This window comes from Poromitra crassiceps (genome assembly GCF_964638095.1).
Source record: "Poromitra crassiceps genome assembly, chromosome: 29".
In the NCBI taxonomy this organism is placed as follows: Eukaryota; Metazoa; Chordata; class Actinopteri; order Beryciformes; family Melamphaidae; genus Poromitra; species Poromitra crassiceps.
This window is the reverse complement of record NC_139641.1, coordinates 4,548,652-4,692,830: the sequence shown is the minus strand read 5'-3', so window position 1 is coordinate 4,692,830 and position 144,179 is coordinate 4,548,652. Positions and strand designations below refer to the sequence as shown.

The window sequence follows — 144,179 nt, the reverse complement described above, 5'->3', positions numbered from 1 at the left end:
ACCCACTGAAGCAGATCTTAATTTGAAGTATATACAGTTAGAGACCTGAGGGGAAAGGCGACGACGCTTCATTCAGATATCTCTGGTGTGCGGGGAAATCGAAAGTTGAATTGAAAGTTGCGTCTTGGCTGCACGCTGGAGTTAAATGACGCACAAACATTTGGTTGTGGTGAGTGATTTAACTGGCATTGATAATGTGCTTGTTTAAGTGTGTGTGTGTGTGTGTGTGTGTGTGTGTGTGCGTGTGTCTGTGTGTGTCTGTGTGTGTGTGTGTGTGTCTGTGTGTGTGTGTGTGTGTGTGGGTTGAACGCTGCACTCTCACAGTATCACTTTACAGCATTGAGCAATTGTTGGCACTGTCTCCCATAAAACCTGCTTGTTGTTTCTGTCTGGCCTGGAGCCAACTAAGGCAAGGCCATGTTGTTTATATAGCACACAGCAACAAGGCGATTCGAAATGAAAAAGATCAAATTCATATAGAGAGCCAAAGTGAACGTCACTTCCTGCTTCAGCACTGTACCAGAGATTTTCATCCGCCATTTATTTTCCCATAATAGACATTTCCTAAAATGCCTAAAATAGTTTGACTTGTTCAAACCAAACGGTACAGATCTATTTAGAAACAGGAGAGATTGCATAACATTTCACTCGGACCAAAACGTATAAAAAAAAAAGCGGGTTTAAAGAAAATATTTTTTTTAACTTTTGTTTGCTTTGGTCCGAGTGAAATGTTCTGTGGTCCCTCCCGATTCTACATATACCTAGTCTCGCTAGCCAGCCTCTCTTCCTTTCCGTCAGAGAGTCTGGCGTCGTGGAAACAGGCAACGGGGATCAGCCCGCCCCTGCTCTAAAGCTGCTCTCCCATTCGAGCGGCTGTTTCGGTGGCAGCAGGATATCCGCTCCCCCACTTGCAAGCTCTGTCACACGCTCTGTCATTGGCTCCGACCATGTCAATCAGCTCCCATGTGTGTCGCTGTAATGCTCCCGGCCGCCGAATGTGAAAACAACGACGCTAACTAGCTAGCGTAGAAAGCTAACGGCAGAAACCTACAGGCTAACTCGTTGCTACACGCTGAAAATGGCAAGTTTTGAAGAAAATTTGGATTGTGCAATAAAGAAGGCCTGCTCGGCACAAGTTCCACCCCGAAACTATTTTCCAAGGGCACTAACGCTAAGCACCGCCCAAGACGAGGATGATTGGCTAACCCAAACAGAGCATTTTTTTCGCAATCCCACAATGGAAACCTGCAGCGCCAGACTCTCTGACGGAAAGGAAGAGAGGCTGGCTAGCGAGACTAACATATACCTGAACCGTTTGGTTTGACCAAGTAAAACTATTTGTATACCCCATTTTATTAAATGTCTATGGGAAAATAAATGGCGGATGAAAATCTCTGGTACAGTGCTGAAGCAGGAAGTGACGTTCCACTCTGGTGTAGAGGTAGATCATACACACCTCTTTGGGCATGTTTTTGGGGAAGTAGAGGTAGGGCAGCGAGGTGACGAACAGCAGGCAGGAAGCAACCAGGAAGCCCATCCACCAGGCCCCCACCCAGCGCAGGTCCTGAGGGTCCAGGTGGATCTGATCTGGGGACAGAACACAGCACGGGTCATAAGGTTAATGAACATAGACATGAATCAGAAACACAAGGACATAAAAACAAATGGCAAGTTAAAGGAGAACTTTTTAACAAAAACAATGCTGATTTATTTTGCACACGATTTGGAGCGTCCTAGGCGTTGTTGTGATCTAAATAGTGTCCAAGCCAGTCCTTGAATGCGCTCCGTCGGGGCCAGATGGCAGCGTGCTGTTCCTCCATGTAAATAGACAGTTTTCTTCCCGTGTTCTACCCATATCGTCATTATATGATCCCTAAAGAAACATCAGACTGCTAATCACCCCCGGGCTATTTCCAGTAGTCTTTACCAGGGATCTCATTTCCTCATTCGTGGTCTGTGTCACCAACTCTCGTCAAGTCCCGTGAGACTTTCCTGCCGGCTGGCCTGTGTACGGAAGCTCAGCTCCTGCGCTCATATCTCTCGCGCGTCTGTCCTGTCTCCCTGGTAAAAAAAAAAAAAACGAAATTCTCCTTTAACTCAAATCAAATCTCAGTAACTGGCAAACTACGGTAAATGAATGCCTGCAAAAGTGTTCGCAGTTTTCGCATACGTGTGAGATCATGTGCGATAATAAATCAGATTTTTTTTTTAGCTCAAGTTCTCCTAGTTCTTATTGGTGGAGGTGACCGCTCATCAATCAACCACCAGTCAGCCTTGATTTGTGTTGCACATTTCATGTATGGTTTACAACCCAAAGTGCTTCACAATGACAGTAAAACGATGAAGGGACCAAACAACAAGGAACAAACAAGAGATTCCTCTTACTCTGGTATAGCGAGGTAAAATGCTCCATTATCTTTACAACCATCCACTGAAAGTACCAAGCAGGCGTGCGTTATTGCACAATCCAAATCTTTGTCAAAGCCTGTCACTTTCAACTTGTAGCAATGCTAGCTTGCTAGCTAGCAATGCTAGCTTGCTAGCTAGCATTGCTGTTGTTTCACAGCGGCAGAGGCATTTGAGAGTGCACACGCAGGACCATGGACCATCTGCAGATGGTTTGACCTAGAGGTCTTTGGGTATGCCCGAACCAGCCAGGTCATCCATTCAAAATAAGTGAAGACCTGTAGTGTGAGCATACAGTACATGCTGGGAACCCTGCCAGTAAAGAGTTGCAGTAGTCAAGGCGTGATATGACAAGAGCCTGCAGCCAGAGCTGTGCTGCATGCTCAGACAGGTGAGGTCTCCTCAAAGTGTTGTGGGTCATCATCGATCATCAACTGTCTGTCAGACTCTGTGGGAATGAGCTAAGTGGACTGGAGCTGATACCGATCTGTTGTACAGAGAGGTACTGGCTGTGACAAGTTCAGTTAAGTTATCACTTAACTGCTGTACAGAGGCACTGGCTGTGGCAAGTTCAGTTAAGTTATCACTTAACTGCTGTACAGAGGCACTGGCTGTGACAAGTTCAGTTAAGTTATCACTTAACTGCTGTACAGAGGCACTGGCTGTGACAAGTTAAGTTAAGTTATCACTTAACTTAACTGATCTGTTGTACAGAGTCACTGGTTGTGACAAGTTCAGTTAAGTTATCACTTAACTTAACTGATCTGTTGTACAGAGGCACTGGTTGTGACAAGTTCAGTTAAGTTATCACTTAACTTAACTGATCTGTTGTACAGAGGCACTGGTTGTGACAAGTTAAGTTAAGTTATCACTTAACTTAACTGATCTGTTGTACAGAGGCACTGGCTGTGACAAGTTCAGTTAAGTTATCACTTAACTTAACTGATCTGTTGTACAGAGGCACTGGCTGTGACAAGTTATCACTTAACTTAACTGATCTGTTGTACAGAGGCACTGGTTGTGGCAAGTTAAGTTAAGTTATCACTTAACTGATCTGTTGTACAGAGGCACTGGTTGTGGCAAGTTAAGTTAAGTTATCACTTAACTTAACTGATCTGTTGTACAGAGTCACTGGCTGTGACAAGTTAAGTTAAGTTAAATTATCACTTAACTTAACTGATCTGTTGTACAGAGGCACTGGCTGTGACAAGTTAAGTTATCACTTACTTAACTTAACCGATCTGTTGTACAGAGGCACTGGTTGTGGCAAGTTAAAGCAGCTACGAGCAACTTTTTCGATTGTTATTAAACAGTATAAATTTAATATCAATGCATCACATCTTACCTCTAATAGTCGACGAGACCAAAGCCGTGTGTATCTGAGATTGCTCCCTTAGGTGATTATTAAGTCTATAGTCTGTCTAAACTCGCGCCAACAGGGGGCTCTCTAGAGCGACCGGACCGGGTAACCCGGAAGTGAAACGCGGAAGTGAAACCAGGAAGTGAAACGCAGCTGCCTTTTTACGCCGTTTGCGCTGCCTAGCAACATAACATAAACAATGTGAACGCCACGCATACTCGCGGGAACATCTCTCGTTATATTCTAACAGGTTTTTTGGAAGTTATTTGTGGTTATGGCCGAAGTGGCTGCTGCAAACCGTTTCATTTCAATTCCTGATCTGCCCTGGCTACAGACACACTAACACTGGCCGATTCACTCGGGGTTCAAGCGAGACTACTCTGCGTTGGTATCGTCGACTATTAGAGGTAAGATGTGATGCATTGATATTAAATTTATACTGTTTAATAACAATCGAAAAAGTTGCTCGTAGCTGCTTTAAGTTAAGTTATCACTTAACTTAACTGATCTGTTGTACAGAGTCACTGGCTGTGACAAGTTAAGTTAAGTTAAGTTATCACTTAACTTAACTGATCTGTTGTACAGAGGCACTGGCTGTGACAAGTTAAGTTACTGATCTGTTGTACAGAGGCACTGGCTGTGACAAGTTAAGTTAAGTTATCACTTAACTTAACTGATCTGTTGTACAGAGTCACTGGCTGTGACAAGGAGCTCAGTTAAGCTGACAGTGGTGTGCCTTCATCCATGCAATCCATACATAACATGGGAAATGGTGCTGCAGAGACGTCCTGGCCTACACATACTATTCTACAGTCTTAAGAAAACATATCTGTGTGGTACAAAATCACACCACAATCTTTTTAATACATTTTTCAATGAAAATGAGAAATGCCAAAAATAATCATTCCCTCTAATAAATATCATCATCATATCGCAAGTGCAAAATCAGTCAAACGTCATCGCAATTAGAAATTCGTGGGAAAATCTTGTTTGTTGTCTCTGGCACAAAACTGACACCCTTTCCCGTTTTACTCCAGAGCAATAACACCAAACAGGACACACACACACACACACACACACACAGACACACACACACACACACACACACACACACACACACACACACACACACACACACACACACAAGATGAGTTTGTCATTAAAGGAGGCAACATTCTGCTTAGAAAACTGCAAGAGAAAACTATAGCATGTGATGCAATGTATGAATGATAACACACCTTTTGAATAATATAACATTACAAAATACGAAATGGAGTGAAAGAGTTTCAATTAGTGTCTCTTGAGCAGATTTATTTAAAATTTATTTATTTTATTTTATTTTATTTTATTTTATTATTTATTTATTTTCATGATTTATTCTTAAAGCAGCTACGAGCAACTTTTTCGATTGTTATTAAACAGTATAAATTGAATATCAATGCATCACATCTTACCTCTAATAGTCGACGAGACCAAGGCAGAGTAGTCTCGCTTGAACCCCGAGTGAATCGGCCAGTGTTAGTTTGTCTGTGGCCAGGGCAGATCAGGAAGTGAAATGAAACGGTTTGCAGCAGCCACTTCGGCCATAACCACAAAATAACTTCCAAAAAACCTGTTAGAATATAACGAGAGATGTTCCCGCGAGTATGCGTGGCGTTCACATTGTTTATGTTATGTTGCTAGGCAGCGCAAACGGCGTAGGAAGGCAGCTGCGTTTCACTTCCTGGTTTCACTTCCGCGTTTCACTTCCGGGTTACCCGGTCCGGTCGCTCTAGAGAGCCCCCTGTTGGCGCGAGTTTAGACAGACTATAGACTTAATAATCACCTAAGGGAGCAATCTCAGATACACACGGCTTTGGTCTCGTCGACTATTAGAGGTAAGATGTGATGCATTGATATTAAATTTATACTGTTTAATAACAATCGAAAAAGTTGCTCGTAGCTGCTTTAAATCTTTCCATTTTCTATTTTCTCTCAAGTACCTCCACATAGCCCTAGGGCTATGCCTACCCCAGTTTGGGAACCATGTTGTAATGGAAACAATATCTAAAGATGATTGTGAGTTGTCCCTTTAATGGATGAGGTGTTTCCATTGAATCACAGTTAGCTTACTGCTGAGCGGATGTTTGAACTGGATCGTAAAAAGAAGAAAACAAGCCTGCGGGAGGCCATGAGTCACTAAGAACAAAGTGAGAACAACATGAACACCGTCTCCCACCTTTCCCATCCTATTCCAAATATCTCCATGTGTGCTGTCTTGAAACCATTAGATGAGTGTTTCATTAACAGATGGTTGGAGATGGAGAACGTCTGGACCAGTGACCTAAATAATTATGGACAACGTCATCCACTATTTTCTGGACTCACGTTTTGCAGCAAAGTGTTATCTGTCACCATCTCAGGGTTCTTGCGCAGCTCACGTGAGATGGGGGTTTTCCCAGAGCCGCAGCTCCGCCTGCTATTGGTCGGTGATCGGCAAGCTGCGCGATCACTGGACAGGCGACCTGTCAATCACCCCCTTTTCTATCGTCTATTTTACTCCAAACAGGCGAATTATATAAAAAATGACCCCCCTACCACAAAGGTGAAGTTAACTGTACCTAGCTAAACCAAAACCGTGTTTTGGTTGTAAAGATGCTTAACTCATTGAGTGCCAAGGACGTCGATTGACGTCAAAGTAAATAGTGACGTAGAGTGCCAAAGACGTCGATCGACGTCAAATGCGTTTTTTGACGGTGGGACATGGATCAAAGCCTCCTGCATCTCCTGTACAAATAGTGTAGCTATTGAAGGTGTATAACCTATTTTACGGACTCATTAGGTGGCGACAGTGCTCTCCAGATTAGAGAAAGGTCCGGAAAACAGCAGGAAAAAGCCCCGTGATGAAAGAGAAACCGCTCATGCTGCAGCCAGAGCCATATAGATTGCTCTGTCTGCAGCTGACGTTGGCTGCGAACAGCAGTCAATCCGCGCCCACAACTGAGCCCCTCTGCCTCTGTCTGTCTGTCTGCATAGTTTCTCCACACGATTAGCCACCAGAAAGGCAGCACCCGACGCCGAAGGGCCAAACCTTTCCCTGCAGTCCGGTTTGGCATTTCCGTGTCGCGCTGAGAGCCGGCGCACAAAAACGGAGCGCTCCGAAAATAGACTGGGTGCGTGTTAGGCTGTGTGTTAGTGTGGGGAGGAGTTTGCAGCTGAGGGGGGGAGAGGGGGGTGGGGCACGCAGGGCACCACACAACTACACCACGTCACTACATCAGAAAATATTAGCTTCAGACTCAGTGAATGTGCTTGAAATGCTTCATTTCACAAAAGTATAACTCAGCTTCTAATTTGAAACGTGTCTTTTTGCTCAAAACAACCTATCTTCTCCGGCTCATAACTAAAGAACGGAAAATGGTATCAATAAACTTTTTTTTGCAGATGATAGAAGAGAGTCTCATCGTTCTTTGTGCGTGTTCGGTGTTTACATAGTAATATCACACAATATTCTGTGGGTCTCGAGAAATCACTGAAAACGCTCTGAAACTCTGGCACTGGGAGCGTCCGTTCTCCAAAAGTGGCTGGCACTCAATGAGTTAATGAGTATTACAGATTGGGGCATTTAACATGGGGGTGAACGGGAATGACAGAACTTCTGAGTCCTGCGTCAAGTTTTCCATTCGAGGAGCTACAGCTTTCAGGATGACTTGCGCGTCTTCTTGGGGAAAACCCAGAACTTGCCCAGTGGTCTGACAGCAAGCTCAGGCTTGGACAGATGAGGCCCGTGGGAAGTGATACTAAAAGCTGCAGTTTCTCGAATGGCCACTCGAGGCTGGCACCAAAAGCGAGTCAATCCCCATAGACATCCATGTTAAAATGCCTGTTTGCAACAGGATTGACATGATTACAGCCTGGTTATTTTGGCCTATATAGCTCATTTCACAACAACTGTATGGGGGTGGATTTTGATATAACTTCTATTTAGAGTAAAACAGATGATTAAAAGGAAGATGTTTTGGGTGTGATTGACAGTGATGCCGATCACAGACCAATAGTTGCAAGATATATGGCGAAGGTCAAAACACCAAACTCAAGGCTTCAAAACATGAGTAAACAAAACTAAGGGGTTGTCCTACAACCCAGGTTTTATGAGTGAAGCGAGGCTCCCACCTATTGCCATCTCTGCGTGGTACACGCTATCGAATGCTCTTACCTTTTATTACTTTAAAAGTGTCCTTTCCAACCATCCATTAGACCGTTGACAGGATGCAGACTGGACCCTTGGAAAATCCGGGGCGATCCTGACGGTCTCATGGTCTCCCATCCAATAGCAGGAGTAGAGGCGGGCACAAGCCCTCACGCCTGGAATTGGACCGGGAAAACACCACTCACCCGGCATTCGGCCAGAACCAGACAGACTGGCAGCAAGGCACCCGAGGTGGGAGCCTCGCTTCACTCATAAAACCTGGGTTGTAGGACAACCCCTTAGTTTTATTTCGTTGAAGCTCGGCTCCCACCTATTGCCACCTTACAACCGACCTTGCTGCAAAGGAGCACCTAAGTGCCCGACCTTGCGACTCTCGATCGAAAAATGGGCCGTCACGGCTTATAGCGCATGGGAACCCGATAAGGATTGGGGAGCAGTCAGCGAGGCAACTAGTCCGCGGAGGCAGACAGAACCGCATGAGCGAATGTCGCGCCTCCCACATCCAGACTATAAAACCTCACAAAGGTATGGTGAGTCGACCATGACGCAGCTGCGCACATATCTTCCACCGTCACACCGCGCAACAGCGCCCAGGAAGAAGCCACGCCCCGAGTAGAGTGGGCCTTAATTCCTTCCGGTGGAACCTTCCCAGCGGCAGAATAGGCCAAGTTAATGGCCTCCACTATCCAGTGCGATAGACGCTGTTTGGACAACGGCTTGCCCAGAGCCTTAGCCCCATGGCACACCAGAAGCTGGTTAGACGTACGCAAAGTACGCGTCTTGGCCACATAGGCACGGAGCGCCTGCACGGGGCAGAGCGACCTAAGTCTCCTCTCTTCCGCCGAAGAAGAGGCAGAAGGCTCAAACGCGACCAGGTCTATGGTCATGGACCTGAAGCCAGCCCCAATACACTTAGGCTGATAAGCAGGGTTCGGGCGGAGCGTGGCCCTGCGCCCATCGTTAGAGAACACCATGCACGATTGTTGCACTGACAGGGCAATCAAGTCTCCCACTCTCTTGCCGGAAGACAAAGCGAGAAGCAATGCCGTCTTCAGCGAGAGGTGTTTCAGGTCGGCAGCGTCGAGTGGTTCAAACGGGGGCCTCGAGAGGCCATCCAAGACCGTGACCAAGTCCCACTTGGGAAAGATGTTCCTTGTCTGGGGGCGAAGCTTGCGCACACCCGTCATGAAACGAGAGACCAAAGACAGGCCTCCCACTGTCTTGCCCTCGATGTCCATGTGGCAGGCCGAGATGGCGGCCACATAAACCTTAAGGGACTGCGGCGACTGGCCCGCTTCGTACAGACCCTGGAGGAAGCAGAGAATGGGCCGAACGTCGCAGGTCACCGGGTCCAGGTTCCTTTCTGCGCACCAGCGTGAGAAGGACCGCCACTTGTAGGTGTACTGAGTGCGAGTCGAGGTGGCTCTAGCACTCTGTATGGTTTGCACGACGTTCGCAGGCAGGCCCTGGGCTAGCAACCGTTCCCGTTCAGGGACCAAGCGGCCAGCTTCCACTTGTGTGGGGATGGGTGGAGTATCTCTCCGCCCGCCTGCGACAGCAGGTCCTTCCGACGCGGCAGCAGCCACGGAGGACCTCTCGTCAGAGTGATCAGATCCGCAAACCAGACCTGCGACGGCCAGTGCGGGGCTACCAGAATGAGCTGTAGCCCTTGCTGTCTCACCCTGGCCAGCACCTGGGGAATCAGTGCGATTGGGGGGAACGCATAGAGGGCCGCCCTCGGCCAGACGTGCGCCAGCGCGTCGTGGCCCAACGGTGGATCGTCCGCGAGGATGGAAAACCACTGGGGGCAATGGTGTGCGAGCCGCGAGGCGAAGAGATCGACGCTGGCTTGCCCGAACCTGGCCCAGATCTGCTCCACCACCTGTGGGTGGAGAACCCATTCTGAATTGCGCGGGTTGCCCCGCGATAGCAGGTCCGCTCCCAGGTTGAGGTGGCCCCGAATGTGTGCCGCCGACAGGGACAGCAGGTGGAGACGGGCCCACTCGTGGATGACCGTAGCCAGCTGGTTCAGAGCCAGCGACCGGACACCGCCCTGGCGGTTGATGTACGCCACTGTCGCGGTGTTGTCCGACCGTATCAGTACATGGTGGCCCATGATCTGATGTTGGAAGTGCCAAAGAGCGAGGCGAACTGCCTCCAGCTCTAGTATGTTTATGTGGCGAAGCTGTTGGGCTTGCCATCGCCCGTTTGCAGCCTGGCCTTCGAAGACCGCGCCCCAGCCCCAAAGGGAGGCGTCGGTCCGAATCACTCGCCTGAGTGGGACCGGACCCAGTCTGGCGCCCTCTAAGAGCCAACAGCGGTCCGTCCACACTTCCAAGGCTTGGCGAGCGCGGTCCGACAGCGTAAGGACGCGGGACCGATGTATCGCTGGGTCCAAGCGATGACCGAGGAACCACCTTTGGAAGGGGCGCATGTGCAGCAGCCCCAGAGGAATTGCCGCGGTCGCCGCGGCCATAAGGCCCAGTAGCACGGAGCACTGGTGAACGGAGATCGTGCGTGCGTGACGCCGAGTCTCCGCTGTCCTCCGAAGGTTGTCCAGCCTCTCCGGAGAGAGGCGGGCGCGCATTGAAAGGGAGTCTAGCTCCAGACCCAGGAAGGTTGTGACCTGTTGAGGCACAAGGGCGCTCTTGCGCCAGTTTATAAGGAACCCCAAGGCCTGGAGGTGGGAAGTCAGCACCTCGGTGTGTGCGGACACCATCTCGCTCGAGCTCGCCGCTATCAGGGCGTCGTCGAGGTAGACGTAAACGCGGATCCCCATCTCTCGGAGGGGAGCCAGCGCTGTGTTGACGCAGACTGTGAAAGTCCTGGGACTTAGAGACAGGCCGAAGGGGAGTACGCAGTACTCGTAGGAGACTCCCTGAAAGGAGAACCGGAGGTACCTCCTGTGCCTTTCCACGATGGAAACGTGGAAGAAGGCGTCCTTTAGGTCGACTGACGTGAAGAAGTCCCCGGGTCTGATCGCTCTGAACAGTGTGGGGAGCGTCAACATGCGGAAGGGAAGCTTCCTGAGCAGGGGGTTTAGCCGCCTGAGGTCGAGGATGGGCCGTAAGGACCCGTCCTTCTTGGGCACCAGGAAGTACCTGTGGTAGAACCCGGACTGCCTGTCCTTGTCCGGCACGGGCCGTATCGCGCCCTTTGCCAGAAGCGAGGAGACTTCCTCGCCGAGGACAGCCATGGAGTCCGCATCCGCCAGGTCTGAGACAGGGATGCCCGTGAAAGCCGGCGGGGGGGCCGCGAACTGCAGCGCGTAGCCCTTCTCCAGCGTTCGCAGCACCCACGGTGTGGGTCTGCACAGCCTCTTCCACAGGGGGAGGCTGTTTGCCAGGGCAGGTCTGGTGCCCTGTGTCGGGGTTACCCTTGGCACATGATCCTGAGGCGCCACGGCACACGGCCCCAGCAGGACGTCCCCAGGGGGGGTGCGTCCCGGAGGCCGTGGCAGCATGGCGTGCAGCCCCGGCAGGACCAGCCCATAGGGGCTGCGTCCCGGAGGCCGCGGCGAGTCGTCGCCCGTGGTGTGCGGCCCCAGCAGGACCAGCCCGGGGGGGCTGCATCCCGGAGGCCGCAGGAGGTCGTTGCCCGGCTGGTGCGACGACAGCTGTGGGGGGGGAATAGCAGGGGGGCCTGCAGATGGTGAGGTGCCCTCCGAGCACCTCGCAGCTTTCGCCGGCAAGGGACACGTACTGAGCAAGGCTCTCTTCGGCGCTCGACAACACTGTGGGACGCCAGGTCCTGGCAGCGTGGAGGCTGCCCCTCCCCCCCCCGGGGGACCGCTAGGTACGCGCCGGGCCTCGGGGCCCGGTCGCGGTGGCCGACTTGTCAGGGTTACGGCGGGAGCCCCTGCTGCGGCGGGCACGGCTTCCTCGACCCGCGCCAGTCCAGGCTGGCTGGGGAGGTGTTGGCCCCGCGTTCCTTGGGGCATTCGAGCTGTTCCTGTCTGCGTTGGCTGGGGGACCGGACCACCCCTGGGGTTGCCTGTCCCGTGGACGGCATGCAGGGCTGCCGCGGGTCGTCGTCGAACGACCTCGGGCAGGGGGTCGCCCCGGTCTTGCGCGGCAGGACTCTGCCGACCGCCTCCGTGTCCTCACGCCGCCTCTGGGCCCTGCTGGCGAGGTCCGCCATTGAACCGAAGAGCCCGGTAGGGCAAACGGGCGCGTTGAGGAGGTCCGTCCTCTCATGGCCACGCAGGCTGGTGAGCTGCAGCCAGAGGTGACGCAAGGCGGCCACCGAAGATCCCATGACCCTCCCTGAGTCCTCCGACACACACTCCAGCATCTTGAAGACGTAGTCGGAGACCCGGCGTAGCTCAGTGAACATTTCAGGCTCGGGGGCTGCTTGGACCTGGTCTACCAGGAAGCAATGATACTTAAGCAGGAAGGCCATGGTGTTGGCCATGGAGGCCGCCTGGCCTGCCGCCAGATAGGACTTTTCCAGGAGCGAAGCAGTCTCCCTGCAGGCTGGGGAGGGGAGCAAGGGCTTCCCTTCCTTCTTCTGGCCTGGGAGCAGGTGGTCCGCCACCGCCTTCTCCAGTGGGGGGGGATGTTCATAGCCTGATTGGGCCCCTTCCACGACGCTAGACCAGCACTTAAAGCGTCGGATGGGGGCCTCAGAGGAGTAGGGTTTGGTCCAGGATCGCTGAACCCTACGCTGCACGTCGGGGCAGAAGGGCAGGCTGCCCCGTAGCGGCGTCTCAACGGCGCGGAAGTGGGAGGCGGTGAACATGTCCTTCTGTAGGGGGCGTAGGCCAGTCTCAGTCGAGGGCGGAAACAGCCCTGGCCACGACCTCCCTGAACTCCCTCTGGTAGATCTCAGAGGAGATGTCGTCAGGAGGGGGGAGCCCCCCGGGGTGAGCCCTTTCTGGGTTACCCGGGCCGGCCAGCAGGGAGGCCTCATCATCCCGTTTTGGGTGGATCTCGAGGAAGTCATCCCAGGGTCCCCCGCCTCCGGCCATCTTGGCGGAAAGGCGAGCCCATTCCGAGACACGGGAGTTAGCCGCACCTTCACCCGACCTGGGGGAGGGGGGCAGGGAACAGCGGGAACCATGTGGGGAACGCAGGTGGGGACCGCGCTGGGAACCCGTCTTGTGCTGTGAACCCGCTGGGAAACTGTGCCGGGTATACTGCTCCCACTGCCGTGATCCCGGCGGGAAGTCACGCTGGGAACCTACCTGGCAGCTGTGCTGTGAACCCGACCGAGAACCGCGTTGGGAAATTTGCGCGTCATGCCGCGGGCGCTTCGGCGGGGAGCACTGTTGGGAACCTACCTTTTTTCTTTGGTAGCTGTGCTGCGAACCCGACCGGGAACCCCGCGCATCTTGCCGTGGGCGCTTCAGCGGGCAGCGCTGCTGGGAACCCTCCTTGTGGCCATGCTGTGAACCCCAACGAGAAGCACGTGGGGAGCTCACCTGGGAGCACTGCTGGGAACCCTCCTTGTGGCCGTGCTGTGAACCCAAACGAGAAGCACGTGGGGAGCTCTCCTGGGAGCTGTGCTGGGAGCCCTCCCGAGAGTTGTCAACGTGCTGCTGTCCGAGAGGCAGCGGGGTGTCGGAGGTAGCAGGCCCAGAGGTAGTCTGACTCTGGCTGGGCTCAGCTGCAGCAGCAACGCCGCCAGCGTGGCCTCTGAAGAAGTCTGCCCTGTATTTTTGAGTGCTACGAGGCATCTCAGTACAGGCGAGGCAAAACTCCGGATCTCCGAGGCAGCTATCTGCGTGGGCCTGTCCCAGGCATTCAACACACAGCGTGTGCGAGTCCTTGGCTGATAGCCACGCGCCACACTTGTCCGCACAGCGCTTCGCCTTGTTAACACTAGCCATCCTGTTAGAACACGCGGTAGTGACAGGCGAACAACGTTAACGTTAATGTATCCTCTTCTTTATCGCCTTGTGGGTAACACTGAAGCAAGCGAGTTACACAAACCACTGAACGTGGCAGACCGAGCGCGCGTTAGGCGGCAGGCTATTTTAGCGGGTCTTAACTCTAGCAAGCCAGTCGGCAGTGGTGCCGACTAATACCTGTAACCCAACACAAGAACGAGACTAAGCTACGAAACACGTGACGCTAGTAGCGGAGAGTTATCTCTACGTGAGGTTAGCTTAGACAGAGCAATTCAATTAGCAAGCATACAACGACACTCGGACCGGCTTGTTCTTAAAAGCCGCCGACACGTGAAAAAAACACTTAGCTTTGTCGCTCGCCTCCAACTTTCACCGCCCAGGCGAAGGTAACCTTCCAGACCGGAAAATCAACGACCGAGGTTCCCGTCCGCTACGCCGATGTACGGGGAGCAGTTGAAGTGAAAGTGGTCGGGCAAGCTAACGCTAATCTGGAGCAATAATTCACACGTCTGTCCTTGGCCGAATGCAGGTAAGAGTGGTGTTTTCCCGGTCCAATTCCAGGCGTGAGGGCTTGTGCCCGCCTCTACTCCTGCTATTGGATGGGAGACCATGAGACCGTCAGGATCGCCCCGGATTTTCCAAGGGTCCAGTCTGCATCCTGTCAACGGTCTAATGGATGGTTGGAAAGGACACTTTTAAAGTAATAAAAGGTAAGAGCATTCGATAGCGTGTACCACGCAGAGATGGCAATAGGTGGGAGCCGAGCTTCAACGAAATAAAACCAATGTCACACACACTGCGTCCATCTCTATCTAAGGTCTAAGATGTCACACACACTGCATCCATCTCTGTCTAAGGTCTATGATGTCACACACACTGCGTCCATCTCTATCTAAGGTCTATGATGTCACACACACTGCATCCATCTCTGTCTAAGGTCTATGATGTCACACACACTGCGTCAATCTCTGCCTAAGGTCTATGATGTCACACACACTGCGTCCATCTCTGCCTAAGGTCTATGATGTCACACACATTGCGTCCATCTCTGCCTAAGGTCTATGATGTCACACACACTGCGTCCATCTTTGTCTAAGGTCTATGATGTCACACACACTGCGTCCATCTCTGTCTAAGGTCTATGATGTCACACACACTGCGTCCATCTCTGTCTAAGGTCTATGATGTCACACACACTTCGTCCATCTCTTCCTAAGGTCTATGATGTCACACACTGCGTCCATCTCTTTATAAGGTCTATGATGTCACACACACTGCATCCATCTCTGTCTAAGGTCTATGATGTCATACACACTGTGTCCATCTTTGTCTAAGGTCTATGATGTCACACACACTGCGTCCATCTCTGCCTAAAGTCTATGATGTCACACACACTGCGTCCATCTCTGTCTAAGGTCTATGATGTCACACACACTGCGTCCATCTCTGTCTAAGGTCTATGATGTCACACACACTGCGTCCATCTCTGTCTAAGGTCTATGATGTCACACACACTGCGTCCATCTCTTTCTAACGTCTATGATGTCACACACACTGCGTCCATCTCTGTCTAAGGTCTATGATGTCACACACACTGCGTCCATCTCTTTCTAAGGCCCCGTTCACACAGGACGCCGAAGCAACGCTCAACCGAAGCTGTACCTACGCTGTACCCACAAGTTTCATTTCGGCGTCCTTGTTAACAGGCGGAGCCGTTCACACCACCAGCGGGCGTGCCACGCCGACGCCGTGCTGAAGCCACGCTCACGCCATGCCGAAGCGATCACTCAGGATTGACGCCGAATTTCCAAGCGTGACGCTGAACTGAAGCCGTGAAGCCGTGAGGCATGAAGTCAATGGGAGTTGTGGGCAGGTTCAAGGCGCGAGAGTAGGCGCTGAGAGGAAAAGAGAAGGCGTCTTGTGTGAACAGTAAGGCGTACGTTCAGCTTGTGTCTGCTTCAAGCTTCAGTTCTGCTTACGTTCAGCTTGTGTCTGCTTCAAGCTTCAGCTCTGCTTACGTTCAGCTTGTGTCTGCTTCAAGCTTCAGCTCTGCTTACGTTCGGCGTCCTGTGTGAACGAGAGCTAAGGTCTCTATGGTCTGGACTCACCTGAGGACAACTTGTCGATGTCCACGTAAAAGCGCTGCATAAAGGAGCCCATCAAGAAGCCGAAGGCCGGGCCAATGGTCGTCACCGCCAGCAGGATGCCTGCACACACACACACACACACACACACACACACACACACACACACACACACACACACGCACACCAGCTCAGTCGCCAGAATAAAATGTTGGCATGTTACGTTTCTACATTGAATCTCAGCATTTGTGAACCCAAAATACATTTCATGACAACATTTCTAGATATAGTCAGGTTCCCAATGTTCTGATTTCAACCTTCATTAAAACAATGAATTGTGTACAAGACACAATCATTTCCTAAACAAATTGTGTGTTTTTAGCCAAATAACCACTATAGATGACAGGAAAAGGATAACATTTTGAATTTTGGATGGTTTACACTGACTTCAAGACGGTTAAAATTATTTTTCTGGATGGTTCCGGGGCGGCGATGTCATTCTGCTACTGCAGTGGTGAAAGTAATGCAAAGGTAGTTGTAATAATTAATGAGTTACACAGACAGTAATATTGTAAAGTAACTTATTACTTTCAAATGAAATTAACTGGTACTACTGTATATTACATTTTGAAAGGAACTTGCCCAACACTGGTTGACGACAAGAGACTTTTTTATTTTATTTTGCTCACGTGTCAATTATGGTATTACCGTTAGTTGCTGTCCAAATTATCTATTACTATTAGCATGAATCATGATTTGGTTTCCACATTGCGATCATTCCAACGCCACAGGCACATGAACACACTGACCAGGGGCAGAGCGACCCTATCAGCCTAGAGGGGGCGAAGCTCTTAGGGGGGCCCCATCAATTTTCTTTTATTTTTTTTTGCGCAAAGAAAAATTTCCCTTTTTTGCATGTTTGCATATTTAGTGGAATATCTCATTTTAAACACACCAATGTTATTGTCAATTGATTGAATTCCTCTCACACTCACACCACTGACTATTAAATAAAGTCATTTTAAGTCACAACTGTAAAATAGCTGATACCCCCTATATCCGAAAACACAATTTGTCACTCATTGAGCCAAGTAATATTATGTCCAAGAAAGCCTACAGTGAAGCCACTTTACAGACCTGGCCTGGCCTGGCCTGCAAAAAAAAAAAAAAAAAAATTGATGGGGCCCCCCTGACGAGTGGGCCCCGGGGCGGGTGCACCCTCTGCCCCGGTGTACGCTTCGCTACTGCCACAGGCACATGAACACACTGACGTCATGTCGGACAGAAAATAGGACATTGAGCCGAGGAGCAGATGAATGCAGAGTATATATATGAGTGCCTGTTGTACCTAGGTATGAGTGCCTGTTGTACCTAGGTATGAGTGCCTGTTGTACCTAGGTATGAGTGCCTGTTGTACCTAGGTAGAGCGGCGAGTTCGTCTTGCTGGCGTAGTCGTCGACGTAGGAGATGCCAAAGGGCTGGATGGGCACGGTGCCAATGCCCAGCAGCAGCTGGCCAATCAGAAGCAAGGGGTAGATCCCGCGCTGGGTGAGGCTCTCCCGCTCGCTGCAGCTCTGATTGGACGCCGGCGTGAAGAAGAGGCTGTCTGATTGGCAGAGGCCGGAGCTGTTGTCACTGGCAGCTGGCGAACATGGAGACAGGTGGGAAGGTGAGACGAAGTTGAGGTGTGTGCGTGCGTGCGTGTGTGTGTGTGTGTGTGTGTGTGTGTGTGTGTGTGTGTGTGTGTGTGTGTTGTCTCCCAGGTTATTATAGTTAAGTACATCATATTATTTATATGTATTATTATAATATTGTTTCAGTTCGTTTTTATCTCTAAAAGTCTAGTTTGGATTTTCAGTTACTAAAATAGTTTTTTTCACACCTGGTTTGATTTTTTGTTTTGTTTAGTCTTAACTAAACTAATACTCAAACTAATACAAACTAAACTAAATATTTTTAAACAAAGAAAGCTAAAGCTAGCAAAGCCACACTGGAAACTCACTGAAATCCAACTGAATTGAAAGAGAGAAAAAATAAAAACGAAATAAAAGCAAGCAAAGCTGTGGTTGGCTCACAGCTGATGTGGTCGGTGTAATGGTACTTCCCGCTCAGGAAGTGTGGCATGGCCATGAGCAGCGTGGCGAGGCAGGCCAGCAGAGCTCCGCCCCCGATGACGCGCGGCCGGTGAACTCTGCTCCCAAAGAAGCTGACGAACATGATGAGCGCCACGTTCCCCACCTGCACACACAGTCAGTCAATCACATGCCAGCATCCTGCAAAGAGTCTACAGGCCATTACCGTCACTGTTTGGAAGAAACCTTGTATCTCCCCCCCAAAAAATCACAGGGGATTTTAACATAATAACCAGTAATATAACATAATTTCACTGGTTCAAACTACTTGAAATATGCTCAGGTTCTTTTTGGGTTCCCATAGAGACACTGTATGTAATAGGCCACGCCCATCACGGGGGAAGAGCTCCGTTCATTTCCACACACCAGCGTAATTTTCCTTGAATTAAACATAGCTAAAAGCTGTTGTGTGGTGGGGCTGCGCAGAAAACAAATGTAAAAAATCGCCAGTTCAAGTTTTTTTGTACTCCTGAGCAAAACAAGGAAGACATTGAGAATTGGCGAGAAGAAAAATGTGGATCTAGCTGTCAAGAAGTAAGTTGGAGTGTTCATCTTCCGTATATACGATCTTTTGGTGCAACACGCAACCATGCACGTGACATAGGACACCAGGATTGGACAGGAGTTTGTGTTTTCCCCCGTCTTGGGCGTGGTTTCTGAATGATGACGCGTTACGCAGTGTCTCTATGAGGAAACTAGCCCCTCCCATTTTCTCCCCAGTTGTACTTGGCCAATTCCCCCTACTGTCCCGGCCATTGCTCCACCCCCTCTGCTGATCTGGGAGTTGCAAACTAGCACAATGCTTCCTCCGCTACATGTGCAGTCACCAGCCACTTCTTTTCACTTGCAGGATGTACAGTAGTGCCTGGGACGATCACGCTATTCCCCCCAGCAGATGTATCTCCACAACCGTAAGTTGTAGAGCGTCAGGGATAGGGGGATTGGATTCGGGGGGGAAACATAGATAATAAGTCCTTTATAGGCATCGCAATCTGACCTTCCGTTTCCCAGAAAATGTCAACTTTTCTCTGATTGGATAGTTTGAGGTCGGTGCCAATTTTTATCCAATGAGTCTCTCATTGGAGACAGTGAGTCTCTCTACGAGTTACGGTTCCCGAGATACGTCTGCCCTGCCTGCAGGACTACAGGAGAGAGATAGAGGACAGCGGGGGGTTGGGGGCTCCAAGTTACTGACCAAACACTCAGTATTTCAGTGATTGCTGTCAGAATATCGAGCCATTTAACACTTATTTTAACACAAAAACATCACTGGAATGTACCTTCAAAGTGTAAATAGGACAATATTCAATTTAAGAAATGGATCGTAAATCAAGCTTGTGTAAGCTCATTCTTGTTTGATGAGAAGAATCTATATGCAGGAAAATATAGCATGACACTGAATAGGCAACTAGTATCAGTTGTGTCAGTTTTTCATAGTGATTCAAAAGGGTTTATGTAGAAATGAAAATAAATGCAATATTCAATTCAATTCAATGATCAGTTGTAATAAAACATTGTGTAGTAATTCAATAATAAATGTGAAAGGATGAGTAGTGTTTATATAGTCATTTCCCAAAAGCCAAATTGTGAGACAGAAGTAATTAAGTAGTAATCATGCAGTGATTTAAATAGTCACTATTTAGTCATTATCAATCAATAGTGAAATGTCCCAATTCTCTACTCATTACTGCTGAAATCACGACTGAAATCACTACACATCTCAATAGTAATCAAGTAGTGGAACAGTAGGTTTTCTGTAGATATTGTATAGTAGTGATTAGGGGTGTCACGATATTTCGTCGCACGATATGTCGCGATATCGAAACGTCACGATATGCGTATCGTAAAAAAAAAAAAATTGCTCCTGAATAATAATAGAACAAATTTAGCAGAATCAACACGCATGAGTGAGGGGGTAGACTACTACTGGCATGGCAAAACAGCTCAAGGGGTACATAAGATTACATAAGTTTAGGGGCCATTGAGCATGAGTTATTTAAGAAATAGATTGTATACTTTATTTTTCTTTCACCATGCAACAAACATTTAGTTTGTGACAGTGTGACACATTCTATTGCAAGAGAAGCATTATCTTCCATGTTGTTTTATAGTTATTATAATAACAATTTCCAAAAACAGCATTTGTTTTGTATTTTGTGTATTTCAAATGAAAGACTATTTTTCCAGTATTTTCCCAGGGCTCCCTTGAAAAGAGGTTTCGATTTCAACGGGACTCACATGGTTAAATAAATGATAAATAAATACATAAAAATTATTTACTTTTGTTAAAAAGAATATTGTTAAAATATCGTATCGTATCGTTATCGTGAACCCAATATCGTGTATCGTATCGTATCGTGAAATTAGTGTATCGTGACACCCCTAGTAGTGATTCAGTAGTACTTTTTCATGAGGGCCTAGGATAGGATAGGATAGACTTTTATTGTCTATCCTAAAATTTGGAAATTTGTCTTGGACATACACCTTATGGCTGCTGTTTGGCAGGCAACACGTACATACAGACAATACATACAGCACATACATTAGGACTATTGCAGTTAGCAAAATTGCACACTGCCCAAAAAAGTACAATCCAATGCATAAAAGAGATTATAAAAGATATATTTGCTAAAAACAGAATTGCACATTACCCAGATTGCACAACACTGTAGCCTTCTGTATTTAGATTAAAATAGGTCAAAACGAATATAGTCTGTGATTTTAAAAATATTTTAAAAATATATTTGCTAAAAGAACAGAATTGCACATTACCCCAATTGCACAACACTGTTTGTCTTCAATATATAGGTTAAAATAGATAAAGACGAATAGAATTTAAAATAGCAGTAAAAACAGTACACAGGTTAAAAACGGCAACAGGGGCGGCCTTCAGCTACTGTTTAGGGCAGGGGTGTCAGACTCATATTAGGTAGAGGGCCGGATTTCTTCAACTGAGACCTCATGGGGGCCGGATTTCTTTTTTTACTAAAATCAATTCGACTCATTTACCCATTTACTTAACAAAAGAAATACTGCTCTTTCCATTTCTCTTGAAACTGCCTGCATTCCGTGTCAACCTTTCTCTTTTTCGACAGCATCTTGTTGATTCCTTTGTTTTTTGGTAGGTAGCCCAATGCGCGATTCAATTCCAGCGTGGCATCATGGCGGCTTTGTTTATACCTGATGACCTATTGACATACTTCCTTGTAGTGTGGGCGGCTTTAGCTCAGGCGGTAGAGCGGGTCGGCCAATGACACAAGGGTTGGCGGTTCGATCCCCGCTCCCTCCCAGCTGCTGTCGTTGTGTCCTTGGGCAAGACACTTAACCCTCCTTGCTCCCGATGGTGTGTAGGCACCCTGCGTGGTAGCCTGCCGCCATCGGTGTATGAATGGGTGAATGTAGAATATCTACTGATTGTAAAGCGCTTTGGATAAAAGCGCTATATAAATGCAGGCCATTTACCATTTGTAGTGCAGGTTAAATTTACTTATGAATGAACTCTTAGCTTGCTTATTAGCCACACGTAGTTCATGATAATGGGGTGCAAATTTAATAATAATAATAATTTTAAAAATATATATATATACTGTATATATATATATATATATATATATATATTTTTTTTTTAATATTCCAAAACATCTCGCGGGCCGGTTGAAACCTGCCGTATCTCTGACATCCCTGGTTTAGGGCTTTGATGGACAAGGGAACAAAAGAGTTCTTAAAGCGGTTTAGCCTGCATTTGGGGACCCTGTAGCGCCTGCCAGAGGGGAGGAGCTGGTACTCGTGGTGGAGCACATGGGTCAGAGCAGATTGTTTTTTCAAAGACAGCCTGGAGTGAGGTCAGGGTTAGGGTCAGGGTTAGGGGTCATCTCATCAAAACAAACGTGGCATTGGACAGCTCCTGTTACTTCCCCCCCCAAAACTAAACAAAAGAGTTAACGATTAAATGAAAGTGCCTTGTGCAGCCACTTGTTTTTTATCTTCTTGGCCTTCTTTTTGTCTTTTATTGATCATAAGCTTTGTTGATAAATGATCAACATACTTATGATCGATGAAGAAATACAGAGACGTTATCAATTATTAATATCAATAATTATATGATCAATTATCAATGATAATTCTTGTCAGCAGGCACAACTATGGTAACTGTGGACTGGATATTTGCAGCTACGGACATAGAGTACAGAGGGTTGCAGTCAGCTGCATTTGAGTAATTCCGTTCTTGCTCTCCAGCTGTGTTGATGTGTGAAATGGACCTAAATCTCAGCAATGACTGACACTTAAACAGTCTATGTACTGTAATTTGGCTAGTAGCCTACAGCATAAAAAGCAATTATGGAATTTCAAGTGTTAGTTGGTTTGGCGACAGCAAAGCACTCTGCAAGGTATCACACTGAGAACTGAGCAGATGAGTCTGTTAGCGAACTGTCAAAACTCAACTGGAAGCTAACGTTAGCGCGATGAGGCTAACATAGCTTTAGCACAGACTGTATAGACTACTTCCCTCTCTAGCTCTTCTAGTCAACATTAGCATGTTAACACAGAGAAGCTGCTTTGGTTCTTGTGCTGTAAACCCTCTCATCTCAGTGACTCGCTGTAGGTTCACTTTAGACAGAAGCTAGTCCAACGGGTCCCAGCGAGATGGCTGCTGCTCCATCCTGGAACGCTGTTTTCAATGTGAATCACTGCTCTATCGATTCGAGTTCTCTGAACGTGAATCTGGTCGATTCTGCTCTCTTGGAGAGATCTCACCTCGTTGAAGGCGGCCAGCAGGCCAGACTTCTGGCTGGAGAGGCCGTAGCGTCTCTCGATGGTGGAGATGGAGCTCTTCAGGTAGCCGGACACCAACAGCTGGGCCAACTGCAGCAGGCCATGGCAGAAGACAAAGAACTACAGGCAGATGAGAAGAAGATGATGAAGAAGAAAGAGTCAGGAAGAGATGGACACTTTTTTCATTAAATATTTTCCAGGCCAGTCATTAAGTTTATGGTTTAATATGGATTTATAATTGTATTATATTAAAATTCCCATGTTGGTAAATATGAACAGAAAGCACCAGGCGGCCGAACCTTGATGCTGGTGAAGGGGCTGCGGCTCATGTTGGGGTCCTTGGCCACCATGGCGGTCTGTCACACGCAGGATCTGAAAGCGCACACACACACACACACACACACACACACACACACACACACACACACACACACACACACACTTAGTCAAGAAGCAGGCACTGCTATGGCGTGACAAATAGTCACCATAGGACAGGTTGATGATGAGTCTGACGTGTTGAATCAGAGGCTATAATATTATTTATAATATTTATTTATAATATAATATATATCCCATTGCTTTGTGGACTCCCGTTTTGAAGCCTGTAGTTTGGTGTTTTGACCACCTGTCATTGGTCCGTGATCTGCGAGCTGCGCGATCACTGGACAGGCGACCTGTCAATCATGCCCAAAGCATAGTCTGCTTTATCATTATCATTTACTTTACTCTAAACAGGCGAGTTCTATAAAAATTCACCCCCCGACAGTTGAGTTGTCATGAACGGTGAAATTTGCAAGACGGCCCCAAAACAGTTTTTTGAACCAGTCTGTAAACATGTTTATTCATGCTGTAAAGACTGGCATTTTTACATGGGGGTGAATGGGGATTAAATCGCTCTCGCAGCCAGCCTCAAGTGGCTATTCTAGGAACTGCAGTTTTTGCTGTAGAAAGCTGCCCCCTCGGTTGGAATCTGCTGCAGTTTGTCATGTTTGTGCCATGGTCCAAGAGTCTCGACTCTTTCCAAAGTGTCTTTTGGGATTCAAACCTGCAACCTGAGCACATCAGAACACATGGCTGCTTTCTTTCTGACATGCTGACAGCTGGTAGGTAGCCTGGTAAACCAGCCGGTCACGTGACCTCACATTAGCCTGGTAAACCAGCCGGTCACGTGACCTCACATTAGCCTGGTAAACCAGCCGGTCACGTGACCTCACATTAGCCTGGTAAACCAGCCGGTCACGTGAACTCACATTAGCCTGGTAAACCAGCCGGTCACGTGACCTCACATTAGCCTGGTAAACCAGCCGGTCACATGACCTCACATTAGCCTGGTAAACCAGCCGGTCACATGACCTCACATTAGCCTGGTAAACCAGCCGGTCACATGACCTCACATTAGCCTGGTAAACCAGCCGGTCACATGAACTCACATTAGCCTGGTAAACCAGCCGGTCACATGAACTCACATTAGCCTGGTAAACCAGCCGGTCACATGAACTCACATTAGCCTGGTAAACCAGCCGGTCACATGAACTCACATTAGCCTGGTAAACCAGCCGGTCACGTGACCTCACATTAGCCTGGTAAACCAGCCGGTCACATGACCTCACATTAGCCTGGTAAACCAGCCGGTCACGTGAACTCACATTAGCCTGGTAAACCAGCCGCTCACGTGAACTCACATTAGCCTGGTAAACCAGCCGGTCACGTGACCTCACATTAGCCTGGTAAACCAGCCGGTCACGTGAACTCACATTAGCCTGGTAAACCAGCCGGTCACGTGACCTCACATTAGCCTGGTAAACCAGCCGGTCACATGACCTCACATTAGCCTGGTAAACCAGCCGGTCACATGAACTCACATTAGCCTGGTAAACCAGCCGGTCACGTGACCTCACATTAGCCTGGTAAACCAGCCGGTCACGTGAACTCACATTAGCCTGGTAAACCAGCCGGTCACGTGACCTCACATTAGCCTGGTAAACCAGCCGGTCACGTGAACTCACATTAGCCTGGTAAACCAGCCGGTCACGTGACCTCACATTAGCCTGGTAAACCAGCCGGTCACGTGACCTCACATTAGCCTGGTAAACCAGCCGGTCACGTGACCTCACATTAGCCTGGTAAACCAGCCGGTCACGTGACCTCACATTAGCCTGGTAAACCAGCCGGTCACGTGACCTCACATTAGTCTGGTAAACCAGCCGGTCACGTGAACTCACATTAGCCTGGTAAACCAGCCGGTCACGTGACCTCACATTAGCCTGGTAAACCAGCCGGTCACGTGACCTCACATTAACCTGGTAAACCAGCCGGTCACGTGAACTCACATTAGTCTGGTAAACCAGCCGGTCACATGAACTCACATTAGCCTGGTAAACCAGCCGGTCACGTGACCTCACATTAGCCTGGTAAACCAGCCGGTCACGTGACCTCACATTAGCCTGGTAAACCAGCCGGTCACGTGACCTCACATTAGCCTGGTAAACCAGCCGGTCACGTGAACTCACATTAGTCTGGTAAACCAGCCGGTCACGTGAACTCACATTAGTCTGGTAAACCAGCCGGTCACATGACCTCACATTAGCCTGGTAAACCAGCCGGTCACGTGACCTCACATTAGCCTGGTAAACCAGCCGGTCACGTGACCTCACATTAGCCTGGTAAACCAGCCGGTCACGTGAACTCACATTGGTAAACCAGCCGCTCACGTGACCTCACATTAGTCTGGTAAACCAGCCGGTCACGTGAACTCACATTAGCCTGGTAAACCAGCCGGTCACGTGACCTCACATTAGCCTGGTAAACCAGCCGGTCACGTGAACTCACATTAGCCTGGTAAACCAGCCGGTCACGTGACCTCACATTAGCCTGGTAAACCAGCCGGTCACGTGACCTCACATTAGCCTGGTAAACCAGCCGGTCACGTGACCTCACATTAGTCTGGTAAACCAGCCGGTCACGTGACCTCACATTAGCCTGGTAAACCAGCCGGTCACGTGAACTCACATTAGCCTGGTAAACCAGCCGGTCACGTGACCTCACATTAGTCTGGTAAACCAGCCGGTCACGTGACCTCACATTGGTAAACCAGCCGGTCACGTGAACTCACATTAGCCTGGTAAACCAGCCGGTCACGTGAACTCACATTAGTCTGGTAAACCAGCCGGTCACATGACCTCACATTAGCCTGGTAAACCAGCCGGTCACGTGAACTCACATTAGCCTGGTAAACCAGCCGGTCACGTGACCTCACATTAACCTGGTAAACCAGCCGGTCACGTGAACTCACATTAGTCTGGTAAACCAGCCGGTCACGTGACCTCACATTGGTAAACCAGCCGGTCACGTGAACTCACATTAGCCTGGTAAACCAGCCGCTCACGTGAACTCACATTAGCCTGGTAAACCAGCCGGTCACGTGACCTCACATTAGCCTGGTAAACCAGCCGGTCACGTGACCTCACATTAGCCTGGTAAACCAGCCGGTCACGTGACCTCACATTAGCCTGGTAAACCAGCCGGTCACGTGACCTCACATTAGCCTGGTAAACCAGCCGGTCACGTGAACTCACATTAGCCTGGTAAACCAGCCGGTCACGTGAACTCACATTAGTCTGGTAAACCAGCCGGTCACGTGAACTCACATTGGTAAACCAGCCGGTCACGTGAACTCACATTAGCCTGGTAAACCAGCCGGTCACGTGAACTCACATTAGTCTGGTAAACCAGCCGGTCACGTGACCTCACATTGGTAAACCAGCCGGTCACGTGACCTCACATTGGTAAACCAGCCGGTCACGTGAACTCACATTAGCCTGGTAAACCAGCCGCTCACGTGAACTCACATTAGTCTGGTAAACCAGCCGGTCACGTGACCTCACATTAGCCTGGTAAACCAGCCGGTCACGTGACCTCACATTGGTAAACCAGCCGGTCACGTGACCTCACATTAGCCTGGTAAACCAGCCGGTCACGTGAACTCACATTAGCCTGGTAAACCAGCCGGTCACGTGACCTCACATTAACCTGGTAAACCAGCCGCTCACGTGACCTCACATTAGCCTGGTAAACCAGCCGGTCACATGACCTCACATTAACCTGGTAAACCAGCCGCTCACGTGACCTCACATTAGCCTGGTAAACCAGCCGGTCACATGACCTCACATTAGCCTGGTAAACCAGCCGGTCACGTGAACTCACATTAGCCTGGTAAACCAGCCGGTCACGTGACCTCACATTAACCTGGTAAACCAGCCGCTCACGTGAACTCACATTAGCCTGGTAAACCAGCCGGTCACGTGACCTCACATTAGCCTGGTAAACCAGCCGGTCACGTGAACTCACATTAGTCTGGTAAACCAGCCGGTCACGTGAACTCACATTAGCCTGGTAAACCAGCCGGTCACGTGAACTCACATTAGCCTGGTAAACCAGCCGGTCACGTGAACTCACATTAACCTGGTAAACCAGCCGGTCACGTGACCTCACATTAACCTGGTAAACCAGCCGGTCACATGACCTCACATTAGCCTGGTAAACCAGCCGGTCACGTGACCTCACATTAACCTGGTAAACCAGCCGGTCACGTGACCTCACATTAACCTGGTAAACCAGCCGGTCACGTGACCTCACATTAGCCTGGTAAACCAGCCGGTCACGTGAACTCACATTAGCCTGGTAAACCAGCCGGTCACGTGAACTCACATTAGTCTGGTAAACCAGCCGGTCACGTGACCTCACATTAGCCTGGTAAACCAGCCGGTCACGTGACCTCACATTAGCCTGGTAAACCAGCCGGTCACGTGACCTCACATTAACCTGGTAAACCAGCCGGTCACGTGACCTCACATTAGCCTGGTAAACCAGCCGGTCACGTGACCTCACATTAGCCTGGTAAACCAGCCGGTCACATGACCTCACATTAACCTGGTAAACCAGCCGGTCACGTGACCTCACATTAGCCTGGTAAACCAGCCGGTCACGTGAACTCACATTAGCCTGGTAAACCAGCCGGTCACGTGAACTCACATTAGCCTGGTAAACCAGCCGCTCACGTGACCTCACATTAGCCTGGTAAACCAGCCGGTCACGTGACCTCACATTAGCCTGGTAAACCAGCCGGTCACATGACCTCACATTAGCCTGGTAAACCAGCCGGTCACATGACCTCACATTAGCCTGGTAAACCAGCCGGTCACGTGACCTCACATTAGCCTGGTAAACCAGCCGGTCACGTGAACTCACATTAGCCTGGTAAACCAGCCGGTCACGTGACCTCACATTGGTAAACCAGCCGCTCACGTGAACTCACATTAGCCTGGTAAACCAGCCGGTCACGTGACCTCACATTAGCCTGGTAAACCAGCCGGTCACGTGACCTCACATTAGCCTGGTAAACCAGCCGGTCACGTGACCTCACATTAGTCTGGTAAACCAGCCGGTCACGTGAACTCACATTAGCCTGGTAAACCAGCCGGTCACGTGAACTCACATTAGCCTGGTAAACCAGCCGGTCACGTGACCTCACATTAGCCTGGTAAACCAGCCGGTCACATGACCTCACATTAGCCTGGTAAACCAGCCGGTCACGTGACCTCACATTACCCTGGTAAACCAGCCGGTCACGTGACCTCACATTAGCCTGGTAAACCAGCTGGTCACGTGAACTCACATTAGCCTGGTAAACCAGCCGGTCACATGACCTCACATTAGCCTGGTAAACCAGCCGGTCACGTGACCTCACATTAGCCTGGTAAACCAGCCGGTCACGTGACCTCACATTAGCCTGGTAAACCAGCCGGTCACGTGACCTCACATTGGTAAACCAGCCGGTCACGTGAACTCACATTAGCCTGGTAAACCAGCCGGTCACGTGAACTCACATTAGTCTGGTAAACCAGCCGGTCACATGACCTCACATTAGCCTGGTAAACCAGCCGGTCACGTGACCTCACATTAGCCTGGTAAACCAGCCGGTCACGTGAACTCACATTAGCCTGGTAAACCAGCCGGTCACGTGACCTCACATTAACCTGGTAAACCAGCCGGTCACGTGAACTCACATTAGCCTGGTAAACCAGCCGGTCACGTGACCTCACATTAGCCTGGTAAACCAGCCGGTCACGTGACCTCACATTGGTAAACCAGCCGGTCACGTGAACTCACATTAGCCTGGTAAACCAGCCGGTCACGTGAACTCACATTAGTCTGGTAAACCAGCCGGTCACATGACCTCACATTAGCCTGGTAAACCAGCCGGTCACGTGACCTCACATTAGCCTGGTAAACCAGCCGGTCACGTGAACTCACATTAGCCTGGTAAACCAGCCGGTCACGTGACCTCACATTAGCCTGGTAAACCAGCCGGTCACGTGACCTCACATTGGTAAACCAGCCGGTCACGTGAACTCACATTAGCCTGGTAAACCAGCCGCTCACGTGAACTCACATTAGCCTGGTAAACCAGCCGGTCACGTGACCTCACATTAGCCTGGTAAACCAGCCGGTCACGTGACCTCACATTAGCCTGGTAAACCAGCCGGTCACGTGACCTCACATTAGCCTGGTAAACCAGCCGGTCACGTGACCTCACATTAGCCTGGTAAACCAGCCGGTCACGTGAACTCACATTAGCCTGGTAAACCAGCCGCTCACGTGAACTCACATTAGCCTGGTAAACCAGCCGGTCACATGACCTCACATTAGCCTGGTAAACCAGCCGGTCACATGACCTCACATTAGCCTGGTAAACCAGCCGGTCACGTGAACTCACATTAGCCTGGTAAACCAGCCGCTCACGTGAACTCACATTAGCCTGGTAAACCAGCCGGTCACATGACCTCACATTAGCCTGGTAAACCAGCCGGTCACGTGAACTCACATTAGCCTGGTAAACCAGCCGCTCACGTGAACTCACATTAGCCTGGTAAACCAGCCGGTCACGTGAACTCACATTAGCCTGGTAAACCAGCCGCTCACGTGACCTCACATTAGCCTGGTAAACCAGCCGGTCACATGACCTCACATTAGCCTGGTAAACCAGCCGGTCACATGACCTCACATTAGCCTGGTAAACCAGCCGGTCACGTGAACTCACATTAGCCTGGTAAACCAGCCGGTCACATGACCTCACATTAGCCTGGTAAACCAGCCGGTCACGTGAACTCACATTAGTCTGGTAAACCAGCCGGTCACGTGACCTCACATTGGTAAACCAGCCGGTCACGTGACCTCACATTAGCCTGGTAAACCAGCCGGTCACGTGAACTCACATTAGCCTGGTAAACCAGCCGGTCACGTGACCTCACATTAGCCTGGTAAACCAGCCGGTCACGTGACCTCACATTAGCCTGGTAAACCAGCCGGTCACGTGACCTCACATTGGTAAACCAGCCGGTCACGTGACCTCACATTAGCCTGGTAAACCAGCCGGTCACGTGACCTCACATTAGCCTGGTAAACCAGCCGGTCACGTGAACTCACATTAGCCTGGTAAACCAGCCGCTCACGTGAACTCACATTAGCCTGGTAAACCAGCCGGTCACGTGAACTCACATTAGTCTGGTAAACCAGCCGGTCACGTGACCTCACATTAGCCTGGTAAACCAGCCGGTCACGTGAACTCACATTAGTCTGGTAAACCAGCCGGTCACATGACCTCACATTAGCCTGGTAAACCAGCCGGTCACGTGACCTCACATTAGCCTGGTAAACCAGCCGGTCACGTGACCTCACATTAGCCTGGTAAACCAGCCGGTCACGTGACCTCACATTAGTCTGGTAAACCAGCCGGTCACGTGAACTCACATTAGCCTGGTAAACCAGCCGGTCACGTGAACTCACATTAGCCTGGTAAACCAGCCGGTCACGTGAACTCACATTAGCCTGGTAAACCAGCCGGTCACGTGACCTCACATTAGCCTGGTAAACCAGCCGGTCACGTGACCTCACATTAGCCTGGTAAACCAGCCGGTCACGTGACCTCACATTAGCCTGGTAAACCAGCCGGTCACGTGACCTCACATTAGCCTGGTAAACCAGCCGGTCACGTGACCTCACATTAACCTGGTAAACCAGCCGGTCACATGACCTCACATTAGTCTGGTAAACCAGCCGGTCACGTGACCTCACATTGGTAAACCAGCCGGTCACGTGACCTCACATTAGTCTGGTAAACCAGCCGGTCACGTGACCTCACATTGGTAAACCAGCCGGTCACGTGACCTCACATTAGCCTGGTAAACCAGCCGGTCACGTGACCTCACATTAGCCTGGTAAACCAGCCGGTCACGTGAACTCACATTAGCCTGGTAAACCAGCCGGTCACGTGACCTCACATTAGCCTGGTAAACCAGCCGGTCACGTGACCTCACATTAGCCTGGTAAACCAGCCGGTCACGTGACCTCACATTAGCCTGGTAAACCAGCCGGTCACGTGACCTCACATTAGCCTGGTAAACCAGCCGGTCACGTGACCTCACATTAGCCTGGTAAACCAGCCGGTCACGTGAACTCACATTAGCCTGGTAAACCAGCCGGTCACGTGAACTCACATTAGCCTGGTAAACCAGCCGGTCACGTGACCTCACATTAGCCTGGTAAAGCAGCCGGTCACGTGACCTCACATTAGCCTGGTAAACCAGCCGGTCACATGACCTCACATTAGCCTGGTAAACCAGCCGGTCACGTGACCTCACATTAGCCTGGTAAACCAGCCGGTCACGTGACCTCACATTAGCCTGGTAAACCAGCCGGTCACGTGACCTCACATTAGCCTGGTAAAGCAGCCGGTCACGTGAACTCACATTAGCCTGGTAAACCAGCCGGTCACGTGAACTCACATTAGCCTGGTAAACCAGCCGGTCACGTGAACTCACATTAGCCTGGTAAACCAGCCGGTCACGTGACCTCACATTAGTCTGGTAAACCAGCCGGTCACATGACCTCACATTAGCCTGGTAAACCAGCCGGTCACATGACCTCACATTAGCCTGGTAAACCAGCCGGTCACGTGACCTCACATTAGCCTGGTAAACCAGCCGGTCACGTGAACTCACATTAGCCTGGTAAACCAGCCGGTCACGTGACCTCACATTGGTAAACCAGCCGCTCACGTGACCTCACATTAGCCTGGTAAACCAGCCGGTCACGTGACCTCACATTAGCCTGGTAAACCAGCCGGTCACGTGACCTCACATTAGCCTGGTAAACCAGCCGGTCACGTGAACTCACATTAGCCTGGTAAACCAGCCGGTCACGTGACCTCACATTAGCCTGGTAAACCAGCCGGTCACATGACCTCACATTAGCCTGGTAAACCAGCCGGTCACGTGACCTCACATTACCCTGGTAAACCAGCCGGTCACGTGAACTCACATTAGCCTGGTAAACCAGCCGGTCACGTGACCTCACATTAGCCTGGTAAACCAGCCGGTCACATGACCTCACATTAGCCTGGTAAACCAGCTGGTCACGTGAACTCACATTAGCCTGGTAAACCAGCCGGTCACATGACCTCACATTAGCCTGGTAAACCAGCCGGTCACGTGACCTCACATTAGCCTGGTAAACCAGCCGGTCACGTGACCTCACATTAACCTGGTAAACCAGCCGGTCACGTGACCTCACATTAGCCTGGTAAACCAGCCGGTCACGTGACCTCACATTAGCCTGGTAAACCAGCCGGTCACGTGACCTCACATTAGCCTGGTAAACCAGCCGGTCACGTGACCTCACATTAGCCTGGTAAACCAGCCGGTCACGTGAACTCACATTAGCCTGGTAAACCAGCCGGTCACATGACCTCACATTAGCCTGGTAAACCAGCCGGTCACGTGACCTCACATTAGCCTGGTAAACCAGCCGGTCACATGACCTCACATTAACCTGGTAAACCAGCCGGTCACGTGACCTCACATTAGCCTGGTAAACCAGCCGGTCACGTGAACTCACATTAGCCTGGTAAACCAGCCGGTCACGTGACCTCACATTAGCCTGGTAAACCAGCCGGTCACATGACCTCACATTAGGCTGGTAAACCAGCCGGTCACATGACCTCACATTAGCCTGGTAAACCAGCCGGTCACGTGAACTCACATTAGCCTGGTAAACCAGCCGGTCACGTGAACTCACATTAGTCTGGTAAACCAGCCGGTCACGTGACCTCACATTAGCCTGGTAAACCAGCCGGTCACGTGACCTCACATTAGCCTGGTAAACCAGCCGGTCACATGACCTCACATTAGCCTGGTAAACCAGCCGGTCACGTGAACTCACATTAGCCTGGTAAACCAGCCGGTCACGTGACCTCACATTAGCCTGGTAAACCAGCCGGTCACGTGACCTCACATTAGTCTGGTAAACCAGCCGGTCACGTGACCTCACATTAGCCTGGTAAACCAGCCGGTCACATGACCTCACATTAGCCTGGTAAACCAGCCGGTCACGTGACCTCACATTAACCTGGTAAACCAGCCGGTCACGTGACCTCACATTAGCCTGGTAAACCAGCCGGTCACGTGACCTCACATTAGCCTGGTAAACCAGCCGGTCACATGACCTCACATTAGCCTGGTAAACCAGCCGGTCACGTGACCTCACATTAGCCTGGTAAACCAGCCGGTCACGTGAACTCACATTAACCTGGTAAACCAGCCGGTCACGTGACCTCACATTAGCCTGGTAAACCAGCCGGTCACATGACCTCACATTAGCCTGGTAAACCAGCCGGTCACATGACCTCACATTAGCCTGGTAAACCAGCCGGTCACGTGACCTCACATTAGCCTGGTAAACCAGCCGGTCACGTGACCTCACATTAGCCTGGTAAACCAGCCGGTCACATGACCTCACATTAGCCTGGTAAACCAGCCGGTCACGTGACCTCACATTTCATTTCGTTCTTCGTTCCCGTCTGGCCTGAATCCTTCACAACAGTGTTTTGCAGTGGGTGGAAGTTGGGCGGGTGTACTTGCCTTTGACAGACAACTCCTTCAGCCAATCAGCGTTGGATCCAGTCAAACCCAAATCCACTCGGGAGAACGGCAAAAACATATTTTCCGCCCAGAAACTCCACTGTTGCGGCGATACTCCTGTACTTGTTTTAATTGTTGTTATTGAGTCTATTTCTCCAATAACTGCACTTTATGGCTGTTTAAACTAGACGAACATTGACATTACTCCCCGAGGCAGACGGGCAAGGAGGCGGCCATTACTGTTTTGCTATCGACGTTCTGATTGGCCGGTTACAATGTCAACTACAAGGCGGGTCGCTGATTGGGGGTGGCGCAGTCGGTAGCGCTGTCGCCTCACAGCTAGAAGGTCCTGAGTTCGATTCTCGCCTGGGACGCTGTGGGCGCTGGAGCTGTGACCCCCCCATATCTTCAGTGCCTACTGCCCAGGTGGACTATCTCGTCGAAAGGGCCTTTCTGTGTGGAGTTTGCATGTTCTCCCCGTGCTCCCCAGGGGGTTCCTCCGTACATAACCCCCCACTAAAAACATGCAGAAGATCGTCATCCGACCAGTGACGACAACGTCTGGAATTGGTCCAATGAAGGTCCCCGGGCGCTGGAAAGAAAAAGCGACCACTGCTCCTGGCCTGCCCCCCGGAGGAGAGGACAAGCCTGGATGGGTCAAATGCAGAGGACATATTTCACCGGCCACCGTCAGCATGAGTGTGTGTTGTGGCCGCATGCATGTGTTGTGGTGTGTTCATGCATGTGTTGTGGTGTGTTCATGCATGTGTTGTAGTGTGTTCATGCATGTGTTGTGGTGTGTTCATGCATGTGTTGTAGTGTGTTCATGCATGTGTTGTGGTGTGTTCATGCATGTGTTGTAGTGTGTTCATGCATGTGTTGTAGTGTGTTCATGCATGTGTTGTGGTGTGTTCATGCATGTGTTGTAGTGTGTTCATGCATGTGTTGTAGTGTGTTCATGCATGTGTTGTAGTGTGTTCATGCATGTGTTGTAGTGTGTTCATGCATGTGTTGTAGTGTGTTCATGCATGTGTTGTGGTGTGTTCATGCATGTGTTGTAGTGTGTTCATGCATGTGTTGTAGTGTGTTCATGCATGTGTTGTAGTGTGTTCATGCATGTGTTGTAGTGTGTTCATGCATGTGTTGTAGTGTGTTCATGCATGTGTTGTAGTGTGTTCATGCATGTGTTGTAGTGTGTTCATGCATGTGTTGTAGTGTGTTCATGCATGTGTTGTAGTGTGTTCATGCATGTGTTGTAGTGTGTTCATGCATGTGTTGTAGTGTGTTCATGCATGTGTTGTAGTGTGTTCATGCATGTGTTGTAGTGTGTTCATGCATGTGTTGTAGTGTGTTCATGCATGTGTTGTAGTGTGTTCATGCATGTGTTGTAGTGTGTTCATGCATGTGTTGTAGTGTGTTCATGCATGTGTTGTAGTGTGTTCATGCATGTGTTGTAGTGTGTTCATGCATGTGTTGTAGTGTGTTCATGTGACAATAAAGACGGGCTTCCGTCTGAAATCGTGTTTTTAGAAATCGTGATTGGCTCGTCCGCTTTGCAGAGTTTTCCTCGCAGTACCAGTGAGTGGGTCTGGTACCGTGTTACATAACACACACACACACACACACACACACGTATGTACACACGTACACACACACCTCACATCTCATAACTCCTCCTCCTGCTGTAATGATGCAACACACGTCCCCAGGCTGTGTGTGTGTGTGTGTGTGTGTGTGTGTGTGTGTGTGTGTGTGTGTGTGTGTGTGTCCATGCCTATGTGGTGTGTACAGCACAGCGGTGGCAAATTCCCCGCAAACAATTTCTCCACTGCAGAGCCTCAAGCTTTTTGCTGCCCACAGAATGGAGATTCCTACAGGACCACAAGGACTAATAAATCCCCCCACACCCGACACGCACGCACGCACGCACGCACGCACGCACGCACGCACGCACGCACGCACACACACACACACACACACACACACACACACACACACACACACACACACACACACACACACACACACACACACACACACACCACCCCGCCCCCCACAAACTCTGCATTTCCTGCACTTCCCACCGGCATGGTATAACAATGGAATCAGCAGTCAGGACTGCAGAGAAAATCATCTGTGCCAAACTATACTCCTCCAGAGTAACTATACTCCTCTACTCCTCCAGAGTAACTATACTCCTCTACTCCTCCAGAGTAACTATACTCCTCCAGAGTGAAAAAAGAAACGGGCAGCTAAGATAATCACAGACCCATCTGTGAGTAAAGCTGCGTTCACACCGACCTATTCAAGTTTTTCGCTGGCATCGAGTTTACATACAAAGTCAATGCAAACGAGCGATTGAGTGTATATTCGCCCGGGAGAAAAATCGCCGGGCGTCCGAGCGACAGAGACAGAGCGACAGGGAGAAAATACGCTCGTCGCGCCCGAGATGAAATATCCCAACTCGAGCAAAATTACGCTGGCATCAGTCGCTCGCTGTTCAATGCTGATTGGCTGCTGTGTGAGAGCGAGTCAAGGATCACACTGGCTTGGAACAAACCGCATTGACAGCTGATTGACAGGCTGACAGCTGACATGAAGTGAAATCTGTACTACCGGTATGGAGCACGCTGATAGGCTTAGCTAGTAAACAACTACGGTGGCCCGTAGTGGACAAATATCATGCCATTGCGTAACGTTATAGCCCCCACATGTCCGTCAATTATTGTGCCTCAATTGCGTCAATTACTGTTGACAGGCGATTTAAACACAGCGACAGAGCGATTCCAAAGGGTTCAGTCGAGCGACAGAGAGAAAAATAAATATCTCGGTGTGAACACAGCTTAACTGGGAGTACTAAAATCAGGCTCAGTGAGCAGATGGACATTCTAGGACTCCGCTCTGACAGAAAACTCACAGTGGACCAGCCATCTTTCTAACATCTGTAGACGTGCTGCTGGACAACGTCTCGGAGGTTAATGCGGAGGTTGGCCAACAAGCTTGATCCTATCCACCTTATTTTTGGCGGCCATTTTGCCTTACGTTAACTATGGGTTCTATTTCCGGTGTAACCAATTTAGATAACCCCCCAGCCCCCGAAAAAAAACTGTCTATGAGGATTTTACCCTTTTACAGCAGAGCCATTCTGCTCTACAGCCGTGTCGTTCGGGTGCTGGGATAACGTAATGCATTGTGGGTAGTCGGCTACTAACTGTGGCTAATTTAGCGGCTAGCTAGCTATGTTACATGGCAGTAAAACGCCACCAAATTGATTTAACTTTTAACCATTTCGAGTAACACACATTTCGAGTTTCCATACGGACCTCCAGCGTTGGTTAGTTGTTTATAACGTGACTATATTTATAACTTTTATAACGGACTCCAGCTTCCGGTTTATAATTCGGGTCTGCAGCCAGAGTATAACAAAGGAAATGGCAAGCGGCAACAATGAGTCACGTTAAACCGGACCTTGTACCCACGATTCTTTTTTACAGTGGGGCATTCAAAAATAAAGTGGATAGAAGCCGAGCCAACATCTACAAAACCCAGGTCAGGAGGACAGGGATGTATTACCAAACGGGCCTACCGGGCCCAGGCCCATGAGCTGTTCCAACTCCTCCCCTCTGGTAGGCGCTACAGAGCACTGTATACGCCAAAACTACCAGACACAAAAAATAGTTTCTACCCACAGGCCATCACTTTGATCAATACTTTAAATCTGTCACTTGAACACTTTTGTAAAGACTGGAATCACTCTGATCACTTGAACACCTTGCGTACTTGAACACTCTGTGCAATAAATAACCTGTAGCATCTACCCCTGTGTATATAATCCCCCCTCTGCTTGTATGCGTTTACTGTGGAAAAAAAATGCACACCACACACACCACACACCAGGCCCGGCTCCAGACCCAAGTTACAGAGGGGGCCTGCCCCTAGCTTGGGGGGGCCAAGCGACCCAAGGGGGGTCCGGGGGGATTCTCCCCCGGAAGAAGATTTTGTACATTTTAAAGTAAAATTCGTCAACCTGGTGCATTTGAGAGCAAAATGAAGAGGCTAAATCTATGAAGAACTACACACATCTCTAATGTGTTGTGACTTTACAAATAATTAGGCCTAAACAATTAATATTAAATGTATTTACACATTGTGCACAAATTGCATTCATTGTGACAAATTTACAATAGTTAATATCCAGCCAGAATCATTGCAAATGGCTGTTCAAAGTAACAGTTAGCAATAGCATTCAGTTAATCAATGCCTAATGACAGCCAGATTCCGTTTTAAACTTTAAAACAGAAAAACGGAAAAACGTTTTTAGCCCCCCCCCCCAAAAAAAAAAAAAAAAAAATGAATGGGGGGGCCAGTTTGGGGAATGGGGGGGCCCGGCCCGGTCAGGCCCCCTCCAACGCCGGGCCTGCCACACACACAACTTGAAATACGTTTTACTGAGTAATATCTGTGCAATATCTGACCCAAAGCCTCGGTCACATTGAACGGTAAATAACTGGTAAATACTGTGCAATACCTGATACCAGATTGTTTACATATGTATACAGCTTATTTATACGTTAGGCATGGGTCGATTTCCGGTTTTACCGGTTCGGTTCGGTATACGAGCCCAAACCGGTTTGATCACGTGCGAACCGAAAAAACCTAAAAAAAAAAAAGTTTTTTTTTTTTTTTTTTTTTTTGCCAGTCCATTCTGATTGCACTATTGTTCGTATTAGCCTCTTCTCAAGTTGCACTAGTAGGCAAAAGTCTTATTTTGTTTATTATGTTGATGTTTGAAGAAAAGTTAAGCTGAATAGTTATGAGAAATAAAAACAGTGTGTTGTTACAGTTAAAAGGTTCTGCTTATTTGTATTCAGTGTTCGTGCTGGTTGGCAGCATACCAGCTTAGAGGTGCATTATCGCCACCAACTGCAGCCGCTTTGATACGTTTTTTTGGGGAATATCGAACCGGTTTCAAAATGTTCAAACCGACCCATGCCTAGGCCCTATATTGTGTGAATTTGTGAGTTTTGAAGTTTATAAGGCAGCTCAGCTGTAAGCCAATCCATTCTGATTGCACTGCTTGTGTTTTTATTAGCCTTTTCTCAAGTTGCACTATAGGCAGAAGTCTTATTTCATTTATTATTTTGATGTTTAGAAGAAAAGTTGAGCTGAATAGTTATGAGAAAGAAATACAGGGTGTGTTTGTTACACAGGTGTCCTGCTTCTTTTTATTCAGTATCATTGCTGGTTGACAATACCAGCTTAGAGGTGTATTATCGCTATCAGGTGGACTGAAGTTGCACTACAGACAGTTATGGGCCACACTCGGGAGCCCTGCTTAAAAAAAAAAAAAAAAAAAAAAAAAAAAAAAAAAATTATTACAAAAAAAATCGGTATACCGGTTCGATCCGGTTTAGACGGCAATATCGAACCGGTTTTAAAATTTTCAAACCGACCCAGCCCTATATACGTAGCTAGTTTATTTATGCATATTCATACTGTACATACTGTCCTTCCATACACGTATTCAAAAATAGACGCTTTTGTTCATACACCTATTATTATTATTATTATTGAATTGTACAGTAGCAGTTAATGTAAATGTTTAACTATCCTTTGCTTGTTACTCTTGCCTGTCTCAGACTGACCATTCACTACTCTTTTGTGTGAGAGAACTAACCGGAGCCAGTTTCCTTGTATGTGCACATACTTGGCCAATAAAGCTGATTGTGATTCTGAATTCTCTGCTGCCCTTAAAGGGGATGGACAACCCATGCAGGTTTGCCATGCACTATTCTGATGCACTAATAGAGAGCCGCAGGAACGAGTCTGGAAATCATCGATGCTAACACTCCTGGTTCTTCACTGTTTTCGCCTATGGGAGTTTTGAATGGGTTTTTGGCGCGATGCTTCTAATAATCTCTCTGGGCAACGCTGGCTTAATCAAATGCGAACCAGTGTTTAGTAATATCATCTTCACACATGAGGACCACTTTTATGAGTTTTGAAGCTTTTACGTGCCGTTAAAAGGGCGGCTAGCTAGCAAACGGCTAAATGAGACTACACTGTTGAGTCGATGGGGATATATACGTCAATAACGTCACCACTTCAAAGGACGAACATGGAAATTCTCTTCCCTCACCTGGTTCAGCCCCGTTCAGCCCGGGGTAATCAGTGCACACATCAACAACAGTCCAGGTTGAGTGCTGACGTGACGTGGAAGCCTATGCGACAGTGTGTAGTTCTGGATTAGCTTAGCTCGAGCTTTTTACTTCTAGGGCTCGCATTTACGCTACAAAACTCATGAAAGTGGTCCTCATGTGTGAAGATTATCCGACTGAACTCTGGTTCGCTTTTGATTAATCTTGCGTTGCCCAGAGACCGTATTTGAAGCATCGCGGCAAAAACCCATTCAAAAATCCCATAGACAGAAACAGTGAAGAACCAGGAAGTCCGGGACTTCCGCGTTCTGACTACAAAAATACTCTATGGTGTTAGCATACTCATCACATGAAACGATTAGCATTTGAGCTACAGTAATGCACTGTAACATTGTGACAGCAACATTACTATGTGATCTGGGTGATGTACCCTCCTACCCTGCGAGCTTTCAAACCATGTCAGGCTAATTTGAATTCAATCTAGCTAAAAGCAAAGAAAATTGCAGTGCATTGTTTGGAGAGTAGGAAGTGAAATGCGGGTGCATTTTCTTTTCAAAATCACCCGTCAAATCCCACTTTAACCCCTGTGCACGCAAATATTTCTGATGAGTAAGGAAGAGATCTACATTGGCTTCCCATCCTGGCTCGCATTAAATTCAAGACCCTGGTTTTAGCCTACAAAGCAGTCCATCAAACAGCCCTCCCATATTTACAGCCACTGGTCAGTTTCCAAACCTCCTACCGCTCCCTCCGCCCCTCCACTAGTGCAGGACGTCTCGCCCCTCCCTCCCTGCGCGGCCCTACAGGACGTCTCGCCCCTCCCTCCCTGCGCGGCCCTACAGGACGTCTCGCCCCTCCCTCCCTGCGCGGCCCTACAGGACGTCTCGCCCCTCCCTCCCTGCGCGGCCCTACAGGACGTCTCGCCCCTCCCTCCCTGCGCGGCCCTACAGGACGTCTCGCCCCTCCCTCCCTGCACGGCCCTACAGGACGTCTCGCCCCTCCCTCCCTGCGCGGCCCTACAGGACGTCTCGCCCCTCCCTCCCTGCGCGGCCCTACAGGACGTCTCGCCCCTCCCTCCCTGCGCGGCCCTACAGGACGTCTCGCCCCTCCCTCCCTGCGCGGCCCTACAGGACGTCTCGCCCCTCCCTCCCTGCGCGGCCCTACAGGACGTCTCGCCCCTCCCTCCCTGCGCGGCCCTACAGGACGTCTCGCCCCTCCCTCCCTGCGCGGCCCTACAGGACGTCTCGCCCCTCCCTCCCTGCGCGGCCCTACAGGACGTCTCGCCCCTCCCTCCCTGCACGCCTACAGGACGTCTCGCCCCTCCCTCCCTGCACGGCCCTACAGGACGTCTCGCCCCTCCCTCCCTGCGCGGCCCTACAGGACGTCTCGCCCCTCCCTCCCTGCACGGCCCTACAGGACGTCTCGCCCCTCCCTCCCTGCACGCCTACAGGACGTCTCGCCCCTCCCTCCCTGCACGCCTACAGGACGTCTCGCCCCTCCCTCCCTGCGCGGCCCTACAGGACGTCTCGCCCCTCCCTCCCTGCGCGGCCCTACAGGACGTCTCGCCCCTCCCTCCCTGCACGGCCCTACAGGACGTCTCGCCCCTCCCTCCCTGCGCGGCCCTACAGGTGGCGCTCGAACAAGACTTTTTTCAGTTCTCGCCCCGACATGGTGGAATGAGCTCCCCCCTGCAGCTAGAATGGCCACATCTCTGCCCATATTTAAAAGAAAACTAAAAACTCATCTATTCACCATCCATTTTCCTATCTCTCCCTCTGCTGTTCATACACTGTAATAATCTGCACTCTTGATCATTTTTAAATATGCATATTTTTTATCATGATCACATATTGTCTGTTTTAATCTATTTCCATTATTCTGCTATGTTTTATTGTGTGATGTATTTTAATCTGTTGTACGTCGCTTTGGATAAAAGCGTCTGCTAAATGACAATAAAGTAAAGTAAAGTAAAGAGAAAATGTTGGCAATCTGTTTGATAGGTATTTTGCAGATTTTCTTTTTTTATTAATTAATGGATTATTAATTTGCCATATGCCCATGTTCACATGCTCTGTTAATGAAATAATAAATATATAGAAATACATCATCTTAGCCACAACAGACTGGTCCGTCAGAGCCTCGCCCCGCCCTCCCCGCATGACGGCGGGTGGACGCCGTCATACGGGGAGGGGGCGCCGTCGGCTGACGGGGGGCTCCTCCAAAATGTAACTGAGCGGCGACGAAACGTGCGTGACGTCAGCTGCACGAGAGTTGTGATTGGCCGCTGCCTTGGGCCTGTAAACAGAGATCTCCGAGGTAGTCTAGCGGAGACCTGATGTGATTGGGTCCTCGCCGTCCTCATCGTCGTAAAGTCGTCTTCGAAGCATGACGTTAGATTATAACGAACTAGTTGTGTGGCTTAGCCTTCCCAAATGTTGAGGGTCGTTTTTTAGAATTTAATACATAGAATTGGGAACGTTACATTCAATTTCATTCAGACTGCCCGGCACTCAATCGCCGCCATTTTCCCACGGAGCTTCCACAGGAGGAGGGAGGGTGGGAGGAGGGAGGGTGTAGTGACGTCCTAGCATGTCGCTGGCGCCGCCAGACGGCGAGACGGCTCCAATTCGAGGCGGACGGACGAGTCTATTGTGGTCTTTAGTTGCGTGTGTTGATCAGAGTTGTGATTAAAGGGTTGGGTGGGCCCCGGAAGATTATCAGATTTGAAAGTAAGCCCCGGTATTCTTAAGTTTGGGAGCCCGTGCTCTAACGTGCTCTGACAAGCAGAGTACATTTGAGCACACGCGGGGGCTTTTTGAGTCCAAGGGTCCAAAATCTGAACGTGATCTGTGTGTGTGTGTGTGTGTGTGTGTGTGTGTGTGTGTGTGTGTGTGTGTGTGTGTGTGCGTTAGGGCATTCACCGACTAGTCGACTAGTAAAACCACTAGTCGACACTGTGCTTACTAGTCGACTAGTCGTCATTCTTGGTTTTCCCTCTTTCCACAGTGCAGTGTTAATAATGCAGTACAGCATATATGCCACTGGGGGGCGCTGCCGCGCTCTGGGTACCTTGCGACCATTTGCGACCCTTCCAATCGACGAAGAAGAACGAGTGCAACAATAACAAACCTCACGAGTCACATGACTTTCTTTTCGTTTTTATTTGAGTAATACTCAACAGCATAAAACATTACTTCATTTTAGTGCAGCCAGTTGTTTGTACGGTATCAGGAAAGTCACTTTTGATGGATACTAGGAAGCATCCTACCGGACTGTATGTGGACAGCGGCCCAGGCTAGGTTGCTAACTGAGGCTAGGTTGCTAACTAACGTTCATTTTGGAAAATCTCTCCTCGCGCCCCAAAGCAGGACTACACAGCCAGCAGGATAGCAGCATGTCAGACCTTCAAGTGTAAGTGGAGTTCGTTTTAACCATGCTTTATTAAATGACTAGCTGTCATTACTTAAGTAACGTTACCCATTTGTTTGTGAATAATGCAACGTTTTTGTTAGCTGGGTTTCACACTTTTAATTTGAAGGCCGAAAAGGGAAATGGTGTGATAGTAAATTGAATTGACACTGGTCTGTCAATTCTATCATTTCACACGTACCATTTCCCTTTTTCGCCTTCAAATTAAAAGTGGAAAAACAACGAAACGTTAGCGTGTGAAGCCTCGGCCTATCTGGATTATAAAAGTATAACGTTAGAGAAAACAGCCATCAGCAAGGCCGTTTTATACTCATTTATTGCCAAATGCTTTGGGAATCAAGCTTGGTCAGAAAAGGTCTACTACATTAGCTAGTTATGCCTGCATCTCAATAGCCCTGCTGCCTGGTTGTATTTGAGACGTTTTGACGTGAGTTGAGCGTTTTTATTCGGGGGAGAAAAAAAACTCAGACTAGTCGACTACCTTTAGGGACGACTAGTCGACTAGTAAAATTCACTAGTCGTGAATAGGGATGGGCATTTCTAGCAAAAACACTATTCGAAATTCGCTGGCCAAAGTCGACTTTTAATCGAAATTCGAAAAAAAAAAAAATGTAAAAAAAAAAAAAAATGCAATTTTTTTTTTTTTTTTTTTTTTTTGAGTGAAATGTTGCATTGTCTCCCCTGATTCTAAGTCTACGGCTTTATTAATTAATATAAAAAGCTTCTGCTGTGGATTTTTAGCTCAAACAAGCATTGCACCACTGAAGTAAAGAACATGTTACATGACATTGACATTTTCGAAAATAAAAAACAGTTTTGACAATCATGAGTGGTTCATTAAATATTTAGTAGGCTCAGGTCTGAGTGCCAAAGGGGTGCCAAAGTCACCCCCTCTCCCTCTTCATGGGATTTCATCCGCCATTCATTTTTCCATAAACCTTGCTTAAAATGCTTATAAAAATTGTTTTACTTGCTCAAACCAAGCGATTCGACTATACTTAGAATCAGGGGAGACAATGCAACATTTCACAAAAACAAAAACAAAAAAACATTTTTTTTTTTTTTTTTTCGAATTTCGAATTTCAATAATAAAAGTCGACCTTGATAATAACGATTATTCGAAAATTCGAAATTCGATGCCCATCCCTAGTCGTGAATGCCCTAGTGTGTACGTGCGTGTGTCAGCCTGAACTGGCCAGAGATAAGAGAGGAGGAGACACTGAAGGAATGCTAACAAACAGAAACATCCTCTCAGAGAGAGAGGGCGGGGAGAGGTGGAGAGACATAGACAAAGAGAGAGAGACAGACACAGAGAGAGAGAGAGAGAGAGAGAGAGGGAGAGCAAGGAGGGGGGGGGGGGGGGAGAGAGAGAGAGAGAGAGAGAGAGAGAGAGAGAGAGAGAGAGAGAGAGAGAGCAAGGAGGGGGGGGAGAGAGGGAAAGAGAGAGAGAGAGAGAGAGAGATCTAAATGTAACCTAAACATAATGTCCAACTCGGCTCCAGCACAGACACCATCACCACCTGTCTCTCTCACCGGCACCGGCTTCCTGGTCAGCCGCGGGGTGCGGCATGGCCAGGGGCGGACTGCATAATCGGGCACGTCGGGCAAATGCCCGGTGGCCTGGCCTGGCCTGGCCTGGCCTGGCCTGGCCTGCAAAAGAAAAAAAAAAGAAAAAAAAAAAATTGCAGGCCAGGCCAGGCCACTCACTGAACAGCAGGCCAGGCGCCGCCTACTGGTTTACTAGTGGTTTTATTACTTTATTCAGGTTTAAAGTGGGTGCATCTCATTGTACTTTGGACTTGGCCCAAATTGGGCTTCAAACAGCCCAAATTGGGCTTCAAACGGCCCAAATCGGGCTTCAAACGGCCCAAATCGGGCTTTAAACGGCCCAAATTGAGCTTCAAACGGCCCAAATTTTTCGCCGCCGCCCTTCGGACGCCGGCACGCGCGTCGCCCTGTATCGGCCTGGCCTGCTTGGTATCTAATGCCCAGCCTGAATTATGATCCCAGTCCGCCCCTGGGCATGGCCGAGGGCGCACGCCAGCCTCCTGTTTCTAACCCCTATCCAAACCCTAACCCCAACGAAGTCGCTTTCCTTGCTTAACTCCAACCGTGTCACTCTGCATGTCCAAGGATGAGAGACAGTTTACTAACTTATTTTCAGATCAACTGTATCAATCAATGAGGGGAAACAAGCACTGGCGCCGGAACAAGGGGGACATGGGGACATTGTGTCCCCCTTAAAATTTGGTCCGCCTAAAAAAAAAAATCTAAATCTGAGGGGGGCAACTGCCCCTGACGCTTAGAGCCCACTTTACACTGTTTACACAGCCTGTGATGCTTGTTAAAGCCGTGATCGTTGTGGGATTATTACACCTGAGAGACAGACAGACCCGGACTCTGTACTGCACTCACTAATGCACTTTACGATGGCTTGAATGTGTTGTCATTAGCTGCTGCTATAATCGTATACGGTTATTGTTATTTTATTTTTGTGTTGAGATGACAAGTTTTGCACTGTGTTTCAAAGTGATAATATTAATAATAATAATAATAATAAGTTCAGTGTTTCTGCCTGTGTTGCTGTCTGTTGTAGTGTAATTGTAAAATGACCTAAAGGGAGAGCAGGTCACCAAGTGAGTGAGAAAAGAGAAAATACTGAATAATGACATCATTACAGTATAATCCTAATGTTAATTTAAAATGAGATATTCCTCTAAATATGGCTAAAAATCATCCAAACGTCCATAAAAACATCAATTTTTCGTGCCGGCGCCGGCAAAAAAATAAATAAAAAAAAACTAAAAAAAATGTCCCCCTTATTGCAAACTCGTTCCGGCGCCACTGGAAACAAGGTGGGTAAACTACTCACCTTGGATAGTTTATCCACCTCTGTATTTAGCACTACACCCCTGACTGTAACCAACATGGCGGCGTTTCCATAATCATGTAAAGCAGGATTCAGAAAACTGCAGAAAAATCAGTCAAGACATCGCTGCTCATATAACAAAGACAAAGCATTCATTGACCAAATAATATGAATCTGCTCATTTCCCACAGTTTCTCTCTGAGACTTACCGTCTCTGCTTTTAATTTAGCCAGAATTAAACAGAAGCCCTGTGAGGCAAATGGGAAGGGAAAAAATCGGGTGAAAGTCTGATCGTTTTCGCTTCTGTATATGACTAAGAACACGTTGCCATGTGATTTTTTAACACAAGTTAGCAAGTTATGGAACATTACTTGTCATGTCTAATGTCACTGGCAAAACTTTTTTCCACCTGTTTCACAGATGGGGAATTAATTAAATTAATTTACCATAACCCCTCCTTGCAATGTGATAAAAGTTTCTCAGTGAATTATAGTTGATTGCCTCACCGAATAATCTGCTGGTTACCCAATTTTAGCAGCAGAATTTGATGTGCTGTCGTGGCACGTCCGTGCGTAATGACGTTTCTGCGCAGCACGGAGAGTACGGTGCGCTCCAGCGCAGCGAGGTATTTTTCCGTGTAAGAGGTTCTTTTCAAAGCTCTTAGCGCAAAGTAATTGCGCGCTGCTGACGATAGGATAACGCCATCTATCCTCACATTTTAGCGCTGAAACCCCTGCTTTGGCATGTGGCACGCCATATGCCCAGTACAATTATAACAGGCATGCGCTTGTGCCCGCCCCCGATTTGCATTGCGCACGGCGTTAAACGAGCGCAAACGCTAAATTACCGCTTTTGGGAAGATAGGGCCCGTTGTCCCCAATGAGTGATAGATCCACCCTTGGGTCTGTCCCATTCATTCATGTTAATGCCGCCCCTAGTGGTACAAAGTCAACATTACAGTGTGACTAATGGAAAGATTGACAGACAGACGGAGAGTGATCAATACCCCCCCACACACACACACACACTTTGCTGGGGGACTATTAAGGAAGTTAGAAAGGCGATCCTGGCAAAACTTGTTCTCAAGTCATAAACACAAGAAAACTATTGAGCAGATTAGTTTTTCTCACTTGCCTCTCCGGGCTTCCGTAGATCTGCAGCTGGTTCTTCACACTGTGACAAAACTCCTCGAACTCAAACCAGTTTCAGTCCACTGCTCCCAGGCCAGAGACCTCCCAGCACAACACATGAGACAGACACACACACACACGCACACACACACTCACTGTGAACAGGCGGCTGCCTTCTCCCGACTGCTGCTCAACTTGTGCGTTGTGTTACAAAATCACTGCTCTCTTTCTCTCTCTCTCTCTCTCTCTGTCTCTCTCTCTCTCTCACACACACACACACACACACATAGACACACTCTCTCTCTCTAAGGGGGTTGGCCAAGTTGTGGAATTTGAACACACATGTGGAAAAGTGAAAGCAAGGATCCGTCAAAGTACTCAGACCTCTGTGTGTGTGGGGGGCAGCGTTGGGGGTAACTCATTACAAAAGTAACATATTACATGTAATATATTACTTTTAGTAGTAACTCAGTAATATAACTTATTACTTATAGGATTTCAGTAACATTATACCAGTTACTTTGTCAAGCAACTCAAGTTACAAATTGACTTACATTTTATTAAATCAAAGCACATATTTAAAAAAGATACAATCATTTCCTAATCAAACTGTGTGTTTTTATGCAAATAACCACTATAGATGACAATCACAAAGGAAAAGAATAACATTTAGAATTTTGGATTGTTTATAGTGACTTCAAGGCGGTTGAAATTATTTTTCGGGATGGTTCCGGGGCGGCGATGTCATTCTGCTGCTGCTGTTGTTTTGGTAAAAGTAATGCAAAAGTAGTGTAACGGCCGGTTCACACACACGCCTACGCCTATGCCTATGCCTATGCCTACGCCTATGCCTACGCATATAGGCATTGCTTCATGCACGCCTGGTGCCTATTTTCGTTCACACAGGACGCCACGCTCTGCGCTACGCTGAACACATGAGCAGCGTTTTTTTTACACTTTTCAGATCTGATTTATAGCATGGGTGAGTCCTATTTTTTATTGTAATGTGCAAGTGAGGATGTCTGTCTATTTCCTGGCCCGCTGTAATTGTTATTTTCCCTCGGGTAATCATGTGACTATGAGTCATCAACACCATGAGTGATACATGCATTGAGACAGGGGGGTATATATTAGGGCTGTGGCGATTCACTTATCTCCCGATTCGATACTATCACGATTCTTGGGTGCCGATTCGATTTATATTGCGATTCTTAAGTATTGCGATTCTACGATTATTGCGATTCGATATTACGATTTATTGCGATTTTTGTTTATTTTTTTCTTTTATTTTTTCAGTTTGTTTGCTTTTTTACACTAGATTAGAACATGGGAAAAGTTGAATCATACACTAGAGACTGTATATTATATATCATGAGTAGGGCTGGGCGATATAGTTAAAAACAGGGGCGGACTGGGATCATAATTCAGGCCGGGCATTAGATACCAAGCAGGCCAGGGCGATATGGGCCGACGCGCGTGAAATTTGGGCCGTTTGAAGCCCAATTTGGGCCGTTTGAAGCCAGATTTGGGCCGTTTGAAGTCCAATTTTACAATGAGATGCACCCACTTTAACCCTGAAGTGTAATTATTACTTCAGACTAACTAATAAAGTAATAAAACCACTAGTAAACCAGTAGGCGGCGCCTGGCCTGCTGTTCAGTGAGTGGCCTGACTGCAAGCAGCAAAAAAATTATTATTATTTTTTTTTTTTTGCGATTATCGATTCTGGAATAAAAGATCGATCCAAAAAATCGTGACATTAAAAATCGCGATACTTGGGTGAATCGATTTTTTCCCCCACCCCTAGTATATATACATCTGACAGAAAAGACGTTAATAGAGGAACACATGAAGGACAGCTCTCCTACTATGCACTCGTTAATTCGCGCTCCACCCTCCCTTTTGGGCAAACTCGGTAGAAAATATGGCCCAAGTCCACCAGAAACAACAGCCAGCTTGACAGTTCAGCGCGCCTAGAGCTGAAAAATAGAACAGACGCCTAAACGATAAATGCAGCGCAGCGTAGGCACAGCGCGAGCGTGGCTTCAGCACAGCGTGGCAGCGGTATGTGTGAACGCTCTCGTCTGTTAACAAGGACGCCTAAATTTTAGGCGTTGCTTAAAGCGTCGCTCTAGGCGTGTGTGTGAACGTGGCGTAATAGGTAATGAGTTACTCTACACAGAAAGTAATATCGTAAAGTAACTTATTACTTTCAAATGAAAGTCATTAGTAATATGTAGTATATTACATTTTGAAAGTAACTTGCCCAACACTGGTGGGGGGGGGGGGTAAACAGTTTTTCACAATGGACACATTTCTTGAAAGCCTCCACCCTTTCTTAGAAACTGCAGCACAAAAGCCATTGTCATACTACACTCACCAGACCTCTGTCTCTTCTCAAAAAACCAAACAATCGCCTCAAACAGTTTACAGTTTTCCCCAAACGTTTCAACACATTTACAGAAACCACGTGGATCAATTTATCTTTTTCTTTTTTCAAAATGTTCTTCAGTGACACTGCTCAAATAGTCTCGCTTGCCAGACTATCTCCATTTCCATCCATTGTGCCAGTGCAGGAGAGAGTCTGGCTGCTCTTACTCTCAGTACTCTGGACTAGCGGGGAAAAGGCTCTGTTATCTTTACAACCATCCACCCAAAGTACCAAGCAGGTCTGCTTTATTGCACAATCCAAATCTTCGTCAAAACTTGCCATTTTCAGCGTGTAGGTTGTTAGCTTGCTAGCTAGCGTTGTTGTTGTTTCAGAGCGGCGGAGGCATTTGAGAGTGGCAGGCAGGGAGCGGAAAGGGATTTCCCTTCGCTCCGACTGAAATGGTCGGAGCCAATGGCAGAGCTTATCCCCGCAGCCTGCTTCCAGTGAGTCAGACTAGGCAGAGCTTATCCCCGCAGGCTGCTTCCACTCCAGTGAGTCAAACTAGGCAGAGCTTATCCCCGCAGCCTGCTTCCACTCCTGTGAGTCAAACTAGGCAGAGCTTATCCCCGCAGCCTGCTTCCAGTGAATCAAACTAGGCACTGCCTTGAGCTGCCTTGAGCTGCTTTGAGCTAAGCTAATTCAGAACTACACACACTGTCGCATAGGCTTCCACGTCACGTCAGCACCCAACCTGGACTGTTGTTGATGTGTGCACTGATTACCCCGGGCTGAACGGGCTGAACCAGGTGAGGGAAGAGAATTTCCGTGTTCGTCCTTTGAAGTATTGACGTATATATCCACATCGACTCAACAGTGTAGTCTCATTTAGCCGTTTGCTAGCTAGCCGCCCTTTTAACGGCACGTAAAAGCTTCAAAACTCATAAAAGTGGTCCTCGTGTGTGAAGATGATATTACTAAACACTGGTTCGCGTTTGATTAAGCCAGCGTAGCCCAGAGAGATTATTAGAAGCATCGCGCCAAAAACCCATTCAAAACTCCCATAGGAGAAAACAGTGAAGAACCAGGAGTGTTAGCATCGATGATTTCCGGACTCATTCCTGCGGCTCTCTATTGAATAACTAAGTAGCCTATTTAGTGTTTCGTAGCGTATAAAGTGTTCCTGAAAAATATAGTTCCTCAGTAGTAAGGCACTAGTGAGAAATACACCAATGAGTGAACAGTGTGACCACATGCCCTGCTCTCCCCTACATAAAGCATCTTATTTAACCATTCAACTTCCTGTGTAATGACTTGTCACTACTGTATACAAGGTGACCATTAACTCATTGAGTGCCAGCCACTTTTGGAGAACGGATGCTCCCAGTGCCAGAGTTTTCAGAGCGTTTTCAGTGATTTCTCGAGGCCCACAGAATATTGTGTGATATTACTATGTAAACACCGAACACGCACAAGAACGAGCTGGCTCTATTGTATCATCAGCAAAAAAAAGTTTATTGATACCATTTTCCGTTCTTTAGTTATGAGCCGGAGAAGATAGGTTGTTTTCAGCGTTTTCAGGCTTTTCAAATTATTAGCTGAGATAATCCGCCTTTTGTGAAATGCAGCATTTCAAGCACATTCACTGAGTCTGAAGATAATATTTTCTGATGTAGTGACGTAGTTGTTGTGTGATGCCCTGCGTGCACCACCCCCCCCCGTAAACTCCTCCCCACACTGCACACAGCCTCACGCAACCATTATATTTTCGGAGTGCTGCGTTTGTGTGCTGCTGTCGGCTCTCAGCGCCACAGCAGGGAAGAGCCAACCCGGATTGCTGAATGGTTTGGCGTCAGGGGCTGCTTTCCTGGCTGCTAATCGGGTGGAGAAACTATACAGACAGACAGACAGACAGGGACAGAGGGGCTCAGTTGTGAGCGCGGATTGACTCCTGTTCGGAGCCAATGTCAGCTCCCGCGACAGAGCAAATGGCTCTGGGAGCATGCATCGGTTTGTCTTTGATCCACGGCTTTTAGGCTGTTTCTCGGACCTGTCTCTAATCTGGACTGCACCGAGCAAGCACTGTCGCCACCTAATGAGTCCGTAAAATAGGTTATACACCTCCAATAGCTACTATAGTTGTACAGGAGCTGCGGAAGGCTTTGATCGACGTCCCACCGTCAAAAAACGCATTGGACGTCGAAGGACGTCCGTGGCACTCTACGTCACTATTTAATTGGACGTCGAAGGACGTCCATGGCATTCAATGAGTTAAGACACAGTCAGACAGTTTCTGGGTTGATTTGTCTTACTGCCTGGTTGTGTGCCAGGGTGAGACCTAGCCAACTGAAACTGCGATACGACTCTTGAGACTGCGTGTGTGTGTGTGTGTGTGTGTGTGTGTGTGTGTGTGTGCGTGTGTGCGTCCATGTGCTATCTGTGCGCGCAGGCAGGCAGGCAGTGTGTGTCATAATATCCTGGGGATGATGATAAGCAGATAGAGGAAGGAGAAGAGGCCCCAAAGTGTCACAACTCACCAAACGATCTCCTTTCTTTGTTACTTCTTCTCATCCACCCTTCCTCTTTTTAATTTAAACTCTTCTGCTTGAAACTCTCCCTCGTCCGTTCATACTTGCCTTTGCTACCACCCTCTCCTTCCGACCTCCTCTCAGCTTTTCTTTTGCACCACAGGTTTCAAAAATGTATTACAGTTTTTCACAATTGTTTAAACACATTAATTGGAACATCAGACACAATGTGCACAACCTGAAACTCATCTACCAACTGCCAAACCAATTCTGCTAAACTCCAAGCACATGTTCTGCTTTAGACTCAGATTCCCATTCCAAACCACACATTTTTCACAACACTACACACAATTCTCTATACCTTGCACACTCTTCCTGAATTCCCTCTCTTGGTGTTCACACAGACCACACTGCCAATCACATTTCTAAACTCCAAAGGCTGTTGTGCAATTAGCAATTTTTGTTGTGTTTTTGTTTTTTGTCTTTATTTTGTTCTGTTTTATATGGTTCGTTTTTAACGTTTTGGTACTGTTTTAACTTTTCTCTTGAACTTTTGTTGTAAAGGCCTAACCAGGGACAGGGGTTGCAAATTAGCCTCGGCTAGAAACCTGTATGCATGACATCTGTTTTGTAGGTCATATAAAATCATGTTCAATGCATTTGTCCCTGTTCAATAAACGAATAAATAAATAAAATAAATACATTTGCTATAGAAGGGTCACAGATGAGCTCCTGGGTTTTTTTGGAGAACAATGAATGGTGGCAACATCGAAGAGAGAGGTGATGAGGTCCTGTGGCCAGCCAGGGCCCGAACGCAGGATGCAGCCTAGTTGTTTTGTTTATTGCCTATTTTCTGTTATCTCTTTAATTTCATCCCATTTTCATCCTGTTTGCTGTGATTTACAGTAGACTGCACATTTTGGGTACAAATAAAATAGTATTTGTTGTTAAATTATTGTGTGTTGTTTTCTATTTGAGTATACGTAAAAACATTATATGGTAATATTTTACATCCAACAGGTGAAAGTGTAACACTGAACATGCAAAGGCATAATTCTACTGATAAAGCATTCATATAGTGTTTTCCATTCATACTATAGTGTTTTCCATTCTGCACACCAGTGTTCAATGGGTGCTTAGAAATGTCTACTCACATGATGTATGTGTTTGTCATTTGAAAAGAAAAGACCATTTAGTGAAGAGTTAACACTGTTTTGAGGGCAAAGTGTGCTTTTGCAAGAGAAGTGTAGGATTTTGCATTTTGTGTGTGTTTTGAGATTTGTGTTTAGGGTTTTGAGAAAGTGAGGTAGTCTATCAGGAAAAGATGTCTTGGACTATTTTCAATAATGAAGACCACTACATTCACAGTTTACCACACATGTGGCAATAACCAATCAGCCCAAGGTATTCCTCTCCAGCTGATCCCAATCACCTAATCAGCGTAGTATATCAGGGTCCATGTTTTACTCTGTTTGCTATGTGCTGTGTATGTGCCATGTGTCATTCTCAGTTGCTGATCATCATCGCTGAAGCAGTTGTTTTCGCCCCACCTCCTCCTCCCCTGACAATTCTTCACTGACGACGCCCTCTCATCATCTCAGGAGAGCATCATCATATCATGGAGTCATACGCCAACATTCATTTGTTGTATCTAGGGCTGGGTTCAAAAAATCGATTCTCCGATTTTTAATCGATTTTCATTTTAATCCTCGATTATCGATTCATATGTCCAGAGATCGATTTTTTTTTTAATAATTTTCTTTTTTTTTTTACTAAACAGGCTAAAATATTGTGCTGTGTGTGGTAGTTGAAACATAGTTTCAAGTTGACGTTTAATTATGTTTGTAGTTGAAACAAAAACATAAATACTGTAGGCTACATGAATGGAAATGTTTGATCATTATTAATATCTACTTTTAGAAATTATATAGGCTGAAATCAAATCACTGTGCATAATTGTGAAAGTGTCTTTATTGACAGATGAAAAGGCTGTTATTTACCCTTTGTCACCACGTGGTGAGTAAATATATGTGTAACTAAAACCATTAAAATTGACAACAGGTCTGCAACTTTTTTTTCCCATGTATCTACTTGGCTGGTTGGAAACCCCTGTGTTACATAACTGGACAGTCATGTAATTCAGGGTACAGCTCAAAAACCACGTTTTGGTATCACTAACCAAATCAATATTGAAAATTGATCGAATCGGAATCGAATCGAATCGAATCGAAATTAATCGATTCGCAACCTTGTGAATCGGAATCGAAACGATTCTTGAAATTTGAACCAATACCCAGCTCTAGTTGTATCATTAAAGCTTGTTATACTTTCTACTAGTCTCTCATTATTGAAATGTGTTAAAGCAATTGTGAAAAACTGTAAACATGGATAATTTACAACAGTGGAGCATGTAGGAATTTAGGACTTTAATCATGAGAGAGATAACGAGGAAAAGAGTGGAAGAGAGATACAAAGTATGGAGACAAGATAGGTGGGTTTGTATCCTCATCTAGACTTGGACAACTATTTTGAATATCATATCAGTGGTGTAAAGGGATCCATTTGCCCCAGGCCTGGGCAAGAGACACTGTGGCCCTGTGAAGAGGCTCTGGGTTATGGGCAGGGTTCGAGTTATAGTCAGATAGCTATGGGGTCCCCCTAAATCTAAAAAAAATTGGGCCGTTTTTTCCTCAAATTGTGGCCGTTTGAAGCCAGATTTAGAGGAATATCTAATTTTAAATTAACATTCGGTTTAGACTGTTGTGTGATGTTATTATTCAGTCTTACACTTGCATCTGATAAAATACAACAATTTAATTTGACAAATGAGACAAAATTGCTGAACTTAAATTAACATTTATTTAACTCTGTCTCTGCACTTATAAATCAAAAACTACAAAAATAAATACATAATGCTCATACATACATATACATAATGCAAATACAATTTGCTTTCCGAGCAGTTCTCTGCACTCCGCAAGAAACGCTATCTAAAAACAACAACAAGAAGAAAACAGATGAATGGGGCAGCCATCCCCTACACTACCGTTGACGCTACCGTTGCATAGCAACAACAGACCGGAAGTAACCAGAGTAGGCTAACATGTGCACAGGTAATCAAGAACTTGTGAATGAAAAACAAATTGCACCAAACAGCAGCATATGTCAGCAGATACAGTGGCAGCATCTTGTTAGAACAAAAACAAACTGTAGGCTTAATACTTACAAAATGAAAAGTCTCAGTCTCCTCTCCTCTCAGCTGTGTCCATGACATCATCAGCATAACGTTAGCTTAGCTACAAGCTAGTAGCAACCTAGCTGTTGCGCTAACAGGTCGTTGTCCGTTGTCTGAAGCCGTTCTTTGTTTCTTTCTAAAACCGAAGCTATCCGGGCTTTTACACCCTGTTGGCAGCTTAAACCTTTTCTTCAGTGGCATGGTAACGCTATACTAAAGATTAATAATATCGTGTTGGCTCAGGCGGCTGTTTACATCACGTGATGGTTGCATCCTGTGGCTTCTTCTCCCTGCAACTCGGTTGTAGTAGTAGAACACGCGCTCATGGGCGCCACATGGTGGCTTGGAGGTGAAATGCAGCCTATTTCACACAACAATTCAAACGGTTGTTTTGGGAAAACTGAAAACATGTTTCTTAGCCTATTTATCTAGTTAACATAAATAATAATAATTCTTACATCGAAAAATGTGTTATTTGGAACACAAAAAAAGGGAGAAAAAAAAAAAAAAAGTTATATTTGTGGGGGTCCCACAGGTGTTCTGGACTATGGGGTCCCAGACTCTGGTCCCCCCATAACTCGATCCCTGGTTATGGGCCCCCTGAGCTCTTGGGCCCCTGGGCCTGGGCCCGGTAGGCCCGTTCGGTGATACATCCCTGCACACGGGTACTGTGCGCGCTACATCCAACGCACAAGAGCGGTGATATAATGCCGTCAGAATGAGAATGAATGGAGACATGAAATGTTGTGTGGAGCTAGGCACCAGGGAAAGTATGGCCTGGTGAGGCTGGCGATCAGAAATCTTCCAACGCCATGCAGAGAAGAATTATTGTACCGTAGGACTTACCCAGAAGTCCCGGCACTCCCGGTTCCTACATGTAAACATCAATGGGATTTTTGTAAGGGGGTTTTGGTTAAATGTTCTAAAAAATACAATAAAACAGCAAACTTTATGTTCAGAAGATAATCTGTACAAATCCGGACCACTATTATGATTGGCGAAATGTGTTTTTTTAACGTGATTTTCGGAAAATGCTTCAAAATTCATAAAAGTGGTCCTCGTTTGTGAAGATCATCTTGCTGAACACAAAGTTTGCTATGTTAGTTCAAATTGGCTAAGTGGTGTCTGTCTGTCTGTCTGTAGGCTCGGTGTCAGTCACGATTTGTGACGGAAGTGATGTCATCAGTGATGTCACACACCTACACCCTCTGCAGTTTGGTTTTCGTTCCAATTATTCCACCGAGTGCCAATGGCTTTTTTGTTGAACAACTTAAACTCCTGGTTGACAAAGGTAACATGTAACAGTTTTCCTGGAACTCAATTCAACACTGTTAATCACATCCTTTTTTCCAAACTCTCCATATATATATAACTTTTCAGATCAAACTTTACCCCCCTCGAGACCAACCCAAAGACAGTGCGCACAAATTCACACACTGATTTCAATCACTCACTGAAATATTTTGTATAGAGTTTATTTATATTGTATATAGCTTTATTGATACATTACAGTTCAAAATACAATGCTACAGCATGCGCTGGGACGCGTCATCAGTCATGTTAACTGGGGTCGTAAGGTGTTTCGGGTCTGTCGTACATCATACACCCTCGCCCAGTAGACCCAGCCGAGGCCAATTAAGACCCCGACCCGCGTCACAGAAGCAGCCGCTCACGGATCAGCCTTCCTACTCTGTCTGCAACGTTGCCCGCGGACGGGTTGATCACGCCCAATCCGCTGCAATAGAGCTAGTGCTACACCGCAGTATTGAAAGACCTTCGGTGCATGGAGGGCTAAGGCTCTGTGGGTTAATCCAGGCCGCGCTCTTCCTTCGTCTCACCAGACCCCCCCAAAAGGCAAAACACAGGACAGCACAAATCCTCAAATCCTTCCCTGACCATATGGGAAGCCTGAAGTAAATGTTTATTCTCCTGTGTGTCTCTTCAAGGATCCTTTTTATCTCCTGTGTGGATTATCATGTGTTTCTTCAAGGATCCTTTTTGACCAAAACCTTTACCACAGACTGAGCAAAGAAATTGTCTCTCACCTGTGTGGACTATCATGTGTCTATTCAAGTTTCCTTTCTTACCAAAACATTTACCACAGACTGAGCAATTAAATTGTTTCTCACCTGTGTGGACTATCATGTGTGCCTTCAAGCTTTCTTTACGAGTAAAACCTTCGCCACAGACTGAGCAAAGAAATTGTTTCTCACCTGTGTGGACTATCATGTGTCTTTTCAAGTCTGCTTTTCGACCAAAACCTTTACCACAGATTGAGCAATTAAATGGTTTCTCACCTGTGTGGACTATCCTGTGTGTCTTCAGGGTTGCTTTATGACCAAAACCTTTACCACAGACTGAGCAATGAAATTGTTTCTCACCTGTGTGGACTATTATGTGGGTCTTAAAGTGTGCTTCATTACCAAATATTTTACCACAAACTGAGCAGCTGAAGTGTCTCTTCCTAATAACTTCACTGTTTTTCTGTGAGTCTAAACCTGACTGGGGTTCAGTAGTTTCCATCCATTGATCATCATTGTCTTCAGTTACAGAAGAGTCTAAAGTCTTGTCATGACTATTTGGCTGTGAATTAGCTGGATATATAAGATATATGTTCCTGGCTGGTTCTGATACTCCACAGTCTTCTTCATCAGCTTCTGTTTTCATCTGTTCAGTTGAGCTGCTGGCTAGAGGCTCTACCTCTCTGTTCTCCACAGTTTGGCTTTGATGAAGCTGTGAGGACTGAAGTTTCTCTTCCTCATCTTCACTCTTCACAGGAACAGCAGTGAATGGGAAGTTGGTGATATCAGCCTCCTCCAGCCCTTGACGCTGCTCTCCCTCCTGACTGATCCAGAGTTCCTCCTTTTCCTCTTTAATATGTGGGGGCTCTGGGTCCTCCTGGTGCAGACTGGGGCTCCACTCAGCGGGAACCCCCTCCCCAATGACCAACAGCTGCTGGAGGTCTGGAGGCAAGGCTTCTCTGTGTAACCACACCGCGTCCAGCAGTTTTCGTTGTCGGTCGATCTCCTCTTGTGAACGAGTAGCTTCCTCCTCGTACTCTGCTATCATTCTTTCTAACAGCCCAAATATCTCTCCAACAGCCGCAGTTAGGTGCTGCTTCACAACCGCTTTGAGCTTCTGGACTTTAGACATATAGCCTTAGCCAGGAAGGATTTATGACATCACTGATGACATCACAATTGCTCAAGTGACATCACAATTCTTAGGACATCACTGATGATGTCATAATGACAGATTCCATGCTCTGAATGGTTCACTCACTCACTCACTAGTGTTTATCAAAGTACATGGGGAATTATGATCAAATGAGTTTCGGACGCTACCTCACACTTCTCCTTTGGTAAACACCACAGCATTTCATTGTAGTAGCTATATGGGAGAACATGTAGGGTACATTCTCTGTTCACTATGATGGCAGACAGTGCATTGATTGATTGATTGATTGATTGACTGTATTCATACTTTGAAAAGAATACATAGAAGCCTACACATTTACAACAGTAAGGATAAACACAATAAAGCTGGATTTCAAATACATAATAGGAAAAAAACAACACGTCATACAACATACTCCGACTCCGAAAACTGTGCTGCTTGGTTCTAACGTAGTCTCCGGCCTTCAGCACGGCTGGTGGTTTTTCTCTTTCTTCTTTCTTCTCCACTCGTGATCCCTGTTGGCAGCACATAACTCGACCAATGTCAGACATCCCCTGCTGGCTCAGACTACAGGATTTTTGGCCCGATTTATGTGCTTTGGTGGCCGCTGGAACTCCATTTGAGCTCCAAAATCGAAACAGGTTCACAGAGTATGGCCGTCAAGGTGATTATCCTCCCGATAATCTTAATAATATCCTGTAGTGCGTGGTGCGCCACATTTACAAATCTTGTAGTGTGTGCATGTTTGAGATTCTAGGGAAGATAATCTGGGAAGATTCTCCTGTAGTGCGTGTCACAGCCAGATTTCAAAATCGGCTAGGATTGTCAGAATCCTGTAGTCTGAGCCCACCTTAAGGGGTTTGTATGGTGAACCGAATTGTACGATGAGGAGTCCGGAATCCACCAACGAGACGTTTTATGACACTGCCCGTTGCCATGCTCGCCAATTGTGTAGGTGTCGGCTTTTAATTTTTGGTATTTCTTTATTTTTATTTTTATTTGAATTATGATCAATTTACTTCTTCTTTTTTCCTTCTTCTTCCTCTTCTTCTTCTTAATTATATTATTACTATTGTTATTAGTGGGCGTTTAATGATAGGATGATCAGATCACACGACCAAATAAATTGTCAATCAGCTACGTTTTATTTAATCAAAACACAAGGGACACCTACAGTACATGTGGTGTTTTCAAAGCAATGTGATGGGGAGGGGGGGTTTCCATAGCTCTCAGACGGACCTCCACAGAGCCTTAGCCAGGAAGTATTTATGACATCACTGATACCATTACAATAGCTCAAGTGGCATCACAATTCTTATGACATCACTGATGATGTCATAATGACAGATTCCATGCTCTGAATGGTTCACTCACTCACTCACTACTATTCCCCTAGTGTTTATCAAAGTACATGGGGAATTATGATCAAATGAGTTTCGGACACTACCTCACACTTCTCCTTTGGTAAACACCACAGCATTTCATTGTAGTAGGCTATATGGGAGAAAATGTACTGTAGGGTACATTCTCTGTTCACTATAATGGCAGCTATTAGGGGATAGCACCTGTCGGACGATAGAGCCCCTTGTGTCTTATTATTGCACCTGAGCTTCTTCCCTTCTTGGAGTGTGCTCGCTACCAGCGCTGACTTTTACAGAGTCAGGTTTATGACAAAGAACACGATTTCATTTGGGAGCCCGTGTCACTTAGCCTGGGATCCAATCCCATATGAATGGCAGTTGTCAGCACTCCATATGAATCCTTCATTGGGGCTGCTTAGCAGGCGACATGTCACAACTTATAGAATTTCTTGAGACGAGCCAGACCCCCTTGCACCCCATGCAGTTTGGTTTTCGTCCACATCACTCAACTGAGTCTGCTTTGGTCCTGCTCTTGGAGAAAATAAAAGGCTCCTTGGACAGGGATGGTTGTGTGGGAGCTGTGTTCCTCGATCTTAAGAGGGCGTTTGACACCGTCAACCACAGTGTGCTCCTCTCTAAATTGTCCAGCTTCAATTTTTCTGTTGAGGCCATTAAATGGGTTGAATCATATTTGTCTCACCGGGAGCAGTGCACTGTGGTTGGCGGTGTCAGCTCCCCTTACCTGAGCTGTCCAGTAGGGGTCCCCCAAGGGTCAATTTTGGGGCCAATTTTCTTTTCCCTGTACATTAATGATCTTCCAGATTACTGTTTTAATGTAGATGTCCAGCTTTATGCTGACGACACAGTTATTTTCACAAGGGCTAAAAACCCAGTGGAGGCGGCACGTGTCTTATCTTCAGCTCTCTCTCATATCCAGGCGTGGCTAACTAAATCTTGTCTCGTGCTGAATGCAAAAAAAACAGTTTGCATGTTCTTTTCTAAAAGAAACATTGCACCTCCGCGCTCCAATGTCTTCTTGGGGTCAGAGGAATTATCTGTAGTTAACGAGTTTAAATACTTAGGCATGATGTTGGACTCCAACCTAACGTTCAGCAATCACATTAAAATGATCTCCAAAAAAATTAAATTCCACCTGTATAATTTCAGACAAATAAGGAGTTGTCTGTCCACAGACGCTGCGTTTTTATTTTTACACTCGATGATCCTTTCGCATCTGAATTATTGTATAACTAGCTGGTCGCTGACAGGAGAAACCACTCTCAAACCAGCCGAACTACTTTATAAAAAAAGCCCTGAAAATACTAGATAAAAAACTCTATTCTCATCACCACTGTCATGTCATACGTAAATATGACATGCTAAGTTTTGAGAACTTTAGAAATTTCACCTCTGCCTGTCTAATATACAAAGTTCTACATGGACTGGCGCCGCCTCCTCTTGCTGACTTCATCAAATATCGTTCGACCGCCAACTCGACCCGTGTCACTCGGGCCATCACGAACAAGGTCTGTGAGGTCCCCTTTAGAAAAACTTCCTTTAGCCAGAAGACCTTATCCTACATGGGAAGCACCCTCTGGAATAATCTACCTCCCTCTATTAGAGAATGCCCTAGTCTCGCCACCTTCAAAGGCCAGTTGAAAATATGGCTCAGATCAAACCAACAATGTGATCACACTTAACATACTTAACATATCATCTGCCATGTTTTGCTGCATGCTCTGTGTGTTTTATTCATTTTAGGTTTTACTAACCTTTTGTACTATTAATTTTTTGGTACTATTAATTGTGTGTGTTTTAATCATTTTTGGTTTTACTAACCTTCTGTACTATTAATCTTTTTTGTACTATTAATTTTTTTTCTCTTTCATGATTACATCAACCTGCCATGGGACTACAGGTGGAAACTAGCCCTTGGGCTATAACCTGGCATATTTACTGTACGGCTGTACTGTTCATTAATGTGTAAAGTCCCATTCTTTAAATAAATGAATCTGAATCTGAACTGACATGCGTTCTGAAATGATTGACCTGATGTCAGTCCATCCAGCTCTGGTCCACTATAGCTGTCAGTCCATCCAGCTCTGGTCCACTATAGCTGTCAGTCCATCCAGCTCTGGTCCACTATAGCTGTCAGTCCATCCAGCTCTGGTCCACTATAGCTGTCAGTCCATCCAGCTCTGGTCCACTATAGCTGTCAGTCCATCCAGCTCTGGTCCACTATAGCTGTCTACTCTGCATCGTGTGTGAGACACTGGAGACAATAACAATTACAAGGGGATCGTCTCATTTCAGATATTAAAATATTTGTGGTTGACATGAGTGACTGACTGTGTAGATGGACCAGATTATGATGAAAATCAAACACTTTTGACGAGAGCGTATGAAATAACATTAGAGCTGGGAAGCACAAACTGTTTTATTGCATTATTTTTTATTTGTGGTATAAACACAGGACAGCACAAATCCTCAAATCCTTCCCTGACCATGGGAAGCCTGAAGTAAATGTTTATTCTCCTGTGTGTCTCTTTCAGTTTCCTTTTTGACCAAAACCTTTACCACAGACTCACTGTCTATCTCCTGTGTGGACTATCATGTGTTTCTTCAGGGTTCCTTTATAAGCAAAACCTTTACCACAGACTGAGCTATTAAATTGTTTCTCACCTGTGTGGATTATCATGTGTCTTTTCAAGTGTGCTTTATGACCAAAACATTTACCACAGACTGATCATTTAATTTATTTATCTCCTGTGTGGACTATCATGTGTCTTTTCAAGTCTCCTTTATGACCAAAACCTTTACCACAGACTGAACAATTAAATTGTTTCTCACCTGTGTGGATTATCATGTGTCTTTTCAAGTCTCCTTTATGACCAAAACCTTTACCACAGACTGAGCAATTAAATTGTTTCTCACCTGTGTGGACTATCATGTGTGCCTTCAAGCTTTGTTTACGAGTAAAAGCTTTACCACAGACTGAGCAAAGAAATTGTTTCTCTCCCGTGTGGACTATCATGTGTTTCTTCAAGCTTTCTTTACGAGTAAAACCTTTACCACAGACTGAGCAAAGAAATTGTTTCTCTCCCGTGTGGACTATAATGTGTGCCTTCAAGCTTTCTTTACGAGTAAAACCTTTACCACAGACTGAGCAATTAAATTGTTTCTCACCTGTGTGGACTATCATGTGTCTTTTCAAGTCTCCTTTATGACCAAAACCTTTACCACAGACTGAGCAATTAAATTGTTTCTCACCTGTGTGGATGATCATGTGTCTTTTCAAGTGTTTTTTATGACCAAAACCTTTACCACAGATTGAGCAATTAAATTGTTTCTCACCTGTGTGGACTATCATGTGTGACTTCAAGTGTGCTTTATGACCAAAAGCTTTACCACAGACTGAGCAATTAAATTGTTTATCACCTGTGTGGACTATCATGTGTGCCGTCAAGCTTTGTTTACGAGTAAAAGCTTTACCACAGACTGAGCAAAGAAATTGTTTCTCTCCCGTGTGGACTATCATGTGTTTCTTCAAGTCTGCTTTTTGACCAAAACCTTTACCACAGATTGAGCAATTAAATGGTTTCTCACCTGTGTGGACTATTATGTGTCTCTTAAAGTGTGCTTCATTACCAAATATTTTACCACAAACTGAGCAGCTGAAGTGTCTCTTCCTAATAACTTCACTGTTTTTCTGTGAGTCTAAACCTGCCTGAGGTTCAGTAGTTTCCATCCATTGATCATCATTGTCTTCAGTTACAGAAGAGTCTAAAGTCTTGTCATGACTATTTGGCTGTGAATTAGCTGGATATATAAGATATATGTTCCTGGCTGGTTCTGATACTCCACAGTCTTCTCCATCAGCTTCTGTTTTCATCTGTTCAGTTGAGCTGCTGGCTAGAGGTTCTGCCTCTCTGTTCTCCACAGTTTGGCTTTGATGAAGCTGTGAGGACTGAGGTTTCTCTTCCTCATCTTCACTCTTCACAGGAACAGCAGTGAATGGGAAGTTGGTGATATCAGCTTCCTCCAGCCCTTGAAGCTGCTCTCCCTCCCTCCTGATCCAGAGTTCCTCCTGTTCCTCTTTAATGTGTGGAGGCTCTGGGTCCTCCTGGTGCAGAGTGGGGCTCCACTCAGCGGGAACCCCCTCCCCAATGACCAACAGCTGCTGGAGGTCTGGAGGCAAGGCTTCTCTGTGTAACCACACCGCGTCCAGCAGTTTTCGTTGTCGGTCGATCTCCTCTTGTGAACGAGTAGCTTCCTCCTCGTACTCTGCTATCATTCTTTCTAACAGCCCAAATATCTCTCCAACAGCCGCAGTTAGGTGCTGCTTCACAACCGCTTTGAGCTTCTGGACTTTAGACATATAGCCTTAGCCAGGAAGTATTTATGACATCACTGATACCATTACAATTGCTCAAGTGGCATCACAATTCTTATGACATCACTGATGATGTCATAATGACAGATTCCATGCTCTGAATGGTTCACTCACTCACTCACTATTCCCCTAGTGTTTATCAAAGTACATGGGGAATTATGATCAACTGAGTTTCGAACACTACCTCACACTTCTCCTTTGGTAAACACCACAGCATTTCATTGTAGTAGGCTATATGGGAGAACATGTAGGGTACATTCTCTGTTCACTATAATGGCAGCTATTAGGGGATAGCACCTATCGGACAATAGGGCCCCTTGTGTCTTATTATTGCACCTGAGCTTCTTCCCTTCTTGGAGTGTGCTCGCTACCAGCGCTGACTTTTACAGAGTCAGGTATATGACAAAGAACACGATTTCATTTGGGAGCCCGTGTCACTTAGCCTGGGATCCAATCCCATATGAATGGCAGTTGTCAGCACTCCATATGAATCCTTCATTGGGGCTGCTTAGCAGGCGACATGTCACAACTTATAGAATTTCTTGAGACGAGCCAGACCCCCTTGCACCCCATGCAGTTTGGTTTTCGTCCACATCACTCAACTGAGTCTGCTTTGGTCCTGCTCTTGGAGAAAATAAAAGGCTCCTTGGACAGGGATGGTTGTGTGGGAGCTGTGTTCCTCGATCTTAAGAGGGCGTTTGACACCGTCAACCACAGTGTGCTCCTCTCTAAATTGTCCAGCTTCAATTTTTCTGTTGAGGCCATTAAATGGGTTGAATCATATTTGTCTCACCGGGAGCAGTGCACTGTGGTTGGCGGTGTCAGCTCCCCTTACCTGAGCTGTCCAGTAGGGGTCCCCCAAGGGTCAATTTTGGGGCCAATTTTCTTTTCCCTGTACATTAATGATCTTGCAGATTACTGTTTTAATGTAGATGTCCAGCTTTATGCTGACGACACAGTTATTTTCACAAGGGCTAAAAACCCAGTGGAGGCGGCACGTGTCTTATCTTCAGCTCTCTCTCATATCCAGGCGTGGCTAACTAAATCTTGTCTCGTGCTGAATGCAAAAAAAACAGTTTGTATGTTCTTTTCTAAAAGAAACATTGCACCTCCGCGCTCCAATGTCTTCTTGGGGTCAGAGGAATTATCTGTAGTTAACGAGTTTAAATACTTAGGCGTGATGTTGGACCCCAACCTAACGTTCAGCAATCACATTAAAATGATCTCCAAAAAAATTAAATTCCACCTGTATAATTTCAGACAAATAAGGAGTTGTCTGTCCACAGACGCTGCGTTTTTATTTTTACACTCGATGATCCTTTCGCATCTGAATTATTGTATAACTAGCTGGTCGCTGACAGGAGAAACCACTCTCAAACCAGCCGAACTACTTTATAAAAAAGCCCTGAAAATACTAGATAAAAAACCCTTTTCTCATCACCACGGTCATGTCATACGTAAATATGACATGCTAAGTTTTGAGAACTTTAGAAATTTCACCTCTGCCTGTCTAATATACAAAGTTCTACATGGACTGGCGCCGCCTCCTCTTGCTGACTTCATCAAATATCGTTCGACCGCCAACTCGACCCGTGTCACTCGGGCCATCACGAACAAGGTCTGTGAGGTCCCCTTTAGAAAAACTTCCTTTAGCCAGAAGACCTTATCCTACATGGGAAGCACCCTCTGGAATAATCTACCTCCCTCTATTAGAGAATGCCCTAGTCTCGCCACCTTCAAAGGCCAGTTGAAAATATGGCTCAGATCAAACCAACAATGTGATCACACTTAACATACCGTAAATTCCGGACTATAAGCCGCGGCTTTTTTCCCGTTTTTTGGCCTTTTTTGCCCCCTGCGGCTTATATAACGGTGCGTCTTATCTATGGATTTTTTCCAAAAAAAAAAAAATCTCTCTTTTTTAGCACTCTTTCTAACTATAAATCCACTTCTGTTTTAATTTCCTCTCTTGCCCTCTTTTAACAACATAACATAACATAACATAACACAACACAGGTAAGCAGAAAGAAAAAGACGAAGCAATCACGCCATGAATGAGGAAATGACTCACCTGCTGGAGGCTGGAGATACACCGCTTGGGCTAAACTTTTACTCCGTGAAACACTATCGATTAAGTCCGACATCGCTCAGAGGTTTTGAGCAGCTTGAAAACAAGTTTGAAAACGTGCAGAAGTCCATCCACTCACTCACTAAAGAAAATAATGCAACCGTGAAGAGTTTCACTCGTGTCCAGCCATCTGGCCGAGTTAGAGCCGAAGTCCCGAACACAGTGAGAAAACCTCCCGAAGGTGCTGCTGCAGCGGGGTGCATATTGTCCGGCCAGCCGACCGAGAGGCATGCGAGCCGGGCACTATTAAACAGTTGGGGTGTGTGAGGTGGCTGGCTGTGGAGGTGGCGGTTTCTCCTCCTCCTCCTTTCTTCTTTCTTTCCGGCCTGCCACCGAGGGCCATCTTCATCTGCCTACTCCGCTGGCCCGACCGTCAACTCATCCTCCAGGCTGCGGGGAAGAAGCCCCTCACCTGGGAGGGTACGCGCTTTTTCGTCCCGGCAGGACCTCCGCGTTGGTGCAACAGAAACGCGCAACATACAACAGCATCATCGAGTCAATGGATATCGCTTTGGCGTACTGTACCCAGCGAGACTCGTCATAACCATTGATGGACAGCGGCGGAACAAGAGCTCAAAGTGAAACTGCCGAATATCTTTTGAGTTGGACTGGTCAATAGTACTGTGGGTAACTAAAATAAAAAAATTAAAAACGGAATTCTCTCTTCTTTAGCACTCTTTCTAACTATAAATCCACTTCTGTTTTAATTTCCTCTCTTGCCCTCTTTTCACCACACCGCGGACACTGTGTGCACTGTAAAAAAAACAAAAAATACCACAATGTGTGATTTTGTCTGGGGATTAGTGACCTGACTTTTGTTTTGTTGAAATGTTAATAAATGGGAGCTTCCCCAAACAGCCATCCATTCCCGACAATCCCCTCTGTGCACGAAGCCTTACATATGGTAATTAAACATCAAAACACCCACGGCTTATAGTCCGGTGCGGCTTATAGAAGAAAAAAATAGTCACCTTTGAAGGTGCGGCTTATAGACCGGTGCGTCTTATAGTCCGGAATTTACGGTACTTAACATATTATCTGCCATGTTTTGCTGCATGCTCTGTGTGTTTTATTCATTTTAGGTTTTACTAACCTTTTGTACTATGAATTTTTTGGTACTATTAATTGTGTGTGTTTTAATCATTTTTGGTTTTACTAACCTTCTGTACTTTTAATCTTTTTTGTACTATTAATTTTTTTTCTCTTTCATGATTACATCAACCTGCCATGGGACTACAGGTGGAAACTAGCCCTTGGGCTATAACCTGGCATATTTACTGTACGGCTGTACTGTTCATTAATGTGTAAAGTCCCATTCTTTAAATAAATGAATCTGAATCTGAACTGACATGCGTTCTGAAATGATTGACCTGATGTCAGTCCATCCAGCTCTGGTCCATAGCTGTCAGTCCATCCAGCTCTGGTCCACTATAGCTGTCAGTCCATCCAGCTCTGGTCCACTATAGCTGTCAGTCCATCCAGCTCTGGTCCACTATAGCTGTCAGTCCATCCAGCTCTGGTCCACTATAGCTGTCAGTCCATCCAGCTCTGGTCCACTATAGCTGTCTACTCTGCATCCCGTGTGAGACACTGGAGACAATAACAATTACAAGGGGATCGTCTCATTTCAGATATTAAAATATTTGTGGTTGACATGAGTGACTGACTGTGTAGATGGACCAGATTATGATGAAAATCAAACACTTTTGACGAGAGAGCGTATGAAATAAGGTTAGAGCTGGGAAGCACAAACTGTTTTATTGCATTATTTTTTATTTGTGGTATAAACACAGGACAGCACAAATCCTCAAATCCTTCCCTGACCATGGGAAGCCTGAAGTAAATGTTTATTCTCCTGTGTGTCTCTTCATAATTCCTTTTTGACCAAAACCTTTACCACAGACTCACTGTTTATCTCCTGTGTGGACTATGTGTGTCTTCAGGTTTCCTCTATAAGCAAAACCTTTACCACAGACTGAGCATTTAAATTGTTTATCTCCTGTGTGGACTATCATGTGTCTATTAAAGTCAACTTTTTGACCAAAACCTTTACCACAGACTGAGCAAAGAAATTGTCTCTCACCTGTGTGGACTATCATGTGTGTCTTCAAGTGTGCTTTTTGACCAAAACCTTTACCACAGACTGAGCAATTAAATTGTTTCTCACCTGTGTGGACTATCATGTGTGACTTCAAGTGTGCTTTTTGACCAAAACCTTTACCACAGATTGAGCAATTAAATGGTTTCTCACATGTGTGGACTATCATGTGTGACTTCAAGTATGCTTTATTACCAAAAGCTTTACCACAGACTGAGCAATTAAATTGTTTCTCACCTGTGTGGACTATCATGTGTGCCTTCAAGCTTCCTTCACGAGTAAAACCTTCGCCACAGACTGAGTAAAGAAATTGTTTCTCACCTGTGTGGATTATCATGTGTCTTTTCAAGTCTGCTTTTCGACCAAAACCTTTACCACAGATTGAGCAATTAAATGGTTTCTCACCTGTGTGGACTATTATGTGTGTCTTAAAGTGTGCTTCATTACCAAATATTTTACCACAAACTGAGCAGCTGAAGTGTCTCTTCCTAATAACTTCACAGTTTTTCTGTGAGTCTAAACCTGACTGAGATTCACTAGTTTCCATCCATTGATCATCATTGTCTTCAGTTACAGAAGAGTCTAAAGTCTTGTCATGACTATTTGGCTGTGAATTAGCTGGATATATAAGATATATGTTCCTGGCTGGTTCTGATACTCCACAGTCTTCTTCATCAGCTTCTGTTTTCATCTGTTCAGTTGAGCTGCTGGCTAGAGGCTCTGCCTCTCTGTTCTCCACAGTTTGGCTTTGATGAAGCTGTGAGGACTGAGGTTTCTCTTCCTCATCTTCACTCTTCACAGGAACAGCAGTGAATGGGAAGTTGGTGATATCAGCCTCCTCCAGCCCTTGAAGCTGCTCTCCCTCCTGACTGATCCAGAGTTCCTCCTGTTCCTCTTTAATGTGTGGAGGCTCTGGGTCCTCCTGGTGCAGAGTGGGGCTCCACTCAGCGGGAACCCCCTCCCCAATGACCAACAGCTGCTGGAGGTCTGGAGGCAAGGCTTCTCTGTGTAACCACACCGCGTCCAGCAGTTTTCGTTGTCGGTCGATCTCCTCTTGTGAACGAGTAGCTTCCTCCTCGTACTCTGCTATCGTTCTTTCTAACAGCCCAAATATCTCTCCAACAGCCGCAGTTAGGTGCTGCTTCACAACCGCTTTGAGCTTCTGGACTTTAGACATGTTCATTTTCACACAGTGACTTTACCGAGAAACTTTATCCTTCAAAGCTCCAATAGCTTCACAGCTAATGTTAGCTTCACAGCTAAACCATTCATCTGAGTCCATAAGCGATGAGCTTCTTCTTCTGCACATACAAGTCTTGTGTTTGTAAATTAAACTTCTGAACCGGGAAACAATACGCTACTGCTAATGAACAGAGCTTCAACCAACACACGCAGTGTTGCCAGGTCGGAAATGTTGAATGATCGTAGCTGAGGGTCAAAATGATCCTTTTTGGAGCAGCGGCCGTCTTTCATCACTTATATAGGCTACCCTCAGCCAGGAAGGATTTATGACATCACTGATGACATCACAATTGCTCAAGTGACATCACAATTCTTATGACATCACTGATGATGTCATAATGACAGATTCCATGCTCTGAATGGTTCACTCACTCACTCACTATTCCCCTAGTGTTTATCAAAGTATATGAGGAATTATGATCAAATGAGTTTCGGACGCTACCTCACACTTCTCCTTTGGTAAACACCACAGCATTTCATTGTAGTAGCTATATGGGAGAAAATGTAGGGTACATTCTCTGTTCACTATGATGGCAGACAGTGCATTGATTGATTGACTTTATTCATACTTTGAAAAGAATACATAGAAGCCAGCTTCGCATACACATTTACAACTGTATCAAGGATAAACACAATAAAGCTGGATTTCAAATACATAATAGGAAAAAAACAACACACGTCATACAACATACTCCGACCCCGAAAACTGAAAACAGTTTTGAAGGCATTCATTATAGTTCTCTCATATCTAGTTAGTGTTAGTTGAGAAGAGTCTCAGTGTAGTTAGATTACACCAAGAGACAAAGACAAAACGTCAAACATGCCTACTGTGTGTGTATGGTGCCTCGATGCGGCAACTATTTGCGTGAGGTCTGATCCGGTATCTTAATCGATCCTGTATTTTATTAGATTTTATTAGATTTTATTTGATTATATTTTATTGTACAGTATTTTATTAGGATTTGTTGGGTATATTTTTAATTGTACTAATTGTCTTTTATTTTATTTTTTGCTTATTTTGATTGATTATTCACTGTGCCTTACTTCCCCATGTTATCCTGCCCCCTGCGTGGCAGGCACACCCACGCGTTACCCGCAGACTCTGACAAGTGCTTAATGCACTCATACTGTTATACACTTACACACATCCAGGCATACACTCACCAGTGCACATTTTATCACAGACATCTTAAGGACCGCAATGGAAATAAGCTGTTAGCTTTATTGCGTTTTTTATCCTTTTGATAATGGTGGGCCTGTGTATGTATATATGTACTGTATATACTGTTTGTTCATTATCAATAAAGAACTCAATCAATCAATCAAAAGGTAAACCAGGTACATCCTGGCTGACTTGAAAGCTATCACAGGTTACCAGTAAACATGGAATGGCGCAAAAAATGGCTGCGGATGATAACCAACTCGTAGTCTCCGGCCTTCAGCACGGCTGGTGGTTTTTCTCTTTCTTCTTTCTTCTCCACTCGTGATCCCTGTTGGCAGCACATAACTCGACCAATGTCAGACATCCCCTGCTGGCTCAGACTACAGGATTTTTGGCCCGATTTATGTGCTTTGGTGGCCGCTGGAACTCCATTTGAGCTCCAAAATCGAAACAGGTTCACAGAGTATGGCCGTCAAGGTGATTATCCTCCCGATAATCTTAATAATATCCTGTAGTGCGTGGTGCGCCACATTTACAAATCTTGTAGTGTGTGCATGTTTGAGATTCTAGGGAAGATAATCTGGGAAGATTCTCCTGTAGTGCGTGTCACAGCCAGATTTCAAAATCGGCTAGGATTGTCAGAATCCTGTAGTCTGAGCCCACCTTAAGGGGTTTGTATGGTGAACCGAATTGTACGATGAGGAGTCCGGAATCCACCAACGAGACGTTTTATGACACTGCCCGTTGCCATGCTCGCCAATTGTGTAGGTGTCGGCTTTTAATTTTTGGTATTTCTTTATTTTTATTTTTATTTGAATTATGATCAATTTACTTCTTCTTTTTTCCTTCTTCTTCCTCTTCTTCTTCTTAATTATATTATTACTATTGTTATTAGTGGGCGTTTAATGATAGGATGATCAGATCACACGACCAAATAAATTGTCAATCAGCTACGTTTTATTTAATCAAAACACAAGGGACACCTACAGTACATGTGGTGTTTTCAAAGCAATGTGATGGGGAGGGGGGGTTTCCATAGCTCTCAGACGGACCTCCACAGATCTGCTAGCATCTAGCAGGGACAGCAGAATAGCTCTTGACGACCCCTGTCGGCTCGGCGGTGCCTGGGGGTCACCAGGGAGATTGTGGGCGTGGCGTCTCGCAGCGCCCGCCGTTCTTCCTCGTCGCCTGCCGATTCTAGGGGGGGGGCTTCCTCTTCAGGTCTCCGTCCATGGCCTCTCGCGCGTCCACGGCCTCTCGCGTGTGCCGCGCTGAGCGGCCTCTCCCTCCGGCTCGCTCGCACGCGTCCCTGGGCGACGTCCACGAGTGCGCGGCCCCTCCTCTTCTGTTCTTCTCCCACGGGCCATCGCAGTGGCGCGCCCCCCTGCTACGGGAGCGCGCGCCGGGGGCCTCCTCATCGTGGCTTCGTTGGGCTCACCGGCCTGCGGCACGGCCGCTTCGTCGGTGTCTTCAGATGACTCGGAAGGAGGATACGCGCCGTCACCGGTCCGGAAAAGGGTATCGTTGTTGAGGCTCTCGTCGCTGTCCATGGACTGCTCTTGCTCGGAATCTGACATGCCGGGAGTGGAGCGGGGAGCGCCGAATGATCCACAGGGGTGATCCATGGGTAATGACGACTTGGAATGCTGATCCGGTCTGCAGATATAATGTGAAATGATGGCTATCAGAGGATGGTTTCAGGGGTAATGAACAGCCACGATGCGATGATCTGCCAGAGTGGGGGTTGACGTAGAACCTTTGCTATACAGGTATATACTAGGGAGGACTGACGTCATGCCTGACGTCATGAACTGAGGACAACTGATGTCATGCCTGACGTCACGCTAGGGCTTGACTGACGTCACGGGCTGATCAGGTAATACAAATATGACGACCTCTCTCTCAGCTTGAAATTTGGTATGGAAACCTTACTGTGTGTGTGTGTGTGTTATTATTATTCAATTGTGAAACTCTTTGTACTTTCCATGAGAAATGTACCAGGAGTACTGTAGTAGAAATTGTCGTTATTACCTTCCAAACATGTGTGTGTGGCCACCCGCTATGCCGAACACCCCACAATGCTGACAGCCCAACTCATTTCTCACTCCCAACTCGTCAAGCGTCCGACATTAGGTTTAGGCGTGGGGGGTGGGAGAGGTTAGGTTTAGGGTTAGGGTCTGGGAGAGGTTAGGTTTAGGCGTGGGGGTGGGGGGTGGGAGAGGTTAGGGTTAGGGTCTGGGAGACGTTAGGTTTAGGCGTGGGGGGTGGGGTGGGAGAGCTTAGGGTTAGGGTCTGGGAGAGGTTAGGTTTAGGCGTGGGGGGTGGGAGAGGTTAGAGTTGGGGTTAGGGTCTGGGAGAGGTTAGGTTTAGGAGTGGGGGCTGGGAGGGCCTGGTTAGCTCCAGGTGGTCCACTGACACGCTGCACGCTGCCTCGCTCAGCTGGTTCTGCTTGCAGGCTATCGGCATTGCGGGCTGCCGGCACATAGATGCGGCACCGTGGTAATTGGGTTAGGCTTTACACTCACTGTTGGTTTCACTTGCATGATGGTTCAAAGTTTGCTGTTTATTCTTCTTCACTTTAAACCGAAAGGCATCTTTGTTTTCGGTTGGTTACCAAGGTTGGACCTTCCAGCATGGTGCAGCCTGGTTAATTGCTCTCTAGGGATGAAGATAATGACCTGTTGCCACTTAAATTGTGATTGTTCTACATTAATGTAAGTATAAAAAACAAAACATACAGCACCACGTCCCTGGGGTTCTCATTAAAGTGTTTTTCAGCATCACATCAGTGGACTGGAACTAAACCTCCAGATTCTAATCAAAAGAATCAAACATTTGTTTTCCTAAACCTCTCCTGAGGCCAAGTGACAATTAGGACATAATTGGCTGTATCAAGCTTGGCCATACTCAAGGCACCAGGTATACACCAAGGTATACACCAAGGATATCATGCAGAGGTGAGCATTACTCTAGGGAGGACAGCAGGTCTAATGACAACAACATTACAACAACCTGACATCATTCAGGGTCTACTGTGTACTAGGGATCATTAAGGAATTAACAATACTACTACTTATCATATCGGTCCTGCTTATCGATCCGCTACTTTAACGGTACTCTTATTGATTCTTTGTATTATTTTCATTTATTTAAGCATTTTCATTTATTGTCAGAAAAAAGTGTCAGATGCAACGTCAGGGGCCTTTTGGGACCCTCAGGGGCCAAAGGGGCCCTGAGGCTGAGGCCCGCGGCCCCTCAGAGGGTCACAGACCTCATGTTGAATGCCTGCAGCACTGTGTGTGTGTGTGTGTGTGTGTGTGTGTGTGTGTGTGTGTGTGTGTGTGTGTGTGTGTGTTAGAGAGCTGCAAACCCGAGGGTACCCTCACGGGCCCCTCGGGCCGACCAAAGCGGGCCGAGGCCGGGCTTGTTTTTAATTTATTTTTAATTAATAGTTCCTTAATGAATAGGTCCGGGCCGGGCCGTTTCAATAATTCAATTAAATAATGTTGTATTACTCGCTTGATTTGACACAGCGGAGCACAGTCAGACAAGGAGGAGGAGTGCACAGACACTCCCCCAGCCACACAGTCACACACAGACCCTCACGTGACGTTAGTAGCTGTAGACAGCTCCCCAAGAGAGATAGAGAGAAAACAAGCCGTTTGTCCGTCCATGTACAGCGAGCGGACAGCTAACGAACACAGAGAGAGAGAGAGAGAGTCAAATAGAGAGACAGACAGAGAGAGGCTGCACAGCACGCGGAACAGAGAGGGAGAGAGAGGCGTCATTATATCGTAATATTGGCGTCGGGCCTCGCAACGGGCTCGGGCCAATTCATTTTGTAACTCATCCGGGCCGGATCAGGCACGGGTCTGCATGTCACGGGCCGGGGAGGGCTTGGGCCAAAATTTCAGGCCCGCGCAGCTCTCTAGTGTGTGTGTGTGTGTGTATGCGTATGTATGCGTGTGTGTATTGGGTGAATGTAGGCACATTGTAAAGCGCTTTGGATAAAAGCGCTTTACAATGTGCCTATATAAATGATTATGAGATTGAGAACGTTTTATTATGATTATGAGATTGAGAACGTAGCTGGTCATCAGCAATGGGCAGTATGCAATATGTAATATATCGTAGATACGCACACAGAGACAGAGTTGGCAAGAGTAACAGCTGAGAACCAGCGGCCGGATTCACCAATGTGTTCTTAAGATAGATTTTAAGAAATTACATAAGAGGAAACTTTAGGAAGTTCCTAAGAAGGCTCTTAAGTGCAATTCCTCAATATTTTCTTAGGAACAGTCTAATTTCTTACGAACTTCTTACATTTTCCTACTTAAGAACTTCTTAAGATAGGGTCTAACTTAATAAACTTTTTGAGGCTAGGAGATGAGGCTATAGGAGGCAACACAAAGTGCTTCTATCTACAAACCCTATTTACAGGTAGAGTAGGACAACTATAGGGCAAAGATTTAAACATTAGCTGGTGTTTGTTGTTGTCTCATGTCTGTTGTAAATAAGCCTCTCGCTAATTGTCTTTGCTAGCTTATTGCTAGCAAAGACAATTAGCTAGATAGGCAGTATTCTATTTCTCAACAGTAACTACAACTTCTACAACATAAATAAACAAACGGAAACTATTCTAAAACTTAAATGGTCTTTACTGAATGTTCTCAGTCATTACAGCATTACAGCAGTAACAGAGGATGGCTGTCTCATCTTAACGTTGTTCTTCTGCGTTGGTTTTATTCTTCTTCTACTGAACATGTAGGCATTCTGACGTTAATTTAAGAAATACTGCCGCCTAGTGGCCACTTTTAGATAAAAACAAATACAACAGTCAGAGTGACCCAACACCAAATAAAGATGTACAATACATGTTCATCTTAATGTTAGGTGTAGCTGTGTAGACTTTGAACTAGAACCTACTTGTCTAAAATGTGTTTAAATATGATATTAGAGGCTTAACTTTTCTCTGTAGGAATTTTAAGACAGGGGAAGGACTGTCTTAAAGTTAAGAAAAAAATCAAGAACAAATCTGAGAACTTTTATTTCAAGAATACCATTTATTCTTACATTTTTTCTTAGGAAGAAACATAAGAAGAAAGTTAAGAAAATAATTTTTTTTTTTTTTTGAGAATAGCATTTTATCAATTTTTTTTTCTTAAGACCAAAGTTAAGAAAAAAATGGCACTTGAGAAGATTTTCTTTCTTAAGAAGGTTTTGTGAATCCGGCCCCTGGAGTTTGTTCAGAGCAAAAGCTGAACGAGAGGCCCAAAGGGCAGCAGAGGACACCGATCATCAGAAACGCTTAGGCAAGGCTTTTGGTGATGAAGTCAGCTTCTTCCACATATGGTCCCCAGGTGACCCAGAAAGCTGACTTATACCCTCATGAAAGGGCTTACCCTACCGACACTCTCAGTGACAGAGGACGTGACACCACTAAACTGAGAGTTTCTAGGGAGCTGGCTGGATCCGGAGGCCGTGAATAAGTGAGGGAACAGGTCCTCTGGGGCCAAAGGGGCCTCAGGGGCCAAAGGGGCCATCAGTTTGAGCCCTGCAGCCTGTCAGAGGGTCGCGGACCGTAGGTTCAATCCTGACGGCCTTTAAAAGGACCATGGACCTCATGTTGAATGCCTGCGGCACTGTGTGTATGTGTGTGTGCCCAGCCTCTCTGTCACCACATGTCTGTCGGTCGCACCCTCCCGTCCATTCCCTCCCATGTTAAAAATACCGTGTTCGAAACCCGGATGGCGAAAAATCTACAAAAGATATGGGAAAGTTGAACACACGCGATGGATTCCTCACCCAGCTTAACGATGGAATGGCGTCTCTACGTGTGAGTATGTGGGAGGAGATGTGCGCTGAAAAAGATACCTGCCTCAAATTGCTCCTCGAGGGACTAATAAAGTATTTTGAATTGAATTGAACAGAACATACTATGACTGAATAAAATAATTCTGTTTGCTCCCCAAACCCATTTTTCAGTTATTTTTGCTCCAAAGTAAACTTCAGACAGTGAAAAGTTAGCAGTAAGAAAGAATCCCAAAGTGCCTGAGTCAGAGTTGTTTAGCCTGGATGAATATGTGATGCACTAGCACCAGGCTAGTCCACCAGCCCCCCCATGGCGTCGGGGGCCAGACCGTCACGCAGAACCAAATGAAATGTGAGTTGACGTGACGGGCTGGTTCACCAGGCTAGTGATGCACAGGTACCTGTGGGACTGGCCTGAAAAGGTATAAAGCAGCGGACATCGCTGCTCTCTACAGGCAGGGAGGGAGGAGTACAGCTGTGTACATGACAGCAGATTAGAACGTTAGATTGTGTGTGAAACATGTCAACTTGTGTCATGTATACTCTTTCTTTTGGGGGGGGGGGGGGGGCATCGGATCCTGGATCTTCTGTGTGGGTAGGGGAGTGAATTGTCATTTTGGGTCTCACGTTTGTTAATCTCCTTTACACTTGATGATCATCTCTAAAGTATTAAGCCAAATGATTTAATTATGTTCACACTATTTATTGGTTTGTGAACTACTCCAAAGATAATGGACAATGTTACTGTATCTTTCATTCTTGGGGGTTATGCACATTTTGGACATTTGAAATACTTGTATTTTATAATAATAGCATTGTTGTACATTGCAGTTGTTTTTTCCAACACAGCAATCCTTGTGGTTATTTGGATGAATAGAAGCTTACATGAACCTATGTATCTGTTTCTGTGCAGCCTGTTTGTAAATGAACTGTATCGTTCTGCAGCGATTTTTCCATTCCTTCTGGTTCAGCTGATCTCTGACACTCACACAGTTTCTGTCCCATGGTGTTTTTTGCAGATGTTCTGTCTATACTCATATGGAGGTACGCAACTTCTCACTTTAACCTTCATGTCTTATGACCGATACCTTGCTATCTGTCATCCTCTACAATATAATACACACATGACATCTAACAAGGTGGCTGTATTTATTGTTGTGACATGGTTGTACGCTGCTCTCATAACCCTGATCAATCTATCCTTGAGTCTGCGTTTGACACTGTGTGGAAACTTCATCAATGATTGGAAGTGTGCCAACTATCTCATCGTCAAGCTGGCATGCTCACGCTCTGACACCAGAGTCAATAACATTTTTGGTCTCTTTAACCTTTGTCTAACCAACTGTGTCCCTGTAATTCCCATCCTTTTTTGTTACATGAAGATTCTTTACATTTGTTTTGCTGGTTCAAAAGAGACCAGGCAGAAAGCTCTTAGTACCTGTGCTCCTCAGCTGGTTTCCTTTCTCTGCTATTCCTTTGCTTGCTGCTTTTTGATAGGTATCAAAAGAGTTGACCAGAGGAGTTGGCCCCATGTGTTGAAATATGGTATATTTGTGTATAGTCAGACATGGGTGAATCTTTTAATGCTTTTAAATCCTATCATGTATGGAATGGGGCTGTCCAAAATACGAGGCATATGTAAAAGTCTGGTCTATCGTTACATACTGGCTCGTTCCAGGGTTCCTGTGTAAGTGTGATAAGTCTGGAAGACTACTGGAAACCAAATCTGTAAATACAAATACTATTTTGTAGTCTTGAAAAGTGTGTGTGGCCCACTATCATTTTCTTTATTTGGGTTGTGGTCTGGTGAAATAAAAGTTCAGTAAATTCACAGAATTTAAACAAAATATGAATATGTTGGCTAATTTTTTTTTATTTCTCTCTTCTCATTTTCTAGGGTGAGTGTAGCCAGTGTAAATAAATACAACATCATTTCATGTTTTTCTTCTTTCTGTATTTTCCCTATAATTAATCCATAATGTCATGCCTCTTTCCAGTTAACTTGACACATACATCTGATAGATGCACCTGGCAAGGGGGAGGCCAGGCTTCACTGTGCAATATGCCCTAACCCGACATATTACACACTACATCTTCTAAATGCAACTGGGATACATCATGAGTGAGGTAACCTGGGGTCGTTGGGTGTTTGGGGTCTCACAACATCATACACACTCGCCCAGGTGACCCAGCCGAGGCTAATTACGCCTCGGCTTGTATCCCAGCAGCAGCCGCTCACGGATCTGACCACTTAATCTTCCTCTGCAATGTTGCTAGAGGACGGGTCCAAGAAACCCCAATCCACTGCTGTGGAACTACTCCGCACGGACCAGAACATCAGTGCATGGAGAGTCGAGGCACTGTGGTTCTCCCGGCCGAGCTTCTCCTTCGACAGTTTAATAGAAACTTAAAAGTTCCTTTCAAGGTAATCAGGAAATTACAGATTTTTATTTATTTATTCCACTTCTTGTATAATATCTTACCATCTCCCATGTTTACAATGAGATGTCAAACTATTAATAACCATGTTCATATTATTTTATAGTAATCATTCTAATCAAAATATACCCAAAGTCAGATTTTTACATGGACCTATGTATCTGTTACTGTGCAGCCTGTTGTTTGTAAATGAACTGTATGGTTCAGTGTTGTTTCCATTCCTTCTCCTTCAGATAATCTCTGACACTCACAGTTTCTGCTTCATGATGTTTCTGTTTGTTTACTCTTATGCATGTGCTGAGTTTTGCCACTTAGCCCTCATGTCTGATGACAGCTACCTTCTTATCTGTTGTCCTCCACAATATAATACACATGTACACGCATGCACACACACACACACACACACACACACACACACACACACACACACACACACACTTACACACACACACACACACACACACACACACACACACACACACACACACACACACACACACACACACACACACACACACACACATTTCCAAATACACACATATCCTTGATATAAGCCCAAAATACCCTGCGCCCCAGCCAATATTCATACCGTTTGTGACCATTTATGACAATGAAACGATGAAGAAACCTAATTGACCCGAAATGGTCTAGGACTGCACAAGGACAATGCGGGCGGGAAAAGTTGTGTGATTTTTTGAGACTTTATTTTAATACTTAATCACCCTGATGTGGTTATTTTGTTGATTTGTAGTCGTTTGTTCATAAATTCTATTATTTTGCTTTGACATCTGTTCCACAGTTTGATAATGCCTTCACCACTGCTGTGAAATAAATTTGATTTTGAAACAGTCGTCTTGCTTGTGTTGTTATTTAGCCTTTCGGAGGCTAGGCTATTGCATGTTAAATCAACACATTTCATTAAACCTACAACAAGACCAATTTTAGGTGGTGACCTGACAATCTGTCCCAAATATTCCTATTTTCATATTATGGCCATGACACACAAACACATGCACACCTGCTAATTCAGCACCATGGACAGGTTAATGATACTGTAATATGAAAGATAAATTTGTACAGGATTCTCTCTGAATAAATCAGTCGGATCAACTTTATTATTACAGGGCTTTGTTGAATACTTAATTCTGAAAGGGCAATCACATCACAATGAGCTGGGAGCGTAATGTGACCTCTAGTGCTGTCTCCATGCAGGCCAGAGGTCATACGTCATGTGACCTCTAGTGCTGCATCCATGCAGGTCAGAGGTCATACGTTACTGATCAGCCAACCTGGATGCTTTGTTACTATTATACTCCACAGTAGCATTAAGAGAGACAGTTGTTTTCTGTACAACCATCAGCCATGATTTTGGCACGGCTCTAATTTGCGTCTGCGACAGGTGCGGTGAACCTTTCCGCATCCCGGCCGAGAATTGCATCCCCAACATATTTCGGGGCTGCTTTAACTTAGAAATCAGGGAGTTCACGTCTACCAGACAATTATATCACTTTGAAACAGTTACATTTCTGTATGAATCATTACAATATGCTCCCGTGAGGTGGGGATGCTGCCGGCGCTGGGGTGCAAAACTCGGCATAACACTTGGCGGATGGCGCAAGGCGGACTGCTATCTTCCCTGCCTTAAGGCACGCGCAAACAGGTGTGCAAGCGCTATTAGGGGATATCACCTGTCGGACGATAGAGCCCCTTGTGTCTTATTATTGCACCTGAGCTTCTTCCCTTCTTGGAGTGTTGCTCGCTACCAGCGCTGACTTTTACAGAGTCAGGTATATGACAAAGAACACAGCACTCTGTTAAACAACAAAAGCACATGTTAGATACTGTTTGTCATAAGCCAACATTGTACAGTAAAGAGAGAGAGAGGCTCAGGCTTCTCAACTGCACACCGTTAAGTAAAAAAGAAACCAAAAAACAGAAGTTGAATTTCAATGCTTACACAAAACATAGCCTTTAGGGTTGGTACAGATTTTTAACAGTCCAATTCAAATGAAGCACTTTTATTTCAGATGGTTGCCCTCATGATGGGAAGTGGAGAGAAAAACTTCTTATTTAATTTGTGTTACACACTTGACTAAGCAAGACTCCAGTCAGTGTGTTGGAATGATACGTTTCTTTACTGGCATTCTGCAAATTAGATATACAGACGTAGCTGTGTTATTTACACGTTTTTGTCTCGTCACTGTAGACCGGAAACTATGTCTTTTTCTCTTAGTTAAATACAAATGACAAAATACAGCATCCATAACATAAACATAAATAAATCCTACAAAACATGAATACTCCTCTCCCCTCTTTAGCGTCACTAACAGAATTCACAGGTTGGTAGAAGTGATTCAATCTTCTTAGATTATAGAATGTACTTCAAACACAGACAATTTACACCTGAAACAGCACCACAGGGCACAACCGCTAGCAAGAGTTAGCCACAATTAGCATAGATGCTAACGTTTATCACCTTGCTCTCAAAACATTCACAGGCGGAATTACAAACGGCCAACTATATTCCCACCCTCCTTAACATACCCTATGACAGCATGTGTGTTTACTCAACCCATGTTGTCCTGCTTACCTGCACACGTAGCTGTGTTATTTACACCTTTTTGTCTCGTCACTGTAGACCGGAAACTCTTATAGTATAGTATAGCTACCAGATAAGCATTGTGACAATTACAACAAAATATCTCTCATCATGCTGAGCACACACGGTGAAACTGGCACCATTTAACATAGAAACAAGCAACAGACACTTAGTTTACAGCATGAAGTCAATACTAGAAGGAATGTCACCCTGGAACACACACACACACAGGACCAACTAAGCCACAGGTAGGTAAAGCTGGACTAAAACGTGGGGCACTACACCCAAGTCAACTGAAACACTGCCTCTTTCCCAACAGCCAGATGCAGGTGCAGGCATTGCATTGTCATCTCATCACTTAACAAAGGGACAGTCAGGCACCCAGAAATGTCCCAGCCTTTTATACACAATCAACAGAGCAAACGTCTTGGCTCAGCAGCGACACACACACACACACACACACACACACTGCTACAGGCCGAGAATGAGAAAACACGTTCACCAACAAGGGAATCAAATGCACACCTCTCAGTGCTCAACTCAAGTCAAACTCTGCTTTGAAAAATCCAACAATAACATCCAATAAACATGTAGCATCAACTCACTACAGGCTCACCATGAGGCAAACAAACAGAAACGCCATCAATACAACCACAATGCTGCCCAAAAGGCCACTCCACTCACCTCTCTGCAGCTGCCATGTGGTGCAGTTTGAGGAAGTGGTGTAAATCCCCAAGACGCCACAGGGCGGCGCCAGAGACACAGCACAACAGCGTGTGTCAGGTCCAAACAACTCATTGCTTGGAATTCTGGCCAGCCTTGTGTCTGGTACCGACACCTGACACCAGCCTTGTGTCTTGTCCATTCTTGTACTGACACTGCCACTGCCACTGACACCTGACACTGACACTGGCACACGCACGCTAATCTACAGCCATCAGACGCAGCTACACATGTATCACAGGTGGCCTATGACTCGTGGTGGCACGAACATTTGCATCCTGGATGTGTTTGGAGCAGCAGCAGCTGCAGCTCTCTTGTCTGTGCAAAAAGTGCACCGGAAGCAGCAATCCGCTCACATTTCACCACATCAATGGAGCCAGAGAGCAACTCTGAGCAGGACTGTTGCATTCTGGGTAGAGGCAATGATATGGACCAAAGTGAGGCATTTTGGCCCTCTTTCACACTGCTAAGCGGCTGTACTGGTTTCACAACATGTTTTGAGAGTCAAGAGACGGTGCAGAGAATGTTTCTTTTTAAAGGGCTGGTGCAATATCACATCCTATTGGACTATGTTTCTTTTTTTGATGGATAAGGATAGTGGCATTCAATGTTAAATGTAGTTTGATTCCACTGTGTGTGTGTGTGTGTGTGTGTGTGTGTGTGTGTGTGTGTGTGTGTGTGTGTGTGTGTGTGTGTGTCTGTGTGTCTGTGTGTGTATGCGTATGTATGCGTGTGTGTATTGGGTGAATGTAGGCACATTGTAAAGCGCTTTGGATAAAAGCGTTTTACAATGTGCCTATATAAATGATTATGAGATTGAGAACATTTTATTATGATTATGAGATTGAGAACGTAGCTGGTCATCAGCAATGGGCAGTATGCAATATGTAATATATCGTAGATACGCACACAGAGACAGAGTGGGCAAGAGTAACAGCTTGAGAACCAGGAGTTGCTCAGAGCGAAAGCTGAACGAGAGGCCCAAAGGGCAGCAGAGGACACCGATCATCAGAAACGCTTAGGCAAGGCTTTTGGTGATGAAGTCAGCTTCTTCCACATATGGTCCCCAGGTGACCCAGAAAGCTGACTTCATGAAAGGGCTTACCCTACCGACACTCTCAGTGACAGAGGACGTGACACCACTAAACTGAGAGTTTCTAGGGAGCTGGCTGGATCCGGAGGCCGTGAATAAGTGAGGGAACAGGTCCTCTGGGCCAAAGGGGCCTCAGGGGCCTCAGGGGCCATCAGGTTGAGCCCTGCAGCCTGTCAGAGGGTCGCGGACCGTAGGTTCAATCCTGACGGCCTTTAAAAGGACCATGGACCTCATGTTGAATGCCTGCGGCACTGTGTGTATGTGTGTGTGCCCAGCCTCTCTGTCACCACATGTCTGTCGGTCGCACCCTCCCGTCCATTCCCTCCCATGTTAAAAATACCGTGTTCGAACCCGGATGGCGAAAAATCTACAAAAGATATGGGAAAGTTGAACACACGCGATGGATTCCTCACCCAGCTTAACGATGGAATGGCGTCTACATGTGAGTATGTGGGAGGAGATGTGCGCTGAAAAAGATACCTGCCTCAAATTGCTCCTCGAGGGACTAATAAAGTATTTTGAATTGAATTGAACAGAACATACTATGACTGAATAAAATAATTCTGTTTGCTCCCCAAACCCATTTTTCAGTTATTTTTGCTCCAAAGTAAACTTCAGACAGTGAAAAGTTAGCAGTAAGAAAGAATCCCAAAGTGCCTGAGTCAGAGTTGTTTAGGCTGGATGAATGTGATGCACTAGCACCAGGCTAGTCCACCAGCCCCCCCATGGCGTCGGGGGCCAGACCGTCACGCAGAACCAAATGAAATGTGAGTTCACGTGACGGGCTGGTTCACCAGGCTAGTGATGCACAGGTACCTGTGGGACTGGCCTGAAAAGGTATAAAGCAGCGGACATCGCTGCTCTCTACAGGCAGGGAGGGAGGAGTACAGCTGTGTACATGACAGCAGATTAGAACGTTAGATTGTGTGTGAAACATGTCAACTTGTGTCATGTATACTCTTTCTTTTGGGGGGGGGGGGGCATCGGATCCTGGATCTTCTGTGTGGGTACGGGAGTGAATTGTCATTAGGTTTGTGAACTACTCCAAAGATAATGGACAATGTTACTGTATCTTTCATTCTTGGGGGTTATGCACATTTTGGACATTTGAAATACTTGTATTTTATAATAATAGCATTGTTGTACATTGCAGTTGTTTTTTCCAACACAGCAATCCTTGTGGTTATTTGGACGAATATAAGCTTACATGAACCTATGTATCTGTTTCTGTGCAGCCTGTTTGTAAATGAACTGTATCGTTCTCCAGCGATTTTTCCATTCCTTCTGGTTCAGCTGATCTCTGACACTCACACAGTTTCTGTCCCATGGTGTTTTTTGCAGATGTTCTGTCTATACTCATATGGAGGTACGCAGCTTCTCACTTTAGCCTTCATGTCTTATGACCGATACCTTGCTATCTGTCATCCTCTACAATATAATACACACATGACATCTAACAAGGTGGCTGTATTTATTGTGGTGACATGGTTGTACGCTGCTCTCATAACCCTGATCAATCTATCCTTGAGTCTGCGTTTGACACTGTGTGGAAACTTCATCAATGATTGGAAGTGTGCCAACTATCTCATCGTCAAGCTGGCATGCTCACGCTCTGACACCAGAGTCAATAACATTTTTGGTCTCTTTAACCTTTGTCTAACCAACTGTGTCCCTGTAATTCCCATCCTTTTTTGTTACATGAAGATTCTTTACATTTGTTTTGCTGGTTCAAAAGAGACCAGGCAGAAAGCTCTTAGTACCTGTGCTCCTCAGCTGGTTTCCTTTCTCTGCTATTCCTTTGCTTGCATCTTTTTGATAGGTATCAAAAGAGTTGACCAGAGGAGTTGGCCCCATGTGTTGAAATATGGTATATTTGTGTATGCTCAGACATGGGTGAATGTTTTAATGCTTTTAAATCCTATCATGTATGGAATGGGGCTGTCCAAAATACGAGGCATATGTAAAAGTCTGGTCTATTGTTATATACTGGCTCGTTCCAGGGTTCCTGTGTAAGTGTGATAAGTCTGGAAGACTACTGGAAACCAAATCTGTAAATACAAATACTATTTTGTAGTCTTGAAAAGTGTGTGTGGCCCACTATCATTTTCTTTATTTGGGTTGTGGTCTGGTGAAATAAAAGTTCAGTAAATTCACAGAATTTAAACAAAATATGAATATGTTGGCTCATTTTTTTTTATTTCTCTTTTCTCATTTTCTAGGGTGAGTGTAGCCAGTGTAAATAAATACAACATCATTTCATGTTTTTCTTCTTTCTGTATTTTCCCTATAATTAATCCATAATGTCATGCTTCTTTCCAGTTAACTTGACACATACATCTGATAGATGCACCTGGCAAGGGGGAGGCCAGGCTTCACTGTGCAATATGCCCTAACCCGACATATTACACACTACACCTTCTAAATGCAACTGGGATACATCATGAGTGATGTAACCTGGGGTCGTTGGGTGTTTGGGGTCTCACAACATCATACACACTCGCCCAGGTGACCCAGCTGAGGCTAATTACGCCTCGGCTTGTATCCCAGCAGCAGCCACTCACGGATCTGACCACTTAATCTACCTCTGCAATGTTGGTAGTGGACGGTTCCAAGAAACCCCAACCCGCTGCTGTGGAACTACTCAGCAGGGACCAGAACATCAGTGCATGGAGAGTCGAGGCACTGTGGTTCTCCCGGCCGAGCTTCTCCTTCGACAGTTTAATAGAAACTTAAAAGTTCCTTTCAAGGTAATCAGGAAATTACAGATTTTTATTTATTTATTCCACTTCTTGTATAATATCTTACCATCTCCCATGTTTACAATGAGATGTCAAACTATTAATAACCATGTTCATATTATTTTATAGTAATCATTCTAATCAAAATATACCCAAAGTCAGATTTTTACATGGACCTATGTATCTGTTACTGTGCAGCCTGTTGTTTGTAAATGAACTGTATGGTTCAGTGTTGTTTCCATTCCTTCTCCTTCAGATAATCTCTGACACTCACAGTTTCTGCTTCATGATGTTTCTGTTTGTTTACTCTTATGCATGTGCTGAGTTTTGCCACTTAGCCCTCATGTCTGATGACAGCTACCTTGCTATCTGTTGTCCTCCACAATATAATACACATGTACACGCATGCACACACACACACACACGCACACACACACACACACACACACACACACACACACACACACACACACACACACACACACACACACACACACACACACATTTCTAAATACACACATATCCTTGATATAAGCCCAAAATACCCTGCGCCCCAGCCAATATTCATACCGTTTGTGACCATTTATGACAATGAAACGATGAAGAAACCTAATTGACCCGATGGTCTAGGACTGCACAAGGACAATGCGGGCGGGAAAAGTTGTGTGATTTTTTGAGACTTTATTTTAATACTTAATCACCCTGATGTGGTTATTTTGTTGATTTGTAGTCGTTTGTTCATAAATTCTATTATTTTGCTTTGACCTCTGTTCCACAGTTTGATAATGCCTTCACCACTGCTGTGAAATAAATTTGATTTTGAAACAGTCGTCTTGCTTGTGTTGTTATTTAGCCTTTCGGAGGCTAGGCTATTGCATGTTAAATCAACACATTTCATTAAACCTACAACAAGACCAATTTTAGGTGGTGACCTGACAATCTGTCCCAAATATTCCTATTTTCATATTATGGCCATGACGCACAAACACATGCACACCTGCTAATTCAGCACCATGGACAGGTTAATGATACTGTAATATGAAATATAAATTGTACAGGATTCTCTCTGAATAAATCAGTCGGATCAACTTTATTATTACAGGGCTTTGTTGAATACTTAATTCTGAAAGGGCAATCACATCACAATGAGCTGGGAGCGTAATGTGACCTCTAGTACTGTCTCCATGCAGGCCAGAGGTCATACGTCATGTGACCTCTAGTGCTGCATCCATGCAGGTCAGAGGTCATACGTTACTGATCAGCCAACCTGGATGCTTTGTTACTATTATACTCCACAGTAGCATTAAGAGAGACATTTGGCACGGCTCTAATTTGCGTCTGCGACAGGTGCCGTGAACCTTTCCGCATCCCGGCCGAGAATTGCATCCCCAACATATTTCGGGGCTGCTTTAACTTAGAAATCAGGGAGTTCACGTCTACCAGACAATTATATCACTTTGAAACAGTTACATTTCTGTATGAATCATTACAATATGCTCCCGTGAGGTGGGGATGCTGCCGGCGCTGGGGTGCAAAACTCGGCATAACACCTGGCGGACGGCGCAAGGCGGACTGCTATCTTCCCTGCCTTAAGGCACGCGCAAACAGGTGTGCAAGCGCTATTAGAGGATAGCACCTGTCGGACGATAGAGCCCCTTGTGTCTTATTATTGCACCTGAGCTTCTTCCCTTCTTGGAGTGTTGCTCGCTACCAGCGCTGACTTTTACAGAGTCAGGTATATGACAAAGAACACAGCACTCTGTTAAACAACAAAAGCACATGTTAGATACGGTTTGTCATAAGCCAACATTGTACAGTAAAGAGAGAGAGAGGCTCAGGCTTCTCAACTGCACACCGTTAAGTAAAAAAGAAACCAAAAAACAGAAGTTGAATTTCAATGCTTACACAAAACATAGCCTTTAGGGTTGGTACAGATTTTTAACAGTCCAATTCAAATGAAGCACTTTTATTTCAGATGGTTGCCCTCATGATGGGAAGTGGAGAGAAAAACTTCTTATTTAATTTGTGTTACACACTTGACTAAGCAAGACTCCAGTCAGTGTGTTGGAATGATACGTTTCTTTACTGGCATTCTGCAAATTAGATATACAGACGTAGCTGTGTTATTTACACGTTTTTGTCTCGTCACTGTAGACCGGAAACTATGTCTTTTTCTCTTAGTTAAATACAAATGACAAAATACAGCATCCATAACATAAACATAAATAAATCATACAAAACATGAATACTCCTCTCCCCTCTTTAGCGTCACTAACAGAATTCACAGGTTGGTAGAAGTGATTCAATCTTCTTAGATTATAGAATGTACTTCAAACACAGACAATTTACACCTGAAACAGCACCACAGGGCACAACCGCTAGCAAGAGTTAGCCACAATTAGCATAGATGCTAACGTTTATCACCTTGCTCTCAAAACATTCACAGGCGGAATTACAAACGGCCAACTATATTCCCACCCTCCTTAACATACCCTATGACAGCATGTGTGTTTACTCAACCCATGTTGTCCTGCTTACCTGCACACGTAGCTGTGTTATTTACACCTTTTTGTCTCGTCACTGTAGACCGGAAACTCTTATAGTATAGTATAGCTACCAGATAAGCATTGTGACAATTACAACAAAATATCTCTCATCATGCTGAGCACACACGGTGAAACTGGCACCATTTAACATAGAAACAAGCAACAGACACTTAGTTTACAGCATGAAGTCAATACTAGAAGGAATGTCACCCTGGAACACACACACACACAGGACCAACTAAGCCACAGGTAGGTAAAGCTGGACTAAAACGTGGGGCACTGACTACACCCAAGTCAACTGAAACACTGCCTCTTTCCCAACAGGGCAAAAGCCTCAACCAGATGCAGGTGCAGGCATTGCATTGTCATCTCATCACTTAACAAAGGGACAGTCAGGCACCCAGAAATGTCCCAGCCTTTTATACACAATCAACAGAGCAAACGTCTTGGCTCAGCAGCGACACACACACACACACACACACACACACACACACACTGCTACAGGCCGAGAATGAGAAAACACGTTCACCAACAAGGGAATCAAATGCACACCTCTCAGTGCTCAACTCAAGTCAAACTCTGCTTTGAAAAATCCAACAATAACATCCAATAAACATGTAGCATCAACTCACTACAGGCTCACCATGAGGCAAACAAACAGAAACGCCATCAATACAACCACAATGCTGCCCAAAAGGCCACTCCACTCACCTCTCTGCAGCTGCCATGTGGTGCAGTTTGAGGAAGTGGTGTAAATCCCCAAGACGCCACAGGGCGGCGCCAGAGACACAGCACAACAGCGTGTGTCAGGTCCAAACAACTCATTGCTTGGAATTCTGGCCAGCCTTGTGTCTGGTACCGACACCTGACACCAGCCTTGTGTCTTGTCCATTCTTGTACTGACACTGCCACTGCCACTGACACCTGACACTGACACTGGCACACGCACGCTAATCTACAGCCATCAGACGCAGCTACACATGTATCACAGGTGGCCTATGACTCGTGGTGGCACGAACATTTGCATCCTGGATGTGTTTGGAGCAGCAGCAGCTGCAGCTCTCTTGTCTGTGCAAAAAGTGCACCGGAAGCAGCAATCCGCTCACATTTCACCACATCAATGGAGCCAGAGAGCAACTCTGAGCAGGACTGTTGCATTCTGGGTAGAGGCAATGATATGGACCAAAGTCAGGCATTTTGGCCCTCTTTCACACTGCTAAGCGGCTGTACTGGTTTCACAACATGTTTTGAGAGTCAAGAGACGGTGCAGAGAATGTTTCTTTTTAAAGGGCTGGTGCAATATCACATCCTATTGGACTATGTTTCTTTTTTTGATGGATAAGGATAGTGGCATTCAATGTTAAATGTAGTTTGATTCCACTGTGTGTGTGTGTGTGTGTGTGTGTGTGTGTGTGTGTGTGTGTGTGTGTGTGTGTGTGTGTGTGTGTGTGTGTGTGTGTGTGTGTGTCTGTGTGTGTGTGTGTGTGTGTCTGTGTGTCTGTGTGTCTGTGTGTGTATGCGTATGTATGCGTGTGTGTATTGGGTGAATGTAGGCACATTGTAAAGCGCTTTGGATAAAAGCGTTTTACAATGTGCCTATATAAATGATTATGAGATTGAGAACATTTTATTATGATTATGAGATTGAGAACGTAGCTGGTCATCAGCAATGGGCAGTATGCAATATGTAATATATCGTAGATACGCACACAGAGACAGAGTGGGCAAGAGTAACAGCTTGAGAACCAGGAGTTGCTCAGAGCGAAAGCTGAACGAGAGGCCCAAAGGGCAGCAGAGGACACCGATCATCAGAAACGCTTAGGCAAGGCTTTTGGTGATGAAGTCAGCTTCTTCCACATATGGTCCCCAGGTGACCCAGAAAGCTGACTTCATGAAAGGGCTTACCCTACCGACACTCTCAGTGACAGAGGACGTGACACCACTAAACTGAGAGTTTCTAGGGAGCTGGCTGGATCCGGAGGCCGTGAATAAGTGAGGGAACAGGTCCTCTGGGCCAAAGGGGCCTCAGGGGCCTCAGGGGCCATCAGGTTGAGCCCTGCAGCCTGTCAGAGGGTCGCGGACCGTAGGTTCAATCCTGACGGCCTTTAAAAGGACCATGGACCTCATGTTGAATGCCTGCGGCACTGTGTGTATGTGTGTGTGCCCAGCCTCTCTGTCACCACATGTCTGTCGGTCGCACCCTCCCGTCCATTCCCTCCCATGTTAAAAATACCGTGTTCGAACCCGGATGGCGAAAAATCTACAAAAGATATGGGAAAGTTGAACACACGCGATGGATTCCTCACCCAGCTTAACGATGGAATGGCGTCTACATGTGAGTATGTGGGAGGAGATGTGCGCTGAAAAAGATACCTGCCTCAAATTGCTCCTCGAGGGACTAATAAAGTATTTTGAATTGAATTGAACAGAACATACTATGACTGAATAAAATAATTCTGTTTGCTCCCCAAACCCATTTTTCAGTTATTTTTGCTCCAAAGTAAACTTCAGACAGTGAAAAGTTAGCAGTAAGAAAGAATCCCAAAGTGCCTGAGTCAGAGTTGTTTAGCCTGGATGAATGTGATGCACTAGCACCAGGCTAGTCCACCAGCCCCCCCATGGCGTCGGGGGCCAGACCGTCACGCAGAACCAAATGAAATGTGAGTTCACGTGACGGGCTGGTTCACCAGGCTAGTGATGCACAGGTACCTGTGGGACTGGCCTGAAAAGGTATAAAGCAGCGGACATCGCTGCTCTCTACAGGCAGGGAGGGAGGAGTACAGCTGTGTACATGACAGCAGATTAGAACGTTAGATTGTGTGTGAAACATGTCAACTTGTGTCATGTATACTCTTTCTTTTGGGGGGGGGGGGCATCGGATCCTGGATCTTCTGTGTGGGTACGGGAGTGAATTGTCATTAGGTTTGTGAACTACTCCAAAGATAATGGACAATGTTACTGTATCTTTCATTCTTGGGGGTTATGCACATTTTGGACATTTGAAATACTTGTATTTTATAATAATAGCATTGTTGTACATTGCAGTTGTTTTTTCCAACACAGCAATCCTTGTGGTTATTTGGACGAATATAAGCTTACATGAACCTATGTATCTGTTTCTGTGCAGCCTGTTTGTAAATGAACTGTATCGTTCTCCAGCGATTTTTCCATTCCTTCTGGTTCAGCTGATCTCTGACACTCACACAGTTTCTGTCCCATGGTGTTTTTTGCAGATGTTCTGTCTATACTCATATGGAGGTACGCAGCTTCTCACTTTAACCTTCATGTCTTATGACCGATACCTTGCTATCTGTCATCCTCTACAATATAATACACACATGACATCTAACAAGGTGGCTGTATTTATTGTGGTGACATGGTTGTACGCTGCTCTCATAACCCTGATCAATCTATCCTTGAGTCTGCGTTTGACACTGTGTGGAAACTTCATCAATGATTGGAAGTGTGCCAACTATCTCATCGTCAAGCTGGCATGCTCACGCTCTGACACCAGAGTCAATAACATTTTTGGTCTCTTTAACCTTTGTCTAACCAACTGTGTCCCTGTAATTCCCATCCTTTTTTGTTACATGAAGATTCTTTACATTTGTTTTGCTGGTTCAAAAGAGACCAGGCAGAAAGCTCTTAGTACCTGTGCTCCTCAGCTGGTTTCCTTTCTCTGCTATTCCTTTGCTTGCATCTTTTTGATAGGTATCAAAAGAGTTGACCAGAGGAGTTGGCCCCATGTGTTGAAATATGGTATATTTGTGTATGCTCAGACATGGGTGAATGTTTTAATGCTTTTAAATCCTATCATGTATGGAATGGGGCTGTCCAAAATACGAGGCATATGTAAAAGTCTGGTCTATTGTTACATACTGGCTCGTTCCAGGGTTCCTGTGTAAGTGTGATAAGTCTGGAAGACTACTGGAAACCAAATCTGTAAATACAAATACTATTTTGTAGTCTTGAAAAGTGTGTGTGGCCCACTATCATTTTCTTTATTTGGGTTGTGGTCTGGTGAAATAAAAGTTCAGTAAATTCACAGAATTTAAACAAAATATGAATATGTTGGCTCATTTTTTTTTATTTCTCTTTTCTCATTTTCTAGGGTGAGTGTAGCCAGTGTAAATAAATACAACATCATTTCATGTTTTTCTTCTTTCTGTATTTTCCCTATAATTAATCCATAATGTCATGCTTCTTTCCAGTTAACTTGACACATACATCTGATAGATGCACCTGGCAAGGGGGAGGCCAGGCTTCACTGTGCAATATGCCCCAACCCGACATATTACACACTACACCTTCTAAATGCAACTGGGATACATCATGAGTGATGTAACCTGGGGTCGTTGGGTGTTTGGGGTCTCACAACATCATACACACTCGCCCAGGTGACCCAGCCGAGGCTACTTACACTTCGGCTTGTATCCCAGCAGCAGCCACTCACGGATCTGACTACTTAATCTTCCTCTGCAATGTTGCCAGCGGACGGGTCCAAGAAACCCCAATCCACTGCTGTGGAACTACTCCGCACGGACCAGAAACATCAGTGCATGGAGAGTCGAGGCACTGTGGTTCTCCCGGCCGAGCTTCTCCTTCGACAGTTTAATAGAAACTTAAAAGTTCCTTTCAAGGTAATCAGGAAATTACAGATTTTTATTTATTTATTCCACTTCTTGTATAATATCTTACCATCTCCCATGTTTACAATGAGATGTCAAACTATTAATAACCATGTTCATATTATTTTATAGTAATCATTCTAATCAAAATATACCCAAAGTCAGATTTTTACATGGACCTATGTATCTGTTACTGTGCAGCCTGTTGTTTGTAAATGAACTGTATGGTTCAGTGTTGTTTCCATTCCTTCTCCTTCAGATAATCTCTGACACTCACAGTTTCTGCTTCATGATGTTTCTGTTTGTTTACTCTTATGCATGTGCTGAGTTTTGCCACTTAGCCCTCATGTCTGATGACAGCTACCTTCTTATCTGTTGTCCTCCACAATATAATACACATGTACACGCATGCACACACACACACACACACACACACACACACACACACACACACACACACACACACACACACACACACACATTTCCAAATACACACATATCCTTGATATAAGCCCAAAATACCCTGCGCCCCAGCCAATATTCATACCGTTTGTGACCATTTATGACAATGAAACGATGAAGAAACCTAATTGACCCGAAATGGTCTAGGACTGCACAAGGACAATGCGGGCGGGAAAAGTTGTGTGATTTTTTGAGACTTTATTTTAATACTTAATCACCCTGATGTGGTTATTTTGTTGATTTGTAGTCGTTTGTTCATAAATTCTATTATTTTGCTTTGACATCTGTTCCACAGTTTGATAATGCCTTCACCACTGCTGTGAAATAAATTTGATTTTGAAACAGTCGTCTTGCTTGTGTTGTTATTTAGCCTTTCGGAGGCTAGGCTATTGCATGTTAAATCAACACATTTCATTAAACCTACAACAAGACCAATTTTAGGTGGTGACCTGACAATCTGTCCCAAATATTCCTATTTTCATATTATGGCCATGACACACAAACACATGCACACCTGCTAATTCAGCACCATGGACAGGTTAATGATACTGTAATATGAAAGATAAATTTGTACAGGATTCTCTCTGAATAAATCAGTCGGATCAACTTTATTATTACACGGCTTTGTTGAATACTTAATTCTGAAAGGGCAATCACATCACAATGAGCTGGGAGCGTAATGTGACCTCTAGTGCTGCATCCATGCAGGTCAGAGGTCATACGTTACTGATCAGCCAACCTGGATGCTTTGTTACTATTATACTCCACAGTAGCATTAAGAGAGACAGTTGTTTTCTGTACAACCATCAGCCATGATTTTGGCACGGCTCTAATTTGCGTCTGCGACAGGTGCGGTGAACCTTTCCGCATCCCGGCCGAGAATTGCATCCCCAACATATTTCGGGGCTGCTTTAACTTAGAAATCAGGGAGTTCACGTCTACCAGACAATTATATCACTTTGAAACAGTTACATTTCTGTATGAATCATTACAATATGCTCCCGTGAGGTGGGGATGCTGCCGGCGCTGGGGTGCAAAACTCGGCATAACACCTGGCGGATGGCGCAAGGCGGACTGCTATCTTCCCTGCCTTATGGCACGCGCAAACAGGTGTGCAAGCGCTATTAGGGGATATCACCTGTCAGACGATAGAGCCCCTTGTGTCTGATTATTGCACCTGAGCTTCTTCCCTTCTTGGAGTGTTGCTCGCTACCAGCGCTGACTTTTACAGAGTCAGGTATATGACAAAGAACACAGCACTCTGTTAAACAACAAAAGCACATGTTAGATACGGTTTGTCATAAGCCAACATTGTACAGTAAAGAGAGAGAGAGGCTCAGGCTTCTCAACTGCACACCGTTAAGTAAAAAAGAAACCAAAAAACAGAAGTTGAATTTCAATGCTTACACAAAACATAGCCTTTAGGGTTGGTACAGATTTTTAACAGTCCAATTCAAATGAAGCACTTTTATTTCAGATGGTTGCCCTCATGATGGGAAGTGGAGAGAAAAACTTCTTATTTAATTTGTGTTACACACTTGACTAAGCAAGACTCCAGTCAGTGTGTTGGAATGATACGTTTCTTTACTGGCATTCTGCAAATTAGATATACAGACGTAGCTGTGTTATTTACACGTTTTTGTCTCGTCACTGTAGACCGGAAACTATGTCTTTTTCTCTTAGTTAAATACAAATGACAAAATACAGCATCCATCACATAAAACATAAATAAATCATACAAAACATGAATACTCCTCTCCCCTCTTTAGCGTCACTAACAGAATTCACAGGTTGGTAGAAGTGATTCAATCTTCTTAGATTATAGAATGTACTTCAAACACAGACAATTTACACCTGAAACAGCACCACAGGGCACAACCGCTAGCAAGAGTTAGCCACAATTAGCATAGATGCTAACGTTTATCACCTTGCTCTCAAAACATTCACAGGCGGAATTACAAACGGCCAACTATATTCCCACCCTCCTTAACATACCCTATGACAGCATGTGTGTTTACTCAACCCATGTTGTCCTGCTTACCTGCACACGTAGCTGTGTTATTTACACCTTTTTGTCTCGTCACTGTAGACCGGAAACTCTTATAGTATAGTATAGCTACCAGATAAGCATTGTGACAATTACAACAAAATATCTCTCATCATGCTGAGCACACACGGTGAAACTGGCACCATTTAACATAGAAACAAGCAACAGACACTTAGTTTACAGCATGAAGTCAATACTAGAAGGAATGTCACACTGGAACACACACACACACACAGGACCAACTAAGCCACAGGTAGGTAAAGCTGGACTAAAACGTGGGGCACTACACCCAAGTCAACTGAAACACTGCCTCTTTCCCAACAGCCAGATGCAGGTGCAGGCATTGCATTGTCATCTCATCACTTAACAAAGGGACAGTCAGGCACCCAGAAATGTCCCAGCCTTTTATACACAATCAACAGAGCAAACGTCTTGGCTCAGCAGCGACACACACACACACACACACACACACACACACTGCTACAGGCCGAGAATGAGAAAACACGTTCACCAACAAGGGAATCAAATGCACACCTCTCAGTGCTCAACTCAAGTCAAACTCTGCTTTGAAAAATCCAACAATAACATCCAATAAACATGTAGCATCAACTCACTACAGGCTCACCATGAGGCAAACAAACAGAAACGCCATCAATACAACCACAATGCTGCCCAAAAGGCCACTCCACTCACCTCTCTGCAGCTGCCATGTGGTGCAGTTTGAGGAAGTGGTGTAAATCCCCAAGACGCCACAGGGCGGCGCCAGAGACACAGCACAACAGCGTGTGTCAGGTCCAAACAACTCATTGCTTGGAATTCTGGCCAGCCTTGTGTCTGGTACCGACACCTGACACCAGCCTTGTGTCTTGTCCATTCTTGTACTGACACTGCCACTGCCACTGACACCTGACACTGACACTGGCACACGCACGCTAATCTACAGCCATCAGACGCAGCTACACATGTATCACAGGTGGCCTATGACTCGTGGTGGCACGAACATTTGCATCCTGGATGTGTTTGGAGCAGCAGCAGCTGCAGCTCTCTTGTCTGTGCAAAAAGTGCACCGGAAGCAGCAATCCGCTCACATTTCACCACATCAATGGAGCCAGAGAGCAACTCTGAGCAGGACTGTTGCATTCTGGGTAGAGGCAATGATATGGACCAAAGTGAGGCATTTTGGCCCTCTTTCACACTGCTAAGCGGCTGTACTGGTTTCACAACATGTTTTGAGAGTCAAGAGACGGTGCAGAGAATGTTTCTTTTTAAAGGGCTGGTGCAATATCACATCCTATTGGACTATGTTTCTTTTTTGGATGGATAAGGATAGTGGCATTCAATGTTAAATGTAGTTTGATTCCACTGTGTGTGTGTGTGTGTGTGTGTGTGTGTGTGTGTGTGTGTGTGTGTGTGTGTGTGTGTGTGTGTGTGTGTGTGTGTGTGTGTGTGTGTCTGTGTGTCTGTGTGTGTATGCGTATGTATGCGTGTGTGTATTGGGTGAATGTAGGCACATTGTAAAGCGCTTTGGATAAAAGCGTTTTACAATGTGCCTATATAAATGATTATGAGATTGAGAACATTTTATTATGATTATGAGATTGAGAACGTAGCTGGTCATCAGCAATGGGCAGTATGCAATATGTAATATATCGTAGATACGCACACAGAGACAGAGTTGGCAAGAGTAACAGCTTGAGAACCAGGAGTTGCTCAGAGCGAAAGCTGAACGAGAGGCCCAAAGGGCAGTAGAGGACACCGATCATCAGAAACGCTTAGGCAAGGCTTTTGGTGATGAAGTCAGCTTCTTCCACATATGGTCCCCAGGTGACCCAGAAAGCTGACTTATACCCTCATGAAAGGGCTTACCCTACCGACACTCTCAGTGACAGAGGACGTGACACCACTAAACTGAGAGTTTCTAGGGAGCTGGCTGGATCCGGAGGCCGTGAATAAGTGAGGGAACAGGTCCTCTGGGGCCAAAGGGGCCTCAGGGGCCTCAGGGGCCATCAGGTTGAGCCCCGCGGCCTGTCAGAGGGTCGCGGACCGTAGGTTCAATCCTGACGGCCTTTAAAAGGACCATGGACCTCATGTTGAATGCCTGCGGCACTGTGTGTATGTGTGTGTGCCCAGCCTCTCTGTCACCACATGTCTGTCGGTCGCACCCTCCCGTCCATTCCCTCCCATGTTAAAAACACCGTGTTCGAACCCGGATGGCAAAAAATCTACAAAAGATATGGGAAAGTTGAACACACGCGATGGATTCCTCACCCAGCTTAACGATGGAATGGCGTCTACATGTGAGTATGTGGGAGGAGATGTGCGCTGAAAAAGATACCTGCCTCAAATTGCTCCTCGAGGGACTAATAAAGTATTTTGAATTGAATTGAACAGAACATACTATGACTGAATAAAATAATTCTGTTTGCTCCCCAAACCCATTTTTCAGTTATTTTTGCTCCAATGTAAACTTCAGACAGTGAAAAGTTAGCAGTAAGAAAGAATCCCAAAGTGCCTGAGTCAGAGTTGTTTAGCCTGGATGAATATGTGATGCACTAGCACCAGGGGGCCAGACCGTCACGCAGAACCAAATGAAATGTGAGTTCACGTGACGGGCTGGTTCACCAGGCTAGTGATGCACAGGTACCTGTGGGACTGGCCTGAAAAGGTATAAAGCAGCGGACATCGCTGCTCTCTACAGGCAGGGAGGGAGGAGTACAGCTGTGTACATGACAGCAGATTAGAACGTTAGATTGTGTGTGAAACATGTCAACTTGTGTCATGTATACTCTTTCTTTTGGGGGGGGGGGGGCATCGGATCCTGGATCTTCTGTGTGGGTACGGGAGTGAATTGTCATTAGGTTTGTGAACTACTCCAAAGATAATGGACAATGTTACTGTATCTTTCATTCTTGGGGGTTATGCACATTTTGGACATTTGAAATACTTGTATTTTATAATAATAGCATTGTTGTACATTGCAGTTGTTTTTTCCAACACAGCAATCCTTGTGGTTATTTGGATGAATAGAAGCTTACATGAACCTATGTATCTGTTTCTGTGCAGCCTGTTTGTAAATGAACTGTATCGTTCTGCAGCGATTTTTCCATTCCTTCTGGTTCAGCTGATCTCTGACACTCACACAGTTTCTGTCCCATGGTGTTTTTTGCAGATGTTCTGTCTATACTCATATGGAGGTACGCAGCTTCTCACTTTAGCCTTCATGTCTTATGACCGATACCTTGCTATCTGTCATCCTCTACAATATAATACACACATGACATCTAACAAGGTGGCTGTATTTATTGTTGTGACATGGTTGTACGCTGCTCTCATAACCCTGATCAATCTATCCTTGAGTCTGCGTTTGACACTGTGTGGAAACTTCATCAATGATTGGAAGTGTGCCAACTATCTCATCGTCAAGCTGGCATGCTCACGCTCTGACACCAGAGTCAATAACATTTTTGGTCTCTTTAACCTTTGTCTAACCAACTGTGTCCCTGTAATTCCCATCCTTTTTTGTTACATGAAGATTCTTTACATTTGTTTTGCTGGTTCAAAAGAGACCAGGCAGAAAGCTCTTAGTACCTGTGCTCCTCAGCTGGTTTCCTTTCTCTGCTATTCCTTTGCTTGCATCTTTTTGATAGGTATCAAAAGAGTTGACCAGAGGAGTTGGCCCCATGTGTTGAAATATGGTATATTTGTGTATGCTCAGACATGGGTGAATGTTTTAATGCTTTTAAATCCTATCATGTATGGAATGGGGCTGTCCAAAATACGAGGCATATGTAAAAGTCTGGTCTATTGTTACATACTGGCTCGTTCCAGGGTTCCTGTGTAAGTGTGATAAGTCTGGAAGACTACTGGAAACCAAATCTGTAAATACAAATACTATTTTGTGTGTGGCCCACTATCATTTTCTTTATTTGGGTTGTGGTCTGGTGAAATAAAAGTTCAGTAAATTCACAGAATTTAAACAAAATATGAATATGTTGGCTCATTTTTTTTTATTTCTCTTTTCTCATTTTCTAGGGTGAGTGTAGCCAGTGTAAATAAATACAACATCATTTCATGTTTTTCTTCTTTCTGTATTTTCCCTATAATTAATCCATAATGTCATGCTTCTTTCCAGTTAACTTGACACATACATCTGATAGATGCACCTGGCAAGGGGGAGGCCAGGCTTCACTGTGCAATATGCCCTAACCCGACATATTACACACTACATCTTCTAAATGCAACTGGGATACATCATGAGTGATGTAACCTGGGGTCGTTGGGTGTTTGGGGTCTCACAACATCATACACACTCGCCCAGGTGACCCAGCTGAGGCTAATTACGCCTCGGCTTGTATCCCAGCAGCAGCCACTCACGGATCTGACCACTTAATCTTCCTCTGCAATGTTGCCAGCGGACGGGTCCAAGAAACCCCAATCCACTGCTGTGGAACTACTCCGCACGGACCAGAACATCAGTGCATGGAGAGTCGAGGCACTGTGGTTCTCCCGGCCGAGCTTCTCCTTCGACAGTTTAATAGAAACTTAAAAGTTCCTTTCAAGGTAATCAGGAAATTACAGATTTTTATTTATTTATTCCACTTCTTGTATAATATCTTACCATCTCCCATGTTTACAATGAGATGTCAAACTATTAATAACCATGTTCATATTATTTTATAGTAATCATTCTAATCAAAATATACCCAAAGTCAGATTTTTACATGGACCTATGTATCTGTTACTGTGCAGCCTGTTGTTTGTAAATTAACTGTATGGTTCAGTGTTGTTTCCATTCCTTCTCCTTCAGATAATCTCTGACACTCACAGTTTCTGCTTCATGATGTTTCTGTTTGTTTACTCTTATGCATGTGCTGAGTTTTGCCACTTAGCCCTCATGTCTGATGACAGCTACCTTGCTATCTGTTGTCCTCCACAATATAATACACATGTACACGCATGCACATGCGGGGGCACGCACACACACACACACACACGCACGCACGCACGCACGCACGCACGCACGCACACGCGCGCGCGCGCACGCACGCACGCACACACACACACACACACACACACACACACACACACACACACACACACACACACACATTTCCAAATACACACATATCCTTGATATAAGCCCAAAATACCCTGCGCCCCAGCCAATATTCATACCGTTTGTGACCATTTATGACAATGAAACGATGAAGAAACCTAATTGACCCGAAATGGTCTAGGACTGCACAAGGACAATGCGGGCGGGAAAAGTTGTGTGATTTTTTTAGACTTTATTTTAATACTTAATCACCCTGATGTGGTTATTTTGTTGATTTGTAGTCGTTTGTTCATAAATTCTATTATTTTGCTTTGACATCTGTTCCACAGTTTGATAATGCCTTCACCACTGCTGTGAAATAAATTTGATTTTGAAACAGTCGTCTTGCTTGTGTTGTTATTTAGCCTTTCGGAGGCTAGGCTATTGCATGTTAAATCAACACATTTCATTAAACCTACAACAAGACCAATTTTAGGTGGTGACCTGACAATCTGTCCCAAATATTCCTATTTTCATATTATGGCCATGACGCACAAACACATGCACACCTGCTAATTCAGCACCATGGACAGGTTAATGATACTGTAATATGAAAGATAAATTTGTACAGGATTCTCTCTGAATAAATCAGTCGGATCAACTTTATTATTACACGGCTTTGTTGAATACTTAATTCTGAAAGGGCAATCACATCACAATGAGCTGGGAGCGTAATGTGACCTCTAGTGCTGTCTCCATGCAGGCCAGAGGTCATACGTCATGTGACCTCTAGTGCTGCATCCATGCAGGTCAGAGGTCATACGTTACTGATCAGCCAACCTGGATGCTTTGTTACTATTATACTCCACAGTAGCATTAAGAGAGACATTTGGCACGGCTCTAATTTGCGTCTGCGACAGGTGCCGTGAACCTTTCCGCATCCCGGCCGAGAATTGCATCCCCAACATATTTCGGGGCTGCTTTAACTTAGAAATCAGGGAGTTCACGTCTACCAGACAATTATATCACTTTGAAACAGTTACATTTCTGTATGAATCATTACAATATGCTCCCGTGAGGTGGGGATGCTGCCGGCGCTGGGGTGCAAAACTCGGCATAACACTTGGCGGATGGCGCAAGGCGGACTGCTATCTTCCCTGCCTTAAGGCACGCGCAAACAGGTGTGCAAGCGCTATTAGGGGATATCACCTGTCGGACGATAGAGCCCCTTGTGTCTTATTATTGCACCTGAGCTTCTTCCCTTCTTGGAGTGTTGCTCGCTACCAGCGCTGACTTTTACAGAGTCAGGTATATGACAAAGAACACAGCACTCTGTTAAACAACAAAAGCACATGTTAGATACGGTTTGTCATAAGCCAACATTGTACAGTAAAGAGAGAGAGGCTCAGGCTTCTCAACTGCACACCGTTAAGTAAAAAAGAAACCAAAAAACAGAAGTTGAATTTCAATGCTTACACAAAACATAGCCTTTAGGGTTGGTACAGATTTTTAACAGTCAAATTCAAATGAAGCACTTTTATTTCAGATGGTTGCCCTCATGATGGGAAGTGGAGAGAAAAACTTGCCATTTAATTTGTGTTACACACTTGACTAAGCAAGACTCCAGTCAGTGTGTTGGAATGATACGTTTCTTTACTGGCATTCTGCAAATTAGATATACAGACGTAGCTGTGTTATTTACACGTTTTTGTCTCGTCACTTTAGACCGGAAACTATGTCTTTTTCTCTTAGTTAAATACAAATGACAAAATACAGCATCCATAACATAAAACATCAATAAATCATACAAAACATGAATACTCCTCTCCCCTCTTTAGCGTCACTAACAGAATTCACAGGTTGGTAGAAGTGATTCAATCTTCTTAGATTATAGAATGTACTTCAAACACAGACAATTTACACCTGAAACAGCACCACAGGGCACAACCGCTAGCAAGAGTTAGCCACAATTAGCATAGATGCTAACGTTTATCACCTTGCTCTCAAAACATTCACAGGCGGAATTACAAACGGCCAACTATATTCCCACCCTCCTTAACATACCCTATGACAGCATGTGTGTTTACTCAACCCATGTTGTCCTGCTTACCTGCACACGTAGCTGTGTTATTTACACCTTTTTGTCTCGTCACTGTAGACCGGAAACTCTTATAGTATAGTATAGCTACCAGATAAGCATTGTGACAATTACAACAAAATATCTCTCATCATGCTGAGCACACACGGTGAAACTGGCACCATTTAACATAGAAACAAGCAACAGACACTTAGTTTACAGCATGAAGTCAATACTAGAAGGAATGTCACCCTGGAACACACACACACACACACACACACACAGGACCAACTAAGCCACAGGTAGGTAAAGCTGGACTAAAACGTGGGGCACTACACCCAAGTCAACTGAAACACTGCCTCTTTCCCAACAGGGCAAAAGCCTCAACCAGATGCAGGTGCAGGCATTGCATTGTCATCTCATCACTTAACAAAGGGACAGTCAGGCACCCAGAAATGTCCCAGCCTTTTATACACAATCAACAGAGCAAACGTCTTGGCTCAGCAGCGACACACACACACACACACACACACACACACACACACTGCTACAGGCCGAGAATGAGAAAACACGTTCACCAACAAGGGAATCAAATGCACACCTCTCAGTGCTCAACTCAAGTCAAACTCTGCTTTGAAAAATCCAACAATAACATCCAATAAACATGTAGCATCAACTCACTACAGGCTCACCATGAGGCAAACAAACAGAAACGCCATCAATACAACCACAATGCTGCCCAAAAGGCCACTCCACTCACCTCTCTGCAGCTGCCATGTGGTGCAGTTTGAGGAAGTGGTGTAAATCCCCAAGACGCCACAGGGCGGCGCCAGAGACACAGCACAACAGCGTGTGTCAGGTCCAAACAACTCATTGCTTGGAATTCTGGCCAGCCTTGTGTCTGGTACCGACACCTGACACCAGCCTTGTGTCTTGTCCATTCTTGTACTGACACTGCCACTGCCACTGACACCTGACACTGACACTGGCACACGCACGCTAATCTACAGCCATCAGACGCAGCTACACATGTATCACAGGTGGCCTATGACTCGTGGTGGCACGAACATTTGCATCCTGGATGTGTTTGGAGCAGCAGCAGCTGCAGCTCTCTTGTCTGTGCAAAAAGTGCACCGGAAGCAGCAATCCGCTCACATTTCACCACATCAATGGAGCCAGAGAGCAACTCTGAGCAGGACTGTTGCATTCTGGGTAGAGGCAATGATATGGACCAAAGTGAGGCATTTTGGCCCTCTTTCACACTGCTAAGCGGCTGTACTGGTTTCACAACATGTTTTGAGAGTCAAGAGACGGTGCAGAGAATGTTTCTTTTTAAAGGGCTGGTGCAATATCACATCCTATTGGACTATGTTTCTTTTTTTGATGGATAAGGATAGTGGCATTCAATGTTAAATGTAGTTTGATTCCACTGTGTGTGTGTGTGTGTGTGTGTGTGTGTGTGTGTGTGTGTGTGTGTGTGTGTGTGTGTGTGTGTGTGTGTGTGTGTGTGTGTGTGTCTGTGTGTCTGTGTGTGTCTGTGTGTCTGTGTGTGTATGCGTATGTATGCGTGTGTGTATTGGGTGAATGTAGGCACATTGTAAAGCGCTTTGGATAAAAGCGTTTTACCAGGCTAGTCCACCAGCCCCCCCATGGCGTCGGGGGCCAGACCGTCACGCAGAACCAAATGAAATGTGAGTTCACGTGACGGACTGGTTCACCAGGCTAGTGATGCACAGGTACCTGTGGGACTGGCCTGAAAAGGTATAAAGCAGCGGACATCGCTGCTCTCTACAGGCAGGGAGGGAGGAGTACAGCTGTGCACATGACAGCAGATTAGAACGTTAGATTGTGTGTGAAACATGTCAACTTGTGTCATGTATACTCTTTCTTTTGGGGGGGGGGGGGGGGGCATCGGATCCTGGATCTTCTGTGTGGGTAGGGGAGTGAATTGTCATTTTGGGTCTCACGTTTGTTAATCTCCTTTACACTTGATGATCATCTCTAAAGCATTAAGCCAAATGATTTAATTATGTTGACACTAATTATTGGTTTGTGAACTACTCCAAAGATAATGGACAATGTTACTGTATCTTTCATTCTTGGGGGTTATGCACATTTTGGACATTTGAAATACTTGTATTTTATAATAATAGCATTGTTGTACATTGCAGTTGTTTTTTCCAACACAGCAATCCTTGCGGTTATTTGGACGAATAGAAGCTTACATGAACCTATGTATCTGTTTCTGTGCAGCCTGTTTGTCAATGAACTGTATCGTTCTGCAGCGATTTTTCCATTCCTTCTGGTTCAGCTGATCTCTGACACTCACACAGTTTCTGTCCCATGGTGTTTTTTGCAGATGTTCTGTCTATACTCATATGGAGGTACGCAGCTTCTCACTTTAACCTTCATGTCTTATGACCGATACCTTGCTATCTGTCATCCTCTACAATATAATACACACATGACATCTAACAAGGTGGCTGTATTTATTGTTGTGACATGGTTGTACGCTGCTCTCATAACCCTGATCAATCTATCCTTGAGTCTGCGTTTGACACTGTGTGGAAACTTCATCAATGATTGGAAGTGTGCCAACTATCTCATCGTCAAGCTGGCATGCTCACGCTCTGACACCAGAGTCAATAACATTTTTGGTCTCTTTAACCTTTGTCTAACCAACTGTGTCCCTGTAATTCCCATCCTTTTTTGTTACATGAAGATTCTTTACATTTGTTTTGCTGGTTCAAAAGAGACCAGGCAGAAAGCTCTTAGTACCTGTGCTCCTCAGCTGGTTTCCTTTCTCTGCTATTCCTTTGCTTGCATCTTTTTGATAGGTATCAAAAAGAGTTGACCAGAGGAGTTGGCCCCATGTGTTGAAATATGGTATATTTGTGTATGCTCAGACATGGGTGAATGTTTTAATGCTTTTAAATCCTATCATGTATGGAATGGGGCTGTCCAAAATACAAGGCATATGTAAAAGTCTGGTCTATTGTTACATACTGGCTCGTTCCAGGGTTCCTGTGTAAGTGTGATAAGTCTGGAAGACTACTGGAAACCAAATCTGTAAATACAAATACTATTTTGTAGTCTTGAAATGTGTGTGTGGCCCACTATCATTTTCTTTATTTGGGTTGTGGTCTGGTGAAACAAAAGTTCAGTAAATTCACAGAATTTAAACAAAATATGAATATGTTGGCTAATTTTTTTTTCTTTCTCTTTTCTCATTTTCTAGGGTGAGTGTAGCCAGTGTAAATAAATACAACATCATTTCATGTTTTTCTTCTTTCTGTATTTTCCCTATAATTAATCCATAATGTCATGCCTCTTTCCAGTTAACTTGACACATACATCTGATAGATGCACCTGGCAAGGGGGAGGCCAGGCTTCACTGTGCAATATGCCCTAACCCGACATATTACACACTACATCTTCTAAATGCAACTGGGATACATCATCAGTGATGTAACCTGGGGTCGTTGGGTGTTTGGGGTCTCACAACATCATACACACTCGCCCAGGTGACCCAGCTGAGGCTAATTACGCCTCGGCTTGTATCCCAGCAGCAGCCACTCACGGATCTGACCACTTAATCTTCCTCTGCAATGTTGCTAGAGGACGGGTCCAAGAAACCCCAATCCACTGCTGTGGAACTACTCCGCACGGACCAGAACATCAGTGCATGGAGAGTCGAGGCACTGTGGTTCTCCCGGCCGAGCTTCTCCTTCGACAGTTTAATAGAAACTTAAAAGTTCCTTTCAAGGTAATCAGGAAATTACAGATTTTTATTTATTTATTCCACTTCTTGTATAATATCTTACCATCTCCCATGTTTACAATGAGATGTCAAACTATTAATAACCATGTTCATATTATTTTATAGTAATCATTCTAATCAAAATATACCCAAAGTCAGATTTTTACATGGACCTATGTATCTGTTACTGTGCAGCCTGTTGTTTGTAAATTAACTGTATGGTTCAGTGTTGTTTCCATTCCTTCTCCTTCAGATAATCTCTGACACTCACAGTTTCTGCTTCATGATGTTTCTGTTTGTTTACTCTTATGCATGTGCTGAGTTTTGCCACTTAGCCCTCATGTCTGATGACAGCTACCTTCTTATCTGTTGTCCTCCACAATATAATACACATGTACACGCATGCACACACACACACACACACACACACACACACACACACACACACACACACACACACACACACACACACACACACACACACACACATTTCCAAATACACACATATCCTTGATATAAGCCCAAAATACCCTGCGCCCCAGCCAATATTCATACCGTTTGTGACCATTTATGACAATGAAACGATGAAGAAACCTAATTGACCCGAAATGGTCTAGGACTGCACAAGGACAATGCGGGCGGGAAAAGTTGTGTGATTTTTTGAGACTTTATTTTAATACTTAATCACCCTGATGTGGTTATTTTGTTGATTTGTAGTCGTTTGTTCATAAATTCTATTATTTTGCTTTGACATCTGTTCCACAGTTTGATAATGCCTTCACCACTGCTGTGAAATAAATTTGATTTTGAAACAGTCGTCTTGCTTGTGTTGTTATTTAGCCTTTCGGAGGCTAGGCTATTGCATGTTAAATCAACACATTTCATTAAACCTACAACAAGACCAATTTTAGGTGGTGACCTGACAATCTGTCCCAAATATTCCTATTTTCATATTATGGCCATGACACACAAACACATGCACACCTGCTAATTCAGCACCATGGACAGGTTAATGATACTGTAATATGAAAGATAAATTTGTACAGGATTCTCTCTGAATAAATCAGTCGGATCAACTTTATTATTACACGGCTTTGTTGAATACTTAATTCTGAAAGGGCAATCACATCACAATGAGCTGGGAGCGTAATGTGACCTCTAGTGCTGTCTCAATGCAGGCCAGAGGTCATACGTCATGTGACCTCTAGTGCTGCATCCATGCAGGTCAGAGGTCATACGTTACTGATCAGCCAACCTGGATGCTTTGTTACTATTATACTCCACAGTAGCATTAAGAGAGACAGTTGTTTTCTGTACAACCATCAGCCATGATTTTGGCACGGCTCTAATTTGCGTCTGCGACAGGTGCCGTGAACGTTTCCGCATCCCGGCCGAGAATTGCATCCCCAACATATTTCGGGGCTGCTTTAACTTAGAAATCAGGGAGTTCACGTCTACCAGACAATTATATCACTTTGAAACAGTTACATTTCTGTATGAATCATTACAATATGCTCCTGTGAGGTGGGGATGCTGCCGGCGCTGGGGTGCAAAACTCGGCATAACACTTGGCGGATGGCGCAAGGCGGACTGCTATCTTCCCTGCCTTATGGCACGCGCAAACAGGTGTGCAAGCGCTATTAGAGGATAGCACCTGTCAGACGATAGAGCCCCTTGTGTCTGATTATTGCACCTGAGCTTCTTCCCTTCTTGGAGTGTTGCTCGCTACCAGCGCTGACTTTTACAGAGTCAGGTATATGACACAGAACACACAGCACTCTGTTAAACAACAAAAGCACATGTTAGATACGGTTTGTCATAAGCCAACATTGTACAGTAAAGAGAGAGAGAGGCTCAGGCTTCTCAACTGCACACCGTTAAGTAAAAAAGAAACCAAAAAACAGAAGTTGAATTTCAATGCTTACACAAAACATAGCCTTTAGGGTTGGTACAGATTTTTAACAGTCCAATTCAAATGAAGCACTTTTATTTCAGATGGTTGCCCTCATGATGGGAAGTGGAGAGAAAAACTTCTTATTTAATTTGTGTTACACACTTGACTAAGCAAGACTCCAGTCAGTGTGTTGGAATGATACGTTTCTTTACTGGCATTCTGCAAATTAGATATACAGACGTAGCTGTGTTATTTACACGTTTTTGTCTCGTCACTGTAGACCGGAAACTATGTCTTTTTCTCTTAGTTAAATACAAATGACAAAATACAGCATCCATAACATAAAACATCAATAAATCATACAAAACATGAATACTCCTCTCCCCTCTTTAGCGTCACTAACAGAATTCACAGGTTGGTAGAAGTGATTCAATCTTCTTAGATTATAGAATGTACTTCAAACACAGACAATTTACACCTGAAACAGCACCACAGGGCACAACCGCTAGCAAGAGTTAGCCACAATTAGCATAGATGCTAACGTTTATCACCTTGCTCTCAAAACATTCACAGGCGGAATTACAAACGGCCAACTATATTCCCACCCTCCTTAACATACCCTATGACAGCATGTGTGTTTACTCAACCCATGTTGTCCTGCTTACCTGCACACGTAGCTGTGTTATTTACACCTTTTTGTCTCGTCACTGTAGACCGGAAACTCTTATAGTATAGTATAGCTACCAGATAAGCATTGTGACAATTACAACAAAATATCTCTCATCATGCTGAGCACACACGGTGAAACTGGCACCATTTAACATAGAAACAAGCAACAGACACTTAGTTTACAGCATGAAGTCAATACTAGAAGGAATGTCACCCTGGAACACACACACACACAGGACCAACTAAGCCACAGGTAGGTAAAGCTGGACTAAAACGTGGGGCACTGACTACACCCAAGTCAACTGAAACACTGCCTCTTTCCCAACAGGGCAAAAGGCTCAACCAGATGCAGGTGCAGGCATTGCATTGTCATCTCATCACTTAACAAAGGGACAGTCAGGCACCCAGAAATGTCCCAGCCTTTTATACACAATCAACAGAGCAAACGTCTTGGCTCAGCAGCGACACACACACACACACACACACACACACACACACACACACACACACACACACACACACACACTGCTACAGGCCGAGAATGAGAAAACACGTTCACCAACAAGGGAATCAAATGCACACCTCTCAGTGCTCAACTCAAGTCAAACTCTGCTTTGAAAAATCCAACAATAACATCCAATAAACATGTAGCATCAACTCACTACAGGCTCACCATGAGGCAAACAAACAGAAACGCCATCAATACAACCACAATGCTGCCCAAAAGGCCACTCCACTCACCTCTCTGCAGCTGCCATGTGGTGCAGTTTGAGGAAGTGGTGTAAATCCCCAAGACGCCACAGGGCGGCGCCAGAGACACAGCACAACAGCGTGTGTCAGGTCCAAACAACTCATTGCTTGGAATTCTGGCCAGCCTTGTGTCTGGTACCGACACCTGACACCAGCCTTGTGTCTTGTCCATTCTTGTACTGACACTGCCACTGCCACTGACACCTGACACTGACACTGGCACACGCACGCTAATCTACAGCCATCAGACGCAGCTACACATGTATCACAGGTGGCCTATGACTCGTGGTGGCACGAACATTTGCATCCTGGATGTGTTTGGAGCAGCAGCAGCTGCAGCTCTCTTGTCTGTGCAAAAAGTGCACCGGAAGCAGCAATCCGCTCACATTTCACCACATCAATGGAGCCAGAGAGCAACTCTGAGCAGGACTGTTGCATTCTGGGTAGAGGCAATGATATGGACCAAAGTGAGGCATTTTGGCCCTCTTTCACACTGCTAAGCGGCTGTACTGGTTTCACAACATGTTTTGAGAGTCAAGAGACGGTGCAGAGAATGTTTCTTTTTAAAGGGCTGGTGCAATATCACATCCTATTGGACTATGTTTCTTTTTTTGATGGATAAGGATAGTGGCATTCAATGTTAAATGTAGTTTGATTCCACTGTGTGTGTGTGTGTGTGTGTGTGTGTGTGTGTGTGTGTGTGTGTGTGTGTGTGTGTGTGTGTGTGTGTGTGTGTGTGTGTGTGTGTCTGTGTGTCTGTGTGTGTCTGTGTGTCTGTGTGTGTATGCGTATGTATGCGTGTGTGTATTGGGTGAATGTAGGCACATTGTAAAGCGCTTTGGATAAAAGCGTTTTACCAGGCTAGTCCACCAGCCCCCCCATGGCGTCGGGGGCCAGACCGTCACGCAGAACCAAATGAAATGTGAGTTCACGTGACGGACTGGTTCACCAGGCTAGTGATGCACAGGTACCTGTGGGACTGGCCTGAAAAGGTATAAAGCAGCGGACATCGCTGCTCTCTACAGGCAGGGAGGGAGGAGTACAGCTGTGCACATGACAGCAGATTAGAACGTTAGATTGTGTGTGAAACATGTCAACTTGTGTCATGTATACTCTTTCTTTTGGGGGGGGGGGGGGGGCATCGGATCCTGGATCTTCTGTGTGGGTAGGGGAGTGAATTGTCATTTTGGGTCTCACGTTTGTTAATCTCCTTTACACTTGATGATCATCTCTAAAGCATTAAGCCAAATGATTTAATTATGTTGACACTAATTATTGGTTTGTGAACTACTCCAAAGATAATGGACAATGTTACTGTATCTTTCATTCTTGGGGGTTATGCACATTTTGGACATTTGAAATACTTGTATTTTATAATAATAGCATTGTTGTACATTGCAGTTGTTTTTTCCAACACAGCAATCCTTGCGGTTATTTGGACGAATAGAAGCTTACATGAACCTATGTATCTGTTTCTGTGCAGCCTGTTTGTCAATGAACTGTATCGTTCTGCAGCGATTTTTCCATTCCTTCTGGTTCAGCTGATCTCTGACACTCACACAGTTTCTGTCCCATGGTGTTTTTTGCAGATGTTCTGTCTATACTCATATGGAGGTACGCAGCTTCTCACTTTAACCTTCATGTCTTATGACCGATACCTTGCTATCTGTCATCCTCTACAATATAATACACACATGACATCTAACAAGGTGGCTGTATTTATTGTTGTGACATGGTTGTACGCTGCTCTCATAACCCTGATCAATCTATCCTTGAGTCTGCGTTTGACACTGTGTGGAAACTTCATCAATGATTGGAAGTGTGCCAACTATCTCATCGTCAAGCTGGCATGCTCACGCTCTGACACCAGAGTCAATAACATTTTTGGTCTCTTTAACCTTTGTCTAACCAACTGTGTCCCTGTAATTCCCATCCTTTTTTGTTACATGAAGATTCTTTACATTTGTTTTGCTGGTTCAAAAGAGACCAGGCAGAAAGCTCTTAGTACCTGTGCTCCTCAGCTGGTTTCCTTTCTCTGCTATTCCTTTGCTTGCATCTTTTTGATAGGTATCAAAAAGAGTTGACCAGAGGAGTTGGCCCCATGTGTTGAAATATGGTATATTTGTGTATGCTCAGACATGGGTGAATGTTTTAATGCTTTTAAATCCTATCATGTATGGAATGGGGCTGTCCAAAATACAAGGCATATGTAAAAGTCTGGTCTATTGTTACATACTGGCTCGTTCCAGGGTTCCTGTGTAAGTGTGATAAGTCTGGAAGACTACTGGAAACCAAATCTGTAAATACAAATACTATTTTGTAGTCTTGAAATGTGTGTGTGGCCCACTATCATTTTCTTTATTTGGGTTGTGGTCTGGTGAAACAAAAGTTCAGTAAATTCACAGAATTTAAACAAAATATGAATATGTTGGCTAATTTTTTTTTCTTTCTCTTTTCTCATTTTCTAGGGTGAGTGTAGCCAGTGTAAATAAATACAACATCATTTCATGTTTTTCTTCTTTCTGTATTTTCCCTATAATTAATCCATAATGTCATGCCTCTTTCCAGTTAACTTGACACATACATCTGATAGATGCACCTGGCAAGGGGGAGGCCAGGCTTCACTGTGCAATATGCCCTAACCCGACATATTACACACTACATCTTCTAAATGCAACTGGGATACATCATCAGTGATGTAACCTGGGGTCGTTGGGTGTTTGGGGTCTCACAACATCATACACACTCGCCCAGGTGACCCAGCTGAGGCTAATTACGCCTCGGCTTGTATCCCAGCAGCAGCCACTCACGGATCTGACCACTTAATCTTCCTCTGCAATGTTGCTAGAGGACGGGTCCAAGAAACCCCAATCCACTGCTGTGGAACTACTCCGCACGGACCAGAACATCAGTGCATGGAGAGTCGAGGCACTGTGGTTCTCCCGGCCGAGCTTCTCCTTCGACAGTTTAATAGAAACTTAAAAGTTCCTTTCAAGGTAATCAGGAAATTACAGATTTTTATTTATTTATTCCACTTCTTGTATAATATCTTACCATCTCCCATGTTTACAATGAGATGTCAAACTATTAATAACCATGTTCATATTATTTTATAGTAATCATTCTAATCAAAATATACCCAAAGTCAGATTTTTACATGGACCTATGTATCTGTTACTGTGCAGCCTGTTGTTTGTAAATTAACTGTATGGTTCAGTGTTGTTTCCATTCCTTCTCCTTCAGATAATCTCTGACACTCACAGTTTCTGCTTCATGATGTTTCTGTTTGTTTACTCTTATGCATGTGCTGAGTTTTGCCACTTAGCCCTCATGTCTGATGACAGCTACCTTCTTATCTGTTGTCCTCCACAATATAATACACATGTACACGCATGCACACACACACACACACACACACACACACACACACACACACACACACACACACACACACACACACACACACACACACACACATTTCCAAATACACACATATCCTTGATATAAGCCCAAAATACCCTGCGCCCCAGCCAATATTCATACCGTTTGTGACCATTTATGACAATGAAACGATGAAGAAACCTAATTGACCCGAAATGGTCTAGGACTGCACAAGGACAATGCGGGCGGGAAAAGTTGTGTGATTTTTTGAGACTTTATTTTAATACTTAATCACCCTGATGTGGTTATTTTGTTGATTTGTAGTCGTTTGTTCATAAATTCTATTATTTTGCTTTGACATCTGTTCCACAGTTTGATAATGCCTTCACCACTGCTGTGAAATAAATTTGATTTTGAAACAGTCGTCTTGCTTGTGTTGTTATTTAGCCTTTCGGAGGCTAGGCTATTGCATGTTAAATCAACACATTTCATTAAACCTACAACAAGACCAATTTTAGGTGGTGACCTGACAATCTGTCCCAAATATTCCTATTTTCATATTATGGCCATGACACACAAACACATGCACACCTGCTAATTCAGCACCATGGACAGGTTAATGATACTGTAATATGAAAGATAAATTTGTACAGGATTCTCTCTGAATAAATCAGTCGGATCAACTTTATTATTACACGGCTTTGTTGAATACTTAATTCTGAAAGGGCAATCACATCACAATGAGCTGGGAGCGTAATGTGACCTCTAGTGCTGTCTCAATGCAGGCCAGAGGTCATACGTCATGTGACCTCTAGTGCTGCATCCATGCAGGTCAGAGGTCATACGTTACTGATCAGCCAACCTGGATGCTTTGTTACTATTATACTCCACAGTAGCATTAAGAGAGACAGTTGTTTTCTGTACAACCATCAGCCATGATTTTGGCACGGCTCTAATTTGCGTCTGCGACAGGTGCCGTGAACGTTTCCGCATCCCGGCCGAGAATTGCATCCCCAACATATTTCGGGGCTGCTTTAACTTAGAAATCAGGGAGTTCACGTCTACCAGACAATTATATCACTTTGAAACAGTTACATTTCTGTATGAATCATTACAATATGCTCCTGTGAGGTGGGGATGCTGCCGGCGCTGGGGTGCAAAACTCGGCATAACACTTGGCGGATGGCGCAAGGCGGACTGCTATCTTCCCTGCCTTATGGCACGCGCAAACAGGTGTGCAAGCGCTATTAGAGGATAGCACCTGTCAGACGATAGAGCCCCTTGTGTCTGATTATTGCACCTGAGCTTCTTCCCTTCTTGGAGTGTTGCTCGCTACCAGCGCTGACTTTTACAGAGTCAGGTATATGACACAGAACACACAGCACTCTGTTAAACAACAAAAGCACATGTTAGATACGGTTTGTCATAAGCCAACATTGTACAGTAAAGAGAGAGAGAGGCTCAGGCTTCTCAACTGCACACCGTTAAGTAAAAAAGAAACCAAAAAACAGAAGTTGAATTTCAATGCTTACACAAAACATAGCCTTTAGGGTTGGTACAGATTTTTAACAGTCCAATTCAAATGAAGCACTTTTATTTCAGATGGTTGCCCTCATGATGGGAAGTGGAGAGAAAAACTTCTTATTTAATTTGTGTTACACACTTGACTAAGCAAGACTCCAGTCAGTGTGTTGGAATGATACGTTTCTTTACTGGCATTCTGCAAATTAGATATACAGACGTAGCTGTGTTATTTACACGTTTTTGTCTCGTCACTGTAGACCGGAAACTATGTCTTTTTCTCTTAGTTAAATACAAATGACAAAATACAGCATCCATAACATAAAACATCAATAAATCATACAAAACATGAATACTCCTCTCCCCTCTTTAGCGTCACTAACAGAATTCACAGGTTGGTAGAAGTGATTCAATCTTCTTAGATTATAGAATGTACTTCAAACACAGACAATTTACACCTGAAACAGCACCACAGGGCACAACCGCTAGCAAGAGTTAGCCACAATTAGCATAGATGCTAACGTTTATCACCTTGCTCTCAAAACATTCACAGGCGGAATTACAAACGGCCAACTATATTCCCACCCTCCTTAACATACCCTATGACAGCATGTGTGTTTACTCAACCCATGTTGTCCTGCTTACCTGCACACGTAGCTGTGTTATTTACACCTTTTTGTCTCGTCACTGTAGACCGGAAACTCTTATAGTATAGTATAGCTACCAGATAAGCATTGTGACAATTACAACAAAATATCTCTCATCATGCTGAGCACACACGGTGAAACTGGCACCATTTAACATAGAAACAAGCAACAGACACTTAGTTTACAGCATGAAGTCAATACTAGAAGGAATGTCACCCTGGAACACACACACACACAGGACCAACTAAGCCACAGGTAGGTAAAGCTGGACTAAAACGTGGGGCACTGACTACACCCAAGTCAACTGAAACACTGCCTCTTTCCCAACAGGGCAAAAGGCTCAACCAGATGCAGGTGCAGGCATTGCATTGTCATCTCATCACTTAACAAAGGGACAGTCAGGCACCCAGAAATGTCCCAGCCTTTTATACACAATCAACAGAGCAAACGTCTTGGCTCAGCAGCGACACACACACACACACACACACACACACACACACACACACACACACACACACACACACACACTGCTACAGGCCGAGAATGAGAAAACACGTTCACCAACAAGGGAATCAAATGCACACCTCTCAGTGCTCAACTCAAGTCAAACTCTGCTTTGAAAAATCCAACAATAACATCCAATAAACATGTAGCATCAACTCACTACAGGCTCACCATGAGGCAAACAAACAGAAACGCCATCAATACAACCACAATGCTGCCCAAAAGGCCACTCCACTCACCTCTCTGCAGCTGCCATGTGGTGCAGTTTGAGGAAGTGGTGTAAATCCCCAAGACGCCACAGGGCGGCGCCAGAGACACAGCACAACAGCGTGTGTCAGGTCCAAACAACTCATTGCTTGGAATTCTGGCCAGCCTTGTGTCTGGTACCGACACCTGACACCAGCCTTGTGTCTTGTCCATTCTTGTACTGACACTGCCACTGCCACTGACACCTGACACTGACACTGGCACACGCACGCTAATCTACAGCCATCAGACGCAGCTACACATGTATCACAGGTGGCCTATGACTCGTGGTGGCACGAACATTTGCATCCTGGATGTGTTTGGAGCAGCAGCAGCTGCAGCTCTCTTGTCTGTGCAAAAAGTGCACCGGAAGCAGCAATCCGCTCACATTTCACCACATCAATGGAGCCAGAGAGCAACTCTGAGCAGGACTGTTGCATTCTGGGTAGAGGCAATGATATGGACCAAAGTGAGGCATTTTGGCCCTCTTTCACACTGCTAAGCGGCTGTACTGGTTTCACAACATGTTTTGAGAGTCAAGAGACGGTGCAGAGAATGTTTCTTTTTAAAGGGCTGGTGCAATATCACATCCTATTGGACTATGTTTCTTTTTTGGATGGATAAGGATAGTGGCATTCAATGTTAAATGTAGTTTGATTCCACTGTGTGTGTGTGTGTGTGTGTGTGTGTGTGTGTGTGTGTGTGTGTGTGTGTGTGTGTGTGTGTGTGTGTGTGTGTGTGTGTGTGTGTGTCTGTGTGTCTGTGTGTGTATGCGTATGTATGCGTGTGTGTATTGGGTGAATGTAGGCACATTGTAAAGCGCTTTGGATAAAAGCGTTTTACAATGTGCCTATATAAATGATTATGAGATTGAGAACATTTTATTATGATTATGAGATTGAGAACGTAGCTGGTCATCAGCAATGGGCAGTATGCAATATGTAATATATCGTAGATACGCACACAGAGACAGAGTTGGCAAGAGTAACAGCTTGAGAACCAGGAGTTGCTCAGAGCGAAAGCTGAACGAGAGGCCCAAAGGGCAGTAGAGGACACCGATCATCAGAAACGCTTAGGCAAGGCTTTTGGTGATGAAGTCAGCTTCTTCCACATATGGTCCCCAGGTGACCCAGAAAGCTGACTTATACCCTCATGAAAGGGCTTACCCTACCGACACTCTCAGTGACAGAGGACGTGACACCACTAAACTGAGAGTTTCTAGGGAGCTGGCTGGATCCGGAGGCCGTGAATAAGTGAGGGAACAGGTCCTCTGGGGCCAAAGGGGCCTCAGGGGCCTCAGGGGCCATCAGGTTGAGCCCCGCGGCCTGTCAGAGGGTCGCGGACCGTAGGTTCAATCCTGACGGCCTTTAAAAGGACCATGGACCTCATGTTGAATGCCTGCGGCACTGTGTGTATGTGTGTGTGCCCAGCCTCTCTGTCACCACATGTCTGTCGGTCGCACCCTCCCGTCCATTCCCTCCCATGTTAAAAACACCGTGTTCGAACCCGGATGGCAAAAAATCTACAAAAGATATGGGAAAGTTGAACACACGCGATGGATTCCTCACCCAGCTTAACGATGGAATGGCGTCTACATGTGAGTATGTGGGAGGAGATGTGCGCTGAAAAAGATACCTGCCTCAAATTGCTCCTCGAGGGACTAATAAAGTATTTTGAATTGAATTGAACAGAACATACTATGACTGAATAAAATAATTCTGTTTGCTCCCCAAACCCATTTTTCAGTTATTTTTGCTCCAATGTAAACTTCAGACAGTGAAAAGTTAGCAGTAAGAAAGAATCCCAAAGTGCCTGAGTCAGAGTTGTTTAGCCTGGATGAATATGTGATGCACTAGCACCAGGGGGCCAGACCGTCACGCAGAACCAAATGAAATGTGAGTTCACGTGACGGGCTGGTTCACCAGGCTAGTGATGCACAGGTACCTGTGGGACTGGCCTGAAAAGGTATAAAGCAGCGGACATCGCTGCTCTCTACAGGCAGGGAGGGAGGAGTACAGCTGTGTACATGACAGCAGATTAGAACGTTAGATTGTGTGTGAAACATGTCAACTTGTGTCATGTATACTCTTTCTTTTGGGGGGGGGGGGGCATCGGATCCTGGATCTTCTGTGTGGGTACGGGAGTGAATTGTCATTAGGTTTGTGAACTACTCCAAAGATAATGGACAATGTTACTGTATCTTTCATTCTTGGGGGTTATGCACATTTTGGACATTTGAAATACTTGTATTTTATAATAATAGCATTGTTGTACATTGCAGTTGTTTTTTCCAACACAGCAATCCTTGTGGTTATTTGGATGAATAGAAGCTTACATGAACCTATGTATCTGTTTCTGTGCAGCCTGTTTGTAAATGAACTGTATCGTTCTGCAGCGATTTTTCCATTCCTTCTGGTTCAGCTGATCTCTGACACTCACACAGTTTCTGTCCCATGGTGTTTTTTGCAGATGTTCTGTCTATACTCATATGGAGGTACGCAGCTTCTCACTTTAGCCTTCATGTCTTATGACCGATACCTTGCTATCTGTCATCCTCTACAATATAATACACACATGACATCTAACAAGGTGGCTGTATTTATTGTTGTGACATGGTTGTACGCTGCTCTCATAACCCTGATCAATCTATCCTTGAGTCTGCGTTTGACACTGTGTGGAAACTTCATCAATGATTGGAAGTGTGCCAACTATCTCATCGTCAAGCTGGCATGCTCACGCTCTGACACCAGAGTCAATAACATTTTTGGTCTCTTTAACCTTTGTCTAACCAACTGTGTCCCTGTAATTCCCATCCTTTTTTGTTACATGAAGATTCTTTACATTTGTTTTGCTGGTTCAAAAGAGACCAGGCAGAAAGCTCTTAGTACCTGTGCTCCTCAGCTGGTTTCCTTTCTCTGCTATTCCTTTGCTTGCATCTTTTTGATAGGTATCAAAAGAGTTGACCAGAGGAGTTGGCCCCATGTGTTGAAATATGGTATATTTGTGTATGCTCAGACATGGGTGAATGTTTTAATGCTTTTAAATCCTATCATGTATGGAATGGGGCTGTCCAAAATACGAGGCATATGTAAAAGTCTGGTCTATTGTTACATACTGGCTCGTTCCAGGGTTCCTGTGTAAGTGTGATAAGTCTGGAAGACTACTGGAAACCAAATCTGTAAATACAAATACTATTTTGTGTGTGGCCCACTATCATTTTCTTTATTTGGGTTGTGGTCTGGTGAAATAAAAGTTCAGTAAATTCACAGAATTTAAACAAAATATGAATATGTTGGCTCATTTTTTTTTATTTCTCTTTTCTCATTTTCTAGGGTGAGTGTAGCCAGTGTAAATAAATACAACATCATTTCATGTTTTTCTTCTTTCTGTATTTTCCCTATAATTAATCCATAATGTCATGCTTCTTTCCAGTTAACTTGACACATACATCTGATAGATGCACCTGGCAAGGGGGAGGCCAGGCTTCACTGTGCAATATGCCCTAACCCGACATATTACACACTACATCTTCTAAATGCAACTGGGATACATCATGAGTGATGTAACCTGGGGTCGTTGGGTGTTTGGGGTCTCACAACATCATACACACTCGCCCAGGTGACCCAGCTGAGGCTAATTACGCCTCGGCTTGTATCCCAGCAGCAGCCACTCACGGATCTGACCACTTAATCTTCCTCTGCAATGTTGCCAGCGGACGGGTCCAAGAAACCCCAATCCACTGCTGTGGAACTACTCCGCACGGACCAGAACATCAGTGCATGGAGAGTCGAGGCACTGTGGTTCTCCCGGCCGAGCTTCTCCTTCGACAGTTTAATAGAAACTTAAAAGTTCCTTTCAAGGTAATCAGGAAATTACAGATTTTTATTTATTTATTCCACTTCTTGTATAATATCTTACCATCTCCCATGTTTACAATGAGATGTCAAACTATTAATAACCATGTTCATATTATTTTATAGTAATCATTCTAATCAAAATATACCCAAAGTCAGATTTTTACATGGACCTATGTATCTGTTACTGTGCAGCCTGTTGTTTGTAAATTAACTGTATGGTTCAGTGTTGTTTCCATTCCTTCTCCTTCAGATAATCTCTGACACTCACAGTTTCTGCTTCATGATGTTTCTGTTTGTTTACTCTTATGCATGTGCTGAGTTTTGCCACTTAGCCCTCATGTCTGATGACAGCTACCTTGCTATCTGTTGTCCTCCACAATATAATACACATGTACACGCATGCACATGCGGGGGCACGCACACACACACACACACACGCACGCACGCACGCACGCACGCACGCACGCACACGCGCGCGCGCGCACGCACGCACGCACACACACACACACACACACACACACACACACACACACACACACACACACACACACATTTCCAAATACACACATATCCTTGATATAAGCCCAAAATACCCTGCGCCCCAGCCAATATTCATACCGTTTGTGACCATTTATGACAATGAAACGATGAAGAAACCTAATTGACCCGAAATGGTCTAGGACTGCACAAGGACAATGCGGGCGGGAAAAGTTGTGTGATTTTTTTAGACTTTATTTTAATACTTAATCACCCTGATGTGGTTATTTTGTTGATTTGTAGTCGTTTGTTCATAAATTCTATTATTTTGCTTTGACATCTGTTCCACAGTTTGATAATGCCTTCACCACTGCTGTGAAATAAATTTGATTTTGAAACAGTCGTCTTGCTTGTGTTGTTATTTAGCCTTTCGGAGGCTAGGCTATTGCATGTTAAATCAACACATTTCATTAAACCTACAACAAGACCAATTTTAGGTGGTGACCTGACAATCTGTCCCAAATATTCCTATTTTCATATTATGGCCATGACGCACAAACACATGCACACCTGCTAATTCAGCACCATGGACAGGTTAATGATACTGTAATATGAAAGATAAATTTGTACAGGATTCTCTCTGAATAAATCAGTCGGATCAACTTTATTATTACACGGCTTTGTTGAATACTTAATTCTGAAAGGGCAATCACATCACAATGAGCTGGGAGCGTAATGTGACCTCTAGTGCTGTCTCCATGCAGGCCAGAGGTCATACGTCATGTGACCTCTAGTGCTGCATCCATGCAGGTCAGAGGTCATACGTTACTGATCAGCCAACCTGGATGCTTTGTTACTATTATACTCCACAGTAGCATTAAGAGAGACATTTGGCACGGCTCTAATTTGCGTCTGCGACAGGTGCCGTGAACCTTTCCGCATCCCGGCCGAGAATTGCATCCCCAACATATTTCGGGGCTGCTTTAACTTAGAAATCAGGGAGTTCACGTCTACCAGACAATTATATCACTTTGAAACAGTTACATTTCTGTATGAATCATTACAATATGCTCCCGTGAGGTGGGGATGCTGCCGGCGCTGGGGTGCAAAACTCGGCATAACACTTGGCGGATGGCGCAAGGCGGACTGCTATCTTCCCTGCCTTAAGGCACGCGCAAACAGGTGTGCAAGCGCTATTAGGGGATATCACCTGTCGGACGATAGAGCCCCTTGTGTCTTATTATTGCACCTGAGCTTCTTCCCTTCTTGGAGTGTTGCTCGCTACCAGCGCTGACTTTTACAGAGTCAGGTATATGACAAAGAACACAGCACTCTGTTAAACAACAAAAGCACATGTTAGATACGGTTTGTCATAAGCCAACATTGTACAGTAAAGAGAGAGAGGCTCAGGCTTCTCAACTGCACACCGTTAAGTAAAAAAGAAACCAAAAAACAGAAGTTGAATTTCAATGCTTACACAAAACATAGCCTTTAGGGTTGGTACAGATTTTTAACAGTCAAATTCAAATGAAGCACTTTTATTTCAGATGGTTGCCCTCATGATGGGAAGTGGAGAGAAAAACTTGCCATTTAATTTGTGTTACACACTTGACTAAGCAAGACTCCAGTCAGTGTGTTGGAATGATACGTTTCTTTACTGGCATTCTGCAAATTAGATATACAGACGTAGCTGTGTTATTTACACGTTTTTGTCTCGTCACTTTAGACCGGAAACTATGTCTTTTTCTCTTAGTTAAATACAAATGACAAAATACAGCATCCATAACATAAAACATCAATAAATCATACAAAACATGAATACTCCTCTCCCCTCTTTAGCGTCACTAACAGAATTCACAGGTTGGTAGAAGTGATTCAATCTTCTTAGATTATAGAATGTACTTCAAACACAGACAATTTACACCTGAAACAGCACCACAGGGCACAACCGCTAGCAAGAGTTAGCCACAATTAGCATAGATGCTAACGTTTATCACCTTGCTCTCAAAACATTCACAGGCGGAATTACAAACGGCCAACTATATTCCCACCCTCCTTAACATACCCTATGACAGCATGTGTGTTTACTCAACCCATGTTGTCCTGCTTACCTGCACACGTAGCTGTGTTATTTACACCTTTTTGTCTCGTCACTGTAGACCGGAAACTCTTATAGTATAGTATAGCTACCAGATAAGCATTGTGACAATTACAACAAAATATCTCTCATCATGCTGAGCACACACGGTGAAACTGGCACCATTTAACATAGAAACAAGCAACAGACACTTAGTTTACAGCATGAAGTCAATACTAGAAGGAATGTCACCCTGGAACACACACACACACACACACACACACAGGACCAACTAAGCCACAGGTAGGTAAAGCTGGACTAAAACGTGGGGCACTACACCCAAGTCAACTGAAACACTGCCTCTTTCCCAACAGGGCAAAAGCCTCAACCAGATGCAGGTGCAGGCATTGCATTGTCATCTCATCACTTAACAAAGGGACAGTCAGGCACCCAGAAATGTCCCAGCCTTTTATACACAATCAACAGAGCAAACGTCTTGGCTCAGCAGCGACACACACACACACACACACACACACACACACACACTGCTACAGGCCGAGAATGAGAAAACACGTTCACCAACAAGGGAATCAAATGCACACCTCTCAGTGCTCAACTCAAGTCAAACTCTGCTTTGAAAAATCCAACAATAACATCCAATAAACATGTAGCATCAACTCACTACAGGCTCACCATGAGGCAAACAAACAGAAACGCCATCAATACAACCACAATGCTGCCCAAAAGGCCACTCCACTCACCTCTCTGCAGCTGCCATGTGGTGCAGTTTGAGGAAGTGGTGTAAATCCCCAAGACGCCACAGGGCGGCGCCAGAGACACAGCACAACAGCGTGTGTCAGGTCCAAACAACTCATTGCTTGGAATTCTGGCCAGCCTTGTGTCTGGTACCGACACCTGACACCAGCCTTGTGTCTTGTCCATTCTTGTACTGACACTGCCACTGCCACTGACACCTGACACTGACACTGGCACACGCACGCTAATCTACAGCCATCAGACGCAGCTACACATGTATCACAGGTGGCCTATGACTCGTGGTGGCACGAACATTTGCATCCTGGATGTGTTTGGAGCAGCAGCAGCTGCAGCTCTCTTGTCTGTGCAAAAAGTGCACCGGAAGCAGCAATCCGCTCACATTTCACCACATCAATGGAGCCAGAGAGCAACTCTGAGCAGGACTGTTGCATTCTGGGTAGAGGCAATGATATGGACCAAAGTGAGGCATTTTGGCCCTCTTTCACACTGCTAAGCGGCTGTACTGGTTTCACAACATGTTTTGAGAGTCAAGAGACGGTGCAGAGAATGTTTCTTTTTAAAGGGCTGGTGCAATATCACATCCTATTGGACTATGTTTCTTTTTTGGATGGATAAGGATAGTGGCATTCAATGTTAAATGTAGTTTGATTCCACTGTGTGTGTGTGTGTGTGTGTGTGTGTGTGTGTGTGTGTGTGTGTGTGTGTGTGTGTGTGTGTGTGTGTGTGTGTGTCTGTGTGTCTGTGTGTCTGTGTGTGTATGCGTATGTATGCGTGTGTGTATTGGGTGAATGTAGGCACATTGTAAAGCGCTTTGGATAAAAGCGTTTTACAATGTGCCTATATAAATGATTATGAGATTGAGAACATTTTATTATGATTATGAGATTGAGAACGTAGCTGGTCATCAGCAATGGGCAGTATGCAATATGTAATATATCGTAGATACGCACACAGAGACAGAGTTGGCAAGAGTAACAGCTTGAGAACCAGGAGTTGCTCAGAGCGAAAGCTGAACGAGAGGCCCAAAGGGCAGCAGAGGACACCGATCATCAGAAACGCTTAGGCAAGGCTTTTGGTGATGAAGTCAGCTTCTTCCACATATGGTCCCCAGGTGACCCAGAAAGCTGACTTCATGAAAGGGCTTACCCTACCGACACTCTCAGTGACAGAGGACGTGACACCACTAAACTGAGAGTTTCTAGGGAGCTGGCTGGATCCGGAGGCCGTGAATAAGTGAGGGAACAGGTCCTCTGGGGCCAAAGGGGCCTCAGGGGCCTCAGGGGCCATCAGGTTGAGCCCCGCAGCCTGTCAGAGGGTCGCGGACCGTAGGTTCAATCCTGACGGCCTTTAAAAGGACCATGGACCTCATGTTGAATGCCTGCGGCACTGTGTGTATGTGTGTGTGCCCAGCCTCTCTGTCACCACATGTCTGTCGGTCGCACCCTCCCGTCCATTCCCTCCCATGTTAAAAATACCGTGTTCGAACCCGGATGGCAAAAAATCTACAAAAGATATGGGAAAGTTGAACACACGCAATGGATTCCTCAACCAGCTTAACGATGGAATGGCGTCTACGTGTGAGTATGTGGGAGGAGATGTGCGCTGAAAAAGATACCTGCCTCAAATTGCTCCTCGAGGGACTAATAAAGTATTTTGAATTGAATTGAACAGAACATACTATGACTGAATAAAATAATTCTGTTTGCTCCCCAAACCCATTTTTCAGTTATTTTTGCTCCAATGTAAACTTCAGACAGTGAAAAGTTAGCAGTAAGAAAGAATCCCAAAGTGCCTGAGTCAGAGTTGTTTAGCCTGGATGAATATGTGATGCACTAGCACCAGGGGGCCAGACCGTCACGCAGAACCAAATGAAATGTGAGTTCACGTGACGGGCTGGTTCACCAGGCTAGTGATGCACAGGTACCTGTGGGACTGGCCTGAAAAGGTATAAAGCAGCGGACATCGCTGCTCTCTACAGGCAGGGAGGGAGGAGTACAGCTGTGTACATGACAGCAGATTAGAACGTTAGATTGTGTGTGAAACATGTCAACTTGTGTCATGTATACTCTTTCTTTTGGGGGGGGGGGGGGCATCGGATCCTGGATCTTCTGTGTGGGTACGGGAGTGAATTGTCATTAGGTTTGTGAACTACTCCAAAGATAATGGACAATGTTACTGTATCTTTCATTCTTGGGGGTTATGCACATTTTGGACATTTGAAATACTTGTATTTTATAATAATAGCATTGTTGTACATTGCAGTTGTTTTTTCCAACACAGCAATCCTTGTGGTTATTTGGATGAATAGAAGCTTACATGAACCTATGTATCTGTTTCTGTGCAGCCTGTTTGTAAATGAACTGTATCGTTCTGCAGCGATTTTTCCATTCCTTCTGGTTCAGCTGATCTCTGACACTCACACAGTTTCTGTCCCATGGTGTTTTTTGCAGATGTTCTGTCTATACTCATATGGAAATACGCAGCTTCTCACTTTAACCTTCATGTCTTATGACCGATACCTTGCTATCTGTCATCCTCTACAATATAATACACACATGACATCTAACAAGGTGGCTGTATTTATTGTTGTGACGTGGTTGTACGCTGCTCTCATAACCCTGATCAATCTATCCTTGAGTCTGCGTTTGACACTGTGTGGAAACTTCATCAATGATTGGAAGTGTGCCAACTATCTCATCGTCAAGCTGGCATGCTCACGCTCTGACACCAGAGTCAATAACATTTTTGGTCTCTTTAACCTTTGTCTAACCAACTGTGTCCCTGTAATTCCCATCCTTTTTTGTTACATGAAGATTCTTTACATTTGTTTTGCTGGTTCAAAAGAGACCAGGCAGAAAGCTCTTAGTACCTGTGCTCCTCAGCTGGTTTCCTTTCTCTGCTATTCCTTTGCTTGCTGCTTTTTGATAGGTATCAAAAGAGTTGACCAGAGGAGTTGGCCCCATGTGTTGAAATATGGTATATTTGTGTATGCTCAGACATGGGTGAATGTTTTAATGCTTTTAAATCCTATCATGTATGGAATGGGGCTGTCCAAAATACGAGGCATATGTAAAAGTCTGGTCTATCGTTACATACTGGCTCGTTCCAGGGTTCCTGTGTAAGTGTGATAAGTCTGGAAGACTACTGGAAACCAAATCTGTAAATACAAATACTATTTTGTAGTCTTGAAAAGTGTGTGTGGCCCACTATCATTTTCTTTATTTGGGTTGTGGTCTGGTGAAACAAAAGTTCAGTAAATTCACAGAATTTAAACAAAATATGAATATGTTGGCTAATTTTTTTTTATTTCTCTCTTCTCATTTTCTAGGGTGAGTGTAGCCAGTGTAAATAAATACAACATCATTTCATGTTTTTCTTCTTTCTGTATTTTCCCTATAATTACCGTAAATTCCGGACTATAAGCCGCGGCTTTTTTCCCGTTTTTTGGCCCCTGCGGCTTATATAACGGTGCGTCTTATCTATGGATTTTTTCAGAAAAAAAAAAAAAAAAAAAAAAAAAACTCTCTTTTTTAGCACTCTTTCTAACTATAAATCCACTTCTGTTTTAATTTCCTCTCTTGCCCTCTTTTCACCACACCGCGGACACTGTGTGCACTGTCGAAATAAACAAAGGTGTTGTGTTATGTTGTTTTGTTGAAATGTTACGGTAATACGGTAAATGGGAGCTTCCTCAAACAGCCAACAATCCCCTCTGTGCGTGAACCCTTACATATGGTAATTACGGTAAGCAAAGTTCATCAGCCCGGAATCACAACAAGACAAGCAGTCTCTCTCTCACTTACCATGGGGAAGGTACGCAGAAAGTCACACGACGCAGCTTTCAAGCTGAAAGCAGTCGAACTCGCACTAAAAGAAACAAACAGAGCAGCAGCGCGTATCCTGGGCATCGATGAGTCAATGGTGAGACGTTGGAAGCAGCAGCAGCAGGAACTGTCTCAGTGTAATAAGACAAAAAAGTCCTTCAGAGGCCACAAAAGCAGATGGCCGGAACTTGAAGATTCCCTTGAGGACTGGGTGTTGACCCAGAGAGGAGACGGCCGAGACGTTTCCACGGTGCAGATCCGACTGAAGGCCAAAACAATCGCCACCGAGATGAAAATTGAACATTTCAGAGGTGGGCCATCTTGGTGCTACCGATTCATGAGACGAAAGGGACTGTCCGTCCGGGGGAGAACTACTGAACAACTCCCTCCCGACTACCAGGAGAAAATCACAAACTTCGGCGAATTCACACAAAGGAAGATCACGGAATATTATAGGAGTGTGAAAACATCCACAATCACCAACGGGTTCCAAAACGCTGGACTGCTGCGGGATGAAAAGGATGACGCCGCCACAGCTGGCGCTGAGGGCCGTCAGAGGCTTCAGAGGCTGTTCGATGCCGACAGTGATGAAGAGGAGTTCGTTGGTTTTGAGTGACAATGAAGGAGAGAGGAGAGTGGTTGACGAAGCCACCCTGAACCTGTTCGTTTCCGACACTGAAGATGAGGACTTTGGTGGTTTCAGTACGCAGGAAGAAGAGGAAGACGAGGATTAGTGACTTGACTTCTCTGGTTACAGGTTTGCTGCACATATACGGTAGCCTATTGTTGTGTGATTTTGTCTGGGGATTAGTGACCTGACTTTTGTTTTGTTTTGTTGAAATGTTAATAAATGGGAGCTTCCCCAAACAGCGATCTCTTTCCCGACATTCCTCTCTGTGCACGAACCCTTTCACATGGTAATTAAACATCAAAACACCCGCGGCTTATAGTCCGGTGCGGCTTATAGAAGAAAAAAATAGTCAATTTTGGTCCCGCGGCTTATAGACCGGTGCGTCTTATAGTCCGGAATTTACGGTAATCCATAATGTCATGCTTCTTTCCAGTTAACTTGACACATACATCTGATAGATGCACCTGGCAAGGGGGAGGCCAGGCTTCACTGTGCAATATGCCCTAACCCGACATATTACACACTACACCTTCTAAATGCAACTGGGATACATCATGAGTGATGTAACCTGGGGTCGTTGGGTGTTTGGGGTCTCACATCATACACACTCGCCCAGGTGACCCAGCCGAGGCTACTTACACCTCGGCTTGTATCCCAGCAGCAGCCACTCACGGATCTGACCACTTAATCTTCCTCTGCAATGTTGCCAGCGGACGGGTCCAAGAAACCCCAATCCACTGCTGTGGAACTACTCCGCACGGACCAGAACATCAGTGCATGGAGAGTCGAGGCACTGTGGTTCTCCCGGCCGGGTTTCTCCTTCGACAGTTTAATAGAAACTTAAAAGTTCCTTTCAAGGTAATCAGGAAATTACAGATTTTTATTTATTTATTCCACTTCTTGTATAATATCTTACCATCTCCCATGTTTACAATGAGATGTCAAACTATTAATAACCATGTTCATATTATTTTATAGTAATCATTCTAATCAAAATATACCCAAAGTCAGATTTTTACATGGACCTATGTATCTGTTACTGTGCAGCCTGTTGTTTGTAAATGAACTGTATGGTTCAGTGTTGTTTCCATTCCTTCTCCTTCAGATAATCTCTGACACTCACAGTTTCTGCTTCATGATGTTTCTGTTTGTTTACTCTTATGCATGTGCTGAGTTTTGCCACTTAGCCCTCATGTCTGATGACAGCTACCTTGCTATCTGTTGTCCTCCACAATATAATACACATGTACACGCATGCACATGCGGGGGCACGCACGCACGCACACGCACGCGCGCGCACGCACGCACACACACACACACACACACACACACACACACACACACACACACACATTTCCAAATACACACATATCCTTGATATAAGCCCAAAATACCCTGCGCCCCAGCCAATATTCATACCGTTTGTGACCATTTATGACAATGAAACGATGAAGAAACCTAATTGACCCGAAATGGTCTAGGACTGCACAAGGACAATGCGGGCGGGAAAAGTTGTGTGATTTTTTTAGACTTTATTTTAATACTTAATCACCCTGATGTGGTTATTTTGTTGATTTGTAGTCGTTTGTTCATAAATTCTATTATTTTGCTTTGACATCTGTTCCACAGTTTGATAATGCCTTCACCACTGCTGTGAAATAAATTTGATTTTGAAACAGTCGTCTTGCTTGTGTTGTTATTTAGCCTTTCGGAGGCTAGGCTATTGCATGTTAAATCAACACATTTCATTAAACCTACAACAAGACCAATTTTAGGTGGTGACCTGACAATCTGTCCCAAATATTCCTATTTTCATATTATGGCCATGACGCACAAACACATGCACACCTGCTAATTCAGCACCATGGACAGGTTAATGATACTGTAATATGAAAGATAAATTTGTACAGGATTCTCTCTGAATAAATCAGTCGGATCAACTTTATTATTACAGGGCTTTGTTGAATACTTAATTCTGAAAGGGCAATCACATCACAATGAGCTGGGAGCGTAATGTGACCTCTAGTGCTGTCTCCATGCAGGCCAGAGGTCATACGTCATGTGACCTCTAGTGCTGCATCCATGCAGGTCAGAGGTCATACGTTACTGATCAGCCAACCTGGATGCTTTGTTACTATTATACTCCACAGTAGCATTAAGAGAGACAGTTGTTTTCTGTACAACCATCAGCCATGATTTTGGCACGGCTCTAATTTGCGTCTGCGACAGGTGCCGTGAACCTTTCCGCATCCCGGCCGAGAATTGCATCCCCAACATATTTCGGGGCTGCTTTAACTTAGAAATCAGGGAGTTCACGTCTACCAGACAATTATATCACTTTGAAACAGTTACATTTCTGTATGAATCATTACAATATGCTCCCGTGAGGTGGGGATGCTGCCGGCGCTGGGGTGCAAAACTCGGCATAACACCTGGCGGACGGCGCAAGGCGGACTGCTATCTTCCCTGCCTTATGGCACGCGCAAACAGGTGTGCAAGCGCTATTAGAGGATAGCACCTGTCGGACGATAGAGCCCCTTGTGCCTTATTATTGCACCTGAGCTTCTTCCCTTCTTGGAGTGTTGCTCGCTACCAGCGCTGACTTTTACAGAGTCAGGTATATGACACAGAACACACAGCACTCTGTTAAACAACAAAAGCACATGTTAGATACTGTTTGTCATAAGCCAACATTGTACAGTAAAGAGAGAGAGTATGGAATTAAATAAGGGCCAAATATATTTTGAGCTTGAGAAACATTGTTTGTAAACTTTGAACTTGAACTTTGAACTTGTATGTCTGTAAATAAAACTTGTACCTGTAGAAATATCTTGTCCATCTGAGAGAAAGTTTTGTGCATCTGCAACCCATTTTTGTATCGGCAACCCATTTTTGTATCTGTAGACATATCTTGTGCATCTGGGAATAAGTTTTGTACACACGGATAGAATTTGTGCGTCTTCAAAAATATTTTTTACAAGTACAAAAATTTCCTACGTTCGTGTGCGACCTTGAATGCAGCACTTGCAAATTTCCTACGTTCGTGTGCGACCCTGAAAGCACCACGGACAAACTCATATTGCAAGCATGGATGTTTGTTTACGAGTACAGATTTTCTTTACGAGTACGAATTCTGCCACCCACCGGGTGTCAACTTGGGGCCATAAATCTGAGCGGACTGGCCAATCAGGTTAGACCCAGTCCCCTCCCACTGAATATCGGATCGTATCGAATAAAACAATTGACAATTGACCAGAAACTCAACCAGAAACTTCTTCCGCCTTAAACAAACAGACAAACGACAAACAGAGCTTTGGTAGTTTGGAAGGAATACGAGCTTCAGGTAAGTGGCCACTTGAAGTAAATCGACATAAAGTAGAAGTTTTGTTGGTTTTATGAGACATTTAACTGCACGACCAGGGAGCCATTTCATAGCATGTTACTACACAGGCTTTCCCAGTGAGCTAACTGACGCTAGCTAGGTTAGCTAATGTTAGCTAGCTGCTTCATTCAATTTCCCCAAATAAACTAAATCGCTATTTAACCCGCTAGCGTAAGGGGTAATTTGACTCTAACGTTACAGCTCACGTAAGCTATAAAGACTGTGTCCAGTCTTAGTACAGTTAATTTAGTAGCTGGCTAACGTATCCTGGCTAGCTGGGGACTGCCCCCTAGTCCGATACCTCACGAGTCCGATACCTCACGAGTCCGACACCTCATGGTTTTGGGTTAGGGTCTGGGGGAGGTTAGGTTTAGGCGTGGGGGTGGGAGAGGTTAGGTTTTGGGTTAGGGTCTGGGGGAGGTTAGGTTTAGGCGTGGGGGTGGGAGAGGTTAGGTTTTGGGTTAGGGTCTGGGGGAAGTTAGCCTCTTTTTTCGGACTCGTGAGGTGTCGGACTCGTGAGGTATCGGACTCGTGCCATGGCACCCAAACCGCTATATAGCGTTACTGTAGGTCTGCTGTTGTACTGGGTCAGGCGATTGGCTGGTATTAGTAGCGTTATGAGTGAGGTACTTCACACAGCCTCACAAACTAGTGTCACGAACTAACGTTAAATCTGCAAGTACAAAGGGCACGTTTGTATAATAGTAATAGTAATAATAGAATAACAGTCATTATATTGAACGTGACATGACGGCCTATGTGACGTTATTGTAAGACCCTGGAGCATTAGCTATCGGATAGCTATGAACGTTACTACTCCAAACAATCAATCAATCAAATGTATATGAATATGGCGTTACTGTAGGGCTACTGTTGTACGGGTCAGCCGAGTAACGTTAAAGCAATGAATACATATTCATGCCTTAAAATCGTGAAATAGTCTAAATTAACGTTAGCGTCCTTGGGCTAGCCAAACTCAATTCAAATGCATGCCGTTTTGCTGCGGTTCAAAAGTGACAATAACAGGCGTTTCAGGTTATAATAGTAATTTTATTCCCTCAGAGTAACTGCTCAGTGTATTCAATGCATGTCGAATTGAAGAGTGGCGCCATGTAATCCACTTTATTATGCTTAAAAATTGCGATACATAACCCAACTAAGGTCAGCGTCACTGATTTGCATTAGCTGCATATTTCCTGTGTAAACGTTATCATCAGAGTATAATATAATGATGGCATGCTGATACCTGTTACAGTAAAGTCTGTCACGTGACATGTTTATAGCTGTGCTGTGTCTGTATAGTTCTGTATAGCTCTAATGTAGTCATGTGTACAGCACTGCAGATTGTAGCTTGCTATCTAACCTAGAGCAGAGGTTTTCAGAGTCCAATGGCCACAGGCAGGAATGATTTCCTGTGCCTCTCCTTGCATCTAGGTGGGATCAGCCTCTCACTGAACGTACTCCTGTGTTTGACTAGCACGCCGTGGAGTGGGTGCGAGTCATTGCTCATGATGGAGCGTAGCCTGGACAAAGTCATCTTCTCCGACACCGCAGTCAGAGAGCCCAGATCCAGCCCCACAATGTCCCTGACACAGAGAACCGTGGAAACCCCGTTCTTAAAGGTGAGTGTTGTTGTGACTTGCCTTGTTATTTGCAGCTGGTCTGTCCTCCATCAAGTTGTCAGTGGTTAATGGTGTGTACACTGGCCTGGCCTGGGTACCATGATGGGAGGCCAGCTTGGTGAGTAGCCTAGGCCTACAATATTTGACAATTTTTTGTTTCTCATCTGATTTCTATTTTATTCTTCTTTTTAATGTTTTGTGTTTCTTTGTATTCCCTCATACATAGCTTACATTTCCTCATATTGTTATTTTTCCTCCCTGTAAATCACAACCTTTCTTTTGGATGAATATCATGTAGATAAATATGGGGTAGGGTCGATAGTATAGATACAGTCTAGTATAGATACGAGACTAGATGGTGGGGGAAAACCATTTTAGCCCCATGGCCCATGGCTGTATTTTAATGGTGTTGTTTCTGTTGCCATGGCAGCAGTCTGTCCACTAATGGGAATGTAATGGCTTAAGTGTTATAAGAAGGCAGTATGTTGCCAATACAACATTGAGATTCCAAAGAGCTATAAAACAAGCCGGTGGTGTAGGATTGCATGGAGGCTGTTCCTTCTGATATCTAGTCTATCACAGTTAATGCGATATCTCCATCCTCAGACCTTTCCTTCTATTCCTCTGTCTCCAGGTCGCGGCAGCCGCGGAGTTCCTGAAGCAGTTGAAGCCGTACGTGGAGGAGGGCATCATCCGAGCCTTCCACTGCGCCACCGTGACGTGTTCAATGCTCACGCAATCCATTAGTTAGAAAAAATATCAAACAAAATTATTACTACTTTGTCTCTTGAAGTGTTAATATCAACAATTTAATTTTTCATTATGTAAGGATGGATTCTTTTGAATGAGTTTCAGACAGTAGCATTCTTTCTACAAAATTATGACTGACCCATAGAATTGGTCAACTAATACTCATACTATAACTAATAACAATAACTAGCATAGCAATAAGATTTTGACAGGGTTGCAATTATTGAACTGTTTTGGTCAATTCAGTAGGAATCAGCTGACCTAGGAGTTCCTGGTTGAAAATTACACCCAGCCGAGGGAGTACACAGGTGAGTGATCAGGGACAGGGAGAGACAATTTTATTGAAGCAGGCACAAGTATGTAAGACAATAAACATTTTAAATTTAAAGCATAGGCCTACAATGTTTTAGTTGAACTATGAAGCTTTTGAACACACACAAAAAGTTTTTATTTTTATTTTCCTGAACACTTTTCGTGGACCCCCTGGCAAAGTGCCACGGACCCCCATTTGAGTCTGGTCTAACTGTCTCTCTCTCTGCCACGCCGACATTGTCCATCTAGTGCAGGATTGTCCAAACTTTTTTGAATTGGGGGTGAGGCGGCCGTGCAGGTGCTTCTCACCTCATATGGGTGTTATTAAAAAATATAAATAAAAATCACATACAATTGTACTTTGTTTGCCATCTGAAAACAGTAGTTCTGCATGTGCTGTTCCTACCTGGTGCTTCTACAAACTGTATGATAGTGCTGTCATTGTTAGGTGAAGGAAACAAATGCAAATTGAACTTGCTTGATTAACCAATAAAAAAATCTGTCCACGGGCCACAATTGGCCCCAGGGCCGGACTTTGGACATGCCTGGTCCTGAATAAATGCATCAGGGATAGGTTCTAGTCTTGTTTTGCATGGAAGAAGGTAGTAAGAGCAAACTGTTAAATCATTTTCTCATGTGTTACAGCCATCCTCAACCAGATACAACCCTGTCTGGCACTGGCCAGGAGTCACATCTGACAGCAGAAGACACAGAGGACAGCAGGACAGAAACAACAAGCCACTCTACCAGAGTCGGTAATAAGGCAATACAAGTACACAGGCAATATTATGTTGAAGCTCTTGTTTTGTTACACATTTTTCCTGTCCTTGGAAAATAATAATTCAGCTGAAATTAACTCATTGAGTGCCATGGACGTCCTTCGACGTCCAATTAAATAGTGACGTAGAGTGCCACGGACGTCCTTCGACGTCCAATGCGTTTTTTGACGGTGGGACGTCGATCAAAGCCTTCCGCAGCTCATGTACAACTATAGTAGCTATTGGAGGTCTATAACCTATTTTACAGAACCCTTAGGTGGCGACAGTGCTCTCCACATAACAGAAAGGCAAGGAAAAAACAAAGAAGAAGTCGTTATGGAAACGGAAATCGCATCGCATCCGTATGCATCGATATGCTGAAGCACGTTACTGCAGCTGTGCCTGCAGCAGCCAATCTGCTCCCACAATTGAGCCGCTCCGTGTCGGTTGCGACAGCACATCCGCACATCCACACCGTGGAGTTGTTATTATTCTCAACTGGAAGCATCGTTGCCGGTGACAAACACACGCGGAACGCTGTAAAAAAACGGGATGTTGCGCACCCTTCACTGTGCGCACAGCAAACTCAGCAGAGAGCCACCACAGACAGGAGGAGGAGTGTGCAGGCGAGGCGAGGCGAGGCGGGGCGGGGGGGGGGGGGGGGGGGGGGGGGGGCACGCAGAGCAGCACGCAACGGCCAGACAGACCCAGGCAGCAGGACAGGATTGACAAACGCAAGCCAGAATATCCGATGCCCACCAGCAGCAAATCAAGACCAGCAAGAAGCTGCAACCAGCAGCGCACGCAGGGGCCAGCGCTGCTGGTTGTAGCTAAAAATATTATTCTGCCAAACAAAATTCCCTGGCCTAAACTGTTTTATTGAAGGAAATTATTTTTGAGGTGTGACTACATTAGAAAAGATTAGCTTCAGAGTCAGTGATGTGCTTGAAATGTTTAATTTCACAAAAGGCCAATTATCTCAGCTTCTAGGAAAAAATTACTGTTTTTGGATGAATCAAGCTATCTTCTCCGGCTCATAACTAAAGAACGGAAAATGGGATCAATAAACTTTTTTTTGCAGATGATAGAATAGAGTCTCATCGTTCTTTGTGTGTGTTCAGTGTTTACATAGTAATATCACACAATATTCTGTGGGCCTCGAGAAATCACTGAAAACGCTCTGAAACTCTGGCACTGGGAGCGTCCGTTCTCCAAAAGTGGCTGGCACTCAATGAGTTAATATTGATATGAAACAAACTTTTTTTTTTTACTTGACAGCATTAATGAATACTAAAATTATATCTAATCATGATGATCTACCCGCAAATTATTCTTCAGCTACATTACTTGATCTTGGCCTGTGTTCACAGTAGGGATGTTCATTTTGAAAATTTTCCAAAATCGATAATCGGTGAGAATTAACGATCAATTATCGATTATCGATTTTATTAATACTTAGAAAATTTTCAATATTTTTTTTTTTTTTTTTTTTTTTTTTTTAACAAAATGAATGCCTATGGCAGAAAATACGAAAGACAACGTGTTCTCCTCAATGAACTCTTTATTTCAATGTGTCTCCTCTCCAACACTGCTGTCCCCGGCGCATGCCGGTGTGAATTTCTCATGTTTAAAACAGTTTTGTTGGCACAAAGGCCCGTGCCCAGCCAGAAAACTAGAGACTATATGAAGCTCCACCTCACGTTAGTCGGCTGTGCAATGGAGTGGGGCGAGGAGGAACGATTTCCACCCAAACCTAGTCCAATTTTTTTTTTTTTTTTTTTTTTTTTTTTTTTTTTTTAATAATTAAAAAATCGATCCAAATGCCACAGGATCGATTCCAATCCTTAACGATCGATTATCGATTTTCGATAATTGATGAACATCCCTAGTTCACAGGGTACCTACACAGGTGTGGAAAGTCTGGAAACGCATTAAAAATGAATCTAATAATTTACAGGTCTTGAATATTTTGGGAATTTAAATGTTATAATGTTGTATAACAATGTTGTATTACATAATGTTATGTTGTGGAGCAGGGTAGGAAAAATACACTTTTAAGGGCTTTTTTTTGCCCTTGTGAGATATGTTTGGGGCATTGTGGATCATTTCCACAGCATGCATGGCCAATATTCAATAGGTAGTGACTCCCATCACTAAGCTTTCTGTTTAGTAATATGCTGTGGGTTCAAAACAAACTGTTTATATTTAATTTTTGCCCTTATAGATCCTTCAGGCATCTCTCCCTCATCTCTCCTCCCGTAACATCTCCACCAGTCTCAGTCCCGGGGCTGATCGGGATATCAGCCAGTGGAGTGCTCACCGCATCAGCCTATGTGGATGAAGATCACAGCTGGTGTGCAGCTCCTCGACGCAGCTGAACACCACAAATATATGTAGATGGGGAGATAACAGGAGAGAGTGAAAGCTATTACCAAGTATATGCACTACATTCTATTGGGCTAACTTCTAGTCATTGAAACTCACACCAGAAACACTGTGTTTTGTCCACGCCTCGCTCTGTTTTGCCCGGTGCTGCCCTGTCCCGCTCACACCTTGCTCACACCTTACCCACTTCATGCCTGGCTGCTCGAGTGCAGCACGCTGCATGCTTGAAAAACAGTGAATAGTAGTAGAATAGTAGAATCTTAAAGTATAGTACAACAGTATGTATTGGGTGCATCAAACATTTGATATTTGTGATCATGCTGCTTTAATAAACAAGGGAAGATTGAGAACAGTAATTTGGTGGGCAATCCCGGCAGTGCAATGTATTGCGGGATCAAGACAAGTTCTATGAAGTGTAAAGTAATATATACATTTATTCCTAAAATATAATCAAAACATTTACACTATGAACACTACATCTGTATACATAGCAATTTACTATTGAAAAATGTTTTTTGGGGTGGGGGGGACATTGTTTGTCCTTGTGATTGTAATTGTGGATAAAAACTATTAAACATTGTTTACCAAGTAAAGCCTTTTAAATGTTGTAGTTTCATCTTTGGTGATCATTTGCACTCATGAGATGATAAGGATGTTTAAAAATATGTGTTTGCCAATTTGTTATTGTTTAGCCATAAGTGTTTTCCAGATGTCTTTCAGAAAAAGAAAGCGACAGCTCCAGAAAGTTGACTGGAGTGTGGCCGCTCACAGACTGGTTCCCATGAATGCAGGCCAACCCAACAGACTCTTGGGTTATGCAGGAATGCTTACTGTATAGTTTCACTAACTTCCTGGATGCCTAGGGGATAATGATTATTTGATCTCAACAACTGAGACAAGATGGCTAGTCTAGACTATACAAAATGCACCATTGCTGATGAGTAAAATAATATTTTCAGTTGAAAGTCAACATTAAATAAACAAATAAAACATTAACAACAAGTTGCTTCAGATATCAACTTAATATAATATATACTGTCAAAAGTCCTGGAGAGAATTCTGCTGGACAGAGTTAAGGAGTTAATCTACTCCACAGACAAGCAGTTTGGTTTTAAAGCAAATGGCACACTGACCTCTGTATGCCTTAAAGGAAATTGTAAACAAATACAGATGGCAAAACCTCTAATTTCTTTTATGTTTTATTGATGCTTCTAAAGCCTTTGACCGTCAACCATAAAAAAAAAAGTCAAATGTCAAAGAGGTTTGCCCAGCTATATTGTTAGGATTCTGGCCTTTTGGTATGCCCATCAGACTATGCAAGTTAAATGGAGCAACATATCAACCCTTTTTGGGGTTAGTAATGGGGTCCGTCAAGGTGGAATCTTATCCCTTCCCAGTTCTTTTTAATCTGTATGTTGATGATTTGTCCAAGCAACTGAATGGTTGTAACACTGGGTGCCTTATTGGTAATACCCTAGTGAACCATTTAATGTACACAGATGATCTTGTTGTTCTGAGCCCAAGTAGTGCTGGTCTCCAGCAGCTCCTCACAATATGTACTGAATATGGTTTGGTACATGATATCAAATACAATGCCAGTAAGTGTTGTCTTAATTTGCAGGACCAAAGAGGACAAATGCTTGACATTTCCTGTTTTTAAATTGTCTGATAATAACCTTACTGTTTGTGATAATGTTAAATATCTAGGTCATTTTATTTCAGAGCAATTGTCAGATGAAGTTTAACATGTGTACAGATGGAGTGAAGGTGTCTCTGTTTAGAGCATACTGCACACCACTCTACACTGCTCACCTGTGGTCAGATTATAGGAGTCGGAGGTCAAGCATGCACAGACTTGAAGTGGCATATAATGCCATGAGAATATTGCTCAGGAGACCTAGATGGAGCTCTGCAAGTGAGATGTTTGTCACGGCATGTGTTAACACCTTCCAGGCACTGTTAAGGAATCTGATGTACTGTATAAATATCTGTCGACTGAATGTCTCACATAATGTCATTATCAACATACAAGGGAGATGGGTGGGGGGAGGGATGCGGTTGGGATTTATTTGTTTATTTTGTCTTGTTTTATTTTACGCAATGTGCGTGTGCTCAAGCAGAGATGTTTATGGATCTGTAATATTGTCAACGAATGAGCAACTGTACGAAAAATAAAATAAATCTTGAAAAAAAAAATGTCATTATCAAGCTGTTGCTAAGTCCCTACTGTAGTGATGTCAGATATCAGTCACCTCTGGTATGTCGCTCTTATGAACACTGCACTATTTATTTGACTATTGCTTTTTTCCTGCAGTCTGTAGGGATTCTTCTTGTTTTTCAAATTCAGTGTTTACATGTGTTTCAGTATGTACAAAATATGATTATCATCAAAACTTGCTTTTATACAGATCATATCGACATAGGTAAATATCTGTTATCAGCCATAACGGCAATGTTAATGTTGGTTATCGGTATTGGCCAAAATTTTCATATTGGTGCTCACTTGCATAATGTGAAAATGAATGTTATTGACCCAGTGTGTAGCCAGTGTACCCAGTTAGTGAGTGAATGTCCAAACAATGATGTATCTTTGAGGTTTTCATTTATTGTAGAATGATGTTGCAGACAGAAATAGATTTCCTTGATGCAATTAACATGATCGTGAAGTGATCCACATGATTTGCTGTTTAACAGAGTGGCTTGACAATTATTCTCTACACTTAGGCTAAGACCTATGTTAAAATTCCCATTCACCTGTGAGCTTGACACCTGAGATCAGCATTACCTCATAGAAGACTAGGTACATACTACCATCTAGTGGTCAAAATGTTTTTCAGCCAAAGACCACTTACAAGATGGAACATATACCGGGGACCCCCTCATTCTGATTTGTGATTTTGGGCTAAGCTTTATTGTTTCCATGGTAACGTGCTTTACTTTTAAATTGATAGGTTTGTTAGATTAGAATGTAATCCATGAACCATTTTAGATTCAAAGGATAAAATATTTTCATTGAACTATGAAGATTTTGCAAAAAAAAGCTTTCATTTTTATTTTCTTGAAACCTTTTCGCGGAACCCCAGGCAAGTGCCAGGGGGTCCCCGGACCCCCATACCACTGGTGTAAAATACCACCCATGATTCAAATCCTACAAATAAGAACAGAAATGGACAATGACAACAGGAGAGACTACATAACATTTCACTCGGACTAAAACGTCCAAAAAATTCAGATTTAAAGAAAATATTTTTTGAATGTATGTGAACCATAAATGCAGTTATTGCAGAAATAAACTCATTAACAATTAAACAAGAACATATATGCATCTCCTTACGACAGTCCATAACCCGGGTCAACATCAACACTCGCGATAGCGGCAAGGATTTCCTCTTCAAATCTTTCGTAGTCTTTGTAACGTTCTGGGAGTTTAAGCAGGTTGAAGCAGGTTGAAGACTTGGGGTATGCGAAGCCATCCTGCGGAGTCGGCACTGGGAAGCACATTCCAGCCCACCCAGAACTGCACAAGTTTCCCAAGCAGGTTTGGACAGTGGACAGGCAGGTCTATCTGGATCAGGTCCCGGAGGTATTCTTTGGAAACAACCAGCTTTGGTGTGCTGTTCTTCTCCCATTGATTTCATTGTCGATGAGGGTGACCAGCTGGGAAAGGCCTTCAAGTACCTTAAATAAAGTTTATATTTGTCACTAAAAGTCAACATAGTCATTCATTCATTCATTCACAGGCCTCAATTGTCAAAGCAGAGTAAGATAATTTTAGAGCATAAAACAATTGTATTCATATTTCAAACAACAGGATTGTTATTTTATCTATTTCGGCTTAGGGCTGCAAAGTTTAAAATGATAATAGTGATTAACACGTTCACTGCCATTGACGTATTAATACGTCAAAAATAATCCAACGGTTGACTGCCATTGACGTATTAATACGTCAAAAAAATAAAAAATAAATTTTTTGACGGTGCTACGTGGATCAATGCCCCCCGCGTCTCCTATGGAGATATTGGAAGTATTGAATGTGTATAATCTATTTTACCGACCAGCTAGGTGGCGACGGTCCTCTCCCGACAGAGAGAAAGTCAACCAAAAGCAGCCGCCTCCCGCGGCTGCTTCCTCCATTCTCAAGGAAATGGCTTGGCTATTTTACAGTCGGGAAAGGAACGAGCCTCAGTCTCATACTGTAGGCGGGGACGCTTTCGCGCTGCTGCGGTGGGGGGTTCCAGAAATGGACTGGGTGGGCAGCATAAAGCCTAGAGTCGCACGGGGCTTCATCGGGGCTCTCAAACCCAAGAGACGAGTGAGACCTATCCACACTTGCTGCCAGGGAGGGAGGCTGCTCAAACTCGCTGCCAGGGAGGGAGGCTGCTCAAACTCGCAGCAGCAGCAGCAGAGCACTCGCTTGTGACAAACGCAGGCTGAAAGCCACTAGACACGCCCACGGAGGGAGGAGTTGAAGGAGAGGGCGTTCGGAACTATATTGTTTAGATGTCTGATCTCTCACTGATGTCAAAAATAAATGGTTAAAGTGACTGTTCTGCCTGTTTGATTGAATTTCACAAAACTGCGATTATCTCAGCTTTCACTCTCAGACGCTAAAACCATGCTGTACTCAACGGCTAATATCTACATAACTACTAACTCTACAAACTAACTCTTTTAGACAGAGAAAGCACACATTCTATTAGTACTTTTGTGAACTTTGTGTTGACAAACTCCAAGCAGAAAAGAATCCTCGGCTCTTGTAAAATGAGCCAGAATCCTCAAAAAACGGCTTGGCAAAAGCTACCTACAGCAAAAAAAAAACGGCTGGCAGTCAATGTGTTAATATAACACCCTCTGACACTGACTACTGTCAGTACAATGTTACACCAAAAAAAGAAACAATCTTCTGCAGTTGTAGAGTGGATGAAGTTATGGCCCTCTGCCGCCTGTCATCCCCCCTCTCTCCTGTCTACAACTTTCCTACGTAATAAAGGCCAAAAAAAGACACCTACAGTTCTCCACTCTCTCCATAGCTCCTCATCAAACAACGCATCACCTTCAAAGCCCACCACAGCCTGGCGCCCCCCTTATCTGACTAACCTCCTCCTCTCCCATCGCCCCACCCAAACCCTCCGATCCTCATCCACTGTTTCGCTCACTGTTCCTCCATACAAATTCCACAGCTTTGGAGATCGAGCATTCTCGAGAGCAGCACCACGACTTTGGAACTCTCTTCACAAGCCTGTCAGAGACTCACCCTCACTCTCCACTTTCAAATCCCGACTCAAGACCTACCTGTTCTCCCAAGCGTACAACCTACCCTACCCTTAACCACATCTTCCGCCCATGTCACGCCCCCTCAACTCCCCTCCACCCGATTAGTTGTGTTATTTGTATGTTTGTTTTTTTCTGTTTACTGTGGACTCGAGATTGTCAGCATCTTTGAGTCATTGAAAAGCAGCTATACAAAATACATTTAATTGTTATTATTCGATAAAGGTGAAAATATGCCCCAGACATAATCCATGAAATGAATAAAGAAGAACGAGTTCCATTTACATACAAGGGCAGTTAAGGAATAGCACCGCTTTCAAATGGTTAGAATAAGTATTGTGACTTCTGCCTTTTAATTCAACATACTCTTGCTTGGGAATGTGCATTCGATTGTCTGACAATGCCACTTTGTGTCCATGTCAGCGAGGTTGCTGAGATATCAAGGCACATGGAAGAAAGAGCAGTGAACTTACCTCCTGTGGGAAGTCTAAGCGAGCAGAGAGTGAGTTTATTAGAGTCATTTCACTCCGGCAGATAAACTCAACATAGTCCACGTCCAAGGGCTGTCGCTGACAGGCCTGCTCCAATCTAGAGCGCAGTCTGTTTAACACAAGACTTCCCACCATCACCTGTCAAAGAGATCATGAAATATGCTTTATATAAAAGCATCAGGCCTTATTGGAAAATACGTTGAATACATATAAACAGTCCAGGATGCTATCAGGTGCTATAAAAACACAAACACTACAGCAACCTAGCCTACACCAAACAAGCAAAACATGTGTGAATCAAATTGATTTACAATTGCACAAGTGGAAATGAGACGTTAAAACACAAGTTAAATCACAAGTCACAACCCAAAGTCACAGCTTGTGGTGGGACATCAACATTAAAGCCCCACTATTTGGGGAAACTGCACCCTCACCTACATGCTACTCTTCTCATTCAGGTATCAGCCTTGTAGTAAGTAACTTAAGTAACCTTGGAGTAACCAGCCAATTGTGCAAAGTGTTTCTTTTCTACCTCCAAATAATTATTCTGTTATATACGGTATATAAATTCAGGTCCATGAGTGAAAAAGTTGCAACTTCTATTTTTCAGAAAAGTATTTAAATGTCCTCAATGGAGACTGACAATTGAACGAATGTCTAATGGAATGGACACTGTTATGGGCAAGCCTGGGTCTCACACAATATAGTGTTGCTTGTAACACATATATGCTTGCCTATTAGTAAGGTAGCCTACAAATGGCGAAAAAAAATAAAAAATGATTGAAAATAATTTAGGCTAAGCTGAGCACAGGCAAGGACAGTTGCAACTATTTTGCCTGAACAAAATAGAATATGGTTTTGATGTATTGAAAATCATACTGTCAGTATTTTTAAATACATGGTATACCGTAATACCTTAGTACCGACCAAAGCCTAATCGAAAGTA

At 45.0% G+C, this 144,179-nt stretch overlaps 9 protein-coding genes and 1 long non-coding RNA gene across 10 annotated transcripts in view; 9 read left to right on the top strand and 1 right to left on the bottom strand.

Moving 5' to 3' along the window:
- The window catches only part of LOC310799967 (solute carrier organic anion transporter family member 2B1-like), a 94,407-nt gene extending 46,824 nt beyond the window's left edge, over positions 1-47,583 (bottom strand). Inside the window, 7 exon segments of the mRNA XM_083662567.1 lie at positions 1,457-1,587; positions 15,915-16,013; positions 17,308-17,532; positions 17,966-18,128; positions 22,778-22,915; positions 23,095-23,167; positions 47,362-47,583. Coding sequence (XP_083518693.1) covers positions 1,457-1,587; positions 15,915-16,013; positions 17,308-17,532; positions 17,966-18,128; positions 22,778-22,915; positions 23,095-23,145 — 807 coding nt within the window. The 5' untranslated portion in view covers positions 23,146-23,167; positions 47,362-47,583.
- A 30,008-nt stretch (positions 47,584-77,591) lies between these two features.
- Positions 77,592-79,271, top strand: LOC310800003 (olfactory receptor 10H1-like; the record flags this gene model as incomplete). Its single annotated transcript, XM_083662604.1, has 2 exons — positions 77,592-78,357; positions 79,138-79,271. The coding sequence occupies 2 exons, from the start codon at positions 77,592-77,594 to the stop codon at positions 79,269-79,271; spliced, it is 900 nt and encodes a 299-aa protein (XP_083518730.1).
- A 5,496-nt stretch (positions 79,272-84,767) lies between these two features.
- LOC310800002 (olfactory receptor 10H2-like) lies at positions 84,768-86,447 on the top strand (the record flags this gene model as incomplete). Its single annotated transcript, XM_083662603.1, has 2 exons — positions 84,768-85,533; positions 86,314-86,447. The coding sequence occupies 2 exons, from the start codon at positions 84,768-84,770 to the stop codon at positions 86,445-86,447; spliced, it is 900 nt and encodes a 299-aa protein (XP_083518729.1).
- Positions 86,448-91,943: 5,496 nt separating this feature from the next.
- On the top strand, positions 91,944-98,088 carry LOC310800000 (olfactory receptor 10H2-like; the record flags this gene model as incomplete). The annotated part of the gene is made up of 2 exons (XM_083662601.1): positions 91,944-92,666; positions 97,960-98,088. The coding sequence occupies 2 exons, from the start codon at positions 91,944-91,946 to the stop codon at positions 98,086-98,088; spliced, it is 852 nt and encodes a 283-aa protein (XP_083518727.1).
- A 928-nt stretch (positions 98,089-99,016) lies between these two features.
- LOC310799999 (olfactory receptor 10H1-like) lies at positions 99,017-100,681 on the top strand (the record flags this gene model as incomplete). The annotated part of the gene is made up of 2 exons (XM_083662600.1): positions 99,017-99,782; positions 100,548-100,681. The coding sequence occupies 2 exons, from the start codon at positions 99,017-99,019 to the stop codon at positions 100,679-100,681; spliced, it is 900 nt and encodes a 299-aa protein (XP_083518726.1).
- Positions 100,682-105,318: 4,637 nt separating this feature from the next.
- On the top strand, positions 105,319-106,101 carry LOC310799998 (olfactory receptor 10H2-like; the record flags this gene model as incomplete). Its single annotated transcript, XM_083662599.1, has 1 exon — positions 105,319-106,101. One exon carries the CDS (start codon positions 105,319-105,321, stop codon positions 106,099-106,101), a length of 783 nt encoding a protein of 260 aa, XP_083518725.1.
- A 5,520-nt stretch (positions 106,102-111,621) lies between these two features.
- LOC310799997 (olfactory receptor 10H2-like) lies at positions 111,622-112,404 on the top strand (the record flags this gene model as incomplete). Its single annotated transcript, XM_083662598.1, has 1 exon — positions 111,622-112,404. One exon carries the CDS (start codon positions 111,622-111,624, stop codon positions 112,402-112,404), a length of 783 nt encoding a protein of 260 aa, XP_083518724.1.
- Positions 112,405-118,800: 6,396 nt separating this feature from the next.
- On the top strand, positions 118,801-120,465 carry LOC310799996 (olfactory receptor 10H1-like; the record flags this gene model as incomplete). Its single annotated transcript, XM_083662597.1, has 2 exons — positions 118,801-119,566; positions 120,332-120,465. 2 exons carry the CDS (start codon positions 118,801-118,803, stop codon positions 120,463-120,465), a joined length of 900 nt encoding a protein of 299 aa, XP_083518723.1.
- A 5,504-nt stretch (positions 120,466-125,969) lies between these two features.
- LOC310800280 (olfactory receptor 10H1-like) lies at positions 125,970-129,106 on the top strand (the record flags this gene model as incomplete). Its single annotated transcript, XM_083662853.1, has 2 exons — positions 125,970-126,735; positions 128,973-129,106. 2 exons carry the CDS (start codon positions 125,970-125,972, stop codon positions 129,104-129,106), a joined length of 900 nt encoding a protein of 299 aa, XP_083518979.1.
- A 4,028-nt stretch (positions 129,107-133,134) lies between these two features.
- On the top strand, positions 133,135-138,199 carry LOC310799972. Its single transcript, XR_014553845.1, has 4 exons — positions 133,135-133,266; positions 133,901-134,324; positions 134,974-135,083; positions 137,311-138,199. It is a non-coding gene; the product is annotated as an uncharacterized lncRNA (long non-coding RNA).
- The last annotated feature ends 5,980 nt before the right edge of the window (positions 138,200-144,179 follow it).